The sequence below is a fragment of the Myxine glutinosa genome, chromosome 5, assembly GCF_964187855.1.
Source record: "Myxine glutinosa chromosome 5, kmMyxGlut1.1, whole genome shotgun sequence".
Classification (NCBI taxonomy): domain Eukaryota; kingdom Metazoa; phylum Chordata; class Myxini; order Myxiniformes; family Myxinidae; genus Myxine; species Myxine glutinosa.
The window spans coordinates 45492607-45636785 of record NC_136265.1 but is presented as its reverse complement, the minus strand read 5'-3'; the positions used below and the strand labels follow the sequence as shown (position 1 = coordinate 45636785).

The 144179-nt window shown below is 44.7% G+C and overlaps 1 protein-coding gene and 1 long non-coding RNA gene across 2 annotated transcripts; both read left to right on the top strand.

Annotated features, from left to right (window-relative positions):
• Window positions 1-11217: 11217 nt before the first annotated feature.
• Window positions 11218-11959, top strand: LOC137427567 (uncharacterized). The gene is made up of 3 exons (XR_013623476.1): window positions 11218-11506; window positions 11593-11689; window positions 11782-11959. It is a non-coding gene; the product is annotated as an uncharacterized LOC137427567 (long non-coding RNA).
• An 11002-nt stretch (window positions 11960-22961) lies between these two features.
• Window positions 22962-94178, top strand: LOC137428633 (uncharacterized). Its single transcript, XM_078777288.1, has 9 exons — window positions 22962-23226; window positions 59567-63322; window positions 63422-63574; window positions 63665-64495; window positions 67222-67308; window positions 79191-79427; window positions 86436-87751; window positions 92845-92970; window positions 93099-94178. The coding sequence occupies exons 1-9, from the start codon at window positions 22962-22964 to the stop codon at window positions 94176-94178; spliced, it is 7851 nt and encodes a 2616-aa protein (XP_078633414.1).
• Window positions 94179-144179: the final 50001 nt, after the last annotated feature.

Here is a 144179-nt window from a genome sequence, read left to right as displayed (position 1 = left end):
ACAAATTGAATGTACAATGTCGTCAATATCCTATCATTCATAACTCACAGTCAACATGTCTTTCAGAATTTCTCTTAAGTACTCAATGTGTATTTTAAACCTTCTCTTACATATAGATGTACACACAAATTCATCATATTTACTATCAGATACTTAATGGGTGTCACTATCACTATCGCTGTCAGATTGCTGGTCCTCGCTGAGATCCTCGTCAACCTTCATATTGTGACAGTCTTGTAGAGTACAAGCCTGAGTACAAGGCAGTCCATTCACCATACACTGACAACGGGGCAGTTTGCATGACTTCTTACACTTGCAGGACAGGAACTCCAATACGATGTTCGGTGCTGGCTCTCCTGTCATCCAGTTTATCATCAGGTCTCCATTATCACTCAATACCCAACCTTTGCTGTCCAGTGGACTTGGTGTCTGGGGATCAGCTTGTAAGGAGCGGTGCCACACAGCAGCTTGGTAGTTTGCTCTGACTGCATGAAGATGAAGACAGTCATGGCATGGTGGTAACTGACCAGATTCTACATTACCATCTTTCACCCTGAATAGTTCGTATCGCATCTCGTTAACATCACAGATATCAGTCTGACTGACATAGAGTCGGCATGTGAATGCTTCCAAGACCTTGAAAACGTCATCTGACAGCTGCCATTCTGATCCCAGTTTAGTGAAAGCGTCCCTGAACTTGTCGTTGCTTATTAGCAGTTTTAGTGCACCAAGCTTTCCACGACCACTAAAAGCACTAACAGTGTCACAGCCAGAAAACGCATGTAAGCATAGTAATTCATCGCATACATCCTGTCCCAGCGCTGCAGACACTTTGCTGATGCTGACAAATCGCGTGCGAGTTGTCGTACCACACTTGACATATATGGCACAGTCAATGTCTTTCTGAAAGGCCAGACATAAGAGTATGATATCAGTATCCTCCGCTACTATGACGATTGAGGACATGGCTGGTGCAGCATGTTTGGCATGGAAGATTACTCTTGTATCAGCCTCCTCCTGGGATGTGCTTAGATCCTTTTCCTCTGTTACTTCATCGCAGGTGATCTTGAAGCATTGATTACTGCATGTAACATACATGATTCTGCCACCAAGTTTCAACCTCATGTTTGGCTCTTTCCACTGGTTCACAATGAAATTTATAAGTTTCATCTTGCTAGCTCCACAAGAAAGAAGGCGTCGCCATTGTTGGATCTGGGATGATATTGGTGAATCGAATTCCTGTTTCTGAACCTCTCATTGTCCTCTCAGCTGCTTTGATAGACATCTGTTGGTACACATCAAAGACCAAGTCAATTCGCTCACTCGTACCAGCAGTTCTCAGTACAGATGCCAGCATCTGATGCGCTAAGTCTTCAAACGTTAGGTTATCACCCTTCATCTTCTGTACAATAGTCATTCCGTCAATGATACATACAGACGGGTTTCTATATGGTCAGCAGGTGCGGCCATAGTTTCCAAATTTCTTGCCAATGCTGCCTTATTTGTCTTTTTCAGTGTCCCATCAGTGTTTGCTAACGACCACGGGATAGGACCTAGAGGATGCTTTAGGACTTCTTTCATATCGAGTTTTCTTGATGAAGCAACCAAGACCATATGACCGAACAGCTTATTGTCACTCTTCAGAACAACTTCCTTGTTTGTGGATTTCTTGGTTTTCCGTTGCTTGATACTGTCAAATGTCTTCAAGCTCAACCTTGGAATCTTCTCATAGAATTTTTCTCCTTTCGCTATTCGAGCCTCTTGGAATTTTTGGTACGTTTCTTCTCCCTTCTTCTGTGCAGACACCAAATCAGCAGAAACATCTGGTGGAGCAGCTGCACCAGTTGAGATACTGATGAGCTCGGTTTCGCCTGTCTCAAAAGGATTCGTCCAGTTGGCTTCAAGAATATCTCCAAGAGACTGTACAGCATCTTCATCTTTCTTAATACGGGAAGATGTTAAATCATGATGAACACTAGACTCGGAAACATCTGTCATCTTACGTAGTTGTTGTAGACATGAGCTGCGATACTCTGCTGTCATGTAGAACCGACTCACTGCACCAGGGTTGAGAGAGAATCCTTTCGTGCCACCTGTAATATAAAACCTTGGTAAGTACATTGTTTCATTACAGGTATTTTGTGCACTTGCTGCACTTGTTCAGCTAGAAATGTAACGTTTTAGCTTAATTTGCTACCTGCTGTTTGCGTGTCTTTATTGATGGTCTCTTCGATTGTTTGGTCAACCGGAATACGTCCAAAGGGGTTACTGTCACCCAGTTGAACCGAGAAACCGCCATCTAACATGTGTTTGTATACCTCGGGGTGCGTCTCTGGAAGCCTTGTCATTTCACAGTAATAGAGCGACAAGTACCTGCAAAAAAATATTATTATGCAGGTGCGTATGAGGAAGAAATTTTGATATATGATTTCATGATCACCAATTTACTGCTTAATTATTAATCATACGTGGCGTAATTCTGCTTATCGTACGCGAAGCACCACGGTGTGGCGGACACGAAAGCTCACTGGCGTGATGACATCATTCCGCGCGCCAAGTGGGCGGCTGCCACGCCCTAGGGGTAGGCGTGGCCGCGGGATATACACCGGCGCGCAGCCCGGAACGCTCCAGTGTTACAGTGGAGCTCTTGAATAAAGACTCTTACAACTTACCGCGTTGTCCGCTTCCCTTGCTTACAAGCAGCGCGCGTAACACCGTGCTTCATTGGTAACCTCCGACGTTCTGGTCAGTCGTCACTGACCACCCGAACCCACCACAGCCATGGCAACCAACGCGGTAGCGATAAATCTCCCCGAGTTCTGGGAAGCTCAGGCGGAGATCTGGTTCCTGCAGGCCGAAGCCCAGTTCAGGCTTCGAGGCATCACGGCGGATGAGACATGCTACTGCCACGTGGTCACCTCCCTCGGGGCCGGCACGGCCGCCCGCGTCGTGTCGGTCCTGAGGAACCCACCGGCCGACGACTGGTAGGAGGCGATCAAGCGTCTCCTCCTCGCCACGTTCGACCTCACGGTGGACGCACGGGCCGATCGCCTCTTGGACCTCCCCGAGCTCGGTGACACGCGACCGTCGGTCCGAATGGACCATATGCTGTCGCTCATGGGCGACGAAACCCCGAACGCTCTATTCCGGGCGTTATTTCGACGCCAGCTGCCAGCACGAGTACGCCTCGCGTTGGCCGGTTCTGCGACAACGGAACCCCGAGCGCTCGCGGCCGAGGCCGACAAGTTCTACGCGGCTTTGAACACGCAGGCGAGTTTCGGTGCGGCCGTAGCGGCTCCCGAGCCCGAAACTGCTGCGTGTGCCCACCCCTACTACGCGACGCACCACGTAGCCACTGAACCTCCTGTGGGTGCCCACCCCTACTCCGAGGGGCGCCTCGTGGCGGCCGCCACACCTCGCCCACCAACACCGCGGAAACCGCGGCCTCCGGCTTCGCCGCAAACCTGGTGCCATTTCCACGCTAGGTTCGGCCATGAGGCTCGGCAATGTCGCCCGCCGTGCTCATTCGGCAGGTCGGGAAACGCCCGGGCCGGCCCTCGGTAGTGGCACTGAGTGCCGGCCGATTAAACAGCCTCCTGTACATAACGGACACCTTATCCGGGTGCCGTTACCTGTGCGACATGGGAGCGCAGGTGAGTGTTGTTCCCGCCGGTACGTCCGACAAGCAGTCCGCGGGCCGGGGCCCCGCGCTGCTTGCTGCCAACGGTACGTCCATTCGCACGTACGGAAAACGCTGCCTTTCTCTGCGGTTCGGAGGGCAGGTTTTCCGATGGTCATTCGTCACTGCTGACGTGCCTATGGCACTGCTCGGCGCGGACTTCCTCTGTGCCAATGGCCTGTTGGTCGACGTAAAGCACAGAAGGCTTGTCCAGGCTGAGACGTTCAGCTCGCTCGCGTGCACGCTGCCCGCCTCGTTGAGCAGCTCACGGAGCAGCTCATCGAGCGGCTCGCTGAGCGGCTTGCTGAGCGGTTCGGTTCTGGCCAGGTTCATCTGTACGCTTCCGGCAGCGGACGAATTCACCCGCCTCCTCGCCCGTTTCCCGGCCCTCACGCGGCCCACCTTCTCGGCGGGGACCGTCAAGCACGGGGTGGAACATCACATCCCCACCGCCGGGCCACCGGTCTACGCCCGGGCACGCCGCCTCGAACCGACGAAGCTCGCGGTAGCTAAAGCGGAGTTCGCTACGCTGGAGCGGCTCGGCATCGTGCAGCGCTCCGAGAGTGCTTGGGCGTCGCCGCTCCACATCGTGCCCAAGCCCGGCGGGGGATGGCGACCGTGCGGGGACTACCGCCGTCTCAACGACGCCACCACCCCCGACCGCTACCCCATCCCCCACATCCAGGACTTCTCCGCCCGGTTGGCGGGCATGTCCTTCTTTTCGAAGGTGGACCTCATACGCGGTTACCACCAGGTCCCCGTCAGGCCGGAGGACATCCCAAAGACGGCTGTCATCACTCCGTTCGGTCTTTTCGAATTTCTTCGGATACCCTTCGGTTTGAAGAATGCGGCTCAGGCATTCCAGCGCCTCATGGACAGCGTCTTGCGCGACTTGGATTTCGTCTACGTCTATCTGGATGATATCCTCGTCGCAAGCGCGTCCCGCGAAGAGCACCTACACCATCTCCGCACGCTCTTCGACTGTCTGGGCCAGCATGGCCTGATCGTGAACCCGGCCAAGTGCTGGTTCGGTGTCACTGAAATCGACTTTTTGGGGCACCGCATCACCAGGCACGGGGTCGTCCCCCTACAGGCCAAGGTGGAGGCGGTGAAGGGGTTTCCGCGCCCCCGCACGATCAGGGGGCTCCAGGAGTTCCTGGGCATGGTAAACTTTTACCATCGGTTCCTGCCCCGCATCACCCAGCACCTGCGCCCCCTGCACGAGGCCCTCCGTGGGAAGCCGGGCAAAGGTGTCGTTACCTGGACCGAGCAGATGGACGCGGCATTCGTGGACGCGAAGCTCGCCTTGGCTAATGCCACCATGCTCGCGCACCCGGCGCCCGATGCACCGATCGCCCTCACCACCGACGCCTCGGACTACGCGGTGGGCGCGGTGCATGAGCAATGGGTGCGTGGAGCTTGGCAACCGCTGGTGTTCTTCAGCCAGCAGCTTCGCCCGCCCGAACGCCGGTACAGTACCTTCGACCGCGAGTTGCTCGGGCTCCACCTGGCGGTCAGGCACTTCTGCCATCTGCTCGAGGGCCGTGCGTTCACGGCCTTCGTCGACCACAAGCCACTGGTGTTCGCGATGGGCAAGGTCGCCGAGCCATGGTCGGCCCGGCAGCAGCGTCACCTCTCGGCCGTGTCCGAATACACGACGGACATCCGGCACGTCGCGGGGAAGGACAACCCGGTGGCGGATTGCCTTTCCCGGTCCGTTGCCCACGCGGTCCACCTCGGCATCGACTATGCCCGGATGGCGGCGGACCAGGCCGCCGACCCCGACGTCCAGGCCTTGCAGACCGCCATTACGGGCCTCCGCGTCACCAAGGTGCCGTTCGACGGCGCGGGCACGGCCCTCTGGTGCGACGTCTCCCTCGGGCGGCCTCGCCCCATCGTGCCCGCGGCTGGCAGTGCCAGATTTTCGACGCCATCCACGGCCTGTCCCACCCGGGCACGAGGGCCTCCCAGAGGTTAATCGCCGACAAGTTTGTCTGGCATGGCCTCCGGAAGGCCGTCCGCGGCTGGGCCAGGACGTGCCTCGCGTGCCAGCCCGCGAAGGTGCACCGACACACCCAGGCCCCATTGGCCCCATTTGCGGTGCCGGAACGTCGGTTTGACCACGTTCACGTGGACCTGGTGGGACCTCTGCCCTCCTCGCGGGGTTTCACCCATGTCCTGACCATGATGGACCGCACCACCCGGTGACCAGAGGCCGTGCCTTTGGCGTCAACGACGGCGGCGGACGTCGCGCAGGCGTTCATCGCCACCTGGGTCGCCCGGTTCGGCGCCCCCTCGGACATCTCGTCCGACCGCAGCCCCCAGTTCACCTCGGAGCTCTGGGGGGTGGTCGCACGGGGGCTCGGGGTCCAGCTGCACCGCACCACGGCCTACCACCCCCAGGCTAATGGCCTGTGCGAGCGGTTCCACCGCTCGTTGAAGGCCGCGCTCCGGGCGACCCTCCGCGACGGCGGCTGGGTCGACAGGCTCCCCTGGGTGCTGCTGGGCCTCCGGACGGTGCCCAAGGACGACCTGCGTGCATCCGCGGCGGAGTTGGTCTTCGGGCAACCGCTGCGGGTGCCAGGCGAGTTCCTCCCGACTCCACGGCACCATGGTCCACGGCGCAGGAGCGCTCCGCGCTGCAGGAGACCACCCAGAGGTTCGCCCCGGCGCCCACGGCGTACCACGGCACGGGCACCCACCTACGCACGTCGCCCCAGAGCTTCGCACCGCGGAGTACGTCTTCGTCCGGCACGACGCCCACCGGACACCACTGCGGCCCCCGTACGACGGGCCTTTCCGCGTGCTGGAGACCGGGGTGAAACATTTCACCTTGGACATCGGCGGCACTCCTGACCGTGTCTCCATAGACCGCCTCAAGCCGGCCCACCTCGACGTGGACCACCCACCGCCGGTGGCTCGGCCCCCGCATCGGGGCCGCCCCCTGGCGGGCGGCCCCCGGCACCGCCCGGCCCCGCCGCCCCCTGAGCCTGCACCCATCCCGGGTGCAGCCGGAGGCATCCCAGCTGGCATCCCTGCACCCCGGACGCCGCCAGTCGCCAGAGGGTGCTTCGGCCGGGTCATCCGTTTGCCCCGCAAACTGGCCCTCCAGGTGCGCGGGAATTCTGGGGGGGGGGGGGGGGCGCGTGTGGCGGACACGAAAGCTCACTGGCGTGATGACATCATTCCGCGCGCCAAGTGGGTGGCGGCCACGCCCGAGGGGTAGGCGTGGCCGCGGGATATACACCGGGCGCGCAGCCCGGAACGCTCCAGTGTTACAGTGGAGCTCTTGAATAAAGACTCTTACAACTTACCGCGTTGTCCGCTTCCTCCTTGCTTACAAGCAGCGCGCGTAACACCGTGCTTCAACGGTATCATTCTCTTGACTGCAGACAGGTGGAGAGACCAGATTCCTTCTCGTGAGCCTCGGATGAGATCCAGGAGAACGCCTACAATGTCAATGCAGATCCAGAAGGATGCCAGCTGCCCTTGGTTGCTGCGTAGATGATCAAGATACTGTGTAAAACGCGAAAGCACCAGAGAGACAGAATCATTCCTCAACACCGAGTCCAGAATTTCGTGGGACACATCTTCATGTAAGGATCTGATGGCTTTGGTGGTCTCGTTCAGGTGCTTTACATCTTCAGCATGGTGGTCTTCGAACCATGGATAGAAGCCTTTCCAGGCTAATCTGAGCAAGGCCTCGTACACAAGTTTACAGAGCCGAACCCCTCGGTTGTAGTTGCGACCTTCGAGGACTGATGTGATTGAGCCCTCAGCTATTATGCCTGATTCAACAGCTAGATCCCTCAATCCAGCCGAACTGAACCTCTTTCCAATGATTGATAACAGGTTACACAAGGTATGGAACGTTCCCATTCGTAGCATCACCTTCTGAAACAGTTGGTTGTGTTTCCATTTGATCTCCACAGCTTTTGCATATAAGGCTTGGTCGAAGACACAAACTATCTCCTGAACATTTAGTTCATCCTTTATCTTGGCAGCCTGAAGCAAGATCTGGTGAACTGTTGATAAATGTGTGGCTGGAGGGTTGATTGTAGGGAGATATCCTACGGTGTCTTTCTTGACTGATATATCGTCTTTCGTCGTCAAATTGAATCCAGTCCAGGAACTGATAGACTGATTTCTGGTATCAGAAAGACGAGTCAATGACCACACAAGGTTTTTACAATTCGCTGTTTCCACCGCTGATTGCATATCCATATCCAGAGGTTTCATGGCTGGTGGTCCTTCTCTGTTGCCTGCATTGTAGTCTGGCACTTCCAGAGCTACGGGTGTAATGGTCCGTTTCTTCTCATTTGATTGGGCAAATTTACTCTCTGGTAGCTTCACGGTCTGGACTTGAGGCTGTATGATAATTCCATTCACCCTGTGAGAGGTACCACCACCGCTAAGCGTCTCTTCGAGTCTGTCAATGTTGTCAAAGGCAAGTGTTGTTGGAATACCTGTATGAGAGGTGGACGGGAGAACAACCCCTCGGTCTGCTTCCTTCCTTTGTTTCTGAAGACATAATGCAGTGTCCATCTCTTCAAGCTTGGAATACGAGATACTGTGTCCCAGTCGATTGAGCAACTTAATAAGTTCAACATTGCCTGTGAGGGATTTTACTCCCCACGGCAGTAAAATGTGCTTGGTGGGCACAAGTGCCCCTCTACTCACAGCATACAGGCAATCTTGTCCTATTGACTGCACAACGCGTTTCAGTTTTTCCGTTCCATCCTCTGCTTCACCAAGTAGAAGCAAATTCAAGAAGGTTTGTAAAGCATCTGGCAAAATACTGTACTCAGAGTTCAGTTCATCAGGATGCGGAGGCCACGGTTTTGTTTTGAGCTTCTTGATTTGTCCTCTTATGTCGGTCGCTGACAGTTTCACAACATTTTCCATATCATCGACATGCTTTAAACGCTCCAGTCGATCTTCAATCTTCGTCAGTTCAACCACTACCTTCTCCAAGGAAAGACTATCTGGATACACTAAAAGCTTACCACTGTTGTTGGTGACAACATGAAGTGATTTGCCAAATTCACATTCTAGTTTTCGTCATATGTGTTTTTTGGTTTGTAATTTCACATTATTGCAACCAAATGATTGCATATGGTTCACGAATTTCTCAGTCAGAACTGTCATTTTCACCACTGTAGGCTCCACAAACAATGCCTCTCTGATGTACATGAAGAGGTGTAGGTAGGATTCATGTTCGGCTGCCTTATAAGCCACTTCGTCGTCGTCAGTTGAGTTTGTATTTGGAGGTGTTTGTTTCTCATCTCTGGTATAGTTACGGTAGCAAGGCTTGTGGTAATGAGCCTCAGCAGCAATCAACTCCCTAGATGTAATTGCGAGGATACGATCATCCAGCTTTGTAAGAGCTGCATTTCTTACTTTATCATCTGCACGCATCTCTGGAGACTGCAGGAGGACCTCTCTAGTGTTAGAGCCTGAAGCATACTTGCTTTTCTTTTCACAAAAGATGCAAACTGCCTCTAAAACACGTGATGTGGTAGGTGTGCTTCGAGAAGATCTTCTTGTTTCACTGGAACATTCTAATTCCGATGTTTCGACAAACTTTGCGAGTGTTTTCTTATGTGTGAAACTGGCTCGACAGTCTCTGTGGTAAAACAAGCGTTCGTCATATTCATGTTCCTCGAGGTCATTGATAGGAGCAAAGTTTTGTATTTTGGCTGCATTCAACAGTACGTTAAGGGATTCTGCATCTCTAGGCTTGGTAACATTAGATTCAGATGATTGTTTGGAACAAATAATGCAGGTTCTTTCGATTGAAGATTGTTTGCGCTTCTTCCTAGGTGACTCCATAATGTTTTGATGTTCACATTCTGAACTCAGTCACACACCTGAAATGATATATAAAGAAACGTTCAGAATCGTTCATTTTGTTTGATAAATCTACATTTCAAACCTTAAATAAATTTTCTTCATCTGATATCTGTAAAAGTATATATTAGACTTAATTATATCTTAAATATTTTTGCTCATGCATTTAAAAATTAATATTTAAAGCACATAACAAATATTTTATATAAGTTTATAGTTTATAACAAATATGGTCATACCAAAAACTGTTGTAGATCATCACAGCACGAACAAAATATCAGCTGGAAACCCTTAAATATAAAAATTAATATCGCATGTCTTGCCTGTAAGTAAAGTAAATTGTATTTGTTAATATCCAGTAGAAATTGCACACATATCAAATTTTCACTTTTTGCACAAATAATACCGCGTTTATATGAAATGATAATCTATCTATAATTCCAGCAATCTCTGTGTGTGTGTGTGTGTGTCTGTGTGTGTGTGTGTCTGTGTGTGTGTTTGTTTGTCTGTGACCGCTGTTTCTCGACAACCACGGGTCCGATATACTTGAAACTTGCCAGGTATATTGCTGGGGACCCGAGGATGTGCCTTTTCAAGGTTTGAAATTAATCGGACAAGTAGTTACCGAGCTATGTCCAAAAAACGATTCAACCAATCAGAGAGCAGCGAGCTATCACGTGTGCCGAACGTGGCGAACACACTCTGCCTCGGACGGCACATTTGAGAGCGTATTCATTTATTTCACGTTGGCAAACTATGTTGGCGTTAAACTATGTTTTAAAACTAATTAAAACTAATTTGCGATTCTTTCGCTTTCCTGCGATATGCGACCTTCCGGACAGTCAAATGAGGACGTCACTTCCGGACTTACGGATAGTCATAGTGACGCTGAACTGATGCTGAACGTGGCGAGCAGACACTGCCTTGGACGGCACATTTGAGAGCGTATTCATTTATTTGACGTTGCAATCTGTGTTGATTGTTGTAAGGTACGATCGATTGTAGTACATACATATTTATATTTTGTACATATTCATTACGGGCACGTCACGGGTACGGGTACGGTACGGGTACGGTACCGGGTACGGTACGGTTACGGGTACGCCACGTACGGGCACGTCCTAGTGCAATTAATGGACACAAAATAAGTTCCAAAAATATTTATTTAACAAATATACATGTTTTATCACATCCACACACAACCACACACACAAAAAAGCAACATTCATTATTGATTATTTTATTTGGTCGCCATAAGCAATATTGTAACAACTTCCATGTGTCAGAAATGGCCATTTTTGCCACATTTTCATCAAAATATTAAAATCTCTGTAGAAAACTTGAGCTGTGAGTTTGGAATGTCCATCATACATTTTTGTTATGTCCTCATATGTACCATCAATAAACAATAGGTTTTTTGAGGTGCCCTCAGATGGTACCGACTTCGTACCTGGCTCATGGACTACTTCCTTGAAGGGACACACCTGGAATTTTCAAGAAACTCATTGCCTCCATGATGTCATTAAATTTCCCCATCCCGGCTATATTAACTGAATCTCACTTGAAGTTGCTTCATTCGAAAAATGTTTCCCAACGTTGAAGATGGCATTGAGTTTGAAGACAGGTAAGTTTTTTTTGTTTTAACGATTAATTATTCATTGTTTTATATAGAACATGATTAACAATTATTGTTTTTTAACAGCCTCTCAATAATTATTGTTTTTTTATCTTTTTTTTTAACAGCCTCTCTTTATCAAAGTTGGTGGTTGATGTTGAAGCCAATGATTATCACCAACAAAGGGAGAATCTGAATGAAACCCTTACAGAATTACCTGAAGTTCGGAGGGGACTTCATAATGAGATGGCCGAGTGTTTGGACAGCCTCTCTCACCCTTTAATATTCCCCAAAGCTGTCTCAACAACAGAACAAATGACTGGCAACGAATTAAGCACCTTGTTTGAGATGTTATGTGAGAGGTAAGATATATAATTAATTATTCACAAACTATGATACTGTGTGTATGTGTGTTATTAACTTTAACTAACTGTTTGTTTTATTCCAGCATTAAAAACCAACCAAACAACATGATGTTTGATGATGAAACCAACGAATTTCACAACCTTGAAGTTCCGAGGGGTGCCAATCCATTCCCTGCCCATGTGAGTTTAAAATTTCCATCTTGATAAACTTGAGGTAAGATTCAACTTTACTTATTACAAATTTTATAGTTTCTCGCTTTGTTTTCCAACAGAACATTACTTCAATAGCAGAGATGATAGTTGAGATCGATGACCACGACCACAACCACGGCCACGACCACGATCGCAACTGTGATTGGGATTATTTCGAGATCCCAAAGAGTGGTTATTTACTACCAACCTGTGATACCCTAAATTTTCAACTCAACGATCTTGACAAAAAGCTTGATCTTATAGAGGTATGGTTTATTTATTATATATTCTCATTCACTTTATCTTCTCCTTGCTTCACCCTATATTAATATTTTCTCTCCCCTCTGTCTTAAACAGAAAGAGATTCAAAACCTAAAGACATCTGCTGCTGCTGAAACTACCTTTGACTTGTGCTGGGAAGAAGCTGAATATATATCTCAAGAAAAATGTTTTAATAATATAAAGATTTTTTATGTTTTCAATATTGCTGAGTGCCAGACCGTATCGAAGGCACGTGATATGTCAAGTGAGACAGCTCTGATTTCCTGTTTGGCATTGAGGACCTCCATCCATTGTTGAGACAGCAGAAGCAACATGTCCAGAGTAGAATGACCTGGTCTAAATCCGAATTGATGATCAGAGATCAAGCCATTGGAGAAGAGGAAGGATTTGATATCCGAAGCAATGATGGATTCCATGACTTTGCTGCTAATTGGAAGCAGGCTGATTGGTCTGTAGTTGCAAGGATCTGTTTTTGCACCTTTTTGTGTAAAGCGGTAATGTTTGCTGATTTCCAAGATGCTGGCAGATGACCTTGAGCAAAAGAGAGGGTGAAAAGAACAGAGAGAGGGTGAGATACAGCGGCAGAGCAGGATTTTAGGACCCGAGGGCTGATGCCGTCTGGTCCAGTTGCAGAATCAGAGTCGAGGTTTGATAAAAACTTTTCCACCTTGTCAGGAGAGAAGGTCACAGAGTCCAGGAGCAGTTTGGTTCGACTGGGAAAGGTGGGAACAGAGAGAGATGGGTTTGGGACACCATCCGGTTTGGGACACATGATTTAGAGGCAAACACAGAGTTGAGGCATTCGGCTTTGTCACGTGTGGTGTCAACTGTGTAGCCATTTGAGGTAAGGGAGGGGATGGAGGGGGAACAAACACCAAAAACGGATTTGACCAGATGCCACCAGCATTTGGAGGAAGGAGACAGGTTTGAGAGTTCAATCTTGAGTGTGGAGAGATAGTGCTTCCTGGCACTCCTGAGGGTAGACACACACTTATTTCGAGCTTGGTGGAAGGAACTGAGATTGCCTTCAGTTGGATTTGCCTTCCAAGAGGCAAAGGCAAGTTGTTTCAGGGCAACTGCCTCTCCACAAGATTCAGTGTACCATGGCCGGGAGGAAGGGTAAGACAGCTGAAGACGAGATGGGATAAATCTGTGCATGAGAGAGAGCAGTTTGCTTTGGAAGAATTCCCAGGAAGAATTGATGTCAGAGGCAGTAGAGATGGGAGACCAATCCAGATGATTGATGGCTGCATGCAGACCGTGCCAGTCAGCCTGAGTGAAATGCCAGACTCGTTGGCGCTGAGGATGCTCTCTGAGAATGGCCAGAGAGATGTCCACTTTAACAAGCACATGATCAGAAGAACCGATTGGAGCAGAAGAAGAGCAGCAGACATTTGCAGGGAAGTTAGTCATAACCAAGTCCAGAAGAGAAGATACTCCATTGACTGAGATCCGAGTCGGGAAATTGACAGATTGTGTCAGTCCCAATGAGTCGCAGAAGTCCTTTGCTGAGGTGCCATGGCTGGTGAGAGATGAACCCACGCCCAGCCAGCTGCCATGATGACAGTTGAAGTCGCCACATATGAGGAAGAGAGAGTTTGGATGAGTTGATAGAAGTTGGTCCATGTTGTCCGACAGCGAAATGTAAATGGAGTCATAACTGTTTGGAGGACGGTACAGGACACATATGAAAAAAAGGTGGGAGCGGAGAGGAAGCCGTAGCCAGAGGTACTCCTGGGGGTGGGGTGGAGAGAGGGCAGTGCAGGGAGAGTGAGGAAGAGAATTTTTGATAAAGATAGCCACCCCACCACCAGGACGAGGCTCAGGTCTATCACACCGGAGGAGGGAGTAACCAGGAAGACATATTAAGGAATCAGAGACATCTTGAAGGAGGAAAGTTTCTGTTAAGCAGATCAAGTCTGGATTGTCAGAAGCAACCTGAATGGAGAGATCAATCAGGTTTGAGCGAAGGCCCCGGATGATTGAGGTCCATACCATTAATGAGGAGAGCGGGGGAGCATCGGGTGCAGGACAGGACAGGGGAGGGTTAGGGTCAGATGAAGGGTGAGAGGGGGAGGTAGGAAGAGCAGTTGATAGTGTGTCAGAGATTACAGAAGAGTTACAAGAAAGGGAAGGATTCAGGAGGACGAAAGGTTTGATGGTGATGGGATGAGGCACAGTGAGGGGTTGTTTGAGGAGGAGCAGAGGAAAGTAGAAGGTTGGGGGTGGTGGAGGTATGAGATAGAAGGGAGACGAAGTGGGGAGGAGGCAGCTTTGAGAAGGAGGTGGGAGGAGGGAGAATTTGGGAGGGATGGTTGGGGGGGAGATTTGAAGGGGAGGGGTTGGGGGAGAGAGTTGAATGGGAGGGGCAATGGGGGAGTTTAGGAGGGGAAGGGCAAGGGGGGAGTTTAGGAGGGGGGGCAAGGGGGAGTTTAGGAGGGGAGGGGCAAGGGGGGAGATTTGGAGGGGAGGGGCAAGGGGGGAGATTTGGAGGGGAGGGGCAAGGGGGGAGTTTAGGAGGGGAGGGGGGAGTTTAGGAGGGGAGGGGCAAGTGGGGAGATTTGGAGGGGAGGGGCAAGGGGGGAGTTTAGAAAGTGGATGATTAATGAAAGATGAATATTTATAACAAATTGCGTTTGTTGTGATTTTCAAGTTAGCGATCCGTTTAAGAACGATGGAGGAGGGGTGGAATGTATGAGAATTTAGAGCATGGAGTGATTTGGAATCATAAGAGATTGAATATTTTTTTGAAATGGAATGAGTTGAAGAGGAAATTGAAAGGAGCCTTTTAAATAGGAAGAAAAACAGCGTGTTGTAATAAACCACTGAATAAAACACTCCAGGGGAAAGTTTAAACATATTTAAACAGAACCGTGAAGAACAATCTTATATTCACAAAAATACCAATGGGGAGAGGGAGCCTAGAGAGACGACCATGAGTCACTTGAACAGGGCAAAAGGTGGAAGGCAAGGGGAAAATGGGGGCGGGGCGAGACAGCGCACGTGGGCAGAGGCAAAAGCACACGATGGGACAAATAAAAAGCACACGAGGAGAAAGGGAAATAAAAGTTGTTGTTGTTTTTTTGGGGGGGAGGGGGGATTGTGGGGGTTACAACGTTAGACAAATAGTAGATGTTCGGTGGAGTTTGGGGGAGAAGGGAAAATCAAAAAACCTAGCAAAACCAGCGAAGGAAGAAACAAACTTTGACGGGGGAAGCCTGAGGCTGCAAGGCCTCACACGCCGCGTGGCAAACAAACGATTAATTTATGATAAACACCGATATAAACACCGAGAAACATCCAAGGGACACACTATAAGTTCACACGCCGAAAGATAAAATACAGTTACGACAAAATACAATTGTGAACAGACTTAACTTTGAAAATGTGGAGATCGTGTGGAGCTTCGAAAATTCGTGACGTCGTCTCGAGAACTCGCGAGATCACTCATCACTGATTGATCAATAAATAAAAAATACCCTTTGTAGCCAAATCACTTGGTCATTGTCGTGTCCAAATATCAGCTTCCTCGCTCAAAAGGTGCCTGGGATAAGGCCCAGATGAGCAAGAAAATAAATAAGTAATTAATAAATGGATAATAATTAAGTAATGAATCAATTAAATGTTTAATCAAAAAACAGGAAATACCGTTTTTGCCAAAGCACTTGCTCACTATTGTGCCTAAATTTCAGTTTCATAGCTCGAAGGATGGCTGAGATTTCGCCCGGACAAACAAACAAACGGAGTGAAAACCGAGTACCCCCTTTCGGTGCCCGGCGACGACGTCGTGCAGTGTCTGGAGATGGGATAGGAAAGGAGCGGAGTACAACAGATCAAATGCGTCTGAAACGTAAGCACGACTACTCACTTTCATGTATGGTCGGCGATAGGGAGCGGATTTGACTCGTCTTCCACGAGCCGGCTGTCCGGGGTTGATGTTTCATTGAAGATAGAGGAATTTATAATTTGTCCATTTAACGTCCACCAACTAATGTCGGCAGACGAGACGCCAATTTAATGTCCATCGGAGGGACGGCACACACATTGTAGGATCACCCAACCTGCCTGTGAAACACCAGGATGACCGTTCAGAGCTGGTTCGGGATTCAAATCCAGGCTTAGAGGCGAGTTTGCGTACCTCAAGGCCATCCTGCCAGTCCCAGTGTAAGATCACCTGGTTACCTCCGCCACCAAAGGTGCATGGAGGTTATGTTTTCACCCTTGTCTGTCTGTCTGTATGTCCGTTTGTCCGTGTTAACAAGATATCTCCAAAGGTTGTGGACGGATTCGGACGAAATTTGGCAGTGATGTAGCGTATGTGACAAGGACGAAATGATTCGATTTTGGTGAAGACCCGGATTCGGATCCGGCTACAAGAAGTTTTTAAGTGATTCTTCACCATTGTGAGATAGGGCCAAAAACGATACATAGCAGGATATCTCAAAAGGTTGTGGACGGATTCGGACGAAACGTGTTGGACAGGTTGTGTGTGTGACAAGGACAAATCGATTAAATGTTGGTGAAGATCCGGATCCGGCTCGTAGAATTTTTTTTTTTTAAGTTATTCTTCACCATAGGGCCAAAAGGGCCAAAACATATAGGGCCAAAACCGATGCAAAGCAGGATATGTCAAAAAGTTGTGGACGGATGATTTTGATTAAATGTGATTCTGTATTGTGATTTTCTTGTCTACTCTGAGATACAAAACGTAAACTGTTCACCTGGCGGAGGTATGCTCTCTACTGAGTGCCGTTCTAGTTAGTTAAGGAGTTAAGTTAATAAGTCCTGTTGTAATAGCGGTGAACAAATCCTGTCTAAATTTACATTAAATTTACAACTTGCTAACGTTATTCTAAATTCAATATCATGACGTCAGTGGTCCCTGATAACATTAATGTTCGGCCATTGTTCATTATGTACATCTCTCCTCATTCCTCAAACATTTTGAACAGAGTAAAACACCATGGCTCATGCCAGCCTTGGATGGCTGTTATCCCCAGATAAAGATATTTACCAACGTTTATGCTTTACTTGAATGACTCGAGGGAAGTGTCAAGGCTCTCGGGGCAATAATGCGTCATCTGAAAGTTTGGAAAAGTTTCCATCTCAAAATAACTTTTCGGGGTTTTTTTTTCCGGGAGGGGTAAGGACAATGAACCAGAATCTGCAAATCCCAATCCTAAACGATGCAGATACGAAAGGTTGTTGTGGAATATCAGGAGATTCTTTTGTAGCAGGTGAAAGTTGGTTGTCTATCACCACCCAAGGGTGCCAACTACCACCCACATGGCACAGGCCACAATCAATCCAAGGTTACAGTGTGTAAGTAAATGCACTAAATGTGACTTTACCAACATCTGCTGATATATGTGGAAGGAAGTGAAAGTTTATATATGGGGGACGGGACAGATACGCTTTCATAGAACCATATGGAGGCTCTGACTTCAATTACAAAAATATGTATTTATTTCTTTATTGTGCAATATGTATTTATTTATTTATTTATTTATTTATTTATTTGTTTATTTATTGTGCTGTCTGAGTGATGGAGTAAGTTAAGTAATTGAGAAAAGGAAGGTAAGGAGGGATAAATAAGGAGATAATGATAATGAGGAGTGAATTAATGATCCCATTGCCATGGGGTCAGAAGGAAATTGGGAGGAATGATTGCTGGAGGGATAAGGAAATTGGGAGGAATGATTGGGGTAGGTGTAAGAAAATTGGGAGGAATTATTGGGGGATGGGGAAGGAAATTGGGAGGAATGATTGGGGGAGGGGGAAAGAAATTGGGAGAATGATTGGGGGTGGGGTCAGGAAATTGGGAGGAATGATTGGGGTAGGTGTAAGGAAATTGGGAGGAATGATTGGGGTAGGTGTAAGAAAATTGGGAGGAATTATTGGGGGATGGGGAAGGAAATTGGGAGGAATGATTGGGGGAGGGGGAAAGAAATTGGGAGAATGATTGGGGGTGGCGTCAGGAAATTGGGAGGAATGATTGGGGTAGGTGTAAGGAAATTGGGAGGAATGATTGGGGTATGTGTAAGAAAATTGGGAGGAATTATTGGGGGATGGGGAAGGAAATTGGGAGGAATGATTGGGGGAGGGGGAAAGAAATTGGGAGAATGATTGGGGGTGGGGTCAGGAAATTGGGAGGAATGATTGGGGTAGGTGTAAGGAAATTGGGAGGAATGATTGGGGGACGGAGAAGGAAATTGGGAGGAATGATTGGGGGTGGGGTAAAGAAATTGGGAGGAATAATTTGGGTAGGGTTAAGGAAATTGGGAGGAATGATTGGGGGACGGCGAAGGAAATTGGGAGGAATGATTGGGGGTGGGGGAAGGAAATTGGGAGGAATGATTGGGGGTTGGGGAAGGAAATTGGGAGGAATGATTGGGGGTGGGGTAAAGAAATTGGGAGAAATGATTGGGGGTGGGGTAAGGAAATTGGGAGGAATGATTGGGGGAGGGGTAAAGAAATTGGGAGGAATGATTGGGGGTGGGGTAAGGAAATTGGGAGGAATGATTGGGGGAGGGGTAAGGAAATTGGGAGGAATGATTGGGGGTGGGGTAAGGAAATTGGGAGGAATGATTGGGGGAGGGGTAAGGAAATTGGGAGGAATGATTGGGGGTGGGGTAAGGAAATTGGGAGGAATGATTGGGGGACAGGGTAAGGAAATTGGGAGGAATGATTGGGGGTTGGGGAAGGAAATTGGGAGGAATGATTGGGGGTGGGGTAAAGAAATTGGGAGGAATGATTGGGGGTGGGGTAAGGAAATTGGGAGGAATGATTGGGGGAGGGGTAAGGAAATTGGGAGGAATGATTGGGGGTGGGGTAAGGAAATTGGGAGGAATGATTGGGGGAGGGGTAAGGAAATTGGGAGGAATGATTGGGGGTGGGGTAAGGAAATTGGGAGGAATGATTGGGGGACAGGGTAAGGAAATTGGGAGGAATGATTGGGGCTGGGGTAACGAAATTTGGAGGAATGATTGGGGGAGGGGAAAGGAAATTGGGAGGAATGATTGGGGGAGGGGAAAGGAAATTGGGAGGAATGATTGGGGGAGGGGAAAGGAAATTGGGAGGAATGATTGGGGGAGGGGTAAGGAAATTGGGAGGAATGATTGGGGGAGTGGTAAGGAAATTAGGAGGAATGATTGGGGGTAGGGTAAGGAAATTGGGAGGAATGATTGGGTGAGGGGTAAGGAAATTGGGAGGAATCATTGGGGGAGGGGTAAGGAAATTGGGAGGAATGATTGGGGGAGTGGTAAGGAAATTAGGAGGAATGATTGGGGGTAGGGTAAGGAAATTGGGAGGAATGATTGGGTGAGGGGTAAGGAAATTGGGAGGAATGATTGGGTGAGGGGTAAGGAAATTGGGAGGAATGATTGGGGGAGTGGTAAGGAAATTGGGAGGAATGATTGGGGGACGGGGTAAGGAAATTGGGAGGAATGATTGGGGGTGGGGTAAGGAAATTGGGAGGAATGATTGGGGGACGGGGTAAGGAAATTGGGAGGAATGATTGGGTGAGGGGTAAGGAAATTGGGAGGAATGATTGGGTGAGGGGTAAGGAAATTGGGAGGAATGATTGGGGGAGTGGTAAGGAAATTGGGAGGAATGATTGGGGGACGGGGTAAGGAAATTGGGAGGAATGATTGGGGCTGGGGTAACGAAATTTGGAGGAATGATTGGGGGAGGGGAAAGGAAATTGGGAGGAATGATTGGGGGAGGGGAAAGGAAATTGGGAGGAATGATTGGGGGAGGGGAAAGGAAATTGGGAGGAATGATTGGGGGAGGGGTAAGGAAATTGGGAGGAATGATTGGGGGAGTGGTAAGGAAATTAGGAGGAATGATTGGGGGTAGGGTAAGGAAATTAGGAGGAATGATTGGGGGTAGGGTAAGGAAATTAGGAGGAATGATTGGGGGTAGGGTAAGGAAATTGGGAGGAATGATTGGGGGAGGGGTAAGGAAATTGGGAGGAATGATTGGGGGAGTGGTAAGGAAATTAGGAGGAATGATTGGGGGTAGGGTAAGGAAATTGAGAGGAATGATTGGGTGAGGGGTAAGGAAATTGGGAGGAATGATTGGGGGAGTGGTAAGCCTGTCATCCTTCCGAGGTGGGCTTATTGAGTACCAGTTCACTGGTAATTCCCTGTTTGTCGTTAAAGGCGGCAAAAAGGGTTGGCGTCAGGAAGGGCATCCGGCCGTAAAACATTGCTTCAAAAAGGGGACCAAAAAACAACAACAACCACGGTTCCCGAAAAAGGCCAACCCCCGCTTGCGGGGAAAAATGGCCTCTAAAGGTGGTTTTACTCACTTTTGGAAATTGCATGTCATGACCTATTTTACAAATTGTAGACCTCGAGTCCTATAATCTGGAAAAACAATCCAAATCCAATGCTTACATTGAACATAATGACCACTTGAGCATAATGGCATTATCGGCCTGTAGTCTCCATGGCGGCTCCATGAGATCTAGGTGAGAGAGAAAGAGGAGTGGAGCGTTTCCAAAGAGAACTGGAAAAGCATCTAAAAATGCAAAGCCCATCCGCGTCCGCTTTGATATCGGACTTGACCAAAATAAACATGACGAAAACAAAAAAAATTGACGATTTTAGGTGACCTTGACCTTTTGACCCCAATAGGTGTAGGCTTCATTGATCTAGTGTGCAAACCCTGCTCAATTTTCAAGTCAATCGGATGGAAATTATCGATTTTGTGACGTTGACCTTTGACCTTTTGATTTCAAAACAATCAGTTTCTACCTTTGATTGATGAACCAATTCAGTGACGCAATATGCAAATTATTAAAATTTCAGGTCAATCGGATGAAAACTGACGATTTTATGCAACCTTGACCTTTAACCTTTTGATATAAAAAAAACAAAACAATCAGCTTCTAGCTTTTGATTGGTGAACGAATTCAGTGACGCAATATGCAAATTATTAAAATTTCAGGTCAATCGGATGAAAACTGACGATTTTATGCAACCTTGACCTTTAACCTTTTGATATAAAAAAAAAAAACAATCAGCTTCTCGCTTTTGATTGGTGAACTAATTCAATGACGCAATATGCAAATTATTAAAATTTCAGGTCAATCGGATGAAAATTGACGATTTTATGTGGTGTTGACCTTTGACCTTTTGACCAAATTACTAATTCGTCTTCTCCATATTCTCATTACAAAGCTTTGTATAACAGTCGATGACAAAAGCTCAAATGGTAAAAAAAAGTTACGTCCTGGACAGACAGACAGACAGACACAGACAAACACACACACATACGCACACACACAGACACATACACACCTAGACACACACTCAGATAGACACACACACACACACACACACACACACACACACGTTTACAAAACCCTGTCTCGTGCTGTGCAAGGGACGGACTAACATTATTTGTCCTACAGGCCTGATGTCTTAGGTTCACCAGAACACCAAGATGGTGGCCGTATTTTTTTGTCAGGGTGCCATGGTGGGTGGAGTCTCACATATTTTGTTGAGCATGTTTTTCTCAACTGACCCACAAAATGATGAGTGTTTTACTTTATTTCCAGGTTGAAGTGCATCACCATTTTCTCGGTCACCTGTGCATCTCTCTCCCTCCCAGCCTTCATGCTCTGCCATTGTACATTCCCGCCCCCACAAATTATCTTCCCCTCCACATTGTCCTCTCTCGTTCAACACATCCCTAATCGTATCTTTTCCTTGCACAACTTAACCACTGCCTAACCCAAACCCTTATCCTTCCTCTTCGCTTCACTTCGAGCAGAAGTTTCCGGGGGGGTGGGGGGGAGTGTAAAAAGGGGATGTGTGTGTGTGTCCGCACCGTAACTTTTTTGAGTTTTGTCATCAAATTTTCACCAAAGCTTTGTTATGATAATATGGAGAAGGCAAATTAAGAATTTGGTCAAAAGGTCAAAGGTCAGCATCACCTAAAATCATCAATTTTCATCCAATTGACCTGAAATTTCAATTTACCATTTGAGTTTTGTCATCAAATTTTCAACTAAGCTTTACTATGAGGACATGGAGAAGGTAAATTAAGAATTTGGTCAAAAGGTCAAAGGTCAGTGTCACATAAAATCGTCAATTTTCATCCGATTGACGTGAAATTTAAAGAATTTGCATATCGGGTCACAGAATTGGTTCACCAATCAAAAGAGAGAAGCTGATTATTTTTTACATCTAAAGGTCGCATGTTATGGCTGCATAAAATCATCAATTTATTTTTTATTTTTTATTAACAGTTTTTCTTACTTTGAGCATACGGAATAAGACGAAGACGTCTGAATATGAACGGACGCGGACGGCCTTTGCATTTTCAGATACTTTCAATAAGTTATGACACAGAGCATGGCATGCAAGAGGTTACATATTCGATTCGAAACAATACGAAACAATGCTTCAATCCCACTCCTCCCTCCAGGTCTGTAAAACAGCCGTTCACCACCATCTCTGATGTTCCCCCATCCAAAACCTTGATCTTTTCTACCCCCGTTAATTCAACCCAGATCCACTTTTTTGAAATACCGACTTCTTCCTGGAAGTCCCAGCAGTGTCCATGTGTTTTTACCTCTCCCACCACCCACCCCCCTTCCCATGCCTCCTTCCCCCAAGCTCTCTCCCTCCCACAGATCTCCCGATGTCCCTGTTCCCAAATGTTGTACTTGTGTGCTTCCCCCCCCCCCTCTCACCATCTTTTCTCCCGCTCCCTTTATTTCATCTTATGTGTCCGTTTGTTTTTGTCATTAATCTTAGCTCTTACATGAGCCTCGATCTTGTATCCCAAAAAATAAATAAATAAAAATACTTGTTAGCATGAAACAGTTGAAGCTAATGTTTGCATCCATAACATGGTAATTGTTGCAATTTTTTGCCCTCGACCCACTTCCATAGTGATTCTTCTTCATCGTAGTTCTTACAAAAGCAGATTTCTCCGCAATGAGCAGAGACGTCATATAAACACCATGACGTCCCGAAACATCTTGATACTGATAATGTTGGAGACATTTTCATCGCTAGTTGGACGGAGGGTTCTACTGAGTGCCAAAGATCCCTTCCTGGAGCGGCCCTGTACCTTCAGACAATTCCACGAGCACGTTTGTCCAACGGCAACTTCACGTACGCTCATGAGGCGAAGATGTCCACAGTTGGCGAATGTTCAATGTCTTACATTGGCCTTGGATTATATTTGGAAACACTCAAACTGCCTCGACCTGCTGGGAATTCTGCGTGAGCCAGTTCCACTGCCCTGGTTTTCAAGGGAATTCTAGAGAAATTGCTTCTGTTGAACTCATGTATGTTCTACCTCAGAAAAAGCTCAAGGAAGTCCCATAAAATTGATGATTGGTGTTCATATTAAAACAAAGTAAATGTTGTGTTGACCCGTGCATTTCATTTCCCATCCTTAACACTTCGAGAATCTGAATAGTTATTTGGACATATAATCCAGTGGTTAATGAAGAGTTTTACCTTTTTATGAACTTTTAACCTCTGCTACTTCCTGCACAAGAAGTATGGAATAATATAAAGCTATAGTTGCCTTGTGTTTGTCTCAATAAATCTCATTCCATGTCAATCCTGATCCATGCCCTCAATTTATTTCTACAGTATTAATCCTCCCGAACACAACGGCTACACCTCCTCTTTCCCCTCATTTACTGTTTCTTTATTGTGCCCAACCGTGACCCACCTGCCCCATCCTCAGTTAGTCCGCAGGTCGTCAAGAGCTCCGTATGGCTGTTGTTGTTGTTGTTGTTGCGGTTCTTGTTGGAGTTCGATTTTTGAAATGTGCACCCATTGGTCAAACATCTGCTGGACCACACCCACATTTGTCGCTTGACTCCACCCACCATGGCACCCTGACAAAAAATATGGCCGCCATCTTGGTTTTCTGATGAACCTAAGACATGAGGCCTATAGGCCTCTGCTGATTATACACTGCCCATGTTTGTTGCGTCAGATGTATATTGGCTTTATTTTGGTTGAGTATTATTCACGATGAGAGACCCCAAAAAATCTAATCATATGTCAAATAAAAATTATTAGTGAGGTTTAATCAAGCCCTTCAGCATGCATAGCACGTGCTTCCCTAAAAAAAATAGCGTTACGTAATTTTTGTTGAAGGGCCTCACATGGGGGTTAAACCATCCCTGACCGTGTGACGCATCACCTCGTTCTTATATAACTGTGGCGGAGGATGACGTGGATGAGAGGTGTCAAGTTGATCTTTTCAGAGCACATTAAATGCGTGTTTCCCAATCTGCCAGCACGGATTTTGTTACAGATTGTGACCACAGTGTAGTCTTTCTTGATACCTCCGCCACCAAAGGTGAATGGAGGTTATGTTTTCACCCCTGTCTGTCTGTCGGTATGTTTGTCTCTCCGTTTGTGAGCAGGACATGTCAAAAAGTTGTGGACGGATTTGGACGAAACTTGGTGGACCGTTTGGGTGTCTGACAAGAACGATTCGATTCGATTCAATATGATTCTGTATTGTGATTTTCTGGTCTACTCTCGGATACAAAACGTAAACTGTTCACCTGGTGGAGGTATGCTCTTCCCACCAAAGATGGCCCACTGACAGCCTCTAACTCCGCACAGCAAAATTACTAAAACCACAGGGCGATGACATTTTACGTCTTTTTCTTCTTGTTTACTATAACGGCCTGTGTGCTGACAAGTAGTCTGGTGAAAAAAACCCAACAAAGTTCATCACTTCCCATCCTATGAAGCACAACAAGATTAGTATTAATATGTCAACTTCAAATAACTGATGTGTACCAACAAATAATCACATTCATCATTTATAAATATTGCCATTTCACCGGGTTCTTCTCAAGTAAATTTATATGAATGAATAGACAAGGTAACTTTTACAATACACATATGGATATTTGGGAAGCATTTTCCATTGTGCTGGTTTCATTGTGCTGGTAGATGCATATTTTGGAGTTGCATTTTCTAGAACCTTCTCTCAAGTAAGTCATGAGATCAGGGCCATCTCTGAGCATTCGATACAATCTGGCACCCACCTTGCTCTCCAAACTCTGTGCCTGGAGAATCCATGCCCAACTTACTGACCTCCTCCATTCTCGTAGCCAACGTGTGCCTCTCAAAGGGTTTCTTGAATCTGTTAAGGCTGGAGTGCCCCAAGGCAGTGTTCTAGGCCTGCACCCACCACCCATTTTTCTAAACTTTATCAACAATCTCTCTGATTTTCTGGAAAATTCTTGTTATCTCTTTGCTGATGCCTCCACACTCTGCCGGAACATCCCAAATCCTTCAGATAGGCAGGTAGCAACAAGGATAGGCAGGTAGCTCTTCCCTCTCTGCCGGCTTTGATGTAATCACAAGCTGGTCAAAAACTTGGGATATGCCTTTCAATCCTAAAAAATCTCACTATCTCTAAAAGGACCATCTGGCAAACCGTCCCATCTACCTTCTTAACAATCTTCTTGAAGAGGTTCAAGTCACTTAAACCTTTAGGCCTATCACTATCAGCTATGATATTTCTTAGTCAAACCACACCTCAAAGTTGGCCTCCAAAGCCAGCCACCGTCTCGGCATCCTCTGTCATGCAAAATCCTTCCTTGGCACACCTGAACTCTTATCCACCTACAACGTCTTCACCCATAGCTTGATGGAGTACTGCTCTCCCCTTTGCAATGGCTCCTCTGCCTCACATATTGCTCAGCTTGACACGGTGGAGATCAAGGCCTTCAAGATTATTGGAATCTCCCGTAATTAAGCTGAGTCTATGGGTCTATCACTTTCACATGCAGACATGTCTGTGGTCTTTTTGTCTCCTACTGTCTCCTTTCTGGTCTCGCCCTCTCTGCTCTTCACATATTCTCCCCCTTAGGTTTCTGTAGGGCACACAAAGTCTGTCAACAACTTCTTTTGAAACTACCTACATCCAGCATCACTACTCACCTCCACCCAATCGCTCCTCTTTTCTCCCACCTGTGGAATGAACTTCCACACTCTCCCTCCAGTTTTTAAAGACAGCTGTTCACCACCATCTCAGATCATCCCCCATCCAAAACAAAACAAAAATGTTCCCCATCCAAAACCATTAATCGATTCTAACCACGTTAACTGTCCCCAAGCCCACCTCTTTCCAACTTTCCTGTTTTTCCTTCCTGAGAGTGCTTCTGTATCCATCCCTTGTGTTCTCCCCTTGTCCTCATTCTTCCTCACATCCCTCATCTTCAAAGTCTCTCTCTCTGTTTGTCCCTCAACCCGCCGCTGTTGATGTGTTTCCCCCTCTCCTGCTGTTCGTTTTGTTTCCTGTAAACACAATGATCTATTTTTTTTACCGCGACCGTCACAATGATGAAGAAGTTGAATAGGGTTTCCATGTATTATCTTGTATTTCCTGGTAGTCCTTAAATTGCAGCTACACAAAGATGGTTCAATACTGTAGATCAAAGTCGAACGTAACTACGGCAAAGCGACTGCGTCGCTAATATGTCTCTGCGTAGTCCCTGTCACAACGGGTAGTTTCCCTCATTGACTGTCATAAAAAATAAACGGTTTGATTTATATTCCTTTAGCTGTTTAAAGTATCACATTTTTACAAGACACGACAGGTTTCACATCGATCTGTGAAGCGGTTTCAGAGAAGGGTTTTTTTAAATATCAGCTTTCAAGCTAATATGGCTGCCAAACCACGTGACATATGACCTTAAAAATGTACACTCTGCATATGTATGGGTAGGGGATCACATTTGTGAAGTTTTGTGTTGATCGGATGAGGTTCATTTTTCTATCCAAGATGGCTGTCAAACGACATGACCTACGATGTCATCATTTTCAACCTATATGCAACAATGGTGTTAGATGACATTTGTAAAGTTTCGAATTGATAGGGTAAGTGGTTTCTGAGATATAATTATTTAATATTTTTCTTCAATCCAATATAGCTGCCACACTATGTGGCCGATGGCGTTTTCGTGACCAATTTTTAATCACCGTGCGTTGTCGATGACAAATGTAAAGTTTTGGGTGATCGCTTCGGTGGTTTGGGAGAAGATGGTTTTTTTAAGGTTTTAGGTTAATCCAATATGGCTGCCAAACCAAGTGACCTATGATGTCATAAATTTGATATTTCAATACAAATGGGTCATAGATCATGTGCATGCAATTTCAGATTTTTAGGATCAGGCATTCGATTTAAACATATTATGGCTGGTATACCACTTCACAGATGTCATCATTATCATGCTTTTATTCCACATTGAGAGTACTTTACCAAGTGCCAAGTTTCAAATGTTTCCATTGAGTGGTTTACGAGAAATTCTTTTAATTATTTGCGTTTAATCCAAGATGGCTGCCATACCATATGACCTATGACGTCACAATTATCAAAAAAACATTCTACATGGGTGTCGCTCCTACCCTGAATGTTTTTTCTCAATCGGACAAGTGGTTGCTGAGAAAAACGAGTTTTAGCCCGTACGGACGGACAACCCAAAAACATAATGCCTCCGGTCACCTTCAGGAGCGGAGGCCAAAAAGTAAAAATTGTAGGTAACTTTTATTTGGACTAGTTGTTAAAATATTATTGAGTACCCTTCAAAAACAACTGAGTGGGAACCTTTCTCATCCTTATGCCCTGGTTCTTGTTTCAACCCTCTTCGAGATGTAATTTATTCACACGAGAGTCAGCATGGATGCTACATCTTGGAGCACATCTTACTTTGTATTACCATAAGTGTAAAGTTGTTGTTCACCACATCCACATTATTGTGAACTTAAAACATCCTCTAGTATATTCTGCAACACTCAACTGTTGACGAGTATAAGATTAATAAAATAATACTTTTCACATCTTAACTCCGACATATTGAATGCTTCGGCTATGGTGTGGCAGAGATCAAGTCTGCGCAAGTTCATGCTTTATTCGTCGCATCAAGGACAAGCACAACATATGACTGGCGGTGTTGATAAAGTGGCACAAAAATAAAATCCCAAAGGTTGCTGAACATCGACTTTCAGAAGTTGGATTTTCGAATTCAGGGGATACTACTTCCAGCCAGTTAAAAAGGATGTTGCCTCGGTAGTCAAAACGCATTTACCTTTGAGCTGTCTAGTCTGGGTTCAGTTTTCGGCCCGACTATAAACTGTGGGCATGGTGTTTCCCTAACGGATAAGGTGGCTGGCTTAAGGTATTAGGGTCCTGAGTTCCAGCCACTGTCAATCCATGAAAATAACAGCAGGTGGACTGACTCAGCTCGTCATCCTTCTGAGGTTGGCAAAATGAGTCCCAGCCTATTAGGAAGAATGCGCCAGTATCCTGCGTTGGAGTGGCGACCCATCCAGGTTTGTGCCCCTTAGCCAAGGAAAAAATGCTTTGGCAGCCTTATACGTCTGAAGATGCCTGCAAGGAGTGGTTTTTCGTTATAAACTGTTGGTTTGGTGTTTCACAGGCAGGCCTTTCCTTCATAAGGTGTGCCATCCCTCGGATGGACGATAACCTGGGTGCACCATCTACTTTCATCAGCGGGTGGACGTTAAAGATGCCATAGTCTCTTTTGACGATGGGAAAGCAAGGCATCGCAGACACCCGGGTCAAATTCCAAATTTCCTACCCAACCACTCGCCAACCCGCACTTGGCAAGCGGGGCAAGTATGTCAAAAGGCCCTCGGCATGAGTCTTTGTGGGACGGGAGGAGGGCTATCATCCATCCTGCTGTTGGATGCATCCTCACCCACAGGAATTCAAAATTAGAGACCCTTTTATGACGAGTTACCATTGTATTTTGTGGCCAGACCTAACTGCTTCAAACAGTTGCGTAGCTGTGCGTTGCTGGGGAATTTGTGTCCTTCAGAAAATACACCCTCATGTTCAGTGAGGCCACAGCACCGATGATTTGCACGACAGCAGCTCCATGTCGACAAACTGCTCAGCTTGGATTCCAATCCTTTCCATAGTCCACTCAGCTCTCCTTCCGAAAACTGCCTCAGGAGTGCAGAAAGGTTAAGTGGGAGATTGATTTTAGCTTTGAAGCGGATAAATTCCATAAAAGCTTTTAGGAACTGGGAGCTACACAATTCCCCCTCCCAGTGCATCAACGAAATGGAAGTTACAAACAAAATACAATCCTCCTTCTTTCTTTCAGAAACACAAAATTCAAGTTTGAGTCTTGCAGATATCAAGGCATTAAAAAAGAACAAGACATCACATTGCCCAATCGGCTTTCCTTTCAGTTTTTCGTTCCTCGATAAATAAATTGCCATTTCCGCCGTGGCCACTAAAAACAAAAACAACATGTGTACATGTTCTTTCATATCATTGAAACCAAAAATAAATGATCGCAGAGAAAAAGTGATCTTCATTTTTCCAGCCATTTAATTCAGCCATTGAAATAAAGGCACAAGCCTTGCACAATCAACATACGCATGGGACACATCCTCTGTGTAAACACAGAACGGGCAACACGTAGATGTGGGCGCGAAATGACTCACTAATTTATTAGACGGAATGATCCAGTGTATCATTCACCACTGGAGATCACCTGTCCTTTTGCTTACCAGCTTACTGTATATTGATTCCCATGCAGGCTCAGATGGGAGTCCTTCCGGCATTAGCCCTTTCCACCTGGCCACTCCATTTAACGGTGAGTTCCCAAGCAGAACTGCAGTACATAAACGATACAGGTCTTTACTACTGCATTTCTGAAAAATGTTTTGTCCCTCACTAATTGGGGGCAAGTCTCCGTGACTAGGCTGTACCAATAAACCAGGAAATTCCAGTCATTGGATGTCACCAAAACTTCCTGGGTCCATCTTAGTCCAAGTTGGAAGCTTTTCTTTACTATTTCCTTTAGGACTCTTCCGATTATTCTGTTTGACCATATTCCAGTCATATCAGCTATCTCTTGCACCGACTTCCACCCCCAACCAGAATCATGGCGGAGGTCCAACACTTTGATTATGCCTGCTGTAATAAAGTGTTGATAAAAGTCTCGGCTTCTTGGAATTGCAGGAAAAAGCGGGTTGTAAAAAAGGGGTTCTTCCACAAACATGTTTGTAGCATAGGTTTCTTGCTGGCGACTAGTAGAAAGGCTTTGCCCGGCATTCAGAAGGCTCTGATAGAATGATGGTAGATGAGATGTGTCGACATGTTGGAGTTGGACTAAGAAAAGTTCAAGGCCGTATCCGAGCCCGCTTGCTTTTCGCAGCACGTGATAGGCCAGAAGTCGGCTTGGCAGTCGTTCCTTGTACAGCAACTGCTGTATGGTACACAGCTGAAAAGCCATGATACGACTTTTTATGTCGATCAGTACCTGGCCACCTTCAGACAAGGGGCTACATATGACATTTGGTAGTAACCAATGGTGACCACTCCAAAAAAAATCCACCAGTAGCCTCTGCACTGCCTTTAGTAGTGCCTCCGGCGGCTGAAGGCAGATGAACCTATGCCACAGGGAAGACGCCACCAAATTATTAACCACTAGAACCCTGCCTTTGTAGGAAAGGTGGGGCAGAGCTCATTTCCACAGTCCCAGTCTTTTTTTGACATGCTCAACAATCCCGTCCCAATTTTTGAGGACGTAATGTGGAGATCCCAGGAAAACTCCAAGGTATTTGACTCCGTCTTCCACCCATTTTAAATTTGTTGGTAGATGCACAGGTGGTACCAGCACTCTTCCAGGTGGAATGTTCTTGAGACAGGGAATCCATAAGGCCTTACTCTTGTCCCAGTTACACTTCAAAGAAGAAGCGAGGCAAAAAAGATTTAAACATTCAACAAGTGCTGGGATATCACTCTCCTTCCTAACAACCACACAGACATCATCTGCATCAGCCGAGACAACTACTGAAGGACTCCCAGGGGATAAAGTCACTCCTGAAATATTTTTCCTAAATAAAATTAGGAGTGATTCCATTACCAAGGAAAATATTAACCCAGAAACCGGGCATCCTTGTCTCACCCCTCTTTGAACCTGTACCGGAGAGCTGAGTTCGTTATTTATTTTAAATAAACTAAATATATTGTTGTACAACAAAGTAACTTAGGCCCTAAAATTGACACCAAAGCCACATGCTTCTAGCACACCATACAAAAAACCATGATCAACACTATCAAAAGCCCTTTCCAAATCAAGGAATATTATCCCAAAATCTTTTTCCAAGCAATCACATTCCATTAAATCTCTGATCAAAAAAATATTGTCATAAATAGATCTGTTTGGGATGCAGTAATTCTGATCATGGTGGACTAGATCACCGATTACCGTCTTCAACCGACTGGCCAACACTTTTGACAATACAGTGGAACCTTGACTTACGAGTGCACCAACTTACGAGTTTTCCGAGATACGAGCCGTCGCTCGGGCGGTTTATTGCTTTGAGATGCGAGCCGAGATCTGAGTTACGAGCTTACGCCACCCGCCACCAGGTGGGTTCCGGTCACGTGGTTATCTTGCCGTGCAAGCATATCTGCCATATATCGCTGCTGCTTTGTTTTCGCATGTTGGTTATTTTGGAGCTTACGCCAGCCGCCACCAGGTGGGTTCCGGTCACGTGGTTATCTTGCCGTGCAAGCATATCTGCCGAATATCGCTGCTGTTTTGTTTTCGCATGTTGGTTATTTTGGAAAATTTCTTAGTTTTAACCATGGGTCCTAAGTAATTGAGTGCCAAGGGCAGTACTGAGAAGAAGAAGAGGATGATGTGCTTGGATATAAAACACGCAATCGTCGAAAAACATGAGCGAGGTGTGCGTGTTGTCGACTTGGTGAGGCAGATGTGAAGGCAGCTGAAGATTTTATTATAACTTTTGCCGAACTGATAGAAGCCGAACGATACATCCCCCAGCAAATCTTCAACTGTGACGAGACAGGGCTCTTCTGGAAAAAGATGCCGAGGAGGACGTATATAACGGCAGAGGAGAAGAGCATGCCAGGCCACAACTTGTTCAGAGTGCCGGCGATAGCTCGCCTTCTCTTTGTGGAAGACACGGTGAGATCCTTAACATCCAACAACTAATGGGACGCAAACGGGGCGCCCAGTTTATCGGTACACCCATTGATGAATCACCCTGCCTGTGAAACACCGACATGACAGGTTATAGCTGGGTCGGGATTCAAACCCAGGCTGGACAGTTTAGAGTCAAGTGTGCATACCTCCAGTCCAGGCCATCCTGCCAACTTGTATGCTGCATACAGGTGAAATATAAAGCGCGAGATATTTTTATTTATACTGCATATTTTTAAAAAAATTGGTGTGGTTTTTGGCGGGCTGGAACGGATTAATAGCATTTCAATGCATTTTAATGGGGAAATTTGATTTGAGAAACGAGCAAATTGAGTTACGAGCTCGGTCACAGAACGAATTAAACTCGTAAGTCAAGGTTCCGCTGTATTTTGTAGTCCGTACATAATAACGAGACCGGCCGCCAATTCTTTATCTGCCGTAGATCTCCAGTCTTTGGAATCAGCGACACCACTGCTCTTCTGAAGCTTAGTGGGAGTTCTCCAAGCACCAAGGATGATTCCAGGACATTCAATAATTCAGGGCCCAAAAGGTCCCAAAAAGCCAAGAAAAATTCTGCCGGTAGGCCGTCAATCCCAGGAGCTTTCCCCGAGTCCATTTCACTTAGGGCCTACGTTAGCTCAGGCAAAGTAATTGTTGAATCCAGGCCCAGGCACTGAGGCTCAGTTAGGGATGAAAGGTGAGAAGTTAAAAATTTCATGGTTTGCTCACAAACATTTTGTTTTGCATAAACTTTTGAAAAAAACTCTCTAATGCACAACCTTACATCTCCAGGGTTGGCAACCATGTTTCCCCTAAAGTCTTGTACAGAGAAAAGGGTTTTGGGTGACTTATTTACCAAATCCATTTGGAAGAAAGATTTACTAGGGGTGTCTGATACCTTTAAATTGTTTATTCTTAATCTGATTAACATGCCTGCTGCTTTCTCCTGAATCAGCTCTCTCAGTTGAGCCTTCTTTTCAACCAATAACCTGAGGTCTCTTCTGTTATTATCGTTAGCCAGTTTCCACTTTAACCGTATAATATCAGCTTCTAAACAAGCCATTGTTATATTTTTTACGTCAGTTTCATTTGAAACAAACTGCTGACAAAACACTCTAATCTGAGCTTTTGTGTTATCCCACCATAATGCTAAAGAAGAGAAAGAGGGCTTTTTTGAAAGTTGGATGACCCAAAAAGCAAAGGACGGAAGGCGTCTTTAAACAAAGGATCTTCGAGAAGACTGGTATTGAATTTCCAGTATGCACTTTTGCGTAAGAGTTGAGGGGAAAAAAAGGCCCATGGTAACTAAATGATGATCAGAAAACAAAGATGGAAAATGATTTGGAAAGATAACCGCATTCCTGAACTGTGAGTTTATGTACCAACGGTCAAGTCTAGCGAAGGTCATTCTCCCATTGGCACATCGTCCCCAAGTATACTCAGATTTGTTGGGGTAATGCAGTCTCCATGCATCTAGCACACCCACTGCAGAAAAGTAATTTAACAAATCAGTACTACCTTCGGGATGAGGTTCTGCTGTATTTCGGTCTATACTGGGTTTAAAGGTGCAATTAAAGTCACCCCCCATGCAAATACAATTATTGAGATCTATCGACTGCATGTGTCGAATTAAAGATGAAAAGAAAGCTCTTCGTTCCACACCCTCACTTGGTGCATAAACGGTGAATAGTGTAAACCGAAAATTATTAATGACCAGTTCCAATGAAATAAACCGGCCTTTAATCACCTCCTGGAAGAGGCATGACTCAGGTACTATTCTGAGTACCTGGTCTGAGTAAAAAGGCTACACCAGCAGAAGAAGAAGACATGTTACTAAAAAAACATTGTCCCTTAAAGAGGCGACACCAGTCGTACTCCCCATTTTGAATTATATGGGTTTCCTGGAGTAAGAGTACATCAATTTTCTTGCGCTCAAATAAACTTTTCACCTGAACCTGGCGGTTTTGGCTTGCACCTCCGCCGTTCATATTTAAGGTTCCAAAGGTGATTTTTTTTCATGGATTATCAAAAGGCGTGAGCGGTTGTTGGGAAATCTCGCTCCCTGCTTTTGTAACAGCCTTTCTAAGCCGATGAAACAGCGACCTTGTTAAATGAAATTCATCCGGCCTCCTAATTATGTCCTTTGCAGCCTGGATGAATGAAATTAAATCAGGAAAATGATCTTTTACAATCACATTTCGGTGTCGGTAGGTGTCATTCAGAAAAGAAATAACAAGTTGAGGGGCTATGGATGACTGATACGATGAAGATTGAGACAACTCAGTCATCTCAACTTCATCCTCTGAATCTGACAAATCAGAAACAGCTCCGCCCGGATCACATATATCAGTCTGCACAGTCCCCATTTTGATTCCAGCCAAGTCCGAAGATTTGCTGGAATGTTCTATGGTAGAGTCATCTTCACTCTGGTACCCGGGACATTCAGCAGGAGCTGAAATCTCGGCTTCACCCTCCTGCAGGGAGATGTTCAGTGGCTCAGTTTGACGAACCAGTGTCATGATTTAGATCTTGCATTGGTAAAGAGGAGCTTGGGGCTGAGACATTCCCAATCCGCTCGGTCTCAGCAGGTAGTGAAGGTGGCGGCTCACTAATGAGCTCACCATCATCTTTAGTCTCACCATCTACTTTTTCTCCCAGGTTTTCGGTGCTGCCCGATAATGTTTCAGAATTAATTAATTCAGGTTCCTTCTCCCTGGTGTCAATACAGCTTGTGGACACCTGAGAAAGGCGTTCCAGGGCGTCTGCACCCACACTCTCTTTATCCAACACTACCTTTTTCAAAGTAATGTTGGAGTTACAAGCACCAGGTGCTCTTCGTTTTTTTGTCACCACAATGGGATTTTCTTCCATCTCCTCACTGCACGTAGCATCTGCCACCACAGGTGGGTTATCTGGGATTATTTCATTATTTACCGAATCAGCGGTGTTGTCGTTTTCACTAACACGAACAGGAGTATTATCCCTACTCCTCGAGTGCGAGGGAGCGGCGGTAGGAACCGTTCGGGTATTTCGGTTTACCTTGTTTCGTACGTTAGAGACCGGGGTGTTATCTCTTTTACAATCAGCGTCACTATGACCTGCTTCACCGCACCTTGCACACGATACCTTCGGACAAAACCTTTTCACATGGCCAAAAGCTCCGCAATGGAAACATGTTAATGAGGCCGATGACGCATACATCTGGTACTCATGGTTGTTCACCTTTACCTTGAACGTGATGTTTAACCCCGTGTCATCGCCTCGATCCGGAAGCACCATATACACCTGCCGTCTGAAGCTCATCACGTGTTTAACACGTTCATCCTGAGACCGGAGCGGAATCATTGTGATTTTCGACACAACTGTTCCGTATCGGGACAAAACGGACATCAGCTGGTTGCAGGTTATAAATGGGGGTACGTTAGATATGACGACCCTCATCGACGGAGTGTCCATAGGCGACGCCAAGACAAAGAGACCTGTCTCTGTGGTTAATCCCGCACTAACAACATCGTGAACGAATTTTTCATCGGACACAAATACAACAACTTTTTGATTCATTCTCGACACTGCTCGTACATTCTCACAACCGATTATTTTCCCCACCGACAAAACAATGTCCTCAGTGGAAGTTCCTTCGGGTGGAACACACACAAATGCATGCTTCCTTGTTAAGTTGTCAAACGCCTCTAACCGAGAGCGTGTATTCGCCATCCAAGCGAATTAACACCCCCCACTTGTCCGAACCAGACAAGCCGGTACCAAACCGAAATAAATCAAACTAGAATAAATAATAAACGTGCATTATAAGCACAAAAAGGCTTACAAAGCGTCATCGAAGCCGGTAGGCCGCACCCAAAATGGGTCCGCTCTCAAACCTCTCTCTCGAAGACAAAGGTGTAGAAAGGATGAAAACAAAATGCCAAAGTACACAGGATGGAAAGGAGAGGGAGGGGGGGGGGGGCAGGGGAGGGCAGGAGAGGAGGAAATCTCACAACGAACTCACTACAACACAGAGCAGTTGCTCACAGCCGCCATGACGCCACGCCCAACACAAACGGCCAGCAGGGGGCGAGAGAGAGAGAGAGAGAGAGAGAGAGAACACGAGCACGATAGCCTTCCATAATGATATCATTGGAATATTGTAATCTCTCTCTCGGCTGTGAAGAAAGTGATGGTGAAAGCTCGATACCAGATTTCAACGTGACATTTCCTAGCAAGTGTTGCACTTTGTTTTCTGATAAAATATCATCCTTGTACAGTAGTTGAGACAAAATTCACATTATTGGCAGAATACATATCTCAGAATTTACTTTGCCGAATTAAGCACCTTTTTGCCTGGTCAAGTGTGATATACCATTTCAATCACAATCAAAAGCGATGAAACACACGAATGCGTGATAATCCGATGGCAATACGCAGCATTGAATACGCGGCGGGATAATTGAATGGGTAACAAAATGTTGCCTGAAAATCCACGTGACACGGCTCGGCCAATGACGTCGCGAAGTGACGAGATCCTAATCTGACCTGACGAGATCCAAATATGGCCAGACTCTCTTTCTATATGGCACTGGTTGATGGCGTCAGGCAAGGTATCATCGGATGCTGAGAATAAATCTCCTAGGAGACGAAGTGGTGCACCGTACACTAGCTCTGACAAAGCGGTGCACCGTACACTAGCTCTGACAAAGCGGTGCACCGTACACTAGCTCTGAAGAAGTGGTGCACCGTACACTAGCTCTGACGAAGAGGTGCACCGTACACTAGCTCTGACAAAGCGGTGTACCGTACACTAGCTCTGACGAAGTGATGCACCGTACACTAGCTCTGACAAAGCGGTGCACCATACACTAGCTCTGACGAAGCGGTGCACCGTACACTAGCTCTGACGAAGCGGTGCACCGTACACTAGCTCTGACGAAGCGGTGCACCGTACACTAGCTCTGACGAAGCGGTGCACCGTACACTAGCTCTGACGAAGCAGTGCACCGTACACTAGCTCTGATGAAGTGATGCACCATACCAAGCAGGACCATAGATAGGTATGTCTGTCCAGTGCATGCAGACTGCAGTTGTCATGTGCTTTTAGGGAAGGCTTGAGCTGGCGGTGGAAACGCTCCACCATACCATTCGCTGCTCAATGGTAAGTGGTGGTCCGCACCATGTCGGTTCCCAGTAGTTGAGTCAGCTCGTGAAATAGAGCGGATTTGAATTGACTACCACAATCTATAGTCATGGTTAATGGAACTCCATAACGTGTGATCCAGGTGTGAACAAAAGCCCTGATGATGATAGGTGCTATGATGTCAGCCATTGGTGTAGACATGGCCGGCGCTACCATTAGGCCAACTAGGCAGCCGCCTAGGGCGCAGACATCAGAAGGGCGCATTACTGAACTTGTAGCAATAGCTCGAAGACTTCCAAAGTCTATGCTGCCACAAGAAGTACTTCTCTTCATACCACAACAAAAACTCCTGGATAATGTGCCTAATGTTTCCGTTGCTTTAAGGATCCTTCTCACACTTCCAGAGTCAGTGGCAAGTGGTGAACGTAGTTTCTCAAAGCTCAAAGTTATAAAAACTTACATACGCTCTACAATGTTGGAAAAGAGACTAGTTGGCTTGGCAACTACATCAATTGAACATGCCCAGGCATCAGCACTTGATCTGGTTGAATTTGTGACAAAATTTGCAAAGGAAAAGGCACGCAAAGTGAGATGTTGATGTGTCTGAAATTGAAACTTTTATGAGACATTTTAAACTCTGTTTGTCTGGTTTTTTTGTTTGTTTCTCTGTCTGACTGTAAGCGAAATATTGTGGTGACATGACGGGTTGGTTACGCCAAGTATCCTTAAATGGTATATACAGTATACTTAAAGGTGTGTGAAGTAAAAGGTTTGAATGTTGTGTTGCCAATGGCTGAGGTATGCATTATACCGAGTGCCCTTTAGTTCAAAATGATTTGTGTGCCAAAATATTTTCTTTTGTATTTGCAAAAGATAATCAAAGATTGATTATTTAAAATTTTGATTTTGCACATCTAAAACTTATTGCTCAAACCAAAAACTGTTTTGTTTATCTATAATTTCCATTCACACTCATAAAGGGACCACTTTATTTATTTTGCATTGCAAACCACATGTAGTGTCATATTTTTTAAGTGAAAGCCCATTTGCCCCAAAGCGTGGGGTAACAGGGCCACTGCCATATTAATGGATATTGCGCCTTTAATATTGGTGCTGTTGGCATCTTACGGTATTTATTCTTGCAATTTAAAATAAATTTAGCAGTTTCAAGTTTTCTGCTTTTTATTTTTTCTACAAAACATATTTTTAATAATCGAAGTTGGCAAAAAAAAATTTGGGGGGTGGGGGAGGGGATGCAAGTAGCTGGCCTTGCCGAGGACGCAAAATAGTCTGGCGCCGGCCCTGGGTGTAGGCTACAGCCAATGGGTGAAGCGGTCAATACAAGTCAGCAAATATTGGTTCTCATCAGATGGTGGTTTGGGATCAAGATCCACATGGAGCAACCATCCGTCATGTTGGCGCCTCTGGCTTCAGATGAATCTGGAGTTAGGTGTTTGTCAGTGCGTCTTTGATGGTGTGGTACGCTTGAAAGGGTTGGCTCCGATCATCGGAACACTTCAGGATGCTCAACAGCTGCGAGTAACTCGTTCAGCGGCTCCATTGTTGTGGCTGCGTTTATGAATTATCATTATCATGTTTATGAATCATGCCCTGTCTTAAGAGAAGTGAATTCCGGCAGAAAATTTTCTGGAAGGTTCACTTGGCTGCACCTGGATGGGTTTGAGGGCTGTGGAGTGGCGGCTGAAATCCTAATCCTATCCAGGTTCCTCCTGATGACTCCGTCTTTGCTCTTTACTTCTTCTGGTTCCTATGTTTATGAATCATTCCCTGTCTTAGAAGAAGTGAATTCCTGCAGAAATTTTTCTGGAAGGTTCACTTGGCTGCGCCTGGATGGGTTTGAGGGTTGTGGAGTGGCGGCTAAAACCAGAATCATATCCACTATCCAGGTTCCTCCTGATGACTCCGTCTTTGCTCTTTACTTCTTCTGGTTCCTTCTGATGCTTGCAATATTTGGTTTTCCGTTTCATTTGGAATAAATCGATGGTAAAAGTTGGTGAGACCCAAAAACTCTTGCAGTTTGTGCTAAGATGACGGTATCGCAAAATCCTTATTTATCGATGACAATGCCAATGTCCTGCAAACGGGTAAAAAGGAGACGTATGTAGGTGTTCCTGATGTTCTTCTGTAGTTATGTTATTTATTTATTTTTTGTATACTAAGTCTGGCTCACTGATAGTTTGTATACTGAAAGCTTTGTATACTAAGTTTAATCATACTAAAATACGCGATTTGTGTCTGTCTGTCTGATGAATTTTTGACGCCAATACATGCCGTCGTTACTTATCCAATCTCAACCAAACTTGACAGGATGACCAAAGGTTACATAATGAAGGTTGTAGCGCATTCATTTGCCCCCCTCCCCAAGGGAGTTTTCTCCCCGAGCGGGTTTTCCCAACCCATTGTCGTCAACGGGTTGCGTGTTGAGGTGTATATAAATGTTAAATTACCTTTATCGTGGCGTATTTCCAAAGAAGATTTATCGTGGCGTTTCTCCAAAGACGCTTTTAATAACAAAATTAATAATAATCCAATATTGTTAATGTTATTCCAAAACAATATTAATACCAACAATGTCCCACTTCCCCAAGGCGTTTTTCCTGCAGTGATAACGTCTATAAATAGCTAATCTTACTATAATTCACCAAATGTCTGTCTGTCTATCCGTTCGTTCCCAGGTACCACAAAAACGGCTGAACCGATCGCAACGAAATTTTGGGTGGGTAATCCTGGGACCCCCTGGAGTAAAATAGGCTATATTGTTTTTCCAATTTTCCAATTTTTCCAATTTTCCAGTTTTTCCAAACACGATAGAATAATATTTACCGATATGAACAGTGATGTGGCTTTTATTGAAATTCTACAAATATTGTTTAGATTTTGATGAGAATTATGAACCTGCCGCGAATGGGGAAGTGGACAGATTACGGCAATGAGCTGATTTGATAATATCCCCATACAACCGTCATTTAAAACAGTATTTTATTAAAGTATCAATTGATGATTGGAATTGAGTGAATACAATTACGATTTTGAATTCGTAATTGTATTCACCCAACCGTACGGAACTTCACATCAGGATTTAAATATTTGTTTATGTCACGAATGTTGATTTTTATATCAATGCTATTTCATTTGTGATTGGAGTTATACTGTTTGGAATGAAAAAAGAGATATCGAGTTCAAGTGAATGACGGAATGCAGTGACGGTTTCTACTTTCTAAACGTAAAATTCACGGATCGCCATATGCAGATTCGCCATTGACTGGGTATGGAACAAACGTACCCATTTGTTTGCGAACGGGTACGTTTTTCATGTAAGTCCTTCACAAACTTGCTGTCAATGTATGACGTGTGACTGAAGGTGCTACAGGAATGTGGAATTTATTGGTTTCATGCTTTAGCATTCGCCGTTTCTGCATTGTCTGTTTGCTTCTGGCCTCCCACCCGTGCGTAGCACGGGTACCTCACTAGTAATTATAATGGCGTTTCTGTGGGAGCATCGGCTTCTACAGGAAGTAAAAATATTATACACCACAAACACGTATGCTTAGCTTTTTAAACAGTCGCTAATGCTCTTTATAACACTAAATGAAGAAATTTGGAGGAATCCCGACATCCGTGAAGTAAGGTTTACTTACAGAACTGAGCGAAGATCTACTGTACTCCATATAACCCACAAATGTTGGGTAAATAACATGGCCCTTTCTGCCGCTACCGTGGCATTTTTCGTAGCGAACTTTTGAAACTCGCTCCTGCTGTTTCATACGAAACTGAAAGGGAGAAGCTCTGGTTGTGCTCCTTTACCAAGCAGCTTGCTAGCGCTTGTCAATCCAGCCGTTCCTTAACGGTTTTGAATGGAGTGCTTGCTCGAATGCTTAAACCACTTGGCGATCTCTTCACAAGGAACTTGGTGAATGAACACACACCCAATGTTCTTGAGACCCGACCATAGATCGACTGTAATCTACATACCCCAAAGAGGAATGACCCTTCCTGGCCTCCCGGAGTCTGCAGGTGTACTGGTATACTAAGAGAGCACACGGTTGCGCTGGCGATTAGAATATCAGCAATATCGGCATTGCAGAACAGTAATCCATGGAGCACCTGATCAAGAAAACGTTGAAAGGTTTGTGCGGCATGGTGTAGGCCAAACAGCATCAAAAGGAATTCGAACAGGCCTAATGGCTTGGTGACTACTTTCTTCGACTCTATGAGATCTTTTCTGGAGTAGGTTTGAGAGTGGGCAACCAAAGTTGAAATTAACCTGATGCAGGTGCCCATTCTGCAGTAGAACTTCCAGTTAGAATTCCTTGCAGGAGCTCCATTCACTCTCTTTTGAACATAATGCTTTGAAATTATCAGAATTGGAAAGGGAAGTTTTATAACATTTCACTTGTATAAAACTTGTTTCAGCAAACTTTGCTTCCATTTATATTAACAAATACACTTGAATTAAACAATGACTTTTGGCATGACGGACAGGTATACTAACCTCTACACAATTTGGATGCTGCAATGCAAATGGATGATAAAAAAAATCATATGACCAACACCACATGACTGGCTGGATAAACAATTAAATTCCAATTGTCTTTTTCTTTGTCTCCGATAGGCCTTACATAATTTTTGCTGTTATGAGAAACAACATTTTTTTATGCCGAAGTTTATTCATCCCATCAAGGACGAAAACATCATATGACAGGCAGAGTTGATAAAGTGGCGGAAAAGTTAAACAACGTATATCAAATGTTTGAATTGGAATTTAGAACACAGGACTTCGATCATGGGGTATGAACATGTTTTCATCATACGACTTACACAATGATTAATGAATTGATAATTCCTGAGAGAGAAAATTGTTGCAAAGGACGTTCCAAGTTGGCATGGTGAAACGCTCAGACGTCGGTGATGCTCAAACTTCCTCAAAAGAGGGTTTAATAGCTCGGTTTTGAAGGAGCAAATGAGTCAGTGTATGAGTACAAAATGGCCTTCATTTAAAAACAAGAATGTCCACACTGTGGTCACAAGCTGCGACAAATTCTGCTCTACAACCCAAGATCCGGGCATTATGCCTGCTCCCTAGTGGCAGACAAACTTTTAGGTAAAAACTAGATCATCCGTCTTGTGAACATGTGATCACACTCATATATTGAGTACCGTACTCCATGATGCGTCCATGAGCATTGCCAATAGCTCTCCGTTTCGACCTAGAATTCTGCTTGTTGGAGGAAGTTTCCCACTCAGGCCTACATTTTTCATTACAAGTAGACACAAGTCTCGATTGGACGCATGTAGTTTTACCTACTTCTTTGAACAAAGACCAGGCTAAATGGCCTCTCATAATCATACTCTGTGTGAAGTGGTTTATAGCTCTTTCGGGGTATGAGCGTTACCACGCCTCCACCTTGTTGCCCTATGTCGCACCAGCCCTGAGAGCCGACCCTCGGCCGCCACTAGCGTCATGCCTGCCTCAAGTCCTTGCCTGCCCCCATTGTTTCGTGTGCAAGTCCTAGTATTTGTCGGTGCCATTAAGGGGTTGTATTTATTCATGTCTTGTACACAAGATTGTGTGTTTCTTTTATCCCCAGCTGTTTCTGTCGACCGCCAGATCTGTGCCATTATTTATTGATTGTCTTGTTATAATAGGCTAGCTCTGTTCGACCACCTCCTTGGACCACCTCAACCACCTCAGGTAACCTCAAATAGCATGACCTTCATCCAAGATGGTATCCACTATCGACACATATTTGGCACAGCCATGGGTCCACTGGTCTCTGCTGTGGTGACTAACTTGGTGATGGAGGAACTTGAAAAAAATATATTTGAGTCCAATGAAAATTGTCTCCCACGATAATAGAACAGGTACGTGCATGGCACTTTCACCATTGTGCATAAAGACCTGGTAGACCACCTACTTTGGCAACTTGGTCAGGTATTCCCCAGCATTCATTTTACAATTTAAATGGAAAAAGAAAGCAAATTGGCCTTTTTGGATGTGGAGGTACACCGTAAACCTGATGGCTACCTATATACATCGGTCTACAGGAAACTAAACCACACCGACAGCTAAATGGATTTTCATTCCTGCAACCCAACCTCCCACAAATTCAGTGTCACACGGACATTGGCAGCTCGGGCATGGACTGTGTCATCTTCCAAAGAGAATGCAATTAAATAAATCAGATTAGTTAGAGGAGTCTGGCTCAGAAATGGGTATCACAAAGGGATACTTCCTAACCTGAAAGAACCAAAACAGACAGAACAGAAGGAGCCAGACACGCTTGGGCACCGTGCACTGCCGTACTACCCGGGCCTTTCTGAAAGGATTGGCAAGATAGTACGCAGCGTACGGATTGGTGTGGCCTACAAGCCTCTATGCATCAGCCGCATTGTCATTTAAAAACTGAAGAACACAATATCAACTGGTGATAAATCCGTAGTCGTTTACCAATCATCATACAAAAACTGGGACCAATTCCACATTGGTGAAACTGGAAGAAATTTGAAACAAAGGCTAGATGAACATGATGGAGCAGTTGGGATGGGAAAGGTGACACAGTCAGCCATAGCACGTCATTGCCTGCAATCTGGCCACAAATTTGACTTTTATGGGGCCCGTGTCCTAGACGCGATGTCCAACAAACGACAGATTGATACCAGAAGCATGGCATGTGAAGAGCCGAGGTGCTGGTCTAACTGGGGAGACTGTGGACATATCCACACAATACACACCTATTATACAAATGGCAAAAACTGGATGGTACAAACAGCTGGGATATAAGATATATCACAAAGGCAGCAGTTATTATATATATATACAGGGTGAGCCAGAAATATGGTTCTTTTTAACACTCGTGTGAAGGTAATAAAAAGTTGTATTTCAAAACAAATTCTTACAAGAAATTGAAGTACATAACATGCCATTTATTTGTGGAAAATAACATCTAGGAGATGCGCACCATTTCGTCTGACACATTCCTCCAATCTTGGACGCCAGTTATTCATGACGTTCTGCAACATGGCCAAGCATTCCCTCACAAAAATTATTGTGGGCAATCTCATCATCTTGGCTTAATTCCTGGACAGTCTGAATTTTATAGGGATAAAAGTTTAAATCCTTATGCAATATGCGGCATAGTGACGTGTGAGAAATTCTTAAGGCTGATGCATGCTTTCGGCTGGGGCGATGCGGACATCTCAAAACTGACTCCCTTACACGCACAATGTTTTGTGCCGTTCTTACTGATTTGGGTGCTCCTGGCGGTTTCTCTTTTGAAGTTGAACCGGTCCTCTCAAACTTCTGAACCCATAACTTGATAACATGAACAGACGGCACATTTCCATGACGTTGAACATTGAAATGGAGTTTGAATTGACATTGTGCAGCAGTTGCACTATCATTATTCTTGTAAAAAGTTTTGATAGAGAAAGCGCGTTCTTCACCTGACCAATTCCACATGGTCACTCAAATGTTCTGCCTGAAAAAAAATAAAGCTAAGTCAGTAAAAAAAAAAAAAAAAAAATGCATGTTATGTACTTCAATATCATGATATATATATATATATAATAACCACCTTTAGAGGCCATTTTTCCCCGCAAAGTGGGGGTTAGACTTTTTCGGGAACCGTGGTTGTTGTTTTTCGGTCCCCTTTTTGAAGCAATGTTTTACGGCCGGGTGCCCTTCCTGACGCCAACCCTTTTTGCCGCCTTTAACGACAAACAGGGAATTACCAATGAACTGGTACTCAATTAGCCGACCTCGGAAGGATGACAGGCTGAGTCAACCCCCCTGGCGTTAATTCAGCGATCAACCGGGATTCGAACCCAGGATCGTAGGATCCTAAGCCGGCACCCTAGCCGCTAGCCTAACACCAGGGATTACTTCAATATCATGATATCATGAATTAATTTATTTTGAAATACAATTTATTTCCTTCACAATAATTTCAAAAATGACCATATTTCTGGCTCACCCTGTGTATATATATAAAAAAATATATATATATATATATATACATAAATATATATATATATATATATACATGTATATGTATTATGTATATGCTTTATGTGTCATATCGTTTTGGATACATAAAGTCTGCATGCATTTTATTGAGATGCCCTGACGAATCTTCATCTCTGGTTGAATTTAAAAAATCATAAAACTCTTAAATGAGTTTTCTTCGTATGTTATATCAGAATCTAAAATTGTTGTAAACTAAAGCTGGCATAAATTATTGAGAGATCAACAGAACATTACATTAACTTGCCTTTTAAAATTGATACATAATTCATAAAAAAGAAAGCTTTATGTTTGAGAGGTTCACATAAAAAGTATTTTGCAACGGTGCGAGTATCTTGCAATGAATAAGAAGCCATCATTTAAATTTTCATTTATTTTTAACTTTCTGAACATCTTTGAAAACCTACATGGCTTCCAGATTTTCCAACTTCTCCATCTCCCTTTACTCCTGGTATTCCCCTACTCCCTCTTTCCCATTATAGCTTTAAAGAGATATAGAATGCACGCAAAGTGTATTTAACCACAATTAATTGTAGGTCTGTAGAAAAAGTTGACTCACGACTCCTGATGCTATAAATATCTTGTGTAAAGCTACTTGCCGAAGTTCTTACAGAACTATAGAATAATGGGTTATTTATATTTCATGAAAGTGGATTTACAGATACACATTTAAATGTATAGGTCATCAGTCAAGCCATTATCTGCAGTCCAGACTGCTTCTGAGTGCAATAGAAATGCTATGTCAACAAGGAGGCACAGATCTTACAAGACGTCACATTTGCCAAGCGCCAGATTGGGGAAACACAAACAATACAGCATTAAGAATGCCAGACCTTGTTTATTGTAAATTACAATTTAAACAAACAACACATGGTCACACCAGGGTGTGGGCAATTGCTGATTAAGAGTGGGGTTTTTTTCTACCATAAAGTACAATAAAAGGTGATTTGTAGAGCGGGTGATCATATTGTCGTGAAACAGGCTTTGATTCAACATGACTGTGCTCAAAAGCTTAAGGTATGGTATTTTTTATATTTAAGGATACATGATTGATGATCACCCTGCTTTATGGTTGTTCACTGTGATTGATGTTCATTCACTTACAAAAGTTTTAAAAGTTGACAAAAGATAGTCTTAAAATGAGTTAAGTTAATATATTATAGAACCACCTTTAGAGGCCATTTTTCCCCGCAGAGCAGGGGTTGGCCTTTTTTGGGGCACCGTGGTCCCCTTTTTGAAGCAATGTTTTATGGCCGGATGCCCTTCCTGCCACCAACCCTGTTAGTCGCCTTTTGCAGCACACAGGGAATTACCAGTGAACTGATACTCAATTTGCCGACATCGGAAGGATGACAGGCTGACTCAACAACCCCCCTGGCGTTAATTCAGCAATCGACTGGGATTCAAACCCAGGATACGAGGATCCCAAGCCGACACCCTAACCGCTAAGCCAACACCAGGCTGTTCAATAATTCCTTGTGGATTTAAAGTAGAATTGTGGATCCCAAGGGAACTCCAACGGTGTGTTGTGATGCAACAGAAGTCACTTTATTTCCCTCACTGTGGGAATTAATGATGTAGAATGGAAATGAAAACTTCCAATGAATTATTTCCCTAATTATGCACCGGTGTCAAAATTCCATTCAATTACTTTTAATGGTCTGTTGAGGAAAAGAAAGAACAGAGGGAGAGAAGAGGGATTATAAAATAAATCAAGATATTAAAGGCAGGTTATATGACTCTTTTTTTTTTTTGTTTTAAGAGTTGAATTGTGATGTTTAGTGGTCCTGACTTACAAGAAAACTTACAAGAAAACTTTCCAAGAAACTTTTCAAGAAAACCTACAAGAAAATTTTCAAGAAAACTTACAAGAAAATTTTCACGTTGTAAGAAAAACTTGTTGTGAGAAAAAGTTGTAACAATAAGTTACAAGAAATGTACTGACAAGAACACCAGAAGTTTATGATGAAAATCATTACTGGCAGTTGTGACTGAAATCTTGATAGAAAAAAGCATTGTAATTACAAGGGAAAAGCATGATATCGTTTTTTTTCTCACCAAATTATCTTTTCCTATGCCTGAATTTCCCTTATACTGCATTACCTTGAGAAAAGAGGGACAAAACATGTATGAGCTCAATTACCAACAACCGGGATACCATATAGTACTGAACAAGCCTTCCATGGGACGTGTTAGATATAGTGCATAAGAGAGATGGATGCCAACCACAAACAAGCTTGTATCAGAGTTGAGCGGATAAGATCGTTATGGCATGGCCATGAATTGAAGATGCACTCATCAAAATATGAAAGATGCATGAGGGTGCCATAAATTTGATCTGAATTATACTTGTACTCATAAGCTTGTACGCATGTAGCAATCTTCATAAAAATGTAAAATTCGTAAACATTTAATCGAACTAAATCAAGGACAAGAAGAATGTCCTTGATTAATCACATTACTGTGCTGCCAAATCGTGTAAAATTCGATAGGTTTTGTGGTTTCATTCTCGCATCATTTCTCCATTTGTCTCTCCTTCTCTTAAAAAACCACAGATTGAATTTGCTTCTAATTTTTTATTATGATTTGGCATTTTTGTAACAATAGCAGTTTTGGAGATTATTTAATTACTCCCTGGCGAGAGTAATGCATTCGATCGTGTCCGTGTGGGTGTTCGTGTGTTTGTGAACAAGATATCTGGAAAAGTTCTGAACGGATTTGGATGAAAGTTGGTGGGATGATTGCCCTTGGGATAAGGAAGAATTGATTAGTTTTTGGTGAAGCTCAGGATATTATTCCGGATCCAGGAATTTTTTGAAGAATTTTTTTACCATTGGAAGATAGGGCTCATTTTTTTTAAACATTATCTTCTATATATTCTATATTTAACATTGTGATATGAAAATAGTTTTCATATTTGTTGTAAATGTAGTTTAAACTCGTGGTTATGCGTTAGAGTGGTGTATTTTTTTTAGCAGCGTCGTCTTCAAGGTTCTTTTTTTTTTTTTTTTTCTAATAAAGACATATTCTGTCATTTTAAAACCACCAAAGTGTGTATTAGGTTTCCCCGTTTCATAAAATGTATCGTTTGATAGTATAATGCTTTTTTAAAAATTCTTTTTTTTTCTTTTTTTACCTCAGAAGAGATATCAACATTTACCTCCGCGAATGTCAATCGCGGTGTCAGTATTTGATGAACTTATAAAGACTTAGGTGACATAAGTGTGACCAGCATGTGCACGGGATTCTTCCCAGAAGAATGAGTGGTCGCATTAGCTTGTACGACTTAAAATGAGCGAGTTTTGTTTTGACGTTTGGGCCAGTTTTACATGTTGTATCCCTAAGGAATGAAACGAACGTTTTCCTGGCTTACAATTTTATTTGAAGTCACACATGCCTCAAAATACACTCACCTATATATAATTGAACACTGAATCCGAAGATGTAAGTGAAATTGCCTTGTTTTTTTTTACATTATCTTCTATATATTCTAAATATATATCTGTGCAGTGTCTGCCTTGTGTTGTCTTGTCTTGTGTTGTCACTGAACTACTCCCTCAAACTTTTGTGAAATCGTACTATTCCAACTTGACCCACGGCGGGAGTATGCGCTCTACTGAGTGGCGTTCTAGTTAAGTGCATGTCTTTACCTCCGCTACCAAAGGTGGATGGAGATTATGTTTCCACCCCTGTCTGTCTGTCTGTTTGTTTGTGAACAAAATATCTCAAAATGTTGTCGACGGATTCGGACTAAATTTGGCAGAGAGGTAGCGTATGTGACAAGGACGAAATGATTAGATTTTGGTGAAGATCCGGATTCGGATCCGGCTACTCGAATTTTTAAATTGATTCTTCACCATTGGGTGATTGGGCCAAAACCGATACATAGCAGGATATCTCGGGTGTCTGACAAGGACGATTCGATTCGATGTTGGTGAAGATCTGAATATGGATTCGGATATGAGAATTATTTAATTTTTTAAGTAATTCTTCACCCTTGGGAGATGGGGCCAAAACGATACCGAGCAGGATATCTCAAAAAGTTATGGATGGATTTGGACGAAACTTGTTGGACCGGTTGGGTGTGTGACAAGGAAGAATCACTTCAATTTTGGTGAAGATTCGGATCCGGATCCAGCTAGTATAATTATTTTAAATGATTATTCACCATTGAATGATATGGCCAACCAGGTGGAGCTATGCTCTCTACTGAGCGCCGTTCTAGTTTAATTCTGACATTTGACTTATTATCTGTGTCAGAATTTTGAACGAGGTACAAATCCCAAAAAACACACATTGATTGCTTTAAACCTATATAACGTTGTCCCAAATGTTCTGAATTAGTACATGTAGGTGTCATCTTGTAGAACACAATCACGGCTTTCAGAAAATGTATAGTTTTATATACTTTTTATCAATTATCTACATGTTATAAGCCTCTGAACCTCAAGAAATGGTGAAAAAGGGCATTTTAAAAGTATTTCGTTACCCTTCAAAGCCATGCATTCATTATAAAAGCCTTTTTCAGATACTTTTCACAGCTGGAATAAAAGTAGATCTATATAACTACTCTACTGAATGTGTTTTTGTGTTACTCATGTCAGTTCCTGAGTCACAGCTCCTCCTCATATAGGATGAAGCAGATGAACCGTAACGTAAGAGATATTTATATAAGCCCTGTTTTACACATATCAGGGTGTTCCATAGTTCTTCTTTAGGGCGCAACAAACAGCACTTATACGTATGTATTAACTCTGTAAAAATCATTGACCTCCTTTGTTTCTCTGAGACACAACAAGCTTGAGTGTGAATTTAGAAACCATAACGGTCTCTTACGTTACGCACGTCATGCTCCCTGTAAGCCAGGTAAGTGCATATCGAAGTGAAATATACCATCAGACCATCACATTAGCTTGAATTCTATGCCATTTCAAAAGATCGGGACGCTCCTGGTGCGTTAAGTACGCAAAACTAGCCGAAACAGCATCTTCGGGAAGAAGAGGAAGGAATTCATATATCTTATTTTGGTCTCTTACGTTATGCTAACAAGGAAGGGAAACTTTGACCATGAATAAAAACGGAACCTCTGGGCCGATCGGTGTCGGTTTGGCTGCGTTTGATAGCCCAGGCTTAGGGCTTTAAGGATATCAAGGTGATTTTTAGCTATTCCAAAAAAAATTTTTTGACCCCTGGGAGGCCCAAATGTACCTCGTTCAAAATTCTGACCCATCTATGGTTCTTCTGACCATATATTCATAAATTCTTATTTAATAAAATTATGTAAAACTATATAAAAATTAAACTTCATAAAATATTGTTTTAATTCAAAAACAATGTATTAAAATTAATTTAAAACAGGCTTGAAAAATCTGCCAAACAGTTAAATAAGTCCTCCGCTATCTCGCGAGATCTCGCGAGATCTTGGAGACGGTGGCAGGGGTTTTCGACGGTCCACACGGTCTCCACGTTTTTCAAAGTTAAGTCTGTTCACAATTGTATTTTGTCGAAACTGTATTTATCGTTCGGTGTGTGAACTTGTAGTGTCCCCCTTGGAAGTTTCTCGGTGTTTATCTTTCATATATTAATCGTTTGTTTGCCGCGTCGCGAGCAAGGCCTTGCAGCCTCAGGCTTCCCCCGTCGAAGGTTGTTCCTTCCTTCGCTGTTTTGCTAGCTTTTTGATTTCCCCTTCTCCACCAAGCTTCACCAAACATCTCCTATTTGTCTAACGTTGTAACCCCCACACCCCCCCCCCAAAAAACAAACAAAAAAACTTTTATTTCCCTTTCTCCTCGTGTGCTTTTGCCTCTGCCCACGTGCGCTGTCTCGCCCCGCCCCCATTTTCCCCTTGCCTTCCACCTTTTGCCCTGTTCAAGTGACTCGTGGTCGTCGCTCTAGGCTTCCTCTCCCCATTGGTATTTTTGTGAATATAAGATTGTTCTTCACAGTTCTGTTTAAATATCTTTCAACTATCCCCTTCAGTGTTTTATTCAGTGGTTTATTACAACACGCTGTTTTTCTTCTTATTTAAAAGGCTCCTTTCAATTTCCTCTACAAATCATTCCATTTCAAAAAAATATTCAATCTCTTATGATTCCAAATCACTCCATGCTCTAAATTCTCATTCATTCCATCCCTCCTCCATCGTTCTTAAACGAATCGCTAACTTGAAAATCACAACAAACCCAATTTGTTATATATGTTCATCTTTCATTAATCATCCACTTTCTAAACTCCCCCCTTGCCCCTCCCCTTCAAATCTCCCCCCCCCCCAACTATCCCTCCCAAATTCTCCTTCCTCCCACCTCCTTCTCAAAGCTGCCTCCTCCCCACTTCGTCTCCCTTCTATGTCATACCTCCACCTCCCCCAACCTTCTACTTTCCTCTGCCCCCCCTCAAACAAACTCTCACTGTGCCTCATTCCATCACCATCAAACCTTTCGTCCTCCTCATCCTTCCCTTTCTTGTAACACTTCTGTAATCTCTGACACACTATCAACTGCTCTTCCTACATCCCCCTCTCATCCTTCATCTGACCCTACCTCTCCCCTCCCCTGTCCTGCACCCGATGCTCCCCCTCTCTCCTCACTAACGGTATGGACCTCAAACATCCGGGGCCTTCGCTCAAACCTGATTGATCTCTCCATTCAGGTTGCTTCTGAAAATCCAGACTTGATCTGCTTAACAGAAACTTTCCTCCTTCAAGATGTCTCTGATTCCTTAATATCTCTTCCTGGTTACTCGCTCCTCCGGTACGATAGACCTGAGCCTCGTCCTGGTGGTGGGGTGGCTATCTTTATCAAAAACTCTTCCTCACTCTCCCTGCACTGCCCTCTCTCCACCCCACCCACAGGAGTACTTCTGGCTACGGCTTCCTCTCCGCTCCCACCTTTTGTTCATATGTGTTCTGTACCGTCCTCCAAACAGTGATGACTCCATTTACATTTCTCTGTCGGACAACATGGACCAACTTCTATCAACTCATCCAAACTCTTTCTTCCTCATATGTGGTGACTTCAACTGTCATCATGCCAGCTGGCTGGGTGTGGGTTCATCTCTCACCAGCCATGGCACCTCAGCAAAGGACTTCTGCGACTCATTGGGACTGACACAATCTGTCAATTTCCCGACCCGGATCTCAGTCAATGGAGTATCTTCTCTTCTGGACTTGGTTATGACTAACTTCCCTGCAAATGTCTGCTGCTCTTCTTCTGCTCCAATCGGTTCTTCTGATCATGTGCTTGTTAAAGTGGACATCTCACTGGCCATTCTCAGAGAGCCTCCTCAGCGCCGACGAGTCATTTCACTCAGGCCGACTGGCACGGTCTGCAAGCAGCCATCAATCAACTGGACTGGTCTCCCATCTCTAATGCCTCTGCCATCAATTATTCTTGGGAATTCTTCCAAAGCAAACTGCTCTCTCTCATGCACAGATTTATCCCATCTCGTCTTCAGTTGTCTTACCCTTCCTCCCGTCCATGGTACACTGAATCTTGTGGTGAGGCAGTTGCCCTGAAACAACTTGCCTTTGCGTCTTGGAAGGCAAATCCAACTGAAGGCAATCTCAGTTCCTTCCACCAAGCTCGAAACAAGTGTTTCTACCCTCAGGAGTGCCAGGAAGCACTATCTCTCCACACTCAAGATTGAACTCTCAAACCTGTCCCCTTCCTCCAAATCCTGGTGGCATCTGGTCAAATCCGTTTCTGGTGTTTGTTCCCCCTCCATCCCCTCCCTTACCTCAAATGGCTACACAGTTGACACCGCACGTGACAAAGCCGAATGCCTCAACTCTGTGTTTGCCTCAAAATCTTGTGTCCCAAACCCATCTCTCTCTGTTCCCACCTTTCCCAGTCGAACCCAACTGCTCCTGGACTCTGTGTCCTTCTCTCCTGACAAGGTGGAGAAGTTTTTATCAAACCTCGACTCTGATTCTGCAACTGGACCAGATGGCATCAGCCCTCGGGTCCTAAAATCCTGCTCTGCCACTCTATCTCACCCTCTCTCTGTTCTTTTCACCCTCTCTTTTGTTCAAGGTCATCTGCCAGCATCTTGGAAATCAGCAAACATTACCGCTTTACACAAAAAAGGTGCAAAAACAGATCCTTGCAACTACAGACCAATCAGCCTGCTCCCAATTATCAGCAAAGTCATGGAATCCATCATTGCTTCAGATATCAAATCCTTCCTCTTCTCCAATGGCTTGATCTCTGATCATCAATTTGGATTCAGACCAGGTCATTCTACTCTGGACATGTTGCTTCTGCTGTCTCAACAATGGATGGAGGTCCTCAATGCCAAACAGGAAATCAGAGCTGTCACACTTGACATATCACGTGCCTTCGATACGGTCTGGCACCCAGCTCTGCTCACCAAACTCACCTCCTATGGTATTCAGGGAAATCTCCACTCATGGCTTGCGGATTTCCTCTCTGGTCGTAGGCAATGTGTGGCCCTGAATGGATTTCTCTCATCTTCCCTTCCTGTTCTGGCTGGAGTTCCCCAAGGTAGTGTTCTGGGCCCTGTGCTATTTCTGGTCTTCATCAATGATCTCTCCGACTCTCTGGAAAATCCTCTCTATCTCTTTGCTGATGACTCCACTATCTGCCGCTCCATTCCTCATCCCTCAGATCGGCAGTCTGCAGCCTCCTCACTCTCTGCAGACCTGGACAAAATCACAGACTGGTCAAACAAGTGGAACTTGTCTTTCAATCCTGACAAATCTCACACTCTTACAATGTCTCTCCGAAAGGACCGACTGGACAACCCTCCCATCTACTTTCTCAACAATCCTCTCCAAGAAGTTCTGTCGCTCAAGCTTTTGGGTCTCACTATCTGCCATGATCTTTCTTGGGAAAACCACATTTCCAAGCTGGCCTTCAAAGCCAGTCGCCGACTGGGCATCCTCCGTCGTGCGAAGTCCTTCCTTGGCACACCTGAGCTCCTCACCACATACAAGGCTTTCATCCGCAGCTCAATGGAATACTGTTCCCCCCTCTGGGCTGCTGCTCCTGCCTCACACCTTGCTCGGCTTCACGCTGTTGAGGCCAAAGCTTTCAGAATCATTGGAATCTCCTGCGATGTAGTCAACTCCGAGGGCCTTTCACTCACTCACCGCAGGCAGGTTGGTGGTCTTTCTGTCTTCTACCGACTCCTCTCCGGCCTTGCTCCCCCAGCTCTCTCTGTGCTCTGTCCCCCAAATATTCCTACAGGTCGCACAAGATCTGCCAGCAACCCTCTTATGGTGAAATTGCCAAAATCAAGGCTCTCTGCTCACCTTCACTCCTTAATTCCTCTTTACTCCCACCTCTGGAACAAACTCCCCCACTCCCTTCAATCCCACTCCTCCCTCCAGGTCTTTAAAACAGCTGTTCACCACCATCTCTTATCTTCCCCCATCGAAAACCGTGATCTTTTCTACCCCCGGCAATTCACCCCAGAGTCCTTGCAGTGTTCATATGTTTAATTCCTCTCCCACCTCCCCCCAAGTCCTCCCGATGTCCCTGCTCTCAAATGTTGTGTTTGTGTCCTTCCCCCTCTCTCCCCATCGTGTCTGCCGCTCCCCTTGTTTTTTGTGTTTTGTGTGTCGGTTTGTCTTTTTGTGTGATTAATGTTAGCTCTTTCACGAGCCTCGATCTTGTATACAAAAAAAAAGAAAAAAGTCATCATGTGATTTGCTTCTTTGCTTTGAATTACCCTCATTTTCATTGGGTTTTTCTTTTGTGTGTTTGTTCTATTCATTTAAATTCCTCCGCATGCTATTTCCATCTGTTTCAAATTTTACTCAACAATTACTCCATAACATTAACATGTAAAAATTTATCACATTTTGCTTATTCTAAAACGCACTAGCTATCACTCGTAATCTTACTTCGCAAACACTCTTCGATATATAATTTCCCAAAAAAAGTCGTGGAATCTTCATCGAATTTATTTTTGAAAATTCAAAATGCGAGTCACTCATTTGTAATGACTTGTTTTCCCCTTTTTCATTTTTTTTTTTTTTTTTTTACAAAGCATCAGCATTATAACATCTCATTCCTACCAATGCAACACCAGTTATTTTAAAAATAAATTTCCCTTCATTTTGATTGTTGAATTTGAACTCATAACAGTGTGCATAAAGGACTTCACATGAATTACAACATTAAAATGATTTGGATATGAAGGAAGAAATGTATAATGTACACTATTTTTTTTTTGTCAGTCACTCAATGCAGGCCAGAAAGTGTTACCTCAGCCACCTGTGCTTACTTCTGCTTGTCAACGGATTTCTCGTTTGCAGAGTCGGAAATGCAAATACGATTGATGGTAAGGATCAAAACACCCATGGCAATGTATGTATATTATGCGACAAAGATTTTGTGCAGGTACATTACATAATTGGCCTGCTTTTATTTTAAAGATTATTATTGCTTATTATTATTTCCAAGATCAATCAACCAATTGATATTGATTATTATTTCCAAGATCTGTGGCTATTGTAGATGTATGCGTAATTGCGCATAGAAAAACTCGACTATAGTAAAAAAAAAAACGTGAAATTTGCAGTTTTCATTGTTTTAAGCCCTTAAACCACACCAGTGAAAAATTTATGGTGCAAGAGTTCTCTCATAACACTGGGCTGGGCAAGATGGCCTAGAGGTAAGCACACTCACCTCTAAGCTGTCTAGCCTGGGTTTGGATCTCGACCCAGGTATAAACTCTTACCCTAGTGTTTCACTGGCAGGGTGATTCATCAATGTGTGTGCCGTCCCTTGGATGGATGGTAAACTGGCATCCCATCTGCTGGCATTAGTTGGTGGATGTTAAATATTCCACAGTGTCCTTCGCGAAGAGTAGTTGAGCTAACATCAGCACCATGGAACAAATTACAAATTCCTGCCCGAACTACTCAGTCGAATGTAGGGCCTGGCCAGTCGGTTCGTGAAAGAGTAGCGCCAAAAACTTCCCATGGCGAACCCTACAAGGACATGATCATCATCCTTTCGGTTTATTGGGAACGTCAAACACTGGAGAAGGCAGTCCAAAGACTGATATTTGTCAAGTTTACAAAAATAAATCTGTTCCATAAAAATTACAAATATATATAGAAATAATAATCATATAAAATTACATAAATTTGCATACTATGCATAAAAAATAATGTATGCAATAAAAGTGAAAATTAACCACAAACAAGGAGACATTTTAGATTACAACGAAAGGTATTACATAAAGGAACATTGGAAAGAATAAAAATAAACATGGGACTAATTGTGGATGTAAAAGGAAGAAGAAGAGGAAGAAGAGGAAGAAGAAGAGGAATAATAATAAGAATAAGAGGCAGAGGAGAAGAGGAATACGAAGAAGAAGAAGAGGCAGCAAAAGAAGAGGAAGATCTCTGACAACATCGTAATTGTGCCTGGGCTATTCATTTCGCACATCGAACTTTACGCACAAATGGGATAGAACACATTGTTAGGAAACTCCCCAGTAGAGATTTTTCGGTAGATATTACACCAGTTTTCTTGTGCAAAGGCATTAAATTCCGCCAAATTCTGAACTTTTTTTTTTTTTACTTAAAATATTCTTTCAAGCCCTCTTAATTAAATTGTTTGGGTTATTTCTTCTCATTTACGTTTGCAAAGATCATGGACCGGTCTGCACATGTATTACATGAGGACGAGGGTATTAAGGACTAAAAGACTTGTGAATAACAAATAAATTAGGAGAGTGATTTTATATTTTGAAAAGACGATACCGTGAAATGGGGTGAATAGGGACAGCAAGGTAAATAGGGACACAAATTGAAAAAAAGTTCGGAAACTTTTTTCCCTGAAAATTGATAACCATACTGATTTGTTGATATTTGGGTTGAAAGTGTTCTCTTGTTTTTTAAAAAGCAACTTATAGTCCCTATTAACCCCATATATGGGTTAAATGGGAATAAATAGGATTTTTATGGCTGTCCCTATTCACCCCGTGTTACGGGTGAGTAGGGACAGTCACTAATACAAAAAAAAAAAAAAAAATCAAGAAATAAGCACAGTTTGGAGAAACTGTTTATCCCATATTTTTTTTCATTGGCACCGTGGTTTATATTATGGGTGCATACTAGTACCCTACTGCAAAGCCGCAATGAGCCGGCGAAGCCAAAGCCTCTTGCCACTATTTTACCCATCACGATGGCATCAGTAGGTTAGGTAGTTGGTAGTAGGTAGGTGTTGTAGGTACCGTACCTAGTTCGAAATGACACCATTTGCATTCTGGATGAGATTAAAATTTATAAAATTTTCTTCTTGATTAATTCGGTGAATTCCGTCTCAACTTCGGATATTTCCGGCCGTGAAAAACTATCCCCTATGGCCGCGAGATTTCTAAAAAATAATTATTCGTCAATTTTAGAATATTTGATGCCGTTTTCAGCCTCCGAAACGGTAATAAGCTTTTTTGAAATATTTTTTCAAATGCTCGAATCTCATTGGTTCCGGTGTTTGGTGACGATTTTCGTTGAAGATAACCAGGGCCCGTGCGGGCCCGGGGAACAAGGTTGGTCTTAAAGTATTTTAATTACAAATTAGAGGTGCATAAGATTGTGAATCAAAAAAAGACAGGTGAAACAAACTCCTATTGAACTTTTTCCTCAATTTTTTTTATGCATACTTCCGCATCCGCAAGATGGCGGCCTCCATGGAGCGATTTGATGCGTCAAAGCTTCGAAATTCTCAAAGGATTCAGCAAAATCTGGCTTTTCAACATAATACGTACACGTTCATTCACAACACCGGCTTCGCCGGCTATTATGTGCATCCATCTGAGCTATCAATTTAGCAATAAGGTGGAAACTCAGGATTGTTTCTTGATTATTATTATTTTGTATTAGTGACTGTCCCTATTCACCCGTAAAACGGGGTGAATAGGGACAGCCATAAAAATCCTATTTATTCCTATTTAACCCATATATGGGGTTAATAGGGACTATAAGTTGCTTTTAAAAAAAACAAGAGAACACTTTCAACCCAAATATCAACAAATCAGTATGGTTATCAATTTTCAGCGAAAAAAGTTTCCGAACTTTTTTTCAGTTTGTGTCCCTGTTCACCCCATTTCACTTCACGGTATTGAAGATGGCAATCTGGGGTGATAGCAATGGTAAAAATAGAGAGAGCAAACCTCCGCCAGGCTGAACAGTTTATGTTTTGTATCCCGCTCAAAGGCCGGATCTGGATTCGGAACTGAACCAAAATCTAATCGGCTTGTTATTGTCGCCTAACCAGCTCATCCACCAAGTTTTATCATAACTTATCCACAACGTTTTGAAATATCATGCTATATATGGTTTTGGGTCCTATCATTCAATGGTGACGAATCACTTTTTAAAAAAATTAAAATTCTCGTATCCAGATCAGGATCTTCACCAAAATTTAATCAATTCGTCCTTATCACACACAACCTGTCCACCAAGTTTCATCCAAATCCGTCCACAACTTTTTGAGATATCCTGCTCACAGACAGATAGACAAACATCACCTCTGCTCACCTTTGGTGGCGGAGGTAACACGGGATCACACCACCAATCAAGCAGATTTTTTGTAGCATAATAAAACAATTGATGGAAAAATGTGTTATTGATCATTTTAAACAACATATATAATGACATAAAACACAATGTCAGTTTATGTCGTTGTGTGTTTGTACAGATGTCCCCCTTCATAAGGGTAGGTTTTAAAGGCCAATCTTTTAATGCGAATGTGTGTTCACTATGATCTATTTTTGAGGATAAAACAAACTTGGAAAACATTTTCCATAAAAGAGTAATTATGTCTCTTCTATTGGAAATGTAGAAGGTGGCTTGCAAGCCGAGCCTCAAGGGTGGTGTACAGAAGCTTTTTTAAAAATAACAATAAATACAAACAAAGCGCAAGGAGATGAAATTCGCTGCATGTGATGTGCAAAGTGCGCAGAGTAAAACGAGTGTACATTTACGTCCGTTCGTAGGATGTCTAATAAATAAAGAAGATACAGGCACACCTGACACTAGGCCGAGGCTTCAGACTTTGGCATGCTCGCGAGGCTGCACCACTGTTCCAAATCGTCATTTTTGACGGGCTTTTTACTCGTGTATAATAACATGCATGTAATATATAATTGATTTACCAAAATGAAATTGTACCCATTTTCCATTGTTGCAATTATGACCAATTGCCTTAATTGTTTTTTTTAACTTTAGAAGCAAATGTCTTAATTGCATAGAAAACATTTTTCTACTCTTTATAATTCCACAGGACTGAAAACTAAAACAATGATGTCTGCAGAACATTCAAAAAAAAAAAAAAATTCCAAATGGAAAATAATAATGTCACAATTGCAACAATTAAAACTGGATAACCAACCCAAAATGTGAAAAGTACACATTTTGTTCATTTATTGTGTTAACAGTTTTGTCAAATGAGAAGCCAACAAGAAGAAGAGCGAGGAATGTCCTGCCATTTCCTCATGATAAAGCTTCAGATATAGACCACGAGCATCAATTGGAAATGACAAAGCCTGGCAACCATGGACAAGAAGGAAACAGAGAAAAGAGAAACTATGGTCCTGCTGGAAGTCCTTGCCATCTTCAAAAAAAGGGAGATGCTCGGCACAATGGGATACTTGGAAGTAAAGGTGACATAAAGGACATAGAAATACCCAGACCTTGTACAGAGAAACTAATAGTGAAAGGAGAAAAAGGAGATATTGGGAATGTTGGATACCCTGGGAGGAAGGGAGAGAAAGGTAAAGAAGAAAAGAGTGAGAAGGGAGAAATGGGAAAACCTGGAATACAGGGATCTAAAGGTAATAAAGGGGACAAAGTAGAATGTGAAAAGGTAAATGGAAAACAAGGAATACCAGGCGTTCCTGGACGCCCTGGTCCCCCAGGCATGCCTGGGATAAAGGGAAGTAAAGGAGATGTAAATATCCCTAGTTGGATGGAAGCACCAACACTTAACAAGGGAGATAAAGGAGATAGAGGATTGCCAGGTATCCCTGGACCAATTGGGTCTCCTGGACCGAAAGGATTTACAAGCCCACCAGGATACAATGGGTTGCCTGGAGTGCAGGGAGAAAAGGGAAATCCAGGAGTGCCTGGAACTATTGGACTTCCTGGACTTAAAGGGGAGAAAGGGATAGTGGAATATAATCATCATCCTGGGCCACAAGGAGAAAAAGGAGATAAAGGATCTCCCGGAAATCCTGGAAAACATGGCTATCCTGGAAAAAAGGGTACAGAAGGGAAATCTGGTTTGCCTGGCAGCAATGGTTTGCCTGGAGAGAAGGGAATTAAAGGAAATGTAGGATTTCCAGGAACTGCTGGGATACCTGGAACACAGGGAGATAAAGGATCTCCTGGAGTTTCTGGAAAGAAAGGGGAATCTGGAGCTACAGGGATGCCTGGTCCAATGGGCCCAGCTGGACAAAAAGGGATCCAGGGAATTACAGGAGCTTCTGGCAGAAATGGTCCAACTGGACAGAAAGGCGACAAAGGAAGCCCTGGAAGAAGTGGCTTATCCGGTACACCTGGAATTAAAGGAAATGCAGGTTCTCAAGGCAGAACTGGGACACAAGGTGCAAAAGGAGACATAGGTAAACCAGGACATCCAGGAAGCCATGGAACTCCTGGAGAAAAAGGTGACAAGGGAAGTACAGGATATCCTGGAAGTAATGGATTTCCAGGCAGTAAAGGAGAAACGGGTAATTCTGGAAATCCTGGACCCATGGGACATCCAGGGTTAAAGGGATTGTTGGGACCACATGGTTCACCGGGAATTAATGGAACTCCGGGCATTAAGGGAGACCCTGGAAAACCGGGTTATCCTGGAAGCAATGGCCTTGCAGGAGCAAAAGGAGACAAGGGAACTATAGGATTGCCTGGAGCTATAGGAATTCCAGGGGGAAAAGGAGATTCAGGGATACCAGGATACCCAGGGAGCAATGGATTACCGGGAGCAGAAGGAAACAAAGGTGAAAATGGATTCCCTGGCATTATGGGAACCTCAGGAGAAAAGGGTGACAAAGGAGACATGGGCAGTGCTGGTTTTCCTGGATTAAAAGGAGACAAAGGAAATGCAGGAAGTATTGGAAGTCCAGGCATTACTGGAACAATTGGAAAGACAGGAGATATGGGACTTCCAGGAATTCCTGGGAATCATGGACAAAAAGGTAACAGGGGGTTATCTGGAATTTCTGGAGCAAAAGGGGAAATTGGAAGAATGGGTCCTCCTGCAATGAAAGGAAACATTGGAAATCCTGGATTTCCTGGTATAAAAGGAAACAAGGGAAATAAAGGGTGTACTGGTGACATTGGACTTCCTGGATTTAAAGGGGACAATGGAAGCATAGGATTCCCTGGTAAGAATGGTAGTATAGGAGCAACGGGAGACAAGGGAAATCATGGATATCCTGGAAATATTGGCTTACCTGGATTGAAAGGAGAAAGGGGGAATATAGGGATACCAGGAGAAAAGGGAGATGAAGGAGAAGTTGGAAAATCTGGAAGTCATGGGATACCAGGAATTAAGGGAGATAAAGGAGATATGGGGTCACCAGGAATTTCAGACATACAAGGTGACAAAGGTGATCAAGGAGTTAATGGGCTTCCAGGAAAAATTGGTCTTCCTGGAATAAAGGGAAACAAAGGAAATGCAGGTACCCCTGGAGGCTTTGGGTTACCAGGAGATAAAGGTAAGGAGGGAGATGTAGGGCCCGTTGGACCAACTGGAAAAACAGGTGGCATTGGTCCTCATGGGATTAAGGGAGAAAAGGGTAACACTGGTTTGATAGGTTTACCTGGAGTCAAAGGAAATAAAGGGGATGGTGGGAATGCTGGAGAAAGAGGGCCTCCTGGGTTAAAGGGTGATTTTGGGCATCCTGGATTCAATGGATCTGAAGGATTACCTGGGCCAAAAGGACCTCATGGAAATGCAGGAGTTCCTGGGGTCAATGGGCAAGCTGGAGATAAAGGTGAAAAGGGTGAGGAAGGGATTCCAGGAGGGATGGGGATGCCAGGATTAAAAGGGGATAAAGGCTTACCTGGGATAATGGGTATAAAAGGTGATATCGGATATCCAGGAGCACCTGCAGAAAAAGGCAATGAAGGAGACAAAGGAAAAATGGGAGATCAAGGTATTAAAGGGAACAATGGAAACAAAGGAACTCCTGGTGTTTTGGGGTTTCCAGGGATAAAGGGAAACAAAGGAGCCATTGGATTACTTGGTGTTAATGGCACAAAAGGAGAAAAGGGTGCTAAGGGAGATTTTGGATTTCCTGGTATTGGATTACCAGGAGTGAAAGGTGAAAAGGGTATCCCAGGAATTGCGGGAATAAATGGTTTACCTGCACATAATGGCAGTATTGGTACTCCTGGTCCAAGAGGAACAAAAGGTGACATGGGGATTGTTGGATTTCCTGGAAAGAAAGGAGAAACTGGACATATTGGTTTTCCAGGGTTGAAAGGTGACAAGGGAGATATTGGTATTCCTAGCTTACCGGGATCGAAAGGAGATAAAGGTGATAGAGGAGTTCCCGGTATTAATGCAACATCAGGGGTGAAAGGAATCAAGGGAGATATTGGCTTTCCTGGAAGTACAGGATCAATTGGCACAAAAGGAGAAAAGGGAGATGATGGATTATCAGGAACTTCTGGATCTAAAGGACAAAAGGGGGGAAAAGGAGACACAGGTGCAATTGGTATTCCAGGATTCAATGGAAGCATGGGGTTGCCAGGACCGAAAGGCGAGCGAGGATGTTGTGGAGATGCCACGTTAAACGGGTCAAAAGGTAATAAGGGGACCAATGGTGATATTGGGGACACGGGTCTGCCACCATTGAAAGGTGACATTGGAGTGCCTGGGATTAAAGGGGAGAAAGGTGATATGGGAATGATTGGACTGCCTGGAATTAAAGGAGAAAATGGTAGCAACGGTTCTCTTGGTGAAAAAGGTGCTAAGGGAACAAGTGGAATTCCTGGAAGTCCGGGTGAAGCAGGGGGGGAAGGACCAAAGGGAGATATTGGTAATATGGGATCACCTGGCTCAAAAGGAGATAAAGGAGTGTTTGGGTTTCCTGGAATTGATGGATTACCAGGAGAAAAAGGAAACAAAGGCGATATTGGGCCTCCTGGTGGTGTTGGCCAAAAAGGAGATCGAGGCAGTCCTGGCTTGGAAAGCGAAAAAGGAGAAATGGGAATAATTGGTTTGCCTGGAATAAAAGGTGATAAAGGTAGCTCCGCAATACAAGGAATGAAAGGGGACAAAGGGGATATTGGTATAAGTGGGGTTAGTGGCATCCCAGGAAAAAATGGGGAGAAAGGAGATTCAGGTACTTCTGGGATACCTGGAACTCCAGGTAACAAGGGTGATACAGGAATACAAGGACCACCAGGAATATCAGGGGTCAACGGTTCTAAAGGTGATAAAGGATTAACTGGAGATAACGGATTATTTGGATTAAAAGGTGACAAAGGTCAAATGGGAACTCAGGGTTTACCTGGACAGAAAGGTGATACTGGTGATATAGGGTCTCCTGGTGGTATTGGGATTGCTGGACCAAAGGGAAATCAGGGACTTCCAGGACAACCTGGAGCTACTGGCCCAGTTGGCGAACCAGGAGAAAAGGGAGAAGCGGGCATAATTGGTTTTACAGGTGCAAAAGGAAATAAAGGAGTTGATGGACTTCTAGGAATGCCAGGAACAGCAGGAGAAAAGGGGGATAAAGGGGATAAAGGATCCATTGGAATGGAAGGAATATCTGGAGAAAAAGGCAACAAGGGAGAAATGGGATTATCAGGAAATGTGGGCTTGCATGGAGAAAAAGGAGAGCAGGGGGTTCCAGGAATTCCTGGTGGCATTGGTCCTGTTGGGTTGGAGGGTCAAGCAGGAATTCCTGGACTTCCAGGAAGTATTGGACCAGAAGGTCCTGAGGGGGGAAAGGGTGATAAAGGGGAACACGGGCTTCCAGGAATTAAGGGACATTCTGGAAACCAGGGTCTACCTGGAATCTCCGATTCACCTGGGCCAAAAGGAGATAAGGGAAATGTTGGAAATCCAGGAATTCCAGGAATAGGATGCCAAAAGGGTGAATGTACAATGCCTGGAACTCCTGGGATCAAAGGTAACAAAGGATGTATTGGACCTGTTGGACCAATGGGAGACAAAGGAGAAAATGGGATTCCTGGAACACTTGGGCAAGTTGGAGAAAAAGGAACCTCAGGAATGGATGGAATCCCAGGAGAAGTTGGTGCTCTTGGTCCTAAAGGTGCAAAGGGCGATGCAGCAGAAATGTTTGCACCCAAAGGAGAAAAAGGAAGCAAAGGAGAACCTGGAAACTATGGTGAGATATTTGGATTGTCGTATTCGCACATTTGATGTATAGTTGGTAATGAAAAAACTTTTCCATGTTTTGCTGATAAACTTTGAGCCAAATAGTCTAGTAGGAAGACTAGGTCCCCCTGCACCCCCCGGAGATATACTTCTAATCAGTGTTTCTAGATTGGAAAAAATGTGTAGAAAATGACTAGCTATGGCCCCAAGCTGAAAAAATGTCCCACATACCATTTTTATGCAAATTACTGCTGCAAATTTTATGCAAAATTATGCAAATTTTATGCAAATTTTTGATGAGGAGTAGAGTTGAGGGGTCTTTGAGGGCTTCATCGAGGTGCTCTCGGTTGCAAGACTGGGTCATTCTGAGAAGCACAGCAGGGTCAGAGATCATGATGTTCTCCTCCTCAGTGAATCTCTCCATCAACAGCCTCTCCATTGCCTCACACACTGTTTTGAGGCAAAAGAGGGACTTTGCGTAGGCCTTTCCACTGAGAACACCTTTGAGAGATCCACTTGTTACTAGTTGTGCCTCAAAGAGAATCTCTGCATATCCAGAACCACGCATCTTGTGTCCAGTGAGCATCCCGATGTAGTTCATGGATGTGTGGAAGGGTCCAATCGTTACTACATGACTAGCAAATTCATTTGGCCAGCGCCAGATGATGGGAAGGGCTTTCATGCAGACACCCAGATCAAATGTATTCAGGACCCATCTCTGACCCACCTCAGCAGTTGCTGCCTCGGAACGCTTCAGTAGCTCACGAACAACTGCGTTGTCTGTGATCGGTCTGTGCCTGGTGCCTGCATGGCATGGCAATGGCCTGCAGCCTGTGCCTGGGCTAGGGGGTTTCACCTCTGCAACTGGTTCTCCCCCACCCAGCAAATCAACAGTCGACTACTGCACGCCTATCCACCAACCGATCACAGACAACGCAGTTGTTCGTGAGCTACTGAAGCGTTCCGAGGCAGCAACTGCTGAGGTGGGTCAGAGATGGGTCCTGAATACATTTGATCTGGGTGTCTGCATGAAAGCCCTTCCCATCATCTGGCGCTGGCCAAATGAATTTGCTAGTCATGTAGTAACGATTGGACCCTTCCACACATCCATGAACTACATCGGGATGCTCACTGGACACAAGATGCGTGGTTCTGGATATGCAGAGATTCTCTTTGAGGCACAACTAGTAACAAGTGGATCTCTCAAAGGTGTTCTCAGTGGAAAGGCCTACGCAAAGTCCCTCTTTTGCCTCAAAACAGTGTGTGAGGCAATGGAGAGGCTGTTGATGGAGAGATTCACTGAGGAGGAGAACATCATGATCTCTGACCCTGCTGTGCTTCTCAGAATGACCCAGTCTTGCAACCGAGAGCACCTCGATGAAGCCCTCAAAGACCCCTCAACTCTACTCCTCATCAAAAATTTGCATAAAAATTGCATAATTTTGCATAAAATTTGCAGCAGTAATTTGCATAAAAATGGTATGTGGGACATTTTTTCAGCTTGGGGCCATAGCTAGTCATTTTCTACACATTTTTTCCAATCTAGAAACACTGATTAGAAGTATATCTCCGGGGGGTGCAGGGGGACCTAGTCTTCCTACTAGACTAAAACTATCAAAAACGAAATCCCCTATATATTTAAAACTTGTATTAAAGCAAAGTATTTATAAACTTGTATTATAGCAAATTAATGAAATGTTGTTGGATTAATGAATATATTGTTACGTCTATGGAGAGGGAGTAAAATTTGGATTGAAGCCTTAGATGCCATTTTTTAGCTTCCGAACCTATGCCCTGTATCGGATAGTATTAGGGTAAGAAGCCTTTAGTGTCGCCTGTGAAGGAACGGACGGACGTTGTCTGATATGGTGATAGATAGATTAAGATGTTCTGTCTACTTGCTCAATTCATTGGAACTGGGTGGGGCCAGGCAGGAAGGGGTGGGGCCAGGCAGGAAGGGGGTGGGGCCAGGCAGGAAGAGGGTGGGTCAAGCAGGAATGGGGTGGGGCATCTGGCAAAGGCAGTCCTCTGAAAGTGAAAGGACCATCTGGCAAACCCTCCCATCAACTTTCTAAACAATACACTTTCGGAAGGTCAATCACTCAAACTCCTGGGTCTCACTAATATCAGCCATGATCTTTCTTGGGCAAACCACATTTCTCTTCCTCCATGGCATCCAAATCCTCTTCCTCCATGTCTATGGCATCGAAGGTCATATCCCCACATAACTTACCGGCTTCCTCTAAGCTAACGTGTAGCTCTCACCGGAATCCTTTCATCTCCTCTCCCTGCCAAGGCTGGAGTGCACCAAGGCAGTGTTCTGGGCCCAGTCCTATTCCAGATCTTCATCAATGATCACTCTGACTCTCTGGAAAATCCTTTTTATCGATTTGCTGATAACTCCACCCTCTGTTGTGACATCCCTCTCTTCAGACCTTGAAAAAAAATCACAAGATGGTCAAATACTTGGAATATGTCTTTCAATGCTGACAAATCTCACTATCTCTCTCCGAAAAGACAGTATGGCAAACCCTCCCATTTACGTCATAAGCAATCCTCTTGATGAAGTCCGTTAAGTTAATGCACCAACCAACAGGGTGTAATTCATATAAAACCATCTTTATAAATGTACGCCATTTCAAATTACCTTTTTGTTTCGTTATTTGAATGACAGCCAAATAAAGTTATTGATGTTTTTAGAACAAAACATTGACAAGTCTTTGAATTTACCCTCAGGTACAGGAGACTTTGAGTCAACAGTTTTCACGAACAGGGAACAAAGGATACAATATCAGCTCCTGATGATCCAAGTCATTGAAACCGGTGAGCACAGACATTGTTCTGTAACTATTCTTTATGAAAAGGGTAAATATTTGTGTTTTCATCTTCTTCTTTTTTTATTCCCTTAATGACTTCGCTGCAAGATTGAGGGAGAGCATGGTGAAAGAGGATGTTAACTGACAGTCGGGCGCAGGGCGACTCTTTGACACAATAAGCAAGGGAATTTTATTTTTTATTTTTTACGGAGTATCCCATAGGGCAAAGCCGTCTAGAACAGTGTTCGTCCGTATGTATGTATGTCCCCTCAAACGTATGCCTATCAGAGCCGAGAATCTGGTCACATGACAGGGTGAGGTGATTACGTCTGATGTCATTACGGCGGTACGGCGGCTGACTCTCCACGCACCGCCATTTTGATTCCAATTCGTTCCGGCCGAACATATCGTCGAACCTGTCATATATCACAATCGCCATGCTCTACCTTTACGTTTTTCATTCAGTGTGAAACACAAATAAACCGATTGTTAAAATGACCATCAAATATCGAAAGCATCGGCGTTACGTCTTTCAACAAAACGGCACGTATAGGCCTTAGGCTTCATGCCTCACCTTCGGACCGCTTCAGACAAATTAAGCCCAGGTTTCTTAATACAGTAGTGTATCGTTTCAGTAGTATCGTTTTCGTAATAGTAAGGCGTAATAAATTTCGTAATAGACCATAACACTTTAATCCCAATGTCGTGAATATAAATTTAATGGATTGAAGCGGTGTATGGTTCATGATTCAATGATAAGTGGTGTACGGTACTAACAACCCCGGAAGTAAGGAATTCGTCTCGGTTTTTTGATAGCATGTTATTAACCCAACGCTTGTGAGGTATATAGATTACAGTAGATCTTCCCTCAGTTCTGTAAGTAAAACTTACCTCACGGATGTCGAGATTCCTCCAAATTTCTTTGTTTAACGTTATAAACAGCATTAGCGACTGTTTAAAAAGCGAATCATGTGTGTTTGTGGTTTATAATATTTTACAAGACCTGCTACGCCGCTGTTAGATGTTAGACTTCCGGTCTTGTTTTTTTTAATACAAGGTCTAAGGCTCGTAATGGAGCTGCCACTCACACACAAACACACACACGGACATATACTGACGAAACAAACACTTAACACAACCACTGAGCATGGGGGAAGTGCCGTCACTTCCTGGGATACACTGGGTACCAGTGACGACGTCTAATTAAGAGGATGGTTTAACAATGGGGATTGAAATGGAGGATTAAATTAGATGGCAGCACATCGAATGCTTGAAGCTCTGGAGGGAAGAGTGTGATAGTCCTGCACAGACTTTCGAAGGTGATTCCACAGATGGGAAAAAAGTGAGGAACAAGACAAGACGTCATACCCAGAGCCCCGATTTATGGAGGTTTAACCAGGAGGGGTTACAAGATGAACAAGCCTATCTTGCACTTGCTTTGGGAGTGTCGAACGGAACAGAAGGAGTAAAACTGAGGCTGAGGCCGGACAAAAAACAGGGATCACGGATGTGCATGTGATGCGAGAGTAGGAGACCTTGAGCTCTCGCCTCATTGCAGGAGATTCCAATAACTTCGAGAACTTTCAATTCCACAGAATCTAGAAAAGGCAGAGTGGAAGCTGATGCACCATCCCATAGGACAAATCATTACTCCATTGAGCTATGAAAAGGCCTTGTAGCCCATCAGTAGTTCTGATATTTCAAGGAAAGATTTGCACGACTCTGGAAACCATCTACAGCTGGCTTGGGTGGGAGGTGAGGGGGGCTAGCTTTGCTATATATAGTCAGCCCAGGAGAGGCAATGGCTGATGCTTAGGCCTAGAAGTTTAAGAAACTGAACCTCTTCCAGTGACAGACCATGGGAATTGATAGGTTGGTGAGTTTGTTGGTCCTTCTGAAGCAACAGGATGAAACTGAGATTTTCCAGGATATATATATATATATATATTTTAATACATGGTCTAGGCCCATGGAAGAGCTAGGACACAGAACAAATCAGGATATAACATAACAAAGGGAACAGCAGGAGAAAGGGGAAACACCAATAGCAGGGCGGAGGGAGAAGGAAGACGGAGACAGACAAACAAGGGATGCAGGTAACGATGAGGGTTAGGTGAGAATGCAAGGGGTGAACATGATGGATAGATGAGCAAAGTTTTGGGAATGGTGGGGGTGGTTTAACAGGTGTAGAAAACATCATGGCTGAGAATGGCAGTTAGAGATTCAATATTAAAAAGTTGAATGGTTAAAACTTTTGATATTGAATTTAGGATGGACAAGTATCAATACATCGATTAATATGTCCCTTCAAACAAGTTAATATTCCAGATGATGCGTCCCTTGGCTAGCAGGATGGCCGATGAAGTACGCACACTCACCTCTGAGCCCTCTAGCCTGGGCTTGAATCCCGATTCCTGATTCCTGTGCCAGCATTCGTAGGTGGACGATAAGGATCCCACGGCGTCCTTTGCAAATCGTAGGTATAAGCCATCACCCGCACTGTGAACAAATTATAAATTCGTGCCATAACCTACAGAGGGTACAGCATCAGTGGCACATCTGCTCCTACAGCCAATGATGCTACTTGCAGCCTTGTGCTGCATACGGAATAAGAAGAAGAAGAAGAAGAAGAAGAAGAAAGCTACAGTTCAGCTGTCACGCGAAAACAAAATGGCTGTCTGAAATCAGTGTGTAAATTCAGCGACCCAATCTACAAATGCTCACAGACAAGTTTACATTGGTGGAAGTGGCTTTCTTAATGTGTGTGGTCACTATTGATGCAGGTAACGATGAGGGTTGCTGTTGTGTCAGTCACCAAATTAGACGATCTTGCTCCCACTGTGAGATGTTGCACCATCCATTGATCAAAACCACTTCCAGTAGATCAAGAGACTATGGGTGGACTTGGTGATCACAAGTTGGACATCCTAGGATGTCCCAAGCATGTTCAATCAGATAATAGTCCGGATATCAGGCAGGTCAGTTCATGTGAGTGACGTGGGCCTGAAGTGTAAGGTTAACAACATGTGTACAGAGTGGACTGGCATTGTCATCTCTAAAGATGAAGCTGTGGCTTTGTTGTTCGGGACAACGACAGGCATAACAATCTCATTATTTTCACCCTCCTCCCCAACTCCACCCAGACATGGATTGGTCTCGGAGAGTGGGGGTGCAGGCACTGCCAAAAAGGCTTTTAAAGCCTGTGTAGGCCGTGCCAGCAGTGGAGCAGCAGCCACTGCAATTTAGCAATGGATGCTTTTGATGCTAAAACCAGAAGTTGCACATTTACACACACCGTGTGCATACACCATGCATCCACAACTATCGGGGACGTCTCTTCGTGGTGGCTGTACCCCCAACGCAAATCTTCCCCATTCTTCCCTGCTGCCCGGATTCGTCAGGGCAACGCGGTCATGGTCAGCGTTCCGGGTCCCCATGAACCGGCCCTTTCCCTGTTGTGTCTCCCCCCCCCCCCCTCTCTCTCTGTCTCTCTCTTTCCCTTTCTCCCCCGCTCTCTTTTTCTTTTTTTCTCTTTTTCTTTCTCCCTCTCTCTCTCTCTCCCTCTCTCTCTTTCTCCCCCTCTTTCTCCCCCCCTCTCTCTTTCTCCCCTCACCTCTCTCTCTCTCTCTCTCCTTCTCCCCCCCCTCTCTCTCTCCCTCTCTCCTTCTCCCCCCCCTCTCTCTCTCCCTCTTTCTCCCCCCTCTCTCTCCCTCTTTCTCCCCCCTCTCTCTCTGTCCTTCTCCCCCCCTCTCTCTTTCTCCCCCACCTCTCTCTCTCTCTCTCCTTCTCCCCTCCCCCCCTCTCTCTCTCTCTCTCTCTCCTTCTCCCCCCTCTCTCTCTCTCTCCCTCTTTCTCCCCCCCCCTCTCTCTCTCTCTCCTTCTCTCCCCCCCCCCTCTCTCTCTCTCTCTCTCTCCTTCTCCCCCCTCTCTCTCTCTCTCTCTCCCTCTTTCTCCCCCCCCCCCTCTCTCTCTCTCTCTCTCCTTCTCTCCCCCCCCTCTCTCTCTCTCTCTCTCTCCTTCTCCCCCCCTCTCTCTCTCCCTCTTTCTCCACCCTCTCTCTTTCTCCCCCTCTCTCTCTCTCTCCCTCTCTCTTTCTCCCCCCATCTCTCTCGCTCCCTCTAATTTTGTCGTGGCCCTGACTTTGTGAAGGCTGTGGTACACCATCCAAGATGTGGGGGATCTCTGGGTTGCTCCTGGGAGATCAATCAGCTGTCTCTGTGCCGCAGGGCTTGGTCAAGAAAACTCTCCAGGGCTATACAACAACAACAACAACAACAACAACAACAACAACAACAACAACAACAACAACAACAATGCATCAATGCATCAATGCATCAATGCATGCCCACACCTTTTCTTATAAAAGAGTCGGTGATTATTTGGGGCACTGCAGATGACGTCTTCTGCAGCACTGTTTTCCCTTTCATACATTTTTGTCCCCCGTCGCACAGCGTAGCGAAAGGGGGACTATGGCTTTCCCCTCCGTCCGTGCGTGTGCGTGCGGGCGTACGTGCGTGCGTGCGTAAGCGAAGGACCGCATTCGAATTTGGTGTGTGGTGCAACCCACGTCAAAATCCAAGATGGCCGCCGCCATGTAAGTCTGATGCCATGTATGTCTGAACTTTGTAACCTGAATATCTTGAAAAATAAGCGAAGTACCAACTTCTAATCTGGTGTGTGGGTGTATCTCGGCATGAGGAAGAACGCTATTGAAAATTGGGTCGCCACGTCAAAATCCAAGATGGCCGCCGCCATGTATGTCTGAACCTTGTGAGTGGAATATTTTGAAAAAAAACGAAGTACCAACTTCTAATCTGGTGTGTGGGTGTGTCTCGGCATAAGGAAGAACGCTATTGAAAATTGGGTCGCCAGGTCAAAATCCAAGATGGCCGCCACCATATATATGTCTGAACCTTGTGAGCGAAATATCTTGAAAAATAAGCAAAGTACCAACTTCCAATCTGGTTTGTGGGTGTATCCAGGCACAAGCAAGAACGTTGTTTAAAATTGGGTCGCCACGTCAAAATCCAAGATGGCCGCCGCCATGTATATGTCCGAACCTTGCGAGCGAAATATCTCGAAAAATAAGCGAAGTACCAACTTCTAATCTGGTGTGTGGGTGTATCTCGGCATAAGGAAGAACGCTATTGATAATTGGGTCGCCACGTCAAAATCCAACATGGCCGCCTTGCGTCTTCCACTTTGTCAATCACATCACTTCACCGACAGGGGACCTAGGCGTAACGCTTGTCATCCCTGGTTTTACTTGCATTTACCCTGGTGTTGGGCTAGCGGCTAGGGTGCCAGCTTAGGATCCTAGGATCCTGGGTTCGTAATCCCGGTCGATCGCTGAATTAACGCCAGGGGGTTGACTCAGCCTGTCATCCTTCCAAGGTCGGCTAATTGAGTACCAGTTCACTGGTAATTCCCTGTTTGTCGTAAAAAGGCGACAAAAAGGGTTGGCGACAGGAAGGGCATCCGGCCGTAAAACATTGCTTCAAAAAAAGGGGACCAAAAAACAACAACAACCACGGTCCCCGAAAAAGGCCAACCCCCGCTTGCGGGGAAAAATGGCCTGTAAAGGTGGTTTTTTTTTTTTCTGAAGATGGATCTCCAGCACACTCTGCTGGCCACACTATCCTGCCAGTTGACAGCAATCTTGCATGCCATGTATCTCAATTGAGACAGTCTTTCCATGCGAGTCTCAGCCTGTGAACACGGTGCATGGCCGTTTCAAGCTCCCATGACAGGAACTGTTTTCTGCCCGTTTCAAGCTTGCATTACAGGAAGTGTTTTCGGAGTGCATGTGTTCCTCCTGTGGTGAATGGGTCCAAACCACCTCAGCCTTGCAGACCAAAGTGCATTTGTGGTTTCAATGTGCAGCAGCCATGCCCTATGAAGAATTTCACAATTTGTGACTTTGTGCCACAATTTGACTCCCACGACCTGCCTAAAGCATCTCTGATTGAAAATTTCAAGAATATGGATGGGTCCACACCGGTGTGGCCCATGCTTCCCACCCCGTATAAAAGGCAGGGAAGGATCATGACCGTATAAGAAGCTACCATGATCTTGATAGTCTGTCCTTGATGGTGCCATACCCTGAAATGCAGTAAAGCAAAGCTACTTCATGCAGACTTGGGAAATTATTCTGCTGATCTCTTCATCAAGGAAGCCATCAGATCATCAGGCCAAGTAGCAATATGCTTTGGTATCTTTAAGAGGTGTTTTTGGAATGTGCACCGTTTGAGTTTCATGCAATTTTGCATGACAATAGTCTTCTAATGACTGATTTGCAGACCCCATGCTATACAAGATTCAATCAGGACAGTATTGATGGTTTACTGAAAAGCTTCCTGACTTTTCATCACAAGCATGTCAGAAGTAGCCAATAGTTGCTTGCTGGACCAGACGTGGTCACGTGTCTGTCTGTCTGTATGACCAGACGTGTGTGTGTATGTATGTATGTATGTATATGTATATATATATATATATATATATATATATATATATATATATATATATATATATCACCGGATCACACCAGCACGTCCTGGTGGTAGGGTCTAGGTTCTTGATAAACAGGTGGTTCTGACCATCATCTGCCTTGTTTTGGTACTTTTCATCCGCAGTTAATAAGATCACTAATGGGTGAGCTGGCATTTTGCCAATAATGGCTTCTAAAGTTTATGCAGGTTTACTAATGCTGCTTTATTCAGTGGGTAGTTCTGTTTTTCGCAGACTGCACCTGAGCCAGAACACTTAATTCGCCCAACCGTCCCACGCAGCAGGAGATGGGGTTTTGCAAGTGTGTGTGTGTGTGTGTGTGTGTGTGTGTGTGTGTGTGTGTGTGTGTGTGTGTGTGTGTGTGTGTGTGTGTGTGTGTGTGTGTGTGTGTGTGTGTGTGTGTGTGTGTGTGTGTGCTGAAAATGTGTATGTCTGGGCTGAATGGACTGAAACCTCGAGGAAGAAAGGTGCCCAGCTGATGATCCGTGCAGTCGGGAAACTAGTCAATTAATTACAAGTTAAGGTTCTTGCTTTCGGTAGCAGAACTATGTTTGAGGTTCGTTGTGTCATATCAGAAAACATTGTACATATATATATATATATGTATATATATATATATATATATATATATATATATATATATATATATATATATATATATATATATATATATATATATACACAGTCGTGGCCAAAAATATTGGTACCCTTGCACATTTTTCAAATAACTCACAATTTTCTCCAAAAATAAGTTGAAATTGACATGTATTTGGTCTCCACAATTCTTTATTTCACTGTTAAGATTACAGAACCTTTGTTTTTGATTCAGAACTTAACATATCCTTTTAAATCAGAAAAATAAAAAGAAATGGCATTGACAAAATTATTGACACCCTCGACTTAATATTTGGTATCACGACCTTTGGACAAAATAACTGCAGTCAAGCACTTCCTATAGCCAGGAATGAGCTTCCTGCACCTCTCTACTGGCAGTTTGACCCACTCTTCTTATGGAAACTGCTCCAGTTCTCCCAGATTTGAAGGGTGCCTTCTCCCAACTGCTGTTTTCAGATCTCCCCACAGGTGTTCAATGGGATTTAGATCTGGACTCATTGCTGGCCACTTTAGAACAGTCCAGCGTCTTGTCGTGAACCATTCCTGGGTGCTTTTTGATGTGTGTTTGGGGTCATTGTCGTGCTGCAAGACCCATGACCTTCGACGGAGACCCAGATTTCTGACACTGGGTTTAACATTGCACTCCAAAATGCCTTGGTAATCTCTTGATTTCATGATTCCATGCACACGTTCAAGGTAGTGCCAGAGGCAGCACAGCAACCCCAAAACATCACTGAACCTCCTCCATATTTGACTGTAGGGAAGGTGTTATTGTCTTTGAAGGCTTCATTTTGTTTTCTGTAAACATAGAGATGATGTGCTTTACCAAAAAGCTGTAATTTGGTCTCATCTGTTCATAGGACATTCTCCCAAAAGGATGTTGGCTTATTCAGGTGTGTTTTGGGTCTCTGTCAGCAGTGGGAGCCTGCTGGATGCTTGGTCGTGGTCCTACCATAGAACCCCCATTCATTGAGTTGGCGACGGATAGTGGGTGTTGAAACTGTCGTCCCTTGTGTCTGAAGGTCAGCTTGAATCTGTTTGGCAGTTGATCGAGGTGCTTTCTCCACCATTCGAACAATCCTTCACTGCAATCTTCAATCAAGTTTTCTCTTGTGGCCACGTCCAGGGAGGTTATCTAAAGTGCCATGGGCCTTAAACTTCCTGATAACATTGCGTACGGTGGATACAGTGATCTAAAGGTCTCTAGAGATGGACTTGTAGCCTTGAGATGGTCCACGCTTGGCTACAATCTTGTGTCTGATCTCCTCAGACAATTCTCTGGTTTTCTTTTTTTTTTCTCCATGCTCATTGCGGTACACACAGTGACACGAAACAACAGAATGACTCCTTTTCTCCATTCAAACTGGTTGAATGGGTGATTTTTATATTGCAGGCACCTGCAACTCACCATAGGTGAGTTCAATTCCAAAGTAAAGGAGAATCACCTGCTTGAAATCTAATTATTTCAAACAACTTCTAAAAGGTTCCAATAATATTGTCCGGGCCATTTTAGGATTTCTGTGTGGAAAAAGCTAAGATTTAGTAATTTTTTCAGGTTTTTTTTTGTTTTGTTCCACTGCAAACCAAGGAAATAAACATGTGGATACCAAAATATGTTTTAATTTCAACAAATTTCTCGAAGAAATGGTGCATTATATGAAAAAAGTGCAAGGGTGCCAATATTTTTGGCCATGCCTGTATATAATCCACAATAGAGAAAAGGTTGAAAAAATACAAGAAGGAAATAGTTTGGCAAGCTCGTATTTTGAAGAGGCTATATTACTTTTGTTTTGCTGACAATGTTTCTGAAAGCTTATAACCAAAACCAAAATAGGTTTGTGAAAACTAAAGGAAGTTTGGGCAAAGAGAATAATTTAGGTGAAGTTAAGAAGCTAAGGAGTTCCTCTGATGGCCTTATGACCTTGAAAGTAAAAAACAAGCTTTTCTACGAAAATGGCACGTACATCAGCAGTTGACCACTTCTGGGAAAAGAAAAGCCTGTATTTCCTGTATAATTTTGGTCTTTTTTTTTTTTCTTTCTTTTTTTGTATACTGAATCGAGGCTCGTGAAAGAGCTAACATTTATTTCACAAACAAATCAAACAGACAAACAAAATATATAAAAAGAGGGAGCGGATGACAAGATGGGGAGCGAAGGGGAAGCACACAAACACAACATTTGAGAGCAGGGAGATGTGTGGGAGGGAGAGGGCTTGGGGGGGGGGGTGTGGGAAGGGGGGGGGGGGGGGGGTGGGAGAAGTATAAAACACAAGGACACCAAGGACTTCCAGGACAGAAATTGGTATTTCAAAAAAGTGGATTTGGGGTGAAATTAGCGGGGGTAGAAAAGATCAAGGTTTTGGATGGGGGAAGATAAGAGATGGTGGTGAACAGCTGTTTTAAAGACCTGGAGGGTGGAGTGGGATTGAGGAGAGTGAGGGAGTTTGTTCCAGAGGCAGGAGAAAAGAGGAATGAAGGAGTGAAGGTGAGCAGAGAGTCTTGATTTTGGCAGTTTAACCATAAGAGGGTTGCAGGCAGATCTTGTGCGATCTGTAGGAATATTTGGGGGACAGAGCCCAGAGAGAGCTGGGGGGGGCAAGGCCAGAGAGGAGTCGGTAGAAGACGGAAAGACCACCAACCTGCCTGCGGTGAGTGAGTGAAAGGCCCTTGGAGTTAGCTTCATCGCGGGAGATTCCAATGATTCTGAACGCTTTGGTTTCAACAGCGTGAAGACGAGCTAGGTGTGAGGCAGGAGCACCAGCCCAGAGGGGAGAGCAGTATTCCATTGAGCTGCGGATGAAAGCCTTGTATGTGGTGAGGAGCTCATGTGTGCCAAGGAAGGACCGCACGACGGAGGATGCCCAGTCGGCAACTGGCTTTGGAGGCCAGATTTGAAATGTGGTTTTCCCAGGAAAGATCATGGCAGGTAGTGAGACCCAAAAGCTTGAGTGACAGAACTTCTTGGAGAGGATTATTCGGAAAGTGGATGGGAGGGTTGTCCAGTCGGTCTTTTCGGAGAGACATCGTAAGAGTATGAGATTTGTCAGGATTGAAAGACATGTTACACTTGTTTGCCCAGTCTGTGATTTTGTCCAGGTCTGCAGAGAGTGAGGAGGCTGCAGATCTGAGGGATGAGGAATGGAGCGACAGAGAGTAGTCATTAGCAAAGAGATAGAGAGGATTTTCAAGAGAGTCAGAGAGATCATTGATGAAGACCAGAAAAAGCACAGGGCCCAGAACACTGCCTTGGGGAACTCCAGCCTGAACAGGAAGAGGAGATGAGAGAAACCCATTCAGGGCCACACGTTAACTACGACTAGAGAGGAAGTCCGCCAGCCATGCGTGGAGATTTCCACGGATACCAAAGGAGGAGAGTTTGGTGAGCAGAGCGGGGTGCCAGACCGTATTGAAGGCATGTGATATGTCAAGGGAGACAGCTCTAATTTCCTGTTTGGCATTGAGGACCTCCATCCATTGTTGAGAAAGCAGAAGCAGCATGTCCAGAGTAGAGTGACCAGGTCTGAAACCAAATTGATGATCAGAGATCAAGCCATTGGAGAAGAGGAAAGATTTCATATCCGAAGCAATGATGGATTCCATGACTTTGCTGATAATTGGGAGAAGGCTGATTGGTCTGTAGTTGCTAGGATCTGTTTTTGCACCTTTTTTGTGCAAAGCGGTGATGTTGGCTGATTTCCAAGCAGATGGCAGATGACCTTGAGCAAAAGAGAGGGATTTGATCTTGAGCAAAATATCTTGAGCAAAAGATTTTTCTTCTTTTCACGTCGTTTATTTGTATTTTCTTCATTCATCATATTCCTGGACTGGCAGCTAGGATAGTCTAGAGGTAAGTGCACTTGTCTCTGATCCATTTAGCCTGGGTTTGAATCTCATCCCAGCTACAAACCATCACCTTGGTGTTTTGCACATATGGCGCTTCATTAATATGTGGGCCATCCCTTGGAAAGACCTTAAAATTGGTGTCTGGTCTACTGGCATTAGTTGTCAATAATATGTGGGCCATCCCTTGGATAGACCTTAAAATTGGTGTCTCGTCTGCTGGCATTAGTTGTCTTTCATATGTGGGCAATCCCTTGGATAAACCTTAAAATTGGTGTCTTGTCTGCTGGCATTAGTTGTCATTAATATGTGGGCAATCCCTTGGATAAACCTTAAAATTGGTGTCTTGTCTGCTGGCATTAGTTGTCTTTCATATGTGGGCCATCCCTTGGATAGACCTTAAAATTGGTGTCTTGTCTGCTGGCATTAGTTGTCATTAATATGTGGGCCATCCCTTGGATAGACTTTAATATTGGTGTCTTGTCTACTGGCATTAGTTGTCATTAATATGTGGGCCATCCCTTGGATAGACCTTAATATTGGTGTCTTGTCTGCTGGCATTAGTTGTCATTAATACGTGGGCAATCCCTTGGATAAACCTTAAAATTGGTGTCTTGTCTACTGGCATTAATTAGTTGGTAGACATTAAAGATCCCACTGTATCCTTTTCAAAGGAGTAAGCAAACAAATTCCAAATTACTGTACCCTCATTAAGGTATCCTCCACCATAGTGGCAACCCTAACCAAATATGCTTTCCGTAGAGTATGGAGCATCCATCATTTTCCAGTCAACATTTCTCCCTTTTGTTAAACTTTGCATCCACAACTGCGACAATTCAGATGTGGAATCTACACTTCCTGATAAAACATTATGGTGTCATTATGTTGCATCACAGATCAATTTCTCACATCTAAAATTCTTTGCAGCTTTCTTCATCACCGACGGAAACAATCCAAGCCGCAAGCACTTCTTGCTGCAAACAAGGCCGATGGCCTTCACAGATGCCTACAACATCTGCAGAAGACGTGGAGGAGAGCTCGCAATGCCAGAGAATATGGCAGAGAACGAAAGCCTCCGGGCAGAGTGTGCGGCCATGAAAATAACACGAGCTTTCATTGGCATCGCGGACATGAATATGGAGTCTGAATACTGTTACTATAAAGGTGAAAGAGATGGAATGAAAATAGTGTTCAACAATCTCCCTTTGAACAAGAAAAGCAGTGGCTCAGATGACCTTGACTGCCTGACCATCCAAGCAAATGGGAATTGGAAAGATGAAAATTGTTCTCTGGAGCTGCCATTTTTCTGCCAAATTACATTCCTCAAGTCACTTGTTAATATTCTTTAAGGAAGAGATTCTCCATCTCCATCAAGAAAGGGATTGAGATTTCCGCAAAATACAAGTTTACAAAAGACCAAGTGGAACTTCTTGAATCATCCTTCTTGGAAAAACTTGCATCAACCCTCATAGGCCCACAAGTTTAGAAGCAGATTGTTTATCCTTATCTTTTCTACTTATTTGTAAATTGCTTTTGCATAATAACACGAATTGTAAGTTTTACTTCCACAGATGTGCTAGATACGCAAGGGCAGGGAAAGTGTGCATCAGCAATCAAATAATTCAATGTATATATATATATGATGTTTCTGCATGCGTAATGTTTATCATGATAATGATGAAATTGTTGTAATATTGTTCACTTCAATTCAAGAAACAGCCCAAACTGAAATCCAAACTTGCAGGAAGAATTGAGGGAAACAGGACAACAGAGAGAACCCAAACAAATTGTTCTCCATTTTCATGTTTTCAGTACAATTATTGGAATTTGTAAAGTGTACCCCTCCGACCCCCCCCCCCCTCCTCCATTGAAGAAATGGACCTCAATAAATGAACTATTCTTTTTCTACTCCAACATTGTGCATTTTGTGCAGAAATTTCTCTATTTGACTGAGTTGTACAAACTAAGCTTTTTATCATGGCCAGCTTTTCTACCTTTGTCTGGTTACAGGGTGTTGGGTCTTTTTTTTTACCTGTGACATGTCACAGGTCGACAAGAGCTTCGCATTGTTGTTGCTATTCTTGGGGTTCTTGGCATGGGTCCATTTTTCAAATGTGCACCCATTGGAAGGATAGCCACATCCACATCTGTCGCTTGACACCCACACTGAGATGAAATGATATGGCCGCCATCTTGGTTTTCTGGTAGGCCTAACACATTAGGCCTGTATAGGCCTCTGCTGAGTTATACACTGTCTGGCTTTGTTGCGTCAGATTTCCATTGGCTTTGTTTGGGCCTAGTGTTAAATTATTAGTAGGGTTTAATCAAACCCCTATGCACTACGCACCTCCCGATAAAAAAGAGCGCTACGTAATTTTTGAATAGCACCATATGTGCATTTCCCAATGGGCCCGTTGCCGGATTTTTCAAGCCAATTCAGTTGTGGTTAATGGCAAAGTCCTGTACCTCAAATGACCACATACGGGTTTTCATGAACAAAAAGGTTTATTACCACAGAGAGAGCGGAAAATTGGTAATTGAATACACCTCTGACGTTCTAGAGGCCCCAAGACTAGATCTACTGTAATCTATATACCCCAGAGAGGATATCCTTCCTGCCGCTCCTGGGCGGAGTGGGTGCACTAGTTGCCTAAAACCAGACCCAGCTTTGCAGGAAACTCAGCATTTTAAAAGGACTAGCAAGTTGCTCCTACCACATGGGATTCTAAATCCACATGGTAGGGATGGAGGCCAGAAAAATGCAAATGGCGTCTTCTGTCATTGAGCCGGAAAGCTGGAAGCAACAATTCACATTTATGGGCACGTAACACTCGTCCGGTACACCACATCCTTCACATAACCACAAATTTTAAAATTCCATTGTGGTTATGTCCGGCAAACGTGGTGGCCACATAATCGGACATTCGCACACAATCCATCAATAATTATTGAAGTACTCATTGAGGAAATCATGCACTATCACTATCAGACTTCAGTGTGGGGGAGCTCTGTCATGTTGGTAAATGACCTCTGGTTTATGCAGGTCCACCAATTGCGGAAATACAATGGTCTCCAACATATCAAGGTAATTATCAGAATTGATCATGGCCTCAGAAAACAATAATGGACCAATGACTCAGTCATGCATTGTGCTACACCACATGTTACCCTTTGGACTCTTACCCTCAAGTTCTCAGATCTCATTGAGAGGTTCGGAATATGAAACTTTGTTGGACCTGAATAGCTGATTTGGTCTGTATAAACCAGGAAACACACTGTGCTTTTTGTGGGGACACCATCTATATATACAGTCATGTGAAAAGGTAAGTACACCCCATGTAAAGTTTTGACTTTTTCAAAATCTTTCAACATACAGCTATTTGATCTTCATTTCAACAATATTGATAGATAAAGGTGATATAATATAACAAATATCATGAAACATTTACATTTTGTAGTCCATTGTATAATTTAAATAAACATAAATGAAAATTTCGCATGTGGAAAAAGTAAGTACACCCTTGGCTCTAATAGGTGGTATTGCCCCCTTTGGCAGAAACAACCTCAAATAGGCGTTTCTTATAACTGTCTACCAGTCTCTGACATCGACTGGGAGAAATTTTTGCCCACTCCTCCATGCAGAATTCTTTCAGCTGTGCGATGTTTGAGGGGTTTCTTGCATGCACAGCTCGTTTCAAATCCCCCCCACAACATCTCGATGGGATTTAGATCTGGGCTTTGACTTGGCCATTCCAGAACCCTCCATTTCTTTCTTTTCAGCCATTCCTTGGTGGATTTACTGGTATGTTTAGGGTCATTGTCATGTTGCACCTTCGGTTGAGCTTCAACTTTCCGACAGATGGCCTCACATTATCCTCAAGCACCCTCTGGTACAATGAAGAATTCATAGTGGATTCTATGATGGTGAGCTACCCAGGCCCTGATGCAGCAAAGCTGCCCCAAACCAAAATATTTCCACCACCATGCTTTACAGTTGGTATCAGGTTCTTGTGGTCAAATGCTGTCTTTGGTTTTCACCAAACATGTCTTCTGGTACTGTGGCCAAATAGCTCTACCGTTGACTCATCTGTCCAGGGCACATTGTTCCAGAAGTGCTTCCAGAAGTGCTGGTCTTTGCCTCGGTGTTCATTGGCAAACTTTAGCCTTGCCCTGATGTTCTTTCTGGACAGCAAAGGTCTCCTCCTGGCACACCTCCCATGTATACACAAAGAATTAAGTTAAGCACCCCCCCCGTTTTTTTACAACCTCGCACATTACAAGTTTGTTGTCGTCAAAACAGTGTAATATACCCATGATATTGCTATATTTTCTGGAGAAGTGATATTATGGTCACATAAAAACATAACAATCATGCCGTTTTCAATATTTTATTCTGCATAATTTAAGGTGAAATTTTTTGGGAATTTTAGGCATATTTTCACCTCAATTTAGGTATGGAGCTATAGGTCCATCACGGACAGTGTGGATGACGTATATGTTTTCTAACGTACAGTCATTGTTCTGAGAAGACCTCTAGCGATCTTTGCGTCAATAACGTCAATAACGTCAATAACGTCAATAACGTGTAATGTCAATAACGTGTAAGTGACGTCAATAACGTCAATAACGTCAATAACTAATGTCATACCAATCATTATTTGATCTCACATACCTTAGAATATATGCCAATGTATACATATACACAAAGAATATATATTAGGGGGTGCTTACCTTAATTCGTTGTGTAGGGGTGCTTAACTTAATTCTTTGTGTATAGATCACATTTGTGCAGCCTCTTTCTAATGGTAGACTCATGCACTTTGACATCAACAGTGGCAAGAGCTACCTGTAGGTCCCATGATGACATTCTGGGGTTCTTAGAGACTTCTTTCAGCATCTTGCGGTCTGCTCTCAGGCTGAACTTGCTGGGGTGGCCTGGCCTGAACAAGTTGGCAGTTGTTTGGAATCTTCTCCACTTGTAGATGATCTTCCGGACAGTCGAATGATTGATTTCAAATTGTTTGGGGATCTTTTTAAATCCCTTCCCAGACTCGTTAGGCATCTATAACCTTCTTTCTGAAGGCCTCAGAGAGCTCTTTTGATCTAGGCATGGTGACGCCGCACACTTCAATAACAAAGAGCAAACCAAACTAAATGTCTGAGGTTTAAATAAGACAGGTTCCTCCAAGATCCTCTCTGACGATGTTCTAATCATTTGCACCTGAGCTGGTGCACCTGATTCTAATTTTAGGTATTTGAAGTAGTGATAAATGTAGGGGTGTATTTACTTTTTCCACATGCGGAATTTGCATTTATGTTTATTTATATTATACAATGGACTACAAAATGTAAATGTTTCATGATATTTGTTATATTATATCACCTTTATCTATCAATATTGTTGAAATGAAGATCAAATAGCTGTATGTTGAAATGTGTTGAAAAAGTCAAAACTTTACATGGGGTGTACTTACTTTTTGATGTGACTGTATATGTATATATATATATATATATATATATACAGACTTGGCATTTAATATGGAATATTTTTTTTGTGGGGGTGAACTTACTTTTCAAGATGACTTAGAACCAAAAGTTCATTGGAATTATGTTGAAATTATTCTAGATTTTGTTAATGTGACCTTTAAAAGAAACAAAAACCACATTTGACATTTCGAAGCAAATAAATTGATCCTTGAAAGTGATGTAAACTGATATGGAACTCAGTTCACGGACAGTACTGTGTTAAACGTCTGTATGTTTTCCAGAAGTATCTCTTTATTTTGCACATTAGCCAAAATTTTTTTTTAACAAAAACAAAAGTTAAATTACGAATGGGATTATGGACAGTAAAATTACAGTTCAGTACTTCGTGTAACCCCCACGAGCATTCAGGAGAGCAGTACACGTTGAGGCAAGCTGTTCACGAGATTTGCCAAGGTTTGGACAGGAATCGCTTGCCATGCAGTTACAACAGCCTGCTGCAATTCACGCACAGAGGCAGGCTGCTGGTCCAAGTTGTCGATTTGACACGTTAATTCTGCCCACAAGTTCTCTATCGGATTCATATCCGGGGACATGGCAGGCCACTCCATATGCTCTACACCACGGTCAGCAAGAAAGTGTTGGATCATGCGAGCATGATGAGGCCGTGCATTGTCATCTTGGAAGACAAAGTTTCCTCGAAAGGCTGCATGAACAAATGAAAGCAATGTTTCTTCCAGAATGGCCCTGTGCTTGAACTGGTTCAGGTTTCCATTCAGAACAACCAGGTCAGTTTTGCCCCATGCATGAAAAGCAGCCCAAACGGTCACCCCACCACCTCCAGCTTGGACTCTTGGCACGATACAATCTTCGTTGTAGGCTTCATGCACTTGTCTGTGCACTCGGACGCGGCCATATTGACGATAGACCAGAAATCTAGACTCGTCACTGAAGATCACGTGATTCCAGTGTCCTGGCTGCCATTGACGGTGCTCTCTGGCCCACTGCAATCGGCTCTGGCGGTGTTGTCTGATCAGACATGGCTTTCTCAGGGGACGACTGGCACGATAGCCTGCTTGAACCAGTCCTTGGTTGACGAGCCTTTTGGATACAGGCACATTTGTCAGTTGCTGCCACTCAGCCCTAAGCCGATTAGCTGACTTGGTACGGCCATTGCGGACTAACCGGTGCAGCTGGCGATCATCCCTCATTGTGGTTCTGCGGGGACGTCCTGACCTCGGTATTGGAGAAGGGACACCCCTCTGAGCATTTCGTTTCAGGATCTTTGACACCTGACCTTGAGTGATGCTATACTGCCGAGCAATAGCACGCTGTTTCATGCCGGAATTTCGTAAAGCCACCACTAAATGACAAACAGCATTGTCGAGTTGACGGACCATCTCCAGGGGAAGCAGCAATAACTTTTGTAGACGTGCAGCAGTTGTTTTCCACTAATACAGAACGCAACAACCCCCATATACCCGATTGTGAAGCCAATCGTCAAATGTAGCTACCTGTCCGTACATTTTGTCACGCCACCTGTGATATAATCCTGTTATTGACTTCTTGCTGCGACAGACAATCAGTGACATGGTTCTTTTAACAAAGAAATCACCGAAGCGTAAAAGAAACTCACCAGATTGATATACCGAGTTCAGAAAGTAAACCCAAGTCAAGAAAAAAAAAATATTCCATATTAAATGCCAAGTCTGTATATATAGATCTCCCCTCCCCCCTTCCAACCCCTACCCCCCCTCCCCCCCCCCCCTCCATCACATGTCACATGAGACTTCTGAAAACGAAAATGTTCTTTCACATGCAGTGAACCGCATCGTTTGCATCGTTCACTTTCACATGGAGTAAACCGAAGAAGAGATCCTTCATGAGATTGTGACCCCTAATGTTGGTGGAGACAGGACTAATTGAATTTTGTTTTTGACAACATATGCTGTACTAACACTGAGCAAGGAACATCACTGATTATTTTGAAGAAGCAACCGCGATAGTGAATTGGCCTTGAATTTGCTGACCCGAATCCTCCTGAATATCCTTTCGACATTGTGTCGACCATTTATTTGGCCTTACTGTGCAAGCACTTTAGGTTTTGAGGGCCCCCTGGTGGTGCATTAGACTGAGTGTGTTTTACATCTGGTAGAATAGACTTCATTAGAAGCATTGGTTAGAGCTAACTAGCAACGGTACCCGCCCTATGGGCAGGGCTTCAATTGGGAGGCCCAAATGAAAAGGCAAAATATCAGAAATTTAAGGCTTTTTTTATTCTAAACGATTCATATAAACATCCGTTAAATCATATCACACGCAAATCATCAAAATCTAAACAGTATTTGTAGAATTTCAATAAAAGCCACATCACTGTTCATATCGGTAAATATTATTCCATCGTGTTTGGAAAAACTGGAAAATTGGAAAATTGGGGAAAAAATGGAAAAATTGGAAACTTGGAAAAACAATATAGCCTATGTTACTCCAGGGGGTCCCAGGATTACCCACCCAAAATTTCGTTGCGATCGGTTCAGCCGTTTTTGCGGTACCTGGGAACATGTTCACCTTGGATCAAGGAGGCAGTGGCAATGAGGGTCGCCGAGATCCCACATGTACCTAAACCCATGGCCTTTTCCTCAGGATCGAAATGATCTACAACGTCATCAAACCTTAGTGCTGCTTGAGCCCTTGGCATTGAGGAAGCTGCTGCAGCTGCACGGGAAGCCAGATTTGAAAGAACGATTGCCAGGCAACAGGTGGAACAAGGTCACCATGAAGCTGACTTCCGAGCTAGCATAAAGTTCCAACAATCAGAGAAGGAAGTAGTAACTGCTCAAGCATCTGCACCACAACATACTTCAAACGACCATGCCTTGCATTTCCGTGCCCTCAAGGAACAAACTAAACGAAATCCTCAAGCAACCACTTCCACTTCCTACCAGGACAGCAAACATCTGGCTCCAGGGTCTATTGTGCTCAACACCCCTTCCCAGGTTTTGCTCAACACCCCTTCCCGGGTTGTGCTCAACACCCCTTCCCAGGTTGTGCTCAACACCCCTTCCCAGGTTGTGCTCAACACCCCTTCCCAGGTTGTGCTCAACACCCCTTCCCAGGTTGTGCTCAACACCCCTTCCCAGGTTGTGCTCAACACCCCTTCCCAGGTTGTGCTCAACACCCCTTCCCAGGTTGTGCTCAACACCCCTTCCCAGGTTGTGCTCAACACCCCTTCCCAGGTTGTGCTCAACACCCTTTCCCAGGTTGTGCTCAACACCCCTTCCCAGGTTATGCTCAACACCCCTTCCCAGGTTGTGCTCAACACCCCTTCCCAGGTTGTGCTCAACACCCCTTCCCAGGTTGTGCTCAACACCCCTTCCCAGGTTGTGCTCAACACCCCTTCCCAGGTTGTGCTCAACACCCCTTCCCAGGTTGTGCTCAACACCCCTTCCCAGGTTGTGCTCAACACCCCTTCCCAGGTTGTGCTCAACACCCCTTCCCAGGTTGTGCTCAACACCCCTTCCCAGGTTGTGCTCAACACCCCTTCCCAGGTTGTGCTCAACACCCCTTCCCAGGTTGTGCTCAACACCCCTTCCCAGGTTGTGCTCAACACCCCTTCCCAGGTTGTGCTCAACACCCCTTCCCAGGTTGTGCTCAACACCCCTTCCCAGGTTGTGCTCAACACCCCATCCCAGGTTGTGCTCAACACCCCTTCCCAGGTTGTGCTCAACACCCCTTCCCAGGTTGTGCTCAACACCCCTTCCCAGGTTGTGCTCAACACCCCTTCCCAGGTTGTGCTCAACACCCCTTCCCAGGTTGTGCTCAACACCCTTTCCCAGGTTGTGCTCAACACCCCTTCCCAGGTTGTGCTCAACATCCCTTCCCAGGTTGTGCTCAACACCCCTTCCCAGGTTGTGCTCAACACCCCTTCCCAGGTTGTGCTCAACACCCCTTCCCAGGTTGTGCTCAACACCCTTTCCCAGGTTGTGCTCAACACCCCTTCCCAGGTTGTGCTCAACATCCCCTGCTTATCAAGCAATTTACACCAGACAACGACACAACCGGGAGATCCATAGTAGGTCGATATTCTCTCCCACTGGACATCAACAGGGACTCCCAGATATTTTCCAATTAATATGCCAAAGACATTGAAGCTGCGGTCCTCAGCTGAGGTCATTGCATCACCAACAGGAACATGACGTAAAGGCGAGGGGACCCTGTTGGACCCAATTATCCCAACTGACATCCGCTGTTGCTTAAAGGGGAATCCAAAATCTGAGACCACCTCGACGCTAATCTACCCCTTCATACCGTACGAAATAGATATGATGTGTCTTTTTCCGATTTGCAACTTATAAAGTCAGTAATTTTCCAATTAAACGTTGAAATCTTCTTCTTCACGATTAGCCGTGACATGGCACCATAAAGTCGTCTGGCACTTCCGTATTGTTTAAGGGTCACGTCACGGTATGATTCAACTCAAACGGCAATTAATTTTCAATTTTTTATCAACATGCCGGGTCGATGCTTCCTTGGTGGGTGCAGGACTACAAACCGACATGGGCTACACCAATGGCTGGAAGGTCCGAGGGTTGCCAGAAATTCAACGAGGTTTGACTGAACTATCCGAGTGTGGATTGAGCCTTACAAAATGTTCGCTTTTGTGCTCGGAATATTTTACAGAGAGGGCATTGTTAAGCAACAACAGAGATGGCTAGATCTTGTAGTTATCCGCCCCCCGCGGAGGTATCTGTGGCCTGGTGGCCTGAGGTACGGAGCTCAGGGTGCAGGTCCGAGGAACTCGTGTTAATTCCTGAACATCTGTGCCATAGCAGTATACTGTTTGCATATGTACAGTCACGTGAAAAAGTAAGTACACCCCATGTAAAGTTTTGACTTTTTCAACATATTTCAACATACAGCTATTTGATATTCATTTCAACAATATTGAGAGATAAAGGTGATATAATATAACAAATATCATGAAACATTTACATTTTGTAGTCCATTGTATAATTTAAATAAACATAAATGAAAATTTCGCATGTGGAAAAAGTAAGTACACCCTTGGCTCTAATAGGTGGTATTGCCCCCTTTGGCAGAAACAACCTCAAATAGGCATTTCTTATAACTGTCTACCAGTCTCTGACATCGACTGGGAGAAATTTTTGCCCACTCCTCCATGCAGAATTATTTCAGCTGTGCGATGTTTGAGGGGTTTCTTGCATGCACAGCTCGTTTCAAATCCCCCCCACAACATCTCGATGGGATTTAGATCCGGGCTTTGACTTGGCCATTCCAGAACCCTCCATTTCTTTCTTTTCAGCCATTCCTTGGTGGATTTACTGGTATGTTTAGGGTCATTGTCATGTTGCACCTTCGGTTGAGCTTCAACTTTCTGACAGATGGCCTCACATTATCCTCAAGCACCCTCTGGTACAATGAAGAATTCATAGTGGATTCTATGATGGTGAGCTGCCCAGGCCCTGATGCAGCAAAGCTGCCCCAAACCATAATATTTCCACCACCATGCTTTACAGTTGGTATCAGGTTCTTGTGGTCAAATGCTGTCTTTGGTTTTCACCAAACATGTCTTCTGGTACTGTGGCCAAATAGCTCGACCGTTGACTCATCTGTCCAGGGCACATTGTTCCAGAAGTGCTGGTCTTTGCCTCGGTGTTCATTGGCAAACTTTAGCCTTGCCCTGATGTTCTTTCTGGACAGCAAAGGTTTCCTCCTGGCACACCTCCCATATAGATCACATTTGTGCAGCCTCTTTCTAATGGTAGACTCATGCACTTTGACATCAACAGTGGCAAGAGCTACCTGTAGGTCCCATGATGACATTCTGGGGTTCTTAGAGACTTCTTTCAGCATCTTGCGGTCTGCTCTCAGGCTGAACTTGCTGGGGTGGCCTGGCCTGAACAAGTTGGCAGTTGTATGGAATCTTCTCCACTTGTAGATGATCTTCCGGACAGTCGAATGATTGATTTCAAATTGTTTGGAGATCTTTTTAAATCCCTTCCCAGACTCGTAGGCATCTATAACCTTCTTTCTGAAGGCCTCAGAGAGCTCTTTTGATCTAGGCATGGTGACGCCACACACTTCAATAACAAAGAGCAAACCAAACTAAATGTCTGAGGTTTAAATAAGACAGGTTCCTCCAAGATCCTCTCTGACGATGTTCTAATCATTTGCACCTGAACTGGTGCACCTGATTCTAATTTTAGGTATTTGAAGTAGTGATAAATGTAGGGGTGTATTTACTTTTTCCACATGCGGAATTTGCATTTATGTTTATTTAAATTATACAATGGACTACAAAATGTAAATGTTTCATGATATTTGTTATATTATATCACCTTTATCTATCAATATTGTTGAAATGAAGATCAAATAGCTGTATGTTGAAATGTGTTGAAAAAGTCAAAACTTTACATGGGGTGTACTTACTTTTTGATGTGACTGTATATATATATATATGTATATATATATATACAGACTTGGCATTTAATATGGAATATTTTTTTTGTGGGGGTGAACTTACTTTTCAAGATGACTTAGAACCAAAAGTTCATTGGAATTATGTTGAAATTATTCTAGATTTTGTTAATGTGACCTTTAAAAGAAACAAAAACCACATTTGACATTTCGAAGCAAATAAATTGATCCTTGAAAGTGATGTAAACTGATATGGAACTCAGTTCACGGACAGTACTGTGTTAAACTTCTGTGCGTTTTCCAGAAGTATCTCTTTATTTTGCACATTAGCCAAAAAATTTTTTTAACAAAAACAAAAGTTAAATTACGAATGGGATTATGGACAGTAAAATTACAGTTCAGTACTTCGTGTAACCCCCACGAGCATTCAGGAGAGCACGTACATGTTGAGGCAAGCTGTTCACGAGATTTGCCAAGGTTTGGACAGGAATCGCTTGCCATGCAGTTACAACAGCCTGCTGCAATTCACGCACAGAGGCAGGCTGCTGGTCCAAGTTGTCGATTTGACGCGTTAATTCTGCCCACAAGTTCTCTATCGGATTCATATCCGGGGACATGGCAGGCCACTCCATATGCTCTACACCACGGTCAGCAAGAAAGTGTTGGATCATGCGAGCACGATGAGGCCGTGCATTGTCATCTTGGAAGACAAAGTTGCCTCGAAAGGCTGCACGAACAAATGGAAGCAATGTTTCTTCCAGAATGGCCCTGTGCTTGAACTGGTTCAGGTTTCCATTCAGAACAACCAGGTCAGTTTTGCCCCATGCATGAAAAGCAGCCCAAACGGTCACCCCACCACCTCCAGCTTGGACTCTTGGCACGATACAATCTTCGTTGTAGGCTTCATGCACTTGTCTGTTCACTCGGACGCGGCCATATTGACGATAGACCAGAAATCTAGACTCGTCACTGAAGATCACGTGATTCCAGTGTCCTGGCTGCCATTGACGGTGCTCTCTGGCCCACTGCAATTGGCTCTGGCGGTGTTGTCTGGTCAGACATGGCTTTCTCAGGGGACGACTGGCACGATAGCCTGCTTGAACCAGTCCTTGGTTGACGAGCCTTTTGGATACAGGCACATTTGTCAGTTGCTGCCACTCAGCCCTAAGCCGATTAGCTGACTTGGTACGGCCATTGCGGACTAACCGGTGCAGCTGGCGATCATCCCTCATTGTGGTTCTGCGGGGACGTCCTGACCTCGGTATTGGAGAAGGGACACCCCTCTGAGCATTTCGTTTCAGGATCTTTGACACCTGACCTTGAGTGATGCTATACTGCCGAGCAATAGCACGCTGTTTCATGCCGGAATTTCGTAAAGCCACCACTAAATGACAAACAGCATTGTCGAGTTGACGGACCATCTCCAGGGGAAGCAGCAATAACTTTTGTAGACGTGCAGCAGTTGTTTTCCACTAATACAGAACGCAACAACCCCTATATACCCGATTGTGAAGCCAATCGTCAAATGTACCTGTCCGTACATTTTGTTACGCCACCTGTGATATAATCCTGTTATTGACTTCTTGCTGTGACAGACAATCAGTGACATGGTTCTTTTAACAAAGAAATCACCGAAGCGTAAAAGAAACTCACCAGATTGATATACCGAGTTCAGAAAGTAAACCCAAGTCAAGAAAAAAAAATATTCCATATTAAATGCCAAGTCTGTATATATAGATCTCCCCTCCCCCCTTCCAACCCCCACCCCCCCTACCCCCCCCCCCTCCATCACATGTCACATGAGACTTCTGAAAACGAAAATGTTCTTTCACATGCAGTGAACCGCATCGTTTGCATCGTTCACTTTCACATGGAGTAAACCGAAGAAGAGATCCTTCATGAGATTGTGACCCCTAATGTTGGTTGAGACAGGACTAATTGAATTTTGTTTTTGACAACATATGCTGTACTAACACTGAGCAAGGAACATCACTGATTATTTTGAAGAAGCAACCGCGATAGTGAATTGGCCTTGAATTTGCTGACCCGAATCCTCCTGAATATCCTTTCGACATTGTGTCGACCATTTATTTGGCCTTACTGTGCAAGCACTTTAGGTTTTGAGGGCCCCCTGGTGGTGCATTAGACTGAGTGTGTTTTACATCTGGTAGAATAGACTTCATTAGAAGCATTGGTTAGAGCTAACTAGCAACGGTACCCACCCTACGGGCAGGGCTTCAATTGGGAGGCCCAAATGAAAAGGCAAAATATCAGAAATTTAAGGCTTTTTTTATTTTAATCGATTCATATAAACATCCGTTAAATCATATCACACGCAAATCATCAAAATCTAAACAGTATTTGTAGAATTTCAATAAAAGCCGCATCACTGTTCATATCGGTAAATATTATTCCATCGTGTTTGGAAAAACTGGAAAATTGGAAAATTGGGGAAAAAATGGAAAAATTGGAAACTTGGAAAAACAATATAGCCTATGTTACTCCAGGGGGTCCCAGGATTACCCACCCAAAATTTCGTTGCGATCGGTTCAGCCGTTTTTGCGGTACCTGGGAACATGTTCACCTTGGATCAAGGAGGCAGTGGCAATGAGGGTCGCCGAGATCCCACATGTACCTAAACCCATGGCCTTTTCCTCAGGATCGAAATGATCTACAACGTCATCAAACCTTAGTGCTGCTTGAGCCCTTGGCATTGAGGAAGCTGCTGCAGCTGCACGGGAAGCCAGATTTGAAAGAACGATTGCCAGGCAACAGGTGGAACAAGGTCACCATGAAGCTGACTTCCGAGCTAGCATAAAGTTCCAACAATCAGAGAAGGAAGTAGTAACTGCTCAAGCATCTGCACCACAACATACTTCAAACGACCATGCCTTGCATTTCCGTGCCCTCAAGGAACAAACTAAACGAAATCCTCAAGCAACCACTTCCACTTCCTACCAGGACAGCAAACATCTGGCTGCAGGGTCTATTGTGCTCAACACCCCTTCCCAGGTTTTGCTCAACACCCCTTCCCGGGTTGTGCTCAACACCCCTTCCCGGGTTGTGCTCAACACCCCTTCCCAGGTTGTGCTCAACACCCCTTCCCAGGTTGTGCTCAACACCCCTTCCCAGGTTGTGCTCAACACCCCTTCCCAGGTTGTGCTCAACACCCCTTCCCAGGTTGTGCTCAACACCCCTTCCCAGGTTGTGCTCAACACCCCTTCCCAGGTTGTGCTCAACACCCCTTCCCAGGTTGTGCTCAACACCCCTTCCCAGGTTGTGCTCAACACCCCTTCCCAGGTTGTGCTCAACACCCTTTCCCAGGTTGTGCTCAACACCCCTTCCCAGGTTATGCTCAACACCCCTTCCCAGGTTGTGCTCAACACCCCTTCCCAGGTTGTGCTCAACACCCCTTCCCAGGTTGTGCTCAACACCCCTTCCCAGGTTGTGCTCAACACCCCTTCCCAGGTTGTGCTCAACACCCCTTCCCAGGTTGTGCTCAACACCCCTTCCCAGGTTGTGCTCAACACCCCTTCCCAGGTTGTGCTCAACACCCCATCCCAGGTTGTGCTCAACACCCCTTCCCAGGTTGTGCTCAACACCCCTTCCCAGGTTGTGCTCAACACCCCTTCCCAGGTTGTGCTCAACACCCCTTCCCAGGTTGTGCTCAACACCCCTTCCCAGGTTGTGCTCAACACCCCTTCCCAGGTTGTGCTCAACACCCCTTCCCAGGTTGTGCTCAACACCCCTTCCCAGGTTGTGCTCAACACCCCTTCCCAGGTTGTGCTCAACACCCCATCCCAGGTTGTGCTCAACACCCCTTCCCAGGTTGTGCTCAACACCCCTTCCCAGGTTGTGCTCAACACCCCTTCCCAGGTTGTGCTCAACACCCTTTCCCAGGTTGTGCTCAACACCCCTTCCCAGGTTGTGCTCAACATCCCCTGCTTATCAAGCAATTTACACCAGACAACGACACAACCGGGAGATCCATAGTAGGTCGATATTCTCTCCCACTGGACATCAACAGGGACTCCCAGATATTTTCCAATTAATATGCCAAAGACATTGAAGCTGCGGTCCTCAGCTGAGGTCATTGCATCACCAACAGGAACATGACGTAAAGGCGAGGGGACCCTGTTGGACCCAATTATCCCAACTGACATCCGCTGTTGCTTAAAGGGGAATCCAAAATCTGAGACCACCTCGACGCTAATCTACCCCTTCATACCGTACGAAATAGATATGATGTGTCTTTTTCCGATTTGCAACTTATAAAGTCAGTAATTTTCCAATTAAACGTTGAAATCTTCTTCTTCACGATTAGCCGTGACATGGCACCATAAAGTCGTCTGGCACTTCCGTATTGTTTAAGGGTCACGTCACGGTATGATTCAACTCAAACGGCAATTAATTTTCAATTTTTTATCAACATGCCGGGTCGATGCTTCCTTGGTGGGTGCAGGACTACAAACCGACATGGGCTACACCAATGGCTGGAAGGTCCGAGGGTTGCCAGAAATTCAACGAGGTTTGACTGAACTATCCGAGTGTGGATTAAGCCTTACAAAATGTTCGCTTTTGTGCTCGGAATATTTTACAGAGAGGGAGGGCATTGTTAAGCAACAACAGAGATGGCTAGATCTTGTAGTTATCCGCCCCCCGCGGAGGTATCTGTGGCCTGGTGGCCTGAGGTACGGAGCTCAGGGTGCAGGTCCGAGGAACTCGTGTTAATTCCTGAACATCTGTGCCATAGCAGTATACTGTTTGCATATGTACAGTCACGTGAAAAAGTAAGTACACCCCATGTAAAGTTTTGACTTTTTCAACATATTTCAACATACAGCTATTTGATATTCATTTCAACAATATTGAGAGATAAAGGTGATGTAATATAACAAATATCATGAAACATTTACATTTTGTAGTCCATTGAATAATTTAAATAAACATAAATGCAAATTTCGCATGTGGAAAAAGTAAGTACACCTTTGGCTCTAATAGGTGGTATTGCCCCCTTTGGCAGAAACAACCTCAAGTAGGCGTTTCTTATAACTGTCTACCAGTCTCTGACATCGACTGGGAGAAATTTTTGCCCACTCCTCCATGCAGAATTCTTTCAGCTGTGCGATGTTTGAGGGGTTTCTTGCATGCACAGCTCGTTTCAAATCCCCCCACAACATCTCGATGGGATTTAGATCCGGGCTTTGACTTGGCCATTCCAGAACCCTCTATTTCTTTCTTTTCAACTATTCCTTGGTGGATTTACTGGTATGTTTAGGGTCATTGTCATGTTGCAAGGTCCCCCTTCGGTTGAGCTTCAACTTTCTGACAGATGGCCTCACATTATCCTCAAGCACCCTCTGGTACAATGAAGAATTCATAGTGGATTATATGATGGTGAGGTGCCCAGGCCCTGATGCAGCAAAACTGCCCCAAACCATAATATTTCCACCACCATGCTTTACAGTTGGTATCAGGTTCTTGTGGTCAAATGCTGTCTTTGGTTTTGGCGAAACATGTCTTCTGGTACTGTGGCCAAATAGCTCTACCTTCGACTCATCTGTCCAGAGCACATTGTTCCAGAAGTGCTGGTCATTGCCTAGGTGTTCATTGGCAAACTTTAGTCTTGCCCTGATGTTCTTTCTGGACAGCAAAGGTTTCCTCGTGGCACACCTCCCATGTCGATCAAATTTGTGCAGCCTCTTTCTAATGGTAGACTCGTGCACTTTGACATCAACCGTGGAAAGAGCTACCTGTCGGTCCCGTGATGACATTCTGGGGTTCTTAGTGACTTCTTTCAGCATCTTGCGGTCTGCTCTCAGGCTGAACTTGCTGGGGCGGCCTGGCCTGAACAAGTTGGCAGTTGCTTGGAATCTTCTCCACTTGTCGATGATCTTCCGGACAGTCGAATGATTGATTTCAAATAGTTTGGAGATCTTTTTAAATTCCTTCCCAGACTCGTAGGCATCCATAACCTTCTTTCTGAAGGCCTCAGGGAGCTCTTTTGATCTAGGCATGGTGGCGCTGCACACTTCAACAACAAAGAGCAAACCAAACTAAATGTCTGAGGTTTAAATAAGACAGGTTCCTCCACGATCCTCTCTAACGATGTTCTAATCATTTGCACCTGAGCTGGTGCACCTGACTCTAATTTGAGGTATTTGAAGTAGTGATAAATGTCGGGGTGTACTTACTTTTTCCACATGCGAAATTTGCATTTATGTTTATTTAAATTATACAATGGACTACAAAATGTAAATGTTTCATGATATTTGTTATATTATATCACCTTTATCTGTCAATATTGTTGAAATGAAGATCAAATAGCTGTATGTTGAAATATGTTGAAAAAGTCAAAACTTTACTTGGGGTGTACTTACTTTTTCACGTGACTGTAGATACACACACACAGTGCCCTCCATTAAGTATTGGATCAGTGAAGTCAAATTTGTTATTATTACTACTGGCAACGGTACCCACCCTATGGGCGGGGCTTCATTTGGGAGGCCCAAAATGAAAAGGAAAAATATCAGAAATTGAAGGCTTTTTTATATTTTAAACGATTTATATAAACATCCATTAAATCGTATCACACGCAAATCGTCAAAATCTAAACAGTATTTGTAGAATTTCAATAAAAGCCACATCACTGTTCATATCGGTAAATATTATTCCATCGTGTTTGGAAAAACTGGAAAATTTGGAAAAATTGGGAACACAATATAGCCTGTTTTACTCCAGGGCATCCCAGGATTCCTCACCCAAAATTTCGTTGCGATCTGTTCAGCCGTTTTTGCGGTACCTGGGAACAGACAGACAGACAGACAGACATTTGGTGAATTATAGTAAGATATACTCAAAAAAATTTGAGGCAAGAGTACAGAAAGTCAGCTTTTATTTCTTGGTATTTATATACATATATGTTTTACCATTGTAGAACTTTGGTCAGAAGTTCTTTTTATGGTCAGAACGGGTATCTCAGCTTGTACCGTATAACAAGCATTCTGAGTATTGCGCTGCAATACATGTCCCCTACCAAAGTTCAAAGTGCCATAACTTTGTCAAAAATGATCGAATATGCAAATTTATGCACGGTTGATGCTGGTTTTCAAACTTGATCTGAGGTATGCTGAGACACATGTGTGTCATGCCTCGCCTCGTTGATAAGCCCGCAAGGTCGCTCCGTGGAGCAGCCTGCACGTATTGCACTGTGTGAATTATATAAACTAGGGCATGCCCATACTATATATATATCTAAAATTATATCCCCCCCCTCTATTTACATGAAATGGTTTGGTCCAAAGCGAACGGCTTGCGAGTACGGTGACAATCCCCCCCCCTCTATTTACATGAAATGGTTTGGTCCAAAGCGAACGGCTTGCGAGTACGGTGACAACCCCCCCCCTCTATTTACATGAAATGGTTTGGTCCAAAGCGAACGGCTTGCGGAGTTTGGTAAAGAAATCGCCATAGCGTGCACAAACGTGCAGGAAAGCGAAAGAATCGCAAATTAGTTTTAATTAGTTTTAAAACATAGTTTAACGCCAACATAGTTTGCCAACGTGAAATAAATGAATACGCTCTCAAATGTGCCGTCCGAGGCAGAGTCTGTTCGCCACGTTCGGCACACGTGATAACTCGCTGCTCTCTGATTGGTTGAATCGTTTTTTGGACATAGCTCGGTAACTACTTGTCCGATTAATATGAAACCTTGAAAAGGCACATCCTCGGGTCCCCAGCAATATACCTGGCAAGTTTCAAGTATATCGGACCCGTGGTTGTCGAGAAACAGCGGTCACAGACATACAGAGATTACTGGAATTATCGATACTAGGGCATGCCCGTACTATATATATATCTAAAATTATATCCCCCCCCCCCTCTATTTACATGAAATGGTTTGGTCCAAAGCGAACGGCTTGCGAGTACGGTGACAATCCCCCCCCCCCCCTCTATTTACATGAAATGGTTTGGTCCAAAGCGAACGGCTTGCGAGTACGGTGACAATCCCCCCCCTCTATTTACATGAAATGGTTTGGTCCAAAGCGAACGGCTTGCGGAGTTTGGTAAAGAAATCGCCATAGCGTGCACAAACGCGCAGGAAAGCGAAAGAATCGCAAATTAGTTTTAATTAGTTTTAAAACATAGTTTAACGCCAACATAGTTTGCCAACGTGAAATAAATGAATACGCTCTCAAATGTGCCGTCCGAGGCAGAGTCTGTTCGCCACGTTCGGCACACGTGATAGCTCGCTGCTCTCTGATCGGTTGAATCGTTTTTTGGACATAGCTCGGTAACTACTTGTCCGATTAATTTCAAACCTTGAAAAGGCACATCCTCGGGTCCCCAGCAATATACCTGGCAAGTTTCAAGTATATCCGACCCGTGGTTGTCGAGAAACAGCGGTCACAGACAAACAAACAAACACACACACAGACACACAGACACACAGACACACAGACACACACACACACACACACACACACACACACACAGAGAGATTACTGGAATTATAGATAGATTATATAAATTATTACCAACTCACGGTCTGAGGTACTGGCGATTCAAGAGATATCCATTAAAAAAAAAAAAAATTCGTTTAATTAACGATATCTGCCAAACCACGTGCCCTATCGCAAATTCCAAAAGGATATTTTAGTGCTGAACAGATCTGTGAAGTTTCCCCTCGATTGGATCAAAAATGAGGGAGGAGCTCGGTTTTAAAGGTTCATGCTTATAAACGTCATAACTCTGAAACCATGTGACGCATGACGTCATGCTCGCTGCCTTTTTTGTTCGTCATGGGTATGCGATTCTGCCTGCAAAGTTTGGCCTCGATCTATTCAGCCGTTGCAGAGAAAAAGGGGTTTTCGTGTTTTCACGAAAAACAATATGGCGACCGAACCGCGTGACCTGTGACGTCATAATTACCATTAAAATATTCTACAGACCGAGTCCATCATATGGTGAAAATTTGATCTCAATCGGTCCTATTATTGCAGAGAAATTGGTTTTTAAAGGAAATTAAAACTTAAAATGACACTGAGTTAAGGATCATCAGAATTATCAGAATTCCCAAAGTTCAAAGTGCCATAACTTTGTTAAAAATGATCGAAACGTCGTGAAGTTCGAACTTGATCTGTAACTTATCATGAGGAAACCATGTACCAAGTTTGAAATCATTAGCATTAAGCGTTTAGAAAAAAGTCCGGAAAACTGTTCTTTGCGTGACGGACTGACGGACTGACAGACTGACGGACTGACGGACGGAGGGACGGCGTGCAAACCTATAGTCCCCTCCGGTGTACACCGGTAGGGGACTAATAAATAGTGCAGTAAGAAAGTTGTCTTTGTTGGAATTCTTGATCCCGAGCAAAAATTGACTCATATCTGCTGTCTTCATTTTTGATAGAAAAGGTTTACAGTCGGCTAACTACACTTCTTGCTGTGCTCGACGCCTTGTATTCACTAACACACTGCACTAACACAAGATTCAATAAATCCACCAAGCTAATAATTCAATTCCATCAGTGGATTAGGGGAGTTGCCCTCACTACCCCTTCACCACTCCCTGTCCTCACTACCCCTTCACCACTCCCTGCCCTCATTACCCCTTCACCAGTCCCTGCCCTCACTACCCCTTCACCACTCCCTGCCCTCACTACCCCTTCACCACTCCCTGCCCTCACTACCCCTCACCACTCCCTGCCCTCACTACCCCTTCACCACCCCCTGCCCTCACTACCCCTCACCACTCCCTGCCCTCACCACTCCCGGCCCTGGCTGGTCCTGCAGACCACTATCACAAACCAAAACACAGTGTAATGGTTGGAGGGGTCGTTACAGTTATATCACCATCACCTCTGGGACAGGGCTGTTTCTTCTTTCAGGTATCTATCAACAAGACACGAAATGTTTATCAAAAACTTGTAGAAAAGCGACTTTAAAAAATATTAAGGATAGGATAGGTGGGGAAAGCACAATACCTTTTAGTAGAAAGAAGCAAAATTCATAGAGTGCATACCTCCGCCAGGTAAGCAGTTTACGTTTTCTATCCACTGATAGGCTAGATCTGGATCCGGACCTGAACCAAAATCGAATCGGCTTGTTCTTGTCACCTACCCAGCTCGTCCCCCAAGTTTAGTCATAACTCGTCCACAACTTTTTGAGATATCTATATTATAATAGCCGTAGATGATTCTGTCTGTCTGTCTGTCTATCTGTTGGGTGTCTGTCCGGGGTGTGGCTTACTCGGTTTGCAGAGTAGCTCCACCCATTCTGGGAGTGGCTATAAACAAATATCCACCATTTTATTAACTCGCATAGCTTTGAGTCCTGTTTTGTAGGCCCGTGGTGTCTTGCTCTCCCCCAGTTTTATTTCAAATCAAATTCGATAAATCTTTTCATTTTTCACAGTCGCTAACATAGTTTTAGACTCGGTTGAAAAAAAACGGGAAGAAAATCCGATGAAAGTTGCCGTTTATAGAACGAAATGAATTCTCAAAGGCCTGTAACTTCAAGGCCATTGAGTCTCTCTCACGCCTTTATCTCCAATCTAACTCACCATATGATTTCATTTTTATCGATGGTTTTACTTTTAGACTCGGTGTCAGCAATAATTGAGAACAATCCACACACGCGGGAAAATGCAGAGATATATTTTTTAAAATCGCGTCATGGTGTATCATACACCGCCCAACATGACACCGCCGGCAATGTGTCGATATATATTAAAAATTCGCTTTTGCTTTTCCGTTATGATATATTACTATTTCGTTTGATGATAGTCGTCACAAAAACGTCAACAATGATGCCGACATATATTTCTTCGTTTTTATTTCATTCAACATATTAGCCGGAAGTAAAATATGTTTCAGGAAATTACCGAGAGATATTTCTTCGTTTTTTTTATTAGTTATGTGCGCATACACTTTAAATAGGTTTATTTGAAATCTTTAATTTTCCACAAACATTCCACACACGCGGGAAAATGCAGAGATATATTTTTTAAAATCGCGTCATGGTGTATCATACACCGCCCAACATGACACCGACGGCAATGTGTCGATATCTATTTTAAATTCGATATATCATTTCATTTTTCACAGTCGCTAACATAGTTTTAGACTCGGTTGAAAAAAAACGGGAAGAAAATCCGATGAAAGTTGCCGTTTATAGAACGAAATGAATTCTCAAAGGCCTGTAACTTCAAGGCCATTGAGTCTCTCTCACGCCTTTATCTCCAATCTAACTCACCATATGATTTCATTTTTATCGATGGTTTTACTTTTAGACTCGGTGTCAGCAATAATTGAGAACAATCCACACACGCGGGAAAATGCAGAGATATATTTTTTAAAATCGCGTCATGGTGTATCATACACCGCCCAACATGACACCGCCGGCAATGTGTCGATATATATTAAAAATTCGCTTTTGCTTTTCCGTTATGATATATTACTATTTCGTTTGATGATAGTCGTCACAAAAACGTCAACAATGATGCCGACATATATTTCTTCGTTTTTATTTCATTCAACATATTAGCCGGAAGTAAAATATGTTTCAGGAAATTACCGAGAGATATTTCTTCGTTTTTTTTATTAGTTATGTGCGCATACACTTTAAATAGGTTTATTTGAAATCTTTAATTTTCCACAAACATTCCACACACGCGGGAAAATGCAGAGATATATTTTTTAAAATCGCGTCATGGTGTATCATACACCGCCCAACATGACACCGACGGCAATGTGTCGATATCTATTTTAAATTCGATATATCATTTCATTTTTCACAGTCGCTAACATAGTTTTAGACTCGGTTGAAAAAAAACGAGAAGAAAATCCGATGAAAGTTGCCGTTTATAGAACGAAATGAATTCTCAAATGCCTGTAACTTCAAGGCCATTGAGTCTCTCTCACGCCTTTATCTCCAATCTAACTCACCATATGATTTCATTTTTATCGATGGTTTTAGAGTCGGTGTCAGCAATAATTGAGAACATTCCACACACGCGGGAAAATGCACATATATTTTTTAAAATCGCGTCATGGTGTATCATACACCGCCTAACATGACACCGACGGCAACGTGTCGATACATATTAAAAATTCGATATATCATTTCATTTTTCACAGTCGCTAACATAGTTTTCGACTCGGTTGAAAAAAAACGGGAAGGAAATCCAAAGAAAGTTGCCGTTTATAGAACGAAATGAATTCTCAAACGCCTGTAACTTCAACTTCAAGGCCATTGAGTCTCTCTCACGCCTTTATCTCCAATCTAACTCACCATATGATTTCATTTTTATCGATGGTTTTGGACTCGGTGTCAGCAATAATTTAGAACATTCCACACACGCGGGAAAATGCAGAGATTTATTTTTAAAAATCGCGTCATGGTGTATCATACACCGCCCAACATGACACCGACGGCAACGTGTCGATATATATTAAAAATTCGCTTTTGCTTTTCCGTTAAGATATATTACTTTTTCGTTTGATGACAGTCGTCACAAAAACGTCAACAATGATGCCGACATATATGTCTTCGTTTTTATTTAATTCAACATTATTAGCCGGAAGTAAAATATGTTTCAGGAAATTACCGAGAGATATTTCTTCGTTTTTTAAAATTAGTTATGTGCGAATACACTTTAAATAGGTTTATTTGAAATCTTTAATTTTCCACAATATAATTTACTTGCCATTTATCATTTGATGATTACGAGACAAATTCCTCTTGAGGATCGTGACAATTCATGCGCTGCGTGGAAACTTCTATTTCCAAAATGAATGAGACGATCGATGAAGAACGCAGACTTGAACAGGATGCAGCAAGAAAACGAATGAGACGGGCGAACGAGTCCATCGACGAACGTCAATGCAAACTTGCGGGGTCACCCGTGGGAATCCCACGGGCATGGATGTGTGTGACATTTCGACATATTGAGTTAGATGCTGCACATTCATTTTTACAAAATGGTTACTGGCAAGTCATCAGATCCAGAAATGGTGTAAAAACCACCGTTTAGAGGCCATTTTTCCCCGCAAAGCGGGGGTTGGCCTTTTCGGGGACCGTGGTAGTTGTTGTTTTTTTGTCCCCTTTTTGAAGCAATGTTTTACGGCCGGATGCCCTTCCTGACGCCAACCCTTTTTGCCGCCTTCAACGACAAACAGGGAATTACCAGTGAACTGGTACTCAATTAGCCGACCTCGGAAGGATGACAGGCTGAGTCAACCCCCCTGGCATTAATTCGGCGATCGACCGAGATTCGAACCCAGGATCCTAAGCCGGCACCCTAGCCGCTAGCCCAACACCAGAAATGGTGTCATGAACACAATTTATTTACGCACAAGCACAAAAGCAAGACGGGCCGATTTCCGATTCCGACGGGCCGACGGGCGAGACGGGCCGATTTCCGATTCCGACGGGCCGATTTGGAGCAAGAAAAAGAACGAGACGGGAGAAAAAGGAGAGAAACGAGACGGGGAAAGCCGATTGGAGAGGCGAGTGAGGCGCGATTGGAGAGGAGTGTGAGGCGCGATTGGAGAGGAGTGTGAGGCATGATTGGAGAGGAGTGTGAGGCGTGATTGGAGAGGAGTGTGAGGCACGATTGGAGAGGAGTGATTGGAGGGGAGTGTGAGGCACGATTGGAGAGGAGTGTGAGGCACGATTGGAGAGGAGTGTGAGGCGCGATTGGAGAGGCGTGTGAAGGATTGCAGAGGAGAGGAGTGTGAGGGATTGGAGAGGTGAGGGATTGGAAAGGAGAGGGATGTGAGGGTTTGGAGAGGAGAGGAGTGCTAGGTGGAGAGAGGAGAGTGTCAGGTGGAGACAGGAGAGTGTCAGGTGGAGACAGGAGAGTGTCAGGTGGAGAGGAGTGAGGGGTCACATATTATGTGAAATAACTAAATTCACACCATTTCTGGATCTGATGACTTGCCAGTAACCATTTTGTAAAAATGAATGTGCAGCATATAACTCAATATGTCGAAATGTCACACACATCCATGCCCGTGGGATTCCCACGGGTGACCCCGCTAGTCCTGCTATATTTCGTTTTTGGCCCGATCTCTCAATGGTGAAGAATCACTTTTAAAAATTAAATAATTCTCGTATCCAAATCCGTATTGGGATCTTCATCAAAATCGGATCAATTCGTCCTTGTCGCTCACCAAACCTGTCCACCAGGTTTCGTCCGAATCCGTCCATAACTTTTTGAGATATACTGTTCACAAACAGACAGACAGACAGACAGGGGTGAAAACATGACCTCGCCCCACTTTCGGTGGCGAAGGTAAAACGATGTAGCACTGGAAATTAAATGTGTCTTGCAGCCCTTGGGTTTTACTTGCTCATGCATGGACGAGTGTACATTCTGACGTGAGATTAGTTCAAAGGGGAGAAACGTTGATGAGAATGAACCATCAACCAAGCGAGAGATCTCTAAAGGGCTATATGATGAACCACCACCAAAAAGAGTTGTGTCCAGTGGTCAGATGTCTGCAAAAGTTAATGTGAATGAGAATACAAACTGTCTTTTGGTGCAGTGTCAGTAGGGGGCGACACATTGCAGGGCAAGGCCTTTTGGATGGCGTGGCAAAAGTTAGAGTCCCTGTATATAGAGAGTTGTGTCAACTCAAATTTGGACGCCATTTTGTGTCTAAGTGTGTCGGATTAGATATACATGTACATTCGCGATATGGGGTGATATATTCTAAACCTGCTAAAAAAAAATTTACTACACATATTTAGTCTTATTATTACATACAGGTGATATTTGTTTTGTCAAAAACTCAGCTATTGCCGTGAAAAAGAGCTGTGTGGTGATATTAAAAGTGGTATGGCAATGCATATTACAAGCCAACACTGCATATAAGAGCTAACATTATAAGTAAGACAAACCAATGCTGTCGTTCTCTGAATTTTAATAACTTTTAGAAAGGAGTGTGGGCATATCCAATATTTTTTAAAGGGTGCCGAGAGCAATTCCGGTGTAGGACTTCCAGCCGACATATAGTCTAACACACTTAAAACAAATTCTGTACGTGGTATTGCCATATTTCTATAGTGTACAACTTTAGTTTTATCGACATTTATATTCAATTTCCATTGTAATGATTTAACAAGCTGCAAGTCAGCTTCTGTCTCTGACATAAGGAAAACGTCATCGGCATCTAGTAAGATTGAAACGTTCATTTATTACTACACCCTTGCCCAGAACTCTGATGGATATTGCCTGATCGATTAATATGTTTCATAGCTGGCGACTTAATTAACACTTAATTTTCGACTGCGCCAAGCCGTAATTAAACAGAGAAAAAACTTTTTAAAATACCTGCAGTGTGCACGGTTCGTCTAGTCGAACAGATATGGAAAAGCACAGATAAGACGTCGTATTCACCATAACTTGTTTAATTTCCCAAAAATGTCCCAAATTTGTCTTCTGACTTTATCACTTGGAAATCTATACATCTTATATTTCCCAGATTGGTTTGAACAACCAAAAGCAGAACAACCAGTCATTTTGTTTGGCAATAAACAACATTCCCGTACCAAGCTGACGTTCACGCACGGTGAAGTTAGACACAAAATGGCGCCACGAAATCACGTGACCAGAAATCTCGGGTCAGCGCATGGCGCAACTCTCTTTATACAGGGACTCTAGCAAAAGTGAGCCGATTTCAAAAAGTGAGCAAAAGTGAGCCGATTTCAAAAAGTGAGCAAAAGTGAGCCGATTTCAAAACGTGAGCAAAAGTGAGCCGATTTCAAAAAGTGAGCAAAGTGAGCCGATTTCAACGAGTGAGCAAAAGTGAGCCGAATTCAAAAAGTGAGCAACAGTGAGCAGATTTCAAAAAGTGAGCAAAAGTGAGCCGATTTCAAAAAGTGAGCAAAAGTGAGCCGATTTCAAAAAGTGTCCCAGTCTATGATATAAATTGCTATCGTCTTTGTTTTCAAAACTCTATTGCACAATTCACATAATGAAAGACTTTGAGGGAAACAGATTTATGTAACTTACTGTTGGTGAAGTATGTTCGAAGCCACGTATTGTATTGAATATAAATCGCTTTTTGGTTTTATTAAATAATAAACATAGGGGCAATACACCTGGTGCTCACCTGGTAGAATAAACAGTATACTGCACTGACTAAAGGTATTTTAAACCAATTTCAATGGTTGCTAGAAGACAGGGCAGCATGTAGAATCATACCAACATAATCATAAGACTTTAAACAAACAAACAAAAAAATACCTATTTTTTTTCTAATGCCTTGAACAAACATTGGTACATCATGGGTGATTAAGGTTGTGGTGAAGTTTCATCGAAATTGCATGTGTAGTTTCTGAGAAGAAAGCAAATACCTATTTGGGGGGGGGGGGGGGGCATCCCCACGTAGACCCCCAAAGGGGCCTACTCAACCCCTACAATTTTTTTTAAAATCTCCATTCAAAAACCCAAATGACTATTTGTAGATAATATCAGTCATTCAGGTGCTAGCAAGGTATTTTGATGAACTCCAAAGAGCCCCATTAATAAATAAAAAAATTATAATTTTACATGACATATCAAGACTCTTTGAAGAAACCAGTGAAGTGACAGGTAATCATAAACAAGGTAAATCTTATTATAATAGAGCAAACGTATATGGTTATGTCGTTATGTTTATATGTGACAAAAACGCCTTCTTCTTCTTCAAATAGAATTAACACCCTCTTAATTAACCCTCTTAATTACGTTTAGACTGCTGAGACCCCTCAGACCTTTGACGACCTTTTAATTCCCCCAAGACCCTTAAGACCACCAATACCCCTGAAGACCCAAAATACCCTTAAAGACCCAAAATACCCTTAAAGACCCAAAATACCCTGAAGACCCCAAAGACCCAAAACACCCCAAAGACCCAAAATACCCTTGAAGGCCCTGAGCTTCAAAAATATCCTGAAGACCCAAATGGCCCCGAAGACCCAAAAGACCCCGGAGACCCAAAATACCCCGAAGACCCAAAATACCCCGAAGACATAAAATACCCCAAAGACCCAAAATACCCTTAAAGACCCAAAATACCCTGAAGACCCCAAAGACCCCAAAGACCCAAAACACCCCAAAGACCCAAAATACCCTTGAAGGCCCTGAGCTTCAAAAAGATCCTGAAGACCCAAATGGCCCCGAAGACCCAAAAGACCCCGGAGACCCAAAATACCCCGAAGACCCAAAATACCCCGAAGACATAAAATACCCCAAAGACCCAAAATACCCAAAAGACCCAAAACACACCGAAGACCCAAAACACCCCGAAGACCCAAAATACCTTGAAGACCCCCAAAAGACCCAAAAGACACTGCAGACCCCAAAACACCCCAAAGACCCAAAAGACCCTGAGGACCCAAAAGACTCTTAAAGACTCAAAGGAAACAAAAGACCCTTAAGACCCAAAAGCCCCTGAATACACCGAAGACACAAAAGACCCCGAAGACCCAAAACACCCCAAAGATCCAAAATACCCCTAAAGGCCCAGAGGATCCAAAAGACCATGAAGACCCAAATGGCCCTGAAGACCCAAAACACCATGAAGACTCAAAAGACCCAAAAGACACCGAAATGGTCAAAGATGCCTATCCCTCTGAAATGACGCGTGGTGAGGCGCGCGGAGCGCACCGAGTCGCGCCAGTGTGAGTAATGGATGGACTAGCAAAGGGATTGTTAAAACTTTTGATTGAGACGTGTTTTTATATAACTGTTTCTGCACTCTGAAAACAAGAATGAGTGAATGAGTTCACTGTTTTTTAGGGGATGGATTGGGGCATTTACACATAACATGTACATACATGTATAATGTCAGAGAAAAAAAACCATATACAATTCATGTATCCCAATACTACAGCTGGCAAGCTGTGAGGTATTTTATTTCTGTTTCTTACACAAAACAAAGCTGATGTTGTTGAGATATCATGTCCTTCCAAAGTCGTCTCCTATCCCAAGGGTTGAGGAATGAAAATTATAAGCGTTATCTTTATTTATTTACAATCTTAAGTATGTGCCTTTGTCCTTTTCTCTATAAAAGCTGAACAAACAATATGTTACAATTTAGCTTGTTGTGCAAAATATAGAAGCAAAAGGTTGTGATAAATATACAGCAATTTTGAAAAAATCAAATTAAGCAACGAAACTCGAATCAAATAAACTTTGTTGAACATTTGTGAAATTTTGCTGGGATACTATGAAAGATACTCTGGAGATGTTTACATCCAAATTCTAAGCGTTATCTTCATGCTCCTTATGAAGGTGACAACACGCCTTCGTAAAGAGCGTTAAGATGCGGATGCAGTGCCATTGTTGGCATCTAAGAGAATGACAATTATAGCTGAATGAGATTGCATGGATAAATCAAGAATTAAAATATGGCACTTTGTTTGATGACGTCACTTGAATGGTCACTCGTTAACACTTGGAGAAAGTACTGAGGTTCCACCAGGCTGTTTTTAGGGGCTTTGTTCCCAATAGAGTATGGAATATCCTTTGCAGCATAAGTCACTTATGCTAGAGACATTTTGTTATATGCCAAATGGCAAATGTTAGAGACATTTGGCCCACTAATAAGTCACTTAAGACTGTTACGATTTTTGGGTGAAGTAACTCGAAAAAAAGGTAACATACGTTGGACAGATTTGACTGAGTAGCAATATATAAACTGGTTTATTCATCATAACTTTATTCTTTAGAGGAACTTGGAGCTAGAATCACGAATGCAATTCATGACATCACTCAGCAACAACTGGAAAATGTTTTTTGAGGATTAAAAAATTTATCCTGGAAAGGTAAAAAAAAAATTGAACTACATTGTATAAAACGCTAATTAAACGCTTGAAACGTTTCAGAAGGATATATATATATATATATATATATATATATATATACTACAGTCACGTGAAAAAGTAAGTACACTCCATGTAAAGTTTTGACTTTTTCAACATATTTCAACATACAGCTATTTGATTATTTAAACAATATTGACAGATAAAGGTGATATAATATAACAAATATCATGAAACATTTACATTTTGTAGTCCATTGTATAATTTAAATAAACATAAATGCAAATTTCGCATGTGGAAAAAGTAAGTACACCCGTGGCTCTAATAGGTGGTATTGCCCCCTTTGGCAGAAACAACCTCAAGTAGGCATTTCTTATAACTGTCTACCAGTCTCTGACATCGACTGGGAGAAATTTTTGCCCACTCCTCCATGCAGAATTATTTCAGCTGTGCGATGTTTGAGGGGTTTCTTGCATGCACAGCTCGTTTCAAATCCCCCCACAACATCTCGATGGGATTTAGATCACATTGACCTGGCCATTCCAGAACCCTCCATTTCTTTCTTTTCAGCCATTCCTTGGTGGATTTACTGGTATGTTTAGAGTCATTGTCATGTTGCAAGGTCCACCTTCGGTTGAGCTTCAACTTTCCGACAGATGGCTACACATTATCCTCAAGCACCCTCTGGTACAATGAAGAATTCATCGTGGATTCTATGATGGTGAGCTGCCCAGGCCCTGATGCAGCAAAGCTGCCCCAAACCATAATATTTCCACCACCATGCTTTACAGTTCGTATCAGGTTCTTGTGGTCAAATGCTGTCTTTGGTTTTCACCAAACATGTCTTCTGATACTATGGCCAAATAGCTCTATCTTTGACTCATCTGTCCAGAGCACATTGTTCCAGAAGTGCTGGTCTTTGCCGAGGGGTTCATTGGCAAACTTTAGTGTTGCCCTGATGTTCTTCCTGGACAGCAAAGGTTTCCTCCTGGCACACCTCCCATGTGGATCAAATTTGTGCAGCCTCTTTCTAATGGTAGACTCGTGCACTTTGACATCAACAGTGGCAAGAGCTACCTGTAGGTCCCGTGATGACATTCTGGGGTTCTTAGAGACTTCTTTCAGCATCTTGCGGTCTGCTCTCGGGCTGAGCTTGCTGGGGCGGCCTGGCCTGAACAAGTTGGCAGTTGTTTGGAATCTTCTCCACTTGTAGATGATCTTCCGGACAGTCGAAAGATTGATTTCAAATTGTTTGGAGATCTTTTTAAATCCCTTCCCAGACTCGTAGGCATCTATAACCTTCTTTCTGAAGGCCTCAGAGAGCTCTTTTGATCTAGGCATGGTGACGCCGCACACTTCAACAACAAAGAGCAAACCAAACTGAATGTCTGAGGTTCAAATAAGACAGGTTCCTCCAAGATCCTCTCTAACGATGTTCTAATCATTTGCACCTGAGATGGTGCACCTGATTCTAATTTTAGGTATTTGAAGTAGTGATAAATGTAGGGGTGTACTTACTTTTTCCACATGCGAAATTTGCATTTATGTTTATTTAAATTATACAATGGACTACAAAATGTAAATGTTTCATGATATTTGTTAAAATATATCACCTTTATCTGTAAATATTGTTGAAATGAAGATCAAATAGCTGTATCTTGAAATATGTTGAAAAAGTCAAAACTTTACATGGGATGTACTTACTTTTTCACGCGACTGTGTATATATATATATATATATATATATATATATATATATATATATATGTATGTATGTATATATTTTGTCGTGATCCCGGCTGGTAAATGCTTCCAGCCCGGAATACTGACGTTAATGTCCGGGCTTCAAGTAGTCCACGGGGTGGACAAAGAGAACTCAATAAACACAACTGTGTTTTAACCGGCCTCTAGGGGTAGGCACGATGATTTATTGGCTCGATCTCAGAAACAATGGATGGTAACAGAGTGGAATACACAGCACAACGCCTGCAGGAACTGTCGGCACCGGAAGCTCCAAACACGACACAGGCAATATGACTCACAGTTCCAATCTACGATATCCGGGAATCACTCGTTCTCTTCCAGAGTTACTCACTCTTAAAATACAGAACTATAAACGATCAGCACAACTCGGCTGTCGTGAGGCTTAAAAAATCCCCGTTTTTCTATTTTCCACTCGACGCCTTCGAGCCACGTCCGTCGCACAAGATGGCGGCCGGCTCTCTCCCCCTCCACCAATCGCGTGCCGAATCGCCACCCAATCGCGTGAGGCTCAAAGGAGGTCACGTGACGTGGTGGGCGGGGCACTAATTTGGTGAGAACAAGGTGGTTTCTCACAGTCCTCCCCACCTAAGTAAAAAACCCGTCGGATAGACGGCGTTTTGAAACCAGTATTTGTAGTAGGTGCAAATCACATGGCAATATGATGGCGGTAATCGTTAACAGGCTTATACAATGAACAAGGTTTATCCACAACACAGTATTAAACACAATACACCACATTAATATCTACCCCACAAGAGTTACACTTCACACAAAGCACAATAGAGAGACAAGGGGGCCAAACTCAAGTTGGGGAAAGCGTTTACAGGAGGGAAAACGGACCGAGGAGCAAATAGCGTTTCCCGGAACTGGTTTTGGGCAAAGGTCTGACAAAATCAGCGGCAACAAACTGGAAAGGCTGACTGATCACGGGGAGGGGCCTTAGGGGTGCCTTGAAAACCTTCACTCCTTTTCCGAGTCGTTGACAAATGGGACAGCTAGCGCAATAGCGCTTGATGTCTCGCGACATGGCGGGCCATATGAACTGATTCTTGACCTTGGCTAAGGTCTTGGCAGCTCCGACATGACCCGAGGAAATATTGTCATGGGCCAATTGCATGACTGACTGACGATGCCTCCCCGGTACGACAACTCGGTGTCGAACCTTCCACGTCTGGGTGGAGGACATGTTCTTTGGGGAATACTTATGCATCAGCACACCTGCACCATTCACATAGTAGCCTGTTCGTCCCGCCTCGGAGGACTGATCCTCCTCCCTGGATTCGCCGACCGGCGAACACGTAGCTGGGGTCCCCGTGTTACAGGCGGGAGCGGTCCCTGAGGAGCACGGCACCTGAGGTTGGCTTGACGGGAGGCTCGGGTGGACTTCAACTGACGCAACGTCACCGTCGGGAACTGGAGTCGAGGCGCTAGGCTCCTCGGGCCAGAGTGAAGATATGTCTGACTCCGCCACTCTCTCCGCCTGTTTACTCTGGGATCTAGTGACCACCCCACAGGTCAGAGTCAATGACTCCTCCCTGGCCATGGCATCATTGCCAATCAGCAAGGAGACCCCGGGTACCGGGTAGTAGGGTACCACCGCACAGGTCATTGGACCCGTAAAAATGCCACTCCGGACCTCGAGGAGGGCAAGGGGATACCGGCCAGGAACCTGGTTAATGCCCCGAAGGATGATATACTCGCCGGTATAACGCATCTGAGAGGCCGGAACTACCCCCGCCCGGAGAACACACAGTGTCGCCCCAGTATCCCGAAGGTATTGGGCCTCAAACTTCAGCACCGAATCAGGGCCACCCACTAAGGCTGTCCCTGAATAATCCTGATACAGAGGATGAATGGAATTAGCCTCGGTGGCAGTGACCTCTGTCACCGATGCCACCGTCGTGTGCGAGGGCCCAGTTGATGACCTCCACTGACCTCCCTCCGATTTAACAGCAGGGTTGCCTCGGTAGGCCGGACTAGCTGGGTTAGAGAAGCAGCGGTCTCCACCGTGCCCCACGCGTTTGCAGAAATCGCACCAGGGCCGTGCCCTGGCCTGCAGCTCGCGACCGCCACCAGTGGAGGGCATCGGAGAACCCTTCCCCTCGATCCAGCCGCCGGGCAGACGGGGGGCGGTCTCGATCGCAGAATCCTCCGTCTTACGACGCGACTGCGTGACTCGCAACATTTTGCACGCCAAAACATGTTTATCAATAAGGTTGACGCAGTCTGACAAGGAAACAGTGTCTTTGTCGACAAGAAACAACGCTAAGTCAGGCGGAAGCTGTTGATCGATACGGTAACGCACCAGGAGTTCCGCAACCGCTTGAGGTAACTCAACCTTGCTCCCCTTGAACCATCTCTGCAGCTGTTCCAACAAGACCCGCGAATGTTCCTCATAGGTTTGACTGGACTGACGAGTCCAACTGAAAAAATTACGCCTATAAATACACGCGGACACCGCATAGGCGTTCAAAATCTCGGCCTTCAATTTCCTGTATTTGTTTGCGTCCTCGGTTGCCATCCTCGCATATACCTCCCTCGCCTTCTCAGATAGATGGCTAACAAGATGGCCGACCCACAAGCTCTCATCAATGCCACCGGAAGCCAACAACTTCTCCGCCATCTCCAGATACGCTTCTGGCTTCGTGTCTCCCGTCCAGTCCGGCAAACGAACATGAACAGTTTCCGGGACGCTTGCAGCAGACACCTCTGCCCGCAGTCGTTCAGTCAACATTCGCCACTCATGCTCTCTGACGCGTTCAGCTTCCGCTGCCGCATGCTCTCTCTCTGCTGCCGCATGCTCTCTCTCTGCTGCCGCATGCTCTCGGTCTTCTCGCTTAATACGCTCTGCCTCTGCCCTGTCATTCTCCCTGTTATACATGTCGAGTTGTTGAACCGGAGTCAGCCCGGTCCAGAATGTCGAACGCATGCATTTAGTCATGATGGGATCGCTTCCTAACATATCGGGTTTAGTGACCGGGTCAAGGCTGATTGCGTCGCTCACATCGCCACCCACGTGACTGTCAACATGATCAGGTTGAACTCTCACTTCTCTGGTCGACATAGCTTGGCTACGAGTTATCATAAGACAAGGCACAAAACACTGAGTCTAAAAGGAGGCTGGATCGAAATATTTCAGCAATATCTTTCACCACATGGGACGGCAATTCACCCAGGGGAGGCAAACAATATTGGGGTGGTACACGTAATTCAAACACAACGCTCTGTTGGGGAAATACCACCCGAACTACACAATATCACCAACGCACATCAAATTGCCAATGAGAAAAATGCAACGTACAAATAACTCACGTTTTTTTTTTTTTTTTTTTTTTTGTCGGTTTGTTTGGAGGGATCCGGAAACTATTCACTTATCCGGTAGTGAAGTACCACACAAGATAGCGTCCTATGGTGAGAAGGTTCCTCCAAGATGGCGTCTGCTGGTGAGAAGGTTCCTCCAAGATGGCGTCTGCTGGTGAGAAGGTTCCTCCAAGATGGCGTCTGCTGGTGAGAAAGTTCCTCCAAGATGGCGTCTGCTGGTGAGGAACGATGAGCAGATGCAGGAAGATGTCGTCCACTGCAGAATTCCCGTCTCAGTTCGAATGTCTCTTACTTGAATAATCCTTGGACGAGCAACCCATTTGTCGTGATCCCGGCTGGTAAATGCTTCCAGCCCGGAATACTGACGTTAATGTCCGGGCTTCAAGTAGTCCACGGGGTGGACAAAGAGAACTCAATAAACACAACTGTGTTTTAACCGGCCTCTAGGGGTAGGCACGATGATTTATTGGCTCGATCTCAGAAACAATGGATGGTAACAGAGTGGAATACACAGCACAACGCCTGCAGGAACTGTCGGCACCGGAAGCTCCAAACACGACACAGGCAATATGACTCACAGTTCCAATCTACGATATCCGGGAATCACTCGTTCTCTTCCGGAGTTACTCACTCTTAAAATACAGAACTATAAACGATCAGCACAACTCGGCTGTCGTGAGGCTTAAAAAATCCCCGTTTTTCTATTTTCCACTCGACGCCTTCGAGCCACGTCCGTCGCACAAGATGGCGGCCGGCTCTCTCCCCCTCCACCAATCGCGTGCCGAATCGCCACCCAATCGCGTGAGGCTCAAAGGAGGTCACGTGACGTGGTGGGCGGGGCACTAATTTGGTGAGAACAAGGTGGTTTCTCACAATATATATATATATATATATATATATATATATATATATATTGTTACGGCTCTCTACGCCGCCCTTAATCCCCTTATCAAGGGGGGATTAATCCCCTTGTTTTTACTGGGCTTGGCGGAACCGAGAGTTGAGACGTCCCTCCCGGACACACGCAGCAGCGTAGGGTTTCGGGACTACTTTTCGCTCGTACCTAATTCCCCACGCTGCCCTGGGAGCAAGGAAACAAGCCTCGCACGAACCACGTGTGATGTGAGTATGCCGAGTGGATTGCGTACACGTGGTCCGCGCAGTCTTAATTCGTGTTGGAACCCGATTAGAGCGGTTCTACCCGTGCCACGCTTAGGCAATGAGAGAAACCACAGAAACGGTCGAATCAGGAAGAAAGGAAGAACAAATGGGTTTAATTATTCCCACACGTATATACAGTTCAAGGACGAAGAGACACAGAGCAATCCTTAAGCAGTCCCTTGGACTCTATCCCTTGGACAGCTATCCCTATCCCTTGCTATCCCTTGCCTTGGCTATCCCTTGGCCTTGGCTATCCCAAGCTATCCCTTGGACAACGGGCCCATCTCACACTCACACAAGGAATTGCAGAAGGGCAGGTGTTCCCCAACGCGTCCAGAGATGGTCCCCGTCTGGCTCTCCACGGTCCCCGGCACGTCCCGCAAAGATGGTGGCAGGCGAAGGCAGAGACTCGTAGCGCGTCTCTCGTACAAGCAGATGATGGGGCGGAACGGCAGAGGGCGGACTTTAGCGCGGCTGGCGGTTACTCAGCCTTGCTCACTCGCGCATCTCAAATGCGCTGTATTCGTTATAAGCGCGTCTGTCTGCGCCCACGTATATGTAGTGCTCGCGCACGCGGCCAACTCCTCTTCTTCGATACACTCCAAGCTGGTTAGCGCGCGTTCTCGTGCAATTTCTCTGCTCAACAGCTTTCGCCGCTCATCAAGTTCTTTCGCCAATCCTTTTGCCGCAAGTCCTCTCGCACAAGTTCCGCGTTCCTCTGCGAGTCCACCTATCTTTCTCTCTCGCAGCGAGTCCTCTCATACAAGTCCTGTCGCGCTTATCCTGCGTTCCTCTGCGAGTCCTTTATCTTTCTCTCTCACAGCAAGTCCTGTCGCTGTAAGTCCTCTCGCGCTTATCCTCTGCGAGTCCTTTTGTGCTTATCCTGCATTCCTCTGCGAGTCCTGGCGTGCAAGTCCTCTGCGTTCCTCTGCGAGTCCTCTCGTGCTTATCCTCTGCGAGTCCTGGCGTGCAAGTCCTCTCATACAAGTCCTGTTGAGGGCTTTCACGCAAACGGTTTTATAGATACGCCCCCCGAACCTTCTGGAACTCACCCGACTCTTCTCACCATGCCCTCTGACGCCACACCACCGTCACCACCTCCGAGCTCTGATTGGCGGCTCGTGCTTACCGTCATCGCTTCTGCCGCTCCACCCTCGACTCCGCCCCGACCTTCCTAGGCCTGCCTCGTGTTAACTCGCCCAATTATCAACCAATGCTTAGCAAACTGGATCGAGGCTAGGGTGGCTGGAAAATCGGTGGCAAGTAGGGCCTATTCTCCTGGCTCCTACTCAACGCAGAACTAACAAAGGAAAAGGACTAAGTTAACAAATACTAAGCCATAACTATACTATCGCGAGGCTACATGTTGCTTGTGTGACTAACTATGGGGGGCAAATTTTAACCTTTACTCACTTGACAGACTCACTTGACAGACTCAAAACCGCAACAATATATATATATTGTCATGCATACGAAAATTATCTCAATCATGACATTAATGTCATGCACACATAAATTATGTCAGTCTATAAAGGGCTGTGTACCACACAGGTCTCATACAAGTTTGGAGGTGATGTTTCGGCATAATTACCGTCGCCACCAAAGTTGTGGACGGATTTGGACGAAATTTGGCAGAGATGTAGTGCATGTGACAAGGACGAAATGATTAGATTTTGGTCAAGATCCGGATTCGGATCCGGCTAGTAGAATTTTTAAAGTGATTCTTCACCATTGGGAGATAGGGCCAAAAACTATATATAGCAGGATATCTCAAAAAGTTACAGACGGATTTGGACGAAACTTTGTGGACAGGTTATGTGTGTGACAAGGAAGAATCGATTCAATTTGGTGAACATCCGGTTCCGGATCCAGCTAGTAGAAATTTTAAAGTGATTCTTCACCATTCAGTGATATGGCCAACCAGGCGGAGGTATGCTCTATACTGAGTGCCGTTCTAGTGTGTATGTGTATGTATACATGTACAGTCGTGGCCAAAAATATTGGCACCCTTGCACTTTTTTCAAATAACTCACAATTGTATCTAAAAATAAGTTGAAATTGATAAAAAGTATTTGGTCTCCACAATTCTTTATTTCACTTTTAATATTACAGAACCTTTGTTTTTGATTCAGAACGTAATATATCCTTTAAAATCAGAAAATAAAAAGAAATGGCATTGACAAACTATCCACCCTAGAACTATCCACAAACTATCCACTTAATATTCGGTAGTACAGACTTTGGACAAAATAACTGTCTCCTATAGCCATGAATGAGCTTCCTCCACCTCTCTACTGGCAGTTTGGCCCACTCTTCTTGTGCAAACTGCTCCAGTTCTCCCAGATTTGAAGGGTGCCTTCTCCCAACTGCTGTTTTCAGATCTCCTCACAGGTGTTCAATGGGATTTACATCTGGACTCATTGCTGGCCACTTCAGAACAGTCCAGTGCTTTGTCTTGAACCATTCCTGGGTGTTTTTTGAAGTGTGTTTTGGGTCATTGTCCTGCTGCAAGACCCAGGACCTTTGATGGAGACCCAGCTTTCTGACACTGGGTTGAACATTGTGCTCCAAAATGCCTTGGCAATCTCCTGATTTCATGATACCATGCACACATTCATGGCACCCAGTGCCAGAGGCAGCACAGCAACCCCAAAACATCACTGAACCTCCTCCATGTTTGACTGTAGGGAAGGTGTTATTTTCTTTGAAGGCTTAATTTTGTTTTATGGAAACATAGAGATGATGTGCTTTTCCAAAAAGCTCTAATTTGGTCTCATCTGTCCACAGGACATTCTCCAAGAAGGATTTTGGCTTGTTTAGGTAAACTCTAGCTGGGCTTTCTTATGTCTCTCTCTCAGCAGTTGTTTTTGTTTTTGTCTGTCTGTCTGTCTGTGTCTGTCTGTCTCTCTCTCTCTCTCTCTCTCTCTCTCTCTCTCTCTCTCTCTCTCTCTCTCTCTCTCGTCCACATATACATACATATTGTTACGTGCTCCTCCCCAACCCCCGGTCACGGTGTACCTCCGAGCCCCGAGAGGAGTCACGGCAGAAAAATGTGTTATTCTGTATGTCAAAGTTCAATGGTGAAGCCACACCAATTGTTACCAACAAACAAATATTGTATTAAGATCACACAATAATAACAACAACAACAACAACAACAGGCATTTTAAGGCCATTTTCCCTGCAAGAGCGGGGGTTAGCCTTGCGGTCCCCATGACAATGTTCTCCATTTTGCCGTATTTTCTGCATCTCCCCTTGTTAACCCCCTTGTCCGCATTCCTTCTTCGACCATCTTTAGCCAAGTCTTTCTCGGTCTTCCCCGTCCTCTACTTCCTTCTACATTCATTTCCATCACTCTTCTCAACCAGTCACTTTCATCCTTCCTCAACACATGACCAAACCATCTCAACCTGTTTCTCTTCACAGCATCAATCACAGGCTCTATTCCCATCATCTTTCGCAATTCATCATTTGTCTTCCTCTCTCTCAACGATACTCCACACATCCACCGAACCATTCGCATTTCCACCCTTTCCAGCCTTCGTTGCTGCTCTATGTTCATTACCCATGTCTCACTCCCATAAATCATAACACTTCTCACACATGCAGCATACACCTTTCCCTTCAGCTTCAACGACACTCCCCTCCTCGGCAGCACGCCACTCAGTTCCCGAAACTTCTTCCATGCACATCTCACTCGAGCAACCGTTGCTGAGTCTGATCCACCTTCTCCATTCAGCATGTCTCCAAGGTAACAAAATGTTTTCACACCTTCTAGCTTCACGCCATCTCCAAGATCCAACTCAACATTTCCTCCATCTGCAGCTCCCTCTGTGCACACCTTACACTTGAATGTAGCTGCCACACTGGTTAATGACCCTCTCAAACCACTACATTTTTGATGAACCCACTCAGCGCACATTGTACATTGAATGGAATTCACTCCGACACCCTTCCTGCACACAGCACACGGCCACTTCCCAGTTCTTTCCACCTCACCACATGCTTTACCACTTGGCATCACCTTCGTTTTTCCGATATTCACCTTCAGACCTTTTGTCTCCATACATTCCTTCCACTTGTTCATCTTCTACTTCAGTCCATCCATACTTTCTGCAATCAACACCAGATCATCTGCAATCAACACCAGATCATCTGCAATCAACACCAGATCATCTGCATACAACAACTCCCATGGTAAACCCTCCTTTACGTTCTGAGCCAGCACCTCCATCACAGCTATAAATAGTAGTGGACTTAGTACCGACCCCTGATGCACTCCCACCTTCATCTCAAACTCACCACTGTTCCCGTCCTTCGTCCTTACATACACAAGAATAACAGTACAACAATTATATTAATCAAAAGTACAATCAATAAATATCCTATGATGGTACCATCAGTTTCGTAATATATAACTCACTGTGCTCCAAGTGAGTGAAACAAAAACATTCCCAATGTCTCTTTCCCGGCTTCAACCCAAAGTTGATTCCGGTTTCAAGCCAAAGTCGATCCCGGCTTCAAGCCAAAGTCGATCCGCTCCAGCGATCGTCAGAACGATGTCTAATCGAGACCAGAATCCCGTTGGGTTGACAGTCACAGTCACGCGGCCAAAGCTGCGCAAAGGCGCCCTCAAGGCAACTGGGAAATCCAAAGGCGCCCTCCAGGCGACTGGGAAATCACACCCTCGGGTATGGACGTTTCACGGCTCACAGTCGGCGAACCGCAAATTAACCTTCAAAATCCACGTTGCCCACACACACGCCAGATAAACGTCTGAATGCGGTGAAAACGGCTGAAGCGAAGCAAAGACCTTGCGCGATGCGCAAAGCGCGCGAGTCAAAATGGCCGACGGCCCGTTCGAGGCGTAACGGCACGATGATTCTCCTCGAACTCACCCGCCAAAAACCTGACACGCAGGTTGATCTGTCACAGCGATAACAACTCTGTCGCAGGAATCCCTTTCCCGGGAAACCAAAAGTTCATTCGTGACTCTCGTTCGTCAACGTTCGCTCCAAACCTCCAAGTAGCTCGGCTCCTTCTTGCCGGACTCACTCGCTCCGCCTTCTTTTTCCTTTCTCCCTCTTCTTCGTCGTCCGGTTCCGGTTTCATTTAAAACATTAACTTTTTTACCTTTTGAAAATAGCAATATCTATTTCCCTTAAACAACAACAACAATAGTACATGGAATCAAAAATGTTTACAGTGGATGAAAACCACAACGGAAGTGACGAATCCGTAACAATATATAATACATATAAATACATATATAATACATATATATGTATATGTACACACATATCTACAGCTTCAGACATTCACAAGTAGCACATAAATGAGAATCCCTCAACTGACAGACCGGTTTCATCAATTGTTGGCAAACAAGCGTTACGCCAAAGTCCCCCGTTGTTGAAGTGATGTAAGTTGACAAAGTGGAAGACGCAAGGTGGCCATCTTGGATTTTGACCTGGCGACCCAATTTTCAATAGCGTTCTTCCTTATGCCTGGATACACCCACACACCAGATTAGAAGTTGGTACTTCGCTTATTTTTCAAGATATTATGCTTACAAGGTTCAGACGTACATGGCGGCAGCCATCTTGGATTTTGACGTGGCGACCCAATTTTCAATAGCCTTCTTCCTTATGCGTAGATACACCCACGCACCAGATTAGACGTTAGTAGTTCCTTTATTTTTCACGATATTTCGCTCACAAGGTTCAGAAATATATATGGTGGCGGCCATCTTGTATTTTGACGTGGCGACCCAATTTTCAATAGCGTTCTTCCTTATGCCTGGATACATCCACACACCAGATTAGAAGTTGGTACTTCGCTTATTTTTCAAGATATTCCGCTCACAAGGTTCAGACATACATGGCGTCAGACATACATGGCGGCGGCCATCTTGGATTTTGACGTGGGTTGCACCCACACACCAAATTAGAATTCGCTCCTTCGCTTATGCACGCACGCACGCACGTTCGCACGCATGCACGGACGCACGCACGGACACACGGGAAAACCATAGTCCCCCTTTCGCTCCGCGGTGCGACGGGGAACAATAATCAGCGACAGCATAGACAGAAACGCACACCACTAAGGCTCGCAATCATGTACCACGTGCAATGCCAATAATAATAGTTAACACATAAATATCAAGACCAAATCACGTCTCTCACCCATAATTGGAGGGAATAACCAATCAGAACTCACCCATGTATGGGGTTTCATTCATGAACATCACAGCCACCTGGGGTAATTGATTAGGTGATAGATGTTTGGTTCAAAGAGGTTCAAAGAGAGCGGAGGGGAGAGATAGGAGAGGTGAGTGAGCCGGGATAGGGAGAGAAAGGAGGAGGCGCGAGAGAAGGAGGAGGGAAAGGGGGCAGGTAGGGGGATGGGTGAGATGAGGCGGGGGGAGAGAGGAAGAGAATAGGGAGGGGGGAAAGAAGTTTCCTTCTGTATCCATCCTGTCCACCCATTTCCTCCACACTCTATAGTTTGTCAAAATCTCCCTATATTTTGACTTCAAGCATAGACAGCCGTTTCATGAATGACTTGGGTAAAAAAACGGTGAATGGCAAATGATGAACCAATAAATTCCACATTTCTGTGCCACCTTCAATCAAACGTCAGGCATTGACAGCGCGTTCTCTATATTTTAATTCCAAACAGCATCATTCATCATTCCAATCACAAATCAATAATATATTTTTAGTATATCAACATACAGACTTGGCATTTGGTATGGAATTTTTTTTTTTCTTGACTTGGGTTTACTTTCTTAACTCAGTATATCAATCTGGTGAGTTTCTTTTACACTTTGGTGATTTCTTTGTTAAAAGAACCATGTCACTGATTGTCTGTCGCAGCAATAAGTCAACAACAGGATTATATCACAGGTGGCATGGCAAAATGTACGGACAGGTGCATTTGATGATTGGCTTCACAGTCGGGTATACAAGGGTTGTTCCGTTTTGTATTAGTGGAAAACAACTGCTGCACGTCTCCAAAAGTTATTGCCGCTTCCTCTGGAGATGGTCCGTCAACTCGACAATGCTGTTTGTCATGGAGTGGTGGCTTTACGAAATTATGGCATGAAACAGCGTGCTATTGCTCGGCAGTATGGCATCACTCAAGGTAAGGTGTCAAAGATCCTGAACCGAAATGCTCAGAGGGGTGTCCCTACTCCAATACTAAGGCCAGGACGTCCCCGCAGAACCACAAGGAGGGATGATCGCCAGCTGCACCGGTTAGACCGCAATGGCCGTACCAAGTCAGCTAATCGGCTTAGGGCTGAGTGGCAGCAACTGACAAATGTGCCTCTATCCAGAAGGCTAGTTAACCAACGACTGGTTCAAGCAGGCTATCGTGACAGGCGTCCCATGAGAAAGCCACGCCTGACCAGACAACACTGCCAGCGCCGATTGCAGTCGGCCAGAGAGTACCGTCAATGGCAGCCAGGACACTGGAATCACGTCATCTTCAGTGACGAGTCTAGATTTCTGGTCTATCGTCAAGATGGCCACGTCCGAGTACGCAGACAAGTGCATGAAGCCTACAACAAAGATTGTATAGTGCCAAGAGTCCAAGCTGGAGGTGGTGGGGTGACCGTTTGGGCTGCTTTTCATGCAGGGGGCAAAACTGACCTGGTTGTTCTGAATGGAAACCTGAACCAGTTCAAGTACAGGGCCATTCTGGATGAAACATTGCTTCCATTTGCTCGTGCAGCCTTTCGAGGAAACTTTGTCTTCCAAGGTGACAATGCACGGCCTCATCGTGCTCGCATGATCCAACACTTTCTTGCTGACCGTGGTGTAGAGCATATTGAGTGGCCTGCCATGTCCCCGAATATGAATCCGATAGAGAACTTGTGGGCAGAATTAACGCGTCAAATCGACCACTTGGACCAGCAGCCGACCTCTGTGCGTGAATTGCAGCAGGCCATTGTCACTGCATGGCAAGCGATTCCTGTCCAAACCTTGGCAAATCTCGTGAACAGCATGCCTCAACGTGTACGTGCTCTCCTGAATGCTCGTGGGGGTTACACGAAGTACTGAACTGTAATTTTACTGTCCGTAATCCCAGTCGTAATTTAACTTTTGTTTTTGTTAAAAAAAATTTTTGGCTAATGTGCAAAATAAAGAGATACTTCTGGAAAACATACAGAACTTTAACACAGTGCTGTCCATGAATTGAGTTCGATATCAGTTTACATCACTTTCAAGGATCAATTTATTTGTTTCGAAATGTCAAATGTGGTTTTTGTTTCTTTTAAAGGTCACATTAAGAAAATCTTGAATAATTTCAACATAATTCCAATGAACTTTTGGTTCTAAGACATCTTGAAAAGTAAGTTCACCCCCACAAAAAAAATATTCCATATTAAATGCCAAGTCTGTATAATGTTAAATCACGATTGTATTGAGGTTGGCAACCATTGTATCATTTTTTGAGCACGAAAAATGTCATAGGTTGGCAATCATTGTGCAGGTTTGATGGGCCGAATTGTCTTTCTGTCTAAAAGTTCTTTGGAAAGAAAGTTATCCATTGTATATTGCGAACTGTGGTGTTTATCCATGCGTTTGTCTGTCTCTCGTTTATGGCAGCCGCTTCCCCCCTGCATTTGAAAAGCACAACATTCACTTTGAAATGACGGGATAACAGGCATTAATAATATTCATGTTAAATTTTATTCTCCAAGCAGCATTTTTTGCCCTCTTTTTAGACAAATCCAAACCTCTGCCGCCCGATGTTGCACCACCATTGCGTGGTGGGCCGTATAAGTAGCTCAGAATTTTGGCTCTGAGTGAAACCAATAGTGCAACACAATCAACCTTTTCAAAGTCCATGAATAATTAAAAATTAAACTGGGGATGGGTACTTTTGCTTTATTTTCCAGTAACTGGGAACCTTTACATTTCCTTGTGTGTATATATATATATACATATATATAAATTGTCACGCCTGAAGCTCCCATTAAGACAGAAACCTCAGCACCGAGACCTTTCGTCTCAGAAGATGGACCAAATGATATTTTATTTCTCTCCGTTCAATTAATTTGTGCAACTTTACCGTTCCCCAAGGATTGTTCAATTGTGGCCCAAAATCAAAGGCAAACACACATAGAAAACAGATATCGGTACCTCAAACATGTTTTCTTAACTTTTAAAGGATTTATTTTGTAAAATAAATATGGAAGAGGGTAATTAGACACTATAAACAAAAACAGAACCAATCAAGTGAGTCAAATGGACAAAAAGAGGAAAAGGAAAATATTCAAACTTATGTGCAATGATTGAAAATAAAGCAATTCCTAACCAACTAAGCACCACAGATCACACTCATGCAACAACAAAATAATGCAGGTGAGACTTCCCTTTCTCTGATATGCAGATTAGACACCGGATTCAAAGCAAACCACTTCGGAAACCAGGGTGCGAGACAAGAGCCAGTGACGAGTCGCTCACAGATTGCCGAAAGCCAAAACAAGCATGATGGAGATCTATCACGAGGAATACCAGTGACGATCAGCTTCCACCAGGCGCCCTCCGTATTCTTTCTCAAGGCCCTCCAAAAACACAAGGTGGTCCCGGCTTGGGCCAATCCCAAGAGACAAAAGTCACAAATAGTCCCCTCCAAAACTCCGTTATCAGATTACTTGTCCTCCTTCCACACAAGGCTTCTTGATCTCTCCTCTGAACATATCAGGCCTCTTCTTCCTCCTTGTCAACTGGTCTCTCCTGTTCCCTCCTTCCTCAAGCGAGGTCTCTCCTGTTCTCTTCTTCCTCATTCCTGGGTGGAGTACTTCTCTGGCCATCCCGCCCAGGGGGCAGCGCCAAATAAAAATAAATGCACACTGGTATTTCTGGCTCCAAAGCACATTGCGCCACCATGACTGACACATACTGGCCAGAAAGATCGTGATGGCCTTTTTGCACATGTAACACGTGTGCCTCCGTCATGAGAAGTCCTCACCTACTAGCCCCACCTACTAACATGAGGTGTTCATGCCCACAAGTTAAGGTCTAACCTGTCTACAAATTGCATAGGCTGCCTCCTCAGCATCAGGTGCAACAAATGACTTACCCTGACAGCTCTATGTTACATAGCAATCAAACCGCTACTCAAAACATATGGACAATACCACACATACCATAGTCTAGCTCTGGATCCCTCCTCCCTTCCCCGTAACAATATATGTGTATATATATATACATGTTGTCCGCTCATTAGGTTGGAGAACCAGATTACAGATACCATTATTATATATATATATATATATATATATATATATATATATATGTATATATATATATATATATATATATATATTCACATTCAAATCTCTGCCATTGAATCAATCACAAATCGATATATATATATATATATATCAGTCACTATGCGACCTTCATATCATCAGTGGAGAACCGCCAGCAAGGTGTCCCATACAGCTGCTGCTGCACCTTGCTGGGAGCGATACGCACCGCCTGCCACGCGGTGACGTTATCTCTGGTATCCACTCATCATATGGAGTCGACCTGGTTGCGGTTGGGAGTTACTAATAATGGTATCTGTAATCTGGTTCTCCAACCTAATGAGCGGACAACATGACGTCATCGCCATGCACGTCCGCCTTGCCTGCAAAGTTCCAGAGGAACCATCTAGCAGTGCGTCATTATGGATTATAAATACAGATACTGTCACAAGTGCATGCAAAACTCACAGTTACCGACCTGGTTTCGCCCTTGTTGGGGCTTCATCAGGGCAACGCAGTGAGGCTTTCCATACACTTGTAACTCTGTGACCCTTTCGGTTTTTATATCAGTCACTATGCGACCTTCATATCATCAGTGGAGAACCGCCAGCAAGGTGTCCCATACAGCTGCTGCTGCACCTTGCTGGGAGCGATACGCACCGCCTGCCACACGGTGACGTTATCTCTGGTATCCACTCATCATATGGAGTCGACCTCCATCTCCGCGCCCCAACAAGTCGCGGCCCCAACAAGGGCGAAACCAGGTCGGTAACTGTGAGTTTTGCATGCACTTGTGACAGTATCTGTATTTATAATCCGTAATGACGCACTGCTAGATGGTTCCTCTGGAACTTTGCAGGCAAGGCGGACGTGCATGGCGATGACGTCATGTTGTCCGCTCATTAGGTTGGAGAACCAGATTACAGATACCATTATTATATATATATATATATATATATATATATATATATATATATATATACGTATATATATATATATATATATATTCACATTCAAATCTCTGCCATTGAATCAATCACAAATCGATCACACACCACGATTCTGAAACGTGAGTCCTTTTGGATACACAAACTTCGGACAAAAATCCCTCATGGCATAAATTTTGATGACTAAAGCATGTTCCTACATCAACCCAATCAAATTGTTAACCGTAACCCATTCATTCATTCATTCATTCATTCATTCTACCTATATATGTCATTTATATAAATATATAAATATATTATATGAATATAAATGGTATATGAATATATGCTTGTGTGTTTATGTATGTATATCTCTATATTTGTATATGCACGTGCACCGGAACTGTAACGCAAACGGTAACTGGAAGGTGCGCTTCACTTCCGTTGAACTTGGGGCCGGTGAGTGACCTTTGGCGTGGCTCTTCCTTTTGTATGCATTTTCTACACATATCACACATCTTACACACATATCACTATACATACTTGACTGATATACATGCCTGCTGTTTTTGTAGACTCAGAAGAAGACCTTTGTTGGTCGAAAGCTTGTCGACAATTAAAGATCGACATCCTGAAGCTACGTCCGCGTCTTATTTAATCTAACGATTATTTATTTAATGCAAATCAGACGCCCTGCTCGTACTGTGGAGTTTCTGCTATTTCTTAGTTATATATATATATATATATATATATATATATATATATATATATATATATATATATATATATATATATATATATATATATATATATATATATATATATATATATATATATATACAGTGGAACCTTGACTTACGAGTGCCCCAACTTACGAGTTTTTCGAGATACGAGCCGTCGCTCGGGCGGTTTATTGCTTTGAGATGCGAGCCGAGATCCGAGTTACGAGCTTTCGCCACCCGGTCACGTGGTTATCTTGCCGTGCAAGTACAGTATCTCTGTCGTATAGCGCTGCATTTTTGTTTTCGCATTTTGGTTATTTCGAGTTTACGCCACCAGGTGGGTTCTGGTCACGTGGTTATCTTGCCGTGCAAGTACAGTACGTATCTCTGTCGTATAGCGCTGCATTTTTGTTTTCGCATTTTGGTTATTTCGGAAAATTTCTTAGTTTTAACCATGGGGCCTAAGAAAGTGAGTGGCAAGTGCAGTGCTGAGAAGAAGAAGAGGATGATGTGCTTGGATATAAAACACGCAATCGTCGAAAAACATGAGCGAGGTGTCGAGGAGGACGTATATAACGGCAGAGGAGAAGAGCATGCCAGGCCACAACTTGTGGATATAAAACACGCAATCGTCGTGTTTTATATAAAACTTGTGCTTGGATATAAAACACGCAATCGTCGAAAAACATGAGCGAGGTGCCGAGGAGGACGTATATAACGGCAGAGGAGAAGAGCATGCCAGGCCACAACTTGTTCAGAATGCCGGCGATAGCTCGCCTTCTCTTTGTGGAAAACACGGTGAGATCCTTAACATCCAACAACTAATGGGACGCAAACGGGGCGCCCAGTTTAGCGGTACACCCATTGATGAATCACCCTGCCTGTGATTCACCCATGACAGGTTATAGCTGGGTCGGGATTCAAACCCAGGCTGGACAGTTTAGACTTTAGAGTCAAGTGTGCGTACCTCCAGTCCAGGCCATCCTGCCAACTTGTATGCTGCATACAGGTGAAATATAAAGCGCGAGATATTTTTATATATACTGTATATTTTTTAAAAAATTGGTGTGGTTTTTGGCGGGCTGGAACGGATTAATAGCATTTCAATGCATTTCAATGGGGAAATTTGATTTGAGATACGAGCAATTTGAGTTACGAGCTCGGTCACGGAACGAATTAAACTCGTAAGTCAAGGTTCCACTGTATATATATATATATATTGTTACGGTTCTCCGCCGCCCTTCTTCCCCTACCCCCTTGTTCTTTCTGGGCTTGGCGGAACCGAGACTTGAAACGCCCCTTCCGGGCAAACGCAAAGTAGGGTTTCGGGACCAAGTCTCGATCGTACCTAAATCCCTGCGCCGCCACGGAAGCGAGGAAGCAAGCCTCGCACGAGCCACATGTGGTTTGGGTACGCCGAGGGGATTGAGTACCACGGGGTCCATGCAGTTTAGGTAGTGGAAACCGATTCGAGCGGTTCTATTCGTACCACGCTTAGCCAATGAGGAAATCACAGGAACGATCGAATGGAAAAAGGAAGAACACAGGTTTAATTATTCCCACATGTATGCACAATGATCGGGGCACAGAGACACAGAGCAGCACTTAGTCAGTCTTATTTTATCTCCTGGACTCGGGCCCGTCACACTCACACAGGGAATTGCAGATGGGTCGATGTTCCAGCCAGACGCGTCGTCGTGGTCGTCCAGGAACGGCCCTGTCCGGCTCTCCACGGTCCCAGCACGTCCCGCGAAGATGGCAGCAGGCGGTGGAAGGAACCTCGTAGCGCATCTCCCGAACAAAGGCAGCCGATGAGGTATAAGGGAAAATGCGCGTCTCTCAGCGCGGCTGGCGATTACACAGCCGTTATCACTCGCGCGACTTAATGCACTGTACGCGGCTCGGCCTCCAGCTCAACAGAGCGTCACTTTATAATAGCGCGTATTCCGGTTGATGCGCGTCTTTCTTCACCCGCATATCTCTCAAGGTTCTTTGACGCTCTCAACTCCTGCTCATCAACGATTCCTCCTGGTTGGTCAGTGCGCGCAAGTCCTTCTCATCAGCGAGTCCTGCGAGTCCTCCCGCGCTAGTCCTTTGTTGAACCAGTCCTCCCGCGCTCGTCCTCCCGCGCTAGTCCTCCCACGCTAGTCCTTTGCTCATCAGCGAATAGAGTCCCTTGTTCAACCAGTCCCCCTCATCAGTCCTTTAGTTCATCAGTCCTCTGACGCTCAGTCCTCCTGGGGGCTTTGCGCGATGGGTTATATAGATACGCCCGAACCTTCTCGAAACCCCTCGAACCTTCCAACCACGCCCTGTGAAGCAGTGCTGCCGCCACAACCTCTGAGCCCTGATTGGCAGCTCGTGCTCACCGTCAGGTCCTCTGCCGCCCTCATTCGGCTCCGGGCCTGCCTCATGTTAATTCGCCCAAAATGAACCAAAGTCAGCGCAAAGGGGCATGAGGCTAGGGAGGCTGGAGAGTCAGTAGAAGTAGGACCTATTCTCCTTACTCTACTCAATGCAGAACTAACATAGGAAAAGGACTAAGCTCACAAATACTAAGAGATAACTACACTATCGCGAGGCTACATGTTGCTTGTGTGCCTAACTATGAGGGGGAAATTTTAACCTTTATTATACTGACTGTACAAAACTCAAAACCGCAACAATATATATATATATAAATATATATATATATTGTTGCGGATATGAGGATTGCATTTTTTTTGATTGTGTGTATTGTATTGTGGTAAATTGTTGTGTAACATTGGTTGGATATGGCCCCTCCGGCCTCCAGAGTTGTGTAAAGGTAAAAAGGGCGTCCCGGTAGTTAATTCCATGAAACACCACATTGCAGGACACTATAAGACCCTTGTTCAGTTGTTTATATCCTTATTATGTGTTTTAGAGTAAGGCCTTGTCTTCCAGTAACATGACACTTCATTGCACCAAGTAAAAGAGATAGATTCCCTTCATTCCCATTCCCAAAAACCTCCATTTCCCCATTCGTAATGGCCAAGCCTCAAATTGGCAATTACATCCCCTCCAATTGCCGCCATTGACCACGAGGCAGGGTTGGGGAAGAAAGGCGGGTCCCCACCTCATCATAGAGGGGAGGAGTGAGTCAGCCCCACTCAACCAACCACGAACAAGGGGTTGGACTTGGAGAGGGTGTGGCGAGAAACATCAAGGAGGTTCGCGAAGGTTGAGGGGCGGGGCCTATATAACGCGCCGCGGGACGTTCCCCAAAAGAGAGTTGCAAAAAGGTCCAAGGCTGAGCTGAGCTGCATGGTGAGGTGCAAAGCAAAGAGCTGGGTCGTCGGGAGATGAGCTTTTACTGAGATGAGAGATGAGCTATGACAAGAGCTGAGTTGTGAGGTCCAAAAGCAGAGATCATCCAGGGAAGCGCAAAAGCCTGCTATTCGTCACCTTGCTCGCCAGCGGCAGCGTCCCCAGCAGCAACACTTGACAGCCGTTTGGGGCCTGGACGGCGGTTTTGAGCAGGGCCGCGAAGGGACGGCGGCTGCCAACGCGCGGATCGTGCTGCCGGACCCATTGGACTTTCCTCTCCTTCCAGCCATTCCTGCCTGCAAGTTCCCCATTTGCGTACGTGAGTTTGTTTTGTTTGTTCTGTCCTGGGTAGGTAATTAAGTCTGTATAAGCTAGTATTTTTCCCTGTGTCTCTAAAAGCTTCTGTATATTATTTTCTTATCTTTCCTTCTCCTTGGTTATTTTGAGCCTGTAAATAGTAAATAAATTTAGGAGTATTTTCAACCTTTGTTTCGTCTTTTTACTCCTTTTCTTCACATCCGTCGTCTTTGTCTTTTCCCTGATTGAATAGCTGTGGCGCGATACGGCCAACGTCTGGGTGAATCGGGTGAGTCGGGAAAAACTGTTAGGTCGCGGGGCCTCCGCTCGGCAAATATAACATCCTTATCCGCGGACCGTAACAATATATATATATATATATAAATATATATATACAGTATATATATATATATATATATATACATACATATATATATACATATATATATATACATATATATACACATATATATATATACACATATATATACACATATATACACATATATATATACACATATATATACACATATATATACACATATATATATACACATATATATACACATATATATATACACATATATATACACATATATATACACATATATATACACATATATATACACATATATATACATATATATATACACATATATATACACATATATATATATACACATATATATACACATATATATACACATATATATATATTGTTGCGAATATGGAATTTGGCCTCCATATCCGCTTGTAAATATTCCCCTATTTCCCCAATACTCCCCAACTATCCCCAATCCCCCATTCCCTAGTCCCATTGCCTGTAAATAACACTCTGTAGAACCGACCTTCCCCTTTTTCCCCCATTAAATGTCGTGCCCAGGTCCACCGCATCTCACGTAGACAACTTTCGGACATCTTGCTAGTTATTCTTAGTCTATGTCAGTTAAGGACTCGTTTCCATTAATTCTGACTCTTCGTTGCACCAGAATGTGATTATATGGCACCAGTAGTGAGTTTAGGACCTTCCCATACCTCCTCCCATCTTCTTCCCCAAACAACAACTACAACAACAACTACAACAGTAACAACAACAACTACAACAACAACTACAACAACGGCGCGCGCGGGGAGTGTGCGTCCTCACTCCGGCTCGGTTAGCCGCCATTACCCATGTGCGCTCCGACGGGGTTACCACGAAGGGGCTCCCTGTCAGCCCCTCGTCAAGGGCGGAGCAGGTAACCCCCCCCGCACGCACCCAATGAGAAGCAACGGGCCGATTCCATCTGGGGCGGAGCTAACGAGCCGAGGGCGTGTCACTCCCCGCCGGATATACGCAGCGACTTACCGGACGTGACGAGAGATGCGCCCCCAGCTTGGAGAAAGAACGTCACCTTCCAGCGCTGAGAGAGAGACCTCCCGCATCTCTGGACCGGACCGGGTCGATTCTGTCCTTGAGCCAAGAGTGCACCTTGAGCCATCGATACCCGCTTTCCTTGCCATCAATCCCCGTGTGAGTCAGCCTTTGTCCCGTTTATCTGTCGTCTGTCGGGGCTATTATAAGAGTGTGTCTAAGTGCCTGTCTTTCTATGCTGTCCCTCTTGTCGTTGTAATCTGACCTTCCGCCCTAATATAACCTCCTCCGGAGGTCTTGAGAACTGAACCCTTGGTGTCGTGTCATTTTAACCCAGCCGTTGTGTCCTTTTCCTCAATTGATTTAGCGTAGCGCGACTCGGTAACGTTCGAGTATAATCGGGTAACTTGTGCGGACACGGCGGCCATTCCGCTCGGCCCACCCTAACATCAAAGTCGTGTCTGTAACAATTGGTGTCTGGGAGTGGGATTCGAGGCCCGACCAAATTTAAAAAAAAAAAAACGAATAGAGGAAAAAAAAAATTTGGTCAAAATTTGGAGCGGCCGAAATTTGTTTTGTTTTACGGAAATAAAAACCCGAATTTTGAAAGTCGCGCTATGGCGGATCAAGACAGCTGGGGTCCGGTAGGGGAGAGTGAGGCAGGGTCGGTCCAGGACCAAATTGAGGGACGCGAGGAGAGCGAAGCAGCGAGGGTAGCAGACGCACAAATTAGCGTCGTTGCGCCTGACATTGCGGGTGCGCAAAATGGCGCCTCGCTGGTCACCGCGCCCGCGACCGTGGCAGCGCCCCTGGTGGATCCGAACCTTTTCATGTTGCAAATGAGGGCCCTTATGGAACAAATGGGTGAGCAATTGGGAGACCAAATTAGAGGTTTGAAAAGCCAAATGGGGGTAATGAGGGACGAAGCGAGGGGTACCGGTGAGGGGTTAGACAATAATTTTAAGGGTTTAGACAAGAAATTTGGGAAGTTAGACAATAATTTTGAGGAGTTAGACAAGAAATTTGGGAAGTTAGACAATAATTTTGAGGAGTTAGACAAGAAATTTGGGAAGTTAGACAATAATTTTGAGGGTTTAGACAAGAAATTTGGGAAGTTAGACAATAATTTTGAGGGTTTAGACAAGAAATTTGGGAAGTTAGACAATAATTTTGAGGAGTTAGACAAGAAATTTGGGAAGTTAGACAATAATTTTGAGGAGTTAGACAAGAAATTTGGGAAGTTAGACAATAATTTTGAGGGGTTAGACAACGGGATAAAAGAGGTGAGAAATGGGTTAACGGGGCTAGAAAATAGAATGGCTGCCCAGGAGAATCAAATGGAAGGGATGCAAAAGGGGTTAGAGGGGTTAGAAAACAGTATGGAAGGCAAATTGAGGGACATGAGGGACCAAGCGGAAAGGGAAGTTAAACAAATGGGGCAGCAGATAGAGGGGGTCAGAATGGGGGTAGAAACCAAACTGGATGCTCACAGGGAGGAAATGGAGCAGATGAGGGTGGCATCTGGGCAGGAGATGCAAGTGATGGGAGAGGAGATCAGAAGAGGGGTGAGTGAGGAGGTCGGAGGAGTGCGCGAGGAGGTGAGGCACTGTAAGGAGCACATGGAGAAGGAGGTGAGAAAGGGGACTGTAAAATTACAAGGGGGCATAGAGGACCTGACGCAAGAGGTGGAACAGCTGACGGAGGGACAAAAAGAACTAACGGACCAGGTAAAGAAGAACACAGCGGTAATAGGAGGGTTAAAAGCGACACAAAATGACCTAAAAAACGACTTGGTACGTGAGGGACTGACAACGAGGTTGGACGAGGTGATAGAGGTAATGGAGACGACGGACCGGCAGGTGAGGACGCACCTGGAAACGGTCAAGGTAGCCTTAGAGGATGAGCTTGAGGAGACGTACCGGGGAATAAGAGAGGTGAAGCAGAAATTAGAAGAAGTGGAAGAAGGGATGAGCGAAATTAAGAAGCGACGGAGAGGGGATAAGAAGGAGATAAAGGAGGAAGTAAAAGAATTGGTCCAAAGTCTGTGTTTGGATCGTGATGATGTGCTCATTAACCGGATGAGGGATTCGCAGGTGATGGAGGAGAAGCGAAGAGGAAGAGGACCCGGTGTAAGTGGTGACCAATATGGTCGTGCGTATGATGCGCCAGGGGATTTAAGAAGCTTGGGGGTCGAGATGGACCCGGGTGTTCGTGAGAGGCCATTGGTGAAGTGTGCGACAGGTCTGGTGTGCGAAAAAGGAGGTGTGCGAGAAAGTCAGACTCTGGGGTGTGTGAGGAAAAAGTGCGTGCCAAGGAGTAGTGAGGGTGCTGGCGAGAGTGAGTCGGTCGTAGCGCGTGTGCGAGGGAGCACATGGAAGCGCGGTGTGGTAAGTGTTACAGAGGGTGTGACGGGAGAGTGTGCGCAGGAGTGTGCGCGAGAAAGGTGTGTGACGGACAGGTGCATGGGGAAAGAGTGCGCTGTCAAAGGCAAGGAAGAATGCACGCCTGTGGTGAGTGTTACAGAGGGTGTAACGGGAGAGTGTGCGCGAGAAAGGTGTGTAACGGGAGAGTGTGCGCGAGAAAGGTGTGTAACGGGAGAGTGTGCGCGAGAAAGGTGTGTAACGGACGGGTGCATGAGGAAAGAGTGCGCTGTCAAGAGTAAGGGTGAGTGCGCTGTCAAGAATGGAGGTGAGAGTAGTGAGAGTGACAAGGAGAGTGAGCCGGTTGTGACAGGTGAGCGAGGATGTACACCTGGGATGGAAGGATGCACACCTGGAATGGTAGAGCGTGAGTGGGAATGCACGCTGGAGTTGGTGGTGAGGCACGTGGTTGGGTGTGCGAATGAGAGCACACCTGTGATTGTCACAGAGGAGGTGACAGAGGAGGGGGCGCGAAGAGGTGTGTTGGTGAGGTGTGCGACCAACGAATGTGTGCCAAAGTGTTCGGTGGTCAGGTGTGTGACCAAGGCTGTGAGTGGAATGAGGGTACCTGGGTGTGTAAGGAAAGGTACGAGGAGCATGGGAACGGCTGGATGTGTGAACAAGGAACGGGCTGCGGGGTGTAAGAATCCAGGTGAAGCATCGACGGTAACCAGGTTAGAGGTTAGGTCGACTTTTAGCCGAAGCGGGCCCTCGGTGCGTGCCGGGCCTCGCTTTGAACGGCCGCGTCCGTGCTCCACTAGGCGGAGCGGGCAGCTGGATAGGAAGGGTCGTCATGGCGACCACGTTTTGTTGAGACGTGCCGGCAGGTCGAGATCGGGACATTGGATGGCTCCACGCCGAGATGGTGCGTGGGATCTCGGCCCGGGTAAGCCCCCGTCCCTGCACCGAATGCGGGACGTGTCCAGCCGCTGGCACCAAACAACCCGCATTCATGGCTTGGCTTTACGAAGCCGGGCTTTGGACGGGAATTGGCGCACCGAGAGGCATTAGTGAGTAGACTGGGTGATGAGGATAGTGTTTTGGCCCCAAAATTAGAGAAAAACAAAATTTGATGATTGGCAAAGGATTGGCTAATGATTGGCAGATGATGGGCAGTGATTGGCAAATTTTTAATTTGTTGAAATTTGATGTGCAAAATTGGTAGTGAGCGATGGGCCCGGTGGGTAAGGGGGGGCATCCCTGCCACCCTTCCCATGGGGGGGCAAATGCGCAATAGTTTATGGGGTGTATGGCAGTGAAAACTAGCCCGGGTGGGTTAGGTTATATTGATAGGGCCCTAGAAGATGACATTAGGTGACGTTAAGGTTAGCTAGTGACTGATACCTGTAGTGGGGACGCAGGTAGTTTAGTGTGGATGATAATGACGTGGGAGCGCAATAGTTTAAAGGGACGACTGGGAAGCGCAAGTTTCAGAAGGGAGTAGTTAGCTGAGATGATGCCGTGTGTGTGAGAATTGAACAGGTGTGATTGCACAGGTGTGCAACTGGACAGGTGTGTGGAGCAGTGTATGAGTAGTGAGTGTTGTGGATCAGCGCGAATGCGCTTGGGGAGAGAAGGGTGCAGGTGGCACCAGGTGTGAGAGCACAGGTGTGCAGGTACAGGTGTGTGGAGAGAGTTGGAGTAAGTGGTACGGAGTGGTGTGCATGGTGCGAAGGTGTGGATGGGGGAAGAGTGGACCCCTTTCACGAGTACCCGGGGCGGGTAGTGTAAGTGTTAGGTAGAGGGTATAGGTAAATTGTGGTTGGATATTGGCATTTGTGGTGCGGTTGCAGAATGGTATTGTGGATGGGTGCATTAGTGTGGTGGAAATGGCTGGGCGTGTAGCCTGTTAGTGTGTGTAGTTGGTTGGGCACTCCACCACTGTGAGGATGTCGGCCAGGTGAGGCCGCAGGTGGGCTCTGGGAGCCGGTAGTTGTGAGTGGGTGCCCGAGGATCCCGGGTGTGGATCGGGCAGCCCAGTGCCAGAGAGGGCACCGAGTGGGGAGAGCGCCAGAGGGCCTTCCCCAGGTAGTTAGGTTAGGGTAAGGAGCAGGTAAGCTCGGAGGCAACTGCAGTGGTGGGGGTGTGCAGGTGGGTAGACCCGCTGGGAGAGGTACACGTCGCGGCCCAGAAATTGTGCGAGGGCACCGGGAGATGAATCGGGGGAGTGAGACCCTAAATTGAAAAGCACCACAGTTTGGCCAATGGGAATTGGTTTTTAGAACCCATAGTGTAAGAGGGCCAATGGTTTGGCCGGAGAAAGACCCCGGGTAGTGTAAAGTTGTTAAAGTCATTTAGGAAATAGTTAGGAGTGATGAACCTGTCGCACCATACGCAGCCACTTACCTGTGGTGATGATGATGACTCCACACCTGTGTTTTCTTTGTTTGTGTTGCAGAAATGAGAATTGCTGTGAGGATTTGTGAGACGCATCACGACGTGGATGAGACATTGGGGTGATTCCATCTCTCCCTCCTTAGGAGGGACTGATGATGAATTGGTGATAGCAAATTATGATGTTGAGTTGGAGATGGCAAATTTTGATGAGAGTTGGAAATAGCAAATTTGATTGGTTAGGAGGGAGAGAAGACGAATTTGGTATATGGGAGGAACGGGGAAGACAGTAGGGACGTTTGTTGATTTGTAAAATAGATGTTTATGGGTAGTGTTGTGTTGTGTGGATACAGTAAGGGGTAAGGGAGGGGCCATGTAGGTTACCTGGTGGGGGGGGGGGGCGTACGGTAGGAACGTACCTGTCTCACCTGGTTCCCATGTGCCCCCAGTGTGCATTACCTTATATTGCGTGCACTTTCGCGCCCTTACCACCTTACTCACTTGTCTATTTCTTTTGTCTCCCACCTCCGAGGATCTGGCTTTGGGGCAGAGAGAGAGAGAGGAGAGAGAGGTGCTGGCTTCGCAGTTGTGGGCCTGCACTTTCGCTGCTTGCTGCCTGGATCGATACACCATATGGACCGCAATGTTTGTGGCCACCCACCATGGACCGCAGTTCTTATGCGGCCAAGCACCACCCATGGATGGACCTATGGGTCAACGTGGCACCTATGCCATACAAGGTGAACCACTAACAGTTGGCCCCCTGACGGCCACAATAAAGAAATGGACGCGGTTGGCGCCTTTCTTTATTTTTGAAAGCAGTAAGAAGGCCAAGAGCACCACATGAAGGCAAGACCAGCGGCAGAACATCGGCCGGCTGCGACACCACCGGTGATTTATAGACACTTTATTGGTGCACCGGATGGTGCTGACTGTACATGATGGGGTGGTGCTTTTGGTGCTGGGAAGGGGTGCTCTGCACATTATTAAAGGCCGTAGGCCACAGAGCACTCGTGGGTTGGTGTATCGATGCTGGCATGCGTGCTCTCTCTATGCATAACATCTGCATGTGTTCCTCCAAAAACAGGTCCTGGATCGTAGTGTAAATATCAGCGTAGTCTTGTAAATAATGCTCCCTACCGGCTGTATGTTTAGTTTGCGAATTCTTTCCGGATTCGGTTATCCTGTGGGTGTGTTTCTGAGAGGAGAAGGGTGCAACGTCGCAGGGGGACATATTTACTCATTTGTGAATATCTGTAAAACTGTCGCACTCAGGGTAGAGTTAATAGTAGAGGGAACTACATCTGAGTGCCACACTAAAATAGGTAAAAATTTATCGGGTCGGGACGCCCCGAGGGTAGAGAAGGGTGCAATGTTGCGAATATGGAATTTGGCCTCCATATCCGCTTGTAAATATTCCCCTATTTCCTCAATACTCCCCAACTATCCCCAATCCCCCATTCCCTAGTCCCATTGCCTGTAAATAACACTCTGTAGAACCGACCTTCCCCTTTTTCCCCCATTAAATGTCGTGCCCAGGTCCACCGCATCTCACGTAGACAACTTTCGGACATCTTGCTAGTTATTCTTAGTCTATGTCAGTTAAGGACTCGTTTCCATTAATTCTGACTCTTCGTTGCACCAGAATGTGATTATATGGCACCAGTAGTGAGTTTAGGACCTTCCCATACCTCCTCCCATCTTCTTCCCCAAACAACAACTACAACAACAACTACAACAGTAACAACAACAACTACAACAACAACTACAACAACGGCGCGCGCGGGGAGTGTGCGTCCTCACTCCGGCTCGGTTAGCCGCCATTACCCATGTGCGCTCCGACGGGGTTACCACGAAGGGGCTCCCTGTCAGCCCCTCGTCAAGGGCGGAGCAGGTAACCCCCCCCCGCACGCACCCAATGAGAAGCAACGGGCCGATTCCATCTGGGGCGGAGCTAACGAGCCGAGGGCGTGTCACTCCCCGCCGGATATACGCAGCGACTTACCGGACGTGACGAGAGATGCGCCCCCAGCTTGGAGAAAGAACGTCACCTTCCAGTGCTGAGAGAGAGACCTCCCGCATCTCTGGACCGGACCGGGTCGATTCTGTCCTTGAGCCAAGAGTGCACCTTGAGCCATCGATACCCGCTTTCCTTGCCATCAATCCCCGTGTGAGTCAGCCTTTGTCCCGTTTATCTGTCGTCTGTCGGGGCTATTATAAGAGTGTGTCTAAGTGCCTGTCTTTCTATGCTGTCCCTCTTGTCGTTGTAATCTGACCTTCCGCCCTAATATAACCTCCTCCGGAGGTCTTGAGAACTGAACCCTTGGTGTCGTGTCATTTTAACCCAGCCGTTGTGTCCTTTTCCTCAATTGATTTAGCGTAGCGCGACTCGGTAACGTTCGAGTATAATCGGGTAACTTGTGCGGACACGGCGGCCATTCCGCTCGGCCCACCCTAACATCAAAGTCGTGTCTGTAACAATATATATATATATATATACATATATATACACATATATATACATATATATATACACATATATATATACACATATATATACACATATATATATTGTTACGGACGCGGCTTAGATGTTATTTACCGAGCGGTGGTATTGCCGCGACCTAACAGTTGCCCCGATTCTTCCCCAACTCACCCGATTCCACCCGACGTTGACCAAATCGCGCTATGCTAAATCAATGAAGGAAAAGGACACACGGCTGGGATTAAAAGGACACGACACCAGGGATACGGTTCTCAAGACCTCCGGAGGAGGTTATATTCGTTCGGAAGGTTAGATTACAACTACAAGAGGGACAGCATAGAAAGACGAGCACTTAGACACACTCTTATATTAACCCCAACAGACGACAGATAAACGGGACAAAAGGCTGACTCACACGGGGATTGATGGCAAGGAAAGGCAGGTAGCGATGGCTCAAGGTGCACTCTTGGCTCAAGGCAGAATCGACCCGGTTCGGTCCGGTCCAAAGATGCGGGGAGGTCGCAGCGCTCGGAGGTAGTGACTTGCTCTTCTTCAAGCTGGGGGCGCATCTGACGTCACGTCCGGTACGTGGCCGCGTATATCCGGCGGGGAGTGACACGCCCTCGGCTCGTTAGCTCCGCCCCAGATGGAATCGGCTCGTTGCTTCTCATTGGGTGCGTGCGGGGGGGTTACCGGCTCCACCCTTGACGAGGGGCTGACAGGGAGCCCCTTCGTGGTAACCCCGTGGAGCGCATGGTCATGGCGGCTAACCGAGCCGGTGTGAGGACACACACTCCCCCCGCGCGCCGTTGTTGTAGTTGTTGTTGTAGCTGTAGTTGTTGTTGTTGCTGTAGTTGTTGTTGTTGTTGTTGTTTGGGGAAGAAGATGGGAGGAGGTAAGGGAAGGTCCTAAACTCACTACTGGTGCCATATAATCACATTCTGGTGCAACGAAGAGTCGGAATTAATGGAAACGAGTCCTTAACTGACATAGACTAAGAATAACTAGCAAGATGTCCGAAAGTTGTCTACGTGAGATGCGGTGGACCTGGGCACGACATTTAATGGGGGAAAAAGGGGAAGGTCGGTTCTACAGAGTGTTGTTTACAGACAATGGGACTAGGGAATGGGGGATTGGGGATAGTTGGGGAGTATTGGGGAAATAGGGGAATATTTACAAGCGGATATGGAGGCCAAATTCCATATTCGCAACAGTGTCTGTCTGTGTCGCAACGTGTCTGTAACAATATATATATATATATATATACATATATATACACATATATATACATATATATATACACATATATATATACACATTTATATACACACATATATATATATATATATATATATATATATATATATATATATATATATATATATATATATATATATATAAATAAATTATTATTATACATGTATATTGAAAATTTTAAAGTGTTTGAATTGCATTTTAAAAATTATTACATGTGGTACTGGTTGGCCTAATATTTTTCACGAAATATGTGTGTGTATGTCTATGTATATGTATATGTACGAATATGTATATGTATATGTATATGGAAGCCTCTCCTCAGTGAAAGAAACATAAAAGCCTGCTTGAAGTTTGCAAAAAAGCACCTGAAGGACTCTCAGACTGTGAGAAACAAGATTCTGTGGTCTGATGACACCAAGATTGAACTGTTTGGCTTCCGTCTGGCCACAATGCCATAAATCCCAGATCGGTGGAGTGTTGCAGTGATGGTTGTCCTTCTGGAAGTTTCTCCCATCTCCACACAGGATCTCTGGAGGTTAGCCTGAGTGACCATCGGGTTCTTGGTCACCTCTCTTACCAAGGCCCTTCTCCCCCGATTGCTCAGTTTGGCCGGGCGGCCAGCTCTAGGAAGAGTCCTGGTTGTTCCAAACTTCTTCCATTTAAGAATTATGGAGGCCACTGTGCTCTTGGGAACCTTCAATGCAGCAGAAGTTTTTTTGTCGGCTTCCCCAGATCTGTGCCTCGACACAATCCTGTCTGAGCTCTGCAGGCAGTTCCTTCGACCTCATGGCTTGGTTTTTGCTCTGATATGCATTGTCAGCTAGGAGACCTTATATAGACAGGTGTGTGCCTTTCCAAATCATGTCCAATCAATTGAATTTACCACAGGTGGACTCCAATCAAGGTGTAGAAACATCTCAAAGATGATCAAGAGAAATGGGAGGCACCTGAGATAAATTTCAAGTGTCATAGCAAAGGGTCTGAATACTTAGGTAAATGTGATATTTCAGTTTTTTATTTTTAATAAAGTTGCAAACCTTTCTAAAATCCTGTTTTCTCTTTGTCATTATGGGGTATTGAGTGTAGATTGATGAGGGAAAAAATGAATTTAAACGATTTCAGCATAAGGCTGCAACATAACACAATGTGAAAAAAGTGAAGGGGTCTGAATACTTTCTGAATGCACTGTATATATGTATATATATATATGTATATATGTATATATGTATATATGTATATGTATATATATATACATATATATATACATATATATATATATATGAAAATGGTACCTCCCGGCTGTGATGGTGAGGATTAGCCACGGACTATGTCTCACACGGTAAAAACTGCATAAATCTGCAATGAACGGAAAGCCTGTCTGCCACCCAGGCCACCGTTCCCGCTAAAACAAACCCAACCAGAGGGTACGGAGCAATTGGCAGAGATAAAATCAACCATAAGTAGCGTGACGTGCGCTGCCCCAATCTCCTCTGGATACAAGTCTGACCAAAGCATCACCTCCGACATGGATGGCTTCAGCTCGGCCACTCGTCAAAAGACAGATTTTTTTTGGTCATGATTGGTGAGACATCAAATGTGGTTGCCAATCTGGATTTCGAGCTTATTTCGTTTTTGTGGAAGTGCCTTTTTTATACAAAAAAGGTTTTAAAAAATCAAAACATTTAAACACAACTTGGGACATGTGCTCTAATCCCATGGCCAAAGCACACAGTCCAACAAGACTGTTCGATAAAGCATAAACATGCACTTTAGCCCAAAGGCTCAAGCACATCACATGGTCAATCAAAACACTTACATCCTAACCCCGAGGTGCCAGAATGCATGGTCATACAATTGGACCCCTCCTCTTTTGGAGTGAGTCCCCATGACTTCAACAATGTCGTCCAGGCGTGGGATTATACAGCACCCATCTAACCAATGAGGACCAAAATTGTCATCACATGAAAATGGTACCTCCTGGCTGTGATGTGATGAATTGGGTGATTTTATCTCCGCCGATTGCTCCGTTGCTTCTGGTTGGGTTTGTATTGCATCAAAGGTAGGAGGCGGTACCATCTTAATTTAATGATGGTACACCAAAAACGGCAGTCATTCCAATGCAGGGAAGCCCTGACATTGACGAGGACTTGGGTCAATCCATGACGTGAACCACTGAACCATCACCAACGGATCTTAACTGTCACCACCACACCACTCTCAATGCCTCTGAGGAAGATAACTAGTTTGTTCTCGAAAGTCAGGCTTTTAATAAAGAATTTAAACGATTTTACTGCTCAGTGTGCTATCTTTTACCAATATGAATCCTGAGCTGCAAATGTTACAAACATGTACATATATACATATATACATATACATATACATATATATATACATATATATATACATACATACACATACATATACATATATACATATTGTTGCGGATTTGTAATTGTTGTAAATATCACCCTCTGTAAGTGTAATGAATACTTGTAAATATCTCCGATTTGTGTGTAAAGGTCAAAGGTCGTCCTCTTAGTTAGTCCATATACATACACGCAGGCCACCATATACCCTTCTAAGTAGTTATTTCTTTATTATGTGTATTAGTTTAAGGCTGTGTTTCCCATTAGTTGACTCTGCATTGCATCAAATTGAAATAATGTAGAATCCCCTGTCTAGTGCAAAGCCTCAATTGCCAACTGCATTCGCCCTCCATTAAACACGCGGTCGGTTCGGAGAAGAAAGGTGTCTCCGCCCTCGTCATCGGAAGGAGGAGTGAGCCAGCCCTTGCCGACCAATCAGGTACGAGGGGTTTGGCTTGAGAGGGCGGAGAAAGAACGACCGGGGAGGTTCGCGAAGGTTCGAGGGTGTGGCCTATATAACCCGTCACGCGACGCCCCCACCAGAGATGATTGAGGGAGAGAGATGCGCGCAAGAGTTCAGTGAGGGACTGATTGGTGAAAGAGGTGAAGAACGAAGTCATTGAGGGAGCCAGAGAGTGAAGGAGCCCGAATAGAGAGCTCTGGGAAAGGAGACGCTGTTCCAACCAGCCTTGCCACGACAAGCTCCGACATGTTGCTGCGAGCGTCCCGGCCGTGTGGACCCGAATGCGGAGGGGCGGCAGCTGCTCACTCCCGGTCCGACCATTCTCCTGCTCCACCTGAACCTTCCTCTCCTTCCAGCCATTCATCCCTGCCTTCATTCCCTGTGTAAGTCTGATTGTCGTCCGTCTTCTGTGTTGTCCTGGGGTATAAGTAAGACTGTTTAGGTAAGTGAATATTGCACTGTGTCTTCTGGTCCTTCCATCCTTTCTGTCTTTATTTTCTTATCTTTCCTTCTCCTTGGTTACTTTTCATTGTGTACATAATAGTTAGTAATAAATTATATTTGTTCTTCCTACCTTGCCTTTCTTTCCTTTACATCCGTTTCGTTTTAGTGATTTCCCCATTGGATACCTGTGGCACGATTTGGCCAACGTTAAGAATCGGGTCAGTCAGCTAATGGTTCGTGCCGCAGCTGCTAATCCGCTAGGCAATTAACATCTTGTCCGCGGTCACGAACGGGGTTGCTCACCTGCCTCTCCGGA

Excerpts from the sequence above, each read along its gene's own strand:
- LOC137428633 (XM_078777288.1), top strand. The coding sequence starts at position 22,962 with ATGACGTCCCGAAACATCTTGATACTGATAATGTTGGAGACATTTTCA. Across the intron at positions 64,496-67,221 it reads AGGAGAACCTGGAAACTATG|GTACAGGAGACTTTGAGTCA; the intron begins GTGAGATATTTG and ends ATTTACCCTCAG. Across the intron at positions 67,309-79,190 it reads GATCCAAGTCATTGAAACCG|CTTTCTTCATCACCGACGGA; the intron begins GTGAGCACAGAC and ends AATTCTTTGCAG.